This window comes from Sorex fumeus, unplaced genomic scaffold (genome assembly GCF_029834395.1).
Source record: "Sorex fumeus unplaced genomic scaffold, SorFum_2.1 ptg000265l, whole genome shotgun sequence".
NCBI lineage: Eukaryota > Metazoa > Chordata > Mammalia > Eulipotyphla > Soricidae > Sorex > Sorex fumeus.
The window spans coordinates 8,023,333-8,167,511 of record NW_026606322.1 but is presented as its reverse complement, the minus strand read 5'-3'; the positions used below and the strand labels follow the sequence as shown (position 1 = coordinate 8,167,511).

Here is a 144,179-nt window from a genome sequence, read left to right as displayed (position 1 = left end):
CTCACAAAGAAAGAGAGAGAACCCTAATAAAACAAATTAGTAGTGAAAAGGGGAATATCAAAATAGAAACCAAACAAATTCAAAAGATCATCAGAGATTACTTTGAAAGTCAGTATGCCACAAGACAAGAGAACCTAGAAGAAATGGATAAATTCCTGGATTCCTATAACCTTCCAAGACTGAGCCAAGATTTAGAATACCTGAATAGACATATTACTATCAATGAAATTGAAAGAGTACTCAAAAGTCTTCCCAAAAACAAAAGCCCAGGCCCAGATGGATTCACTAGCGAATTCTTCCAAGCATTTAAAGAGGACTTATTGGCAGCGGCCCAGGGTTGCCAGCAACATGAGACGGGGAGGGCCCCGCAGGAACTGACACCTCGTGCCCGTCGGGGCCCCAGGTCGGCCCACCCGAAGAAATGAAGGGTGGATTGTCCCCAAGTAAGAGCACTGTGTATGTATCTAACTTGCAACTTGCCTTTTTCCCTGACCAACAATGACTTATATCAGATATTCTCCAAGTATGGCAGAGTTGTAAAGGTTACTATAATGAAGGATAAAGATACCAGGAAGCATAAAGGGGTAGCATTTATTTTGTTTTTGGATAAAGACTCTGCACAGAATTGTACCAGGTCAATAAATAACAAACAGTTATTTGGTAGAGTAATAAAAGCAAGTATTGCTATTGACAATGGAAGAGCAGCTGAGTTTATCCAAAGACGAAACTACTTTGATAAATCTAAGTGTTATGAATATGGGGAAAGTGGATACTTGAGTAATGCCTGTCCCAAAAATATGCTTGGAGAACGTGAACCTCCAAAGAAAAAAAAGAAGAAGAAAATTCCTGAACCAGAAGAAGAAATTAAAGAAGTAGAAGAGAGTGAAGATGAAGGTAAAGATCCTTCTCTTGACAGTCTTAGTCAGACCATAGCTTTCCAGCAAGCCAAAATTGAAGAAGAACAAATAAATGGAAACTCAATTCAGGAGATCCCTCAACACCAGATGATTCAAGATGCCCAAGAGTAAAGAGAAGCACGTATTTCAGTGATGAGGAAGAACTTAGTGATTAAAATTTTTTATTATGTAAATATTATTAATTTTGTTAAATATTGACAGTACCAGTTTATTTGAGCTAACAATGATTATTTTCAGAATTCAAGCATAAGAAAACTTAGTATCAAATATTTTTATTCTATATTAGTTCATTGAAATTGAAAAATAATTAGAAAGTCATTTTTCTGTCTTACCAGAATAAAAATTTAAGATAAAAAATAGAGAGGATGTATTGCCAGTTCTTTTCAAGTTTTTCCAGGAAATTGAAGAAACAGAAACACTACCAAACAGCTTCTATGAGGCTCACATCACCCCAATACAAAAAAAACAAAGAGAGATACCACAGATAAAAGAATATTACAAGCTGATATCCTGATGAACATGGATGTGAAGATCCTCAACAAAATATTAGCAAACAGAATCCAACAACTAATCAAAAAAATCCCACCACGACCAAGTGGGATTCATCCCAGGGATGCAAGGATGATTTAACATTTGCAAGTCAATCAACATAATCCATCATATCAATAAAAGAAAAGATAAAAACTATATGATTATATCAATAGATGCAGAGAAAGCATTTGACAGGAATGAGCACCAATTATGATGAAAACTCTAAGCAAAATTGGAATTGAAGGAACTTTCCTCAATATAGTCAAAGCCATCTATCACAAGCCGATGGCAAACGTTATCCTCAACGGAGGAAAAACTGTGGCTACTACTTTATTACCATAAGCAGTACACATTGGCCAGTGGGGTGAGAAGCAGTTGAAGATACAGATAAAAGAGACTGGATTCCTAAAATACATGTAATAAATTAATGGGAGAAATCTCTATCACCACATTTGTCATTTCAGAGTACAGTTTAGTCTTTTGTTTTGTTGTTTTTGAACCACACCTGGTGATGTGGTGATATTCAGCTGTAACTACTCGCTATGCATTCAAAACTCACTCATGGAGGTGCTTGGGGAAACATATGGGATGCAGAGGATTGAACCTGGGTTGACCGCATGCAAGGCAAGCACCTTATCTGCTGTACTATCTGTCCAGCCCTCAACTCTTAGTTTTTAAGTCATCATTAGTTGAGTCTGGGTTTTTATTTACAGCTCTCAAATCTTCCTGATATGTTCCTTTGTCCCTGGTTTTATCAAAATATGCATACACAGACCTGGAAACCTTATACAAAGCTATGGAAATGGAAGAGTTGTGATTATGTCCCATTTATAGGAATACAAAGTTGAATATGAAAAAATTTAATAGCTGTTTTTAAAATTTTATGTGAGGAAGGAACTTTATTCCCTGAACTAAGTTTAAAATTTATGCATTTATCAAAAGTTGAATACTGAAATTCTGGTTTGAGAATATAGATGGAAAAGTACATATCCCAATGAGCCAACACCCAAAATAACTCAAGCTAGTTTTTACATTTTTTTCTTTGCTTGAGTTATAAAATGTTAAATAAGGCACCATTATTTATGCTAAGTTCCTCAGAATATATAGAACTATAAACTAGCAACTACAGCTACAAAGATAAATGAAATTCGAATTTTTCTTTTTAAAAGTTTGCTAGTTTTCTCAGTTTCCATATAATGATGCAAATTGTAAAGTAAATAAATACTTTCAGTACTGTGATGATTTCTTTCTAGAGGTCTGTGCAAGAAAGAATAGCAACTTATGTGAAATGGTAGATTAGGAGTATGGTCGTGATTCATAGAAGAGTAAAAGTAAAGTAAAGTAAAGGCCCTCCCGTTGATCATCGATTTGCTCGAGCGGGCCCAGTAACGCCTCCATTGGAGACTTTGTTGTTGCTGTGTCTGGCATATCGAATACTCTCGGTCGCTTGCCGGGCTCTCCGAGAGGGGCGGAGGAATCGAACTCGGGTCGGCCATGTTGGCCGCTTGTAAGGCGAACGTCCTATCAGCTGGGATATTAAATAGAGAAAGTCAATTGCATAAGTTGTTTTAGAAAGAAGAATCTGGATAGAAGAATCAACAAAAGAAGAGAAAAACCCCATGTGGGGTCACTTAATCACTTAACTTCCCGTTAGTCGTCGATTTGCTCGAGCGGGCGCCAGTAACGTCTCCATTTGTCCCTGTCGCGTGCTAGTGTAGCCCAATGGCATCTCTTCGCTCCGGGAACATGGAGGGCCTGAAACCGATCGTTCATGATCTTGACAAAGAAGTCTGACCATCTGGTAGGTGGGCGGCCACGCGGTCTCTTGACATCCCGTGGAATCCAATCAGTAACAGCTCTAGTCCAACGGTCGTCTTTAAATCTCATTACGTGACCAGCCCATCTGATTTTCGACACCTTGGCAAATGAGACAGCGTCCCTGATCCTTGATCGTCGACGGATGTCAGAACTCCGGATTCGTTCTCTCATTTGAGTGAAACGTGACATTCCAAGCATAGCTCTTTCTATTCTTCTTTGGGAGACCTGAATGGCGTTCTCATCTTGTTTGCGTAGGGCCCAGGTCTCTGAGGCATATGTTAATGCAGGAAGAACAGTGGAATCAAAGAGATGTGCCCGGAGCCGGAGGTTCTTCGTCCTCTTAGCTATTTCTTCGACGTTCTTGAAGGCATTCCAAGCTGCTCTCTTCCTCCTGCGCAGCTCGGGTGCCAGGTCATTTGTCATGTTGACCTCTCGACCTAGGTAGACATAGCTGTTGCATTCGGAGATGGTCATTCCATTGAGAGCGAATGGGGCGTCAGGAACAAGGCTGTTTCTCATAAACATTGTCTTCGTAAGATTCAGCTGTAGTCCTACCTTTCCACACTCACGGTCAAAGTCGGCCAGCATTTGTGCCGCTTGGCTGATGTTTGGTGTTATTAAAACAATATCATCAGCAAAGCGGAGGTGGTGTAATTGCCGGCCATCTATCTTCACTCCCATTCCTTCCCATTCCAGTCCTCGCATGATGTTCTCGAGGGTGGCACTGAAGAGTTTTGGTGAAATGGTATCACCCTGCCGCACCCCTCTCTTGACATCAACGATCACTTCTTTGTAGAATGGTGAGATCCTGGTAGTGAATCCGCAATACAGCTCACGGAGGATCCTGATGTATTGGGCTTGAATGCCCTGATTGGCTAGGGCTTCAATGACCGCTTCCGTCTCAACAGAATCAAAGGCCTTCTTTAAATCAATGAACGTTAAGCAGAGCGGCATCTTGAACTCCCGAGAAACCTCAATGAGTTTGGTTATCGTGTGGATATGGTCGATGGTGCTGAATCCTTTGCGGAACCCTGCTTGCTCACATGGTTGTCCTTCATCTAGTGTTCTGCCAATCCTATTCAGGATGACTCGAGTGAACAACTTGTAGATGACAGACAATAGGCAGATCGGGCGATAGTTGCCAATGTCATGGATGTCTCCCTTCTTGAACAGTAGTACGGTCCTGCTGGTTTTCCATTGGGACGGAACCTTGCATTCAGACAGGTAGTGAGTGAAGAGCCGAGCCAGTGTATTGATGAGTACTGACGGCAGGTTCTTCAGGTGTTCAGGTCTGACCTTGTCTGGGCCGGGTGCTGTTTGTTTCTTTACCGACGAAATGGCGTGTCGGATTACCCATGTGGGGTAAATCATTATAAATCTACCTTAAAAATAAGTTAAGAAGCAAGAACCCAACCACTGCCATGCACAGTGCTATTCTCCACAGGCTCAGACGAGTCTCACCCAAGAGTGAATCTACATAAATACTCAGGTATGTGGGACTCGTGACTCAAAACCCTAAGCTCGCTCGGAGCAGTAACGTGCCTTCTCCCTCTATCTCCCAAGTTTTCCAGTAGCTCGACAGTCACACCCACAAACTGCCCCTGGCACCATATAATCTCATCAATGGCCATGATCCAGAGACTAAGAAATAAAGCTCATGGAAGAGAGCAACATAGGACTCACCCATGAGTGAATCTGCTCTATAACCTTATTCTAAATTTTAGAATTCCTGGACCTCTCATACTCTACACCACTGATGTACCAAGCTTTGGGAGGCATGATTTGGTATTGTGGGTGGAGGAAACATTCAAAATATGGTGATAGGAAGGTACAACGGTGGTGGGATTGGTGTTTGAATATTAAATGTAATGAATGATTGTAAACAACTTTATAAAAATAAAATTTAGGGAAAAAAGAACCTATAGTACTGACATTCCAAAAGATATATGACTTATTGAGTGTGGGTGATAAGGATGAGTTTATAGCACATTTTGGGGCTGGACAATTGGACAAATAATGGTCATATAAAGCAAAATAAGAATTATAAGAGGAGAGAGTATTTTGGTGAAAGGATGCGATGGAAAAATAAGAAAGTTGATTTTGAGAGAGTGAATTATGCATACGAGTGTCTGTGTCTGATGCACAACCCCCATAATATCTGGGATGAAAATATAAATTTGGACTATAGAGAAAGACATAGTGAAAGTGTTAGAAACAATGACCAGTGAGGAGAATGTCCAGGAAAGCTGTGATTAAAGAGAGAAACCTGAAAAGAATAAAGAAAAGGCATCTATCTAAAGATGAAGACAGACAATTAGGCTGGGAAGGAATCGTTGAAGCAAAGATTAAAGGTTAAATAGTGGCTAGAGCAATAGTACAGTGAGTAAGGTGCTTGTCTTGCACAAGGCTGACCCAGGTTTGGTCCCCAGCACCACATACGAACCCCAAGCACCACCACAAGTGATCCTTGAGCACAGAGCCAGGAGTAAGTTCTGAGAACCACAAGGTTTGTGATTCAAAAACATAAACTGAAAAAGAAAAAAGAACCAGGAGTGGTTAGCCTTGAAACAGAAAAGAAGCTTTATAAGAAATGAAAAAGCGTTGAATGGGGGGAAAGAGAGAGAGAGAGAGAGAGAGAGAGAGAGAGAGAGAGAGAGAGAGAGAGAGAGAGAGAACAGCTAGGAGGATCTTAGTGACCTAATGATTTAATAAGCACAACAAATAAATTATCCAAGAACTGAAAAATTGAAGAAAAGATGAAGTGAAAACAATGAGACTGATGGATACAGTATAAAGAAGAACTAAAAGAGAATATTCTATAATGAAGATAAGGTAGAAGCTAGTCTTTTAAAAGATAAAGCTAAATATTCATCTGAGAGGACAAGGATGATGGTATGAGAGTGAATAGGAGGACCAGAGTCTCTGAGGAATTACATGAGGAAGGTATTCCAAATATGCAGGAGAAAGTTCAACTCTGCCTTGTCAGATACTGGTGCAGATAAATCTGAAAGTGACAACCCAGCGATGGAGTCCTTTCCTATATGTATCTACTTTTCTAGTGGGAGAAAGGTTATGAAACTGATCAATTATCTTCTGATAATTTAAGAATACTGAGGCAATAGTAAGTGAAGGAAAGTAGGAAAATTTAAATATGCAATATTGTAAATAGGAAAGAAGCAGAGTAGAAAAATAAAGATTTTCAATCACTGCTTGTGTACTCCGCTCTGCTTATTTTTTAGGCAGTAGAGATAGAAGAGACAGATTGAAAAGACTAGAGAAGAATCAATAACTGAATAATCCCAGAGAAAGTGGTAGGCTTAGTGTAGGGGAAAGTTATCAGTTTCTTTAACAATAAAAGAAAGAATGAGGGTTTCTAGGTTTGCCATGAGGTTTATAAGGAGCCCCACATAACAGATAAAGTAGAGAAATTTGTGGAGGATGGAAATATAAGAAATATATTGCTGAGTCATTGCTTATTAATGTCTGATTGTTGTAATAATGGAGAATAGAGATGGAGGACTATGTTTGGTCATGATTCTGTCTTGACAAATATTCTTTACCCAATATTTTGCATACAGATATATATAAGCTTTTCTCATCAAATCTGTAGATGACATGAATTTAGAATGTATAAAGATAACAGAAATGTTGGATGACAGAATTTTAAAGAGTAATTGATAAGATAAAATGGTTGGTTTTATATAACAAGTTAAGTAAATATATATATATGTGGTTTCATATAAAACCCATATAAAAAAATAAAGCAAAAGTTCAAAGCAGAATTAAATGTCAGAGAGGTATGGAGGTTATTAGTAGCATCAAACATAAACTAATATTCCAAATATTTGGTAGGATGAAATAAATTATATATTAAATATGATATAAACTTTTGCATAGTAATGATTAAATCTTAAGGAATTCTACAAACTGATTTTTAAATAGTCATTATAAAAATTAAGCCATATAAATATGTTATTCATTATGTTATAAAAGTAATAAATATGACGCTGAAGTGATATTACAGCATGTAGAGTGCTTTCCTTGCATGGTGTCGACCCAGGTTTGAATTATGACAATCAATATGGTCCCCCAAGTCTTCCAGGAGTGATCCTTGAGCTCATACCAAGAGTAATCCCTAAGCACCAATGGTTGTGCTCACCCCACCAAAAAGAAGAAACAAGTAAAAACAGTAATAAATACCTAAATTCATAACTTTCTGATTATTTTTAATATTCTATTGTTGTCTCTGTGCTTGAGGTCCTGTATGTCTATTTTGGCTATTGACGGATATGCCATCTAATGTTATGGTATATATCTCTTCCAAGCTTTTAATTTACTGAGCTGCTTTTATAGCTTGAAATTTGGCATAGTGAAAGTATTACACCATGAAAATTGGAAAATGCTACAAATTATGGCTTCCATTGCCTCTGGTAAACCAGTTGCCAGCATTTTCCAGATTACCACTGAATAGTTTCTTAATTAATTGGCATGGGGACAGCGCACACTCAAATCCTACTGTTCTGTGATATATTGAATGGCATCTCACATCTAAATTTGTGTCAGTGATTTATTCTTTTCTCACCTTATGTACAGTTTTTAGTTAAGCATGCTACATTTTAAGGAATATGGATGTACTGTTATGTGTTTAAAAAAAGGACAGAAATCAGAATGATAGGACACAAAAACTTGTTAAAAGAAGAAAAATAGCTTTAGATAGTGTAAAGAAGATTCAGGAAAGGTATTTGAATTATAATGTCAACACTTGTTGAACTGATGAGTGAACTATTACTACTATTAGCATATTATTTTCGGTGACCTGAGGCATGAATAACAGAATTAACATGTGGGCCTTATTAAAAGACGAAATAACAATTTTCATAAAAAAAAAAAGACTCGGCAGCTGTCAAAAGTTAAAATGAAAACCTTTGAGGGTATCATGTTTTCTTTCAAGCACAGGATGTTTTCACATTTGATAACATCAAATAGAGAAGTGACCTAGATGACTGAAGAGGTGTCAGACCTCTTCATGGTATCTGAACTTCAGGGGCATGCAATGAAAATGACTTATGGCCTTCAGGATCCAATTTCTGTTAAGCTGATTATTTGAAATCATATTACTAAAAGGAAGTCAATATATTCATTGACTTTCAGGCCATTAAATATATCCATTGTGATGAAAACCCAGAAAATGACAATTCGCTGACATGAGAGGAAAGGGTTCATAATAGATCAGGTATAATAAAACCTTAATAAAGGTAAAGGTAAAGGCCCTCCCGTTGATCGTCGATTTGCTCGAGCGGGCCCAGTAACGTCTCCATTGGAGACTTTGTTGTTACTGTGTCTGGCATATCGAATACTCTCGGTAGCTTGCCGGGCTCTCCAAGAGGGGCGGAGGAATCGAACTCGGGTCGGCCATGTTGACTGCATGCAAGGCAGACGCCCTACCACTGTGCTATCGCTCCAGCCCTGAAAAACCTTAATGAGGATTCAATTTTTAAAAAATAATTGTTTGAACCCTCATTACATGGAATCAGACAAGATAGCATTTTAACTTCTTATCAGTGATCTATAATCTAAAGAAATAGAATAAAATATAAAACAAGATAAATATAACATCAGTTCTTAGTAATCAATACTTTTATGAGTCTTTGGAGACAATAAGTTGTGGGATGGAGTATACCATGTAGTTGTAAATCATTATTACATGTTAATTTTGTCTGAGATATTCAAAGGGGGGGTGAATTACTCCTTACAGAGGGAATATTGTGTTGAATTTGAGAGAAGATTGGGATTTGGGGATAAAGAAATTAATAGGAAATTTGGAGGCAGAGAACTGCCTTGAAGTAGGGACTTCAAGAGAAGATCAGAAGAGAATTGTAGGAATTACATATCCAAGCACCTTAGAGTCAGAGAATATGGAAGCCTGTTCAAGAAAATTCCAAGGCAAAGTATTTTATACACTATTGGTATATTTTGATTGCATCATTGTGAAACATTCTATTGTAAAGAAAACTAGATTGGCTTATTAATCAAAAGCTCAATTCTAGACAGGAAAGAATTGTGATGGAATTGGGGAAGGCAATAAGAGAAAACATAAACCAGAAAGATTCAATTATATAGTAAGCTGTCTTCTTTTAATGTGTTAAAATCATTGATTTTTAACCCAAATATGTCCATGTTTCCAGCAAATATGAGCAAGTAAAATTAAAATAATATGAACCTATGTATCTTTAATTTCTTTCATTATATAACTATAAATCTCCTATGCCATAGAAGAAGATAAAAGCTGATGAGTTTGGGAATATTGTATTTGGAGAAAGACACCGTCCTGATTTCACATGGTGGCAATTAACACTTAATGAACCCAAACAGGGAGTTTCAAGTATGGAACCCACCAGGAAGGCTATGTTTTGTCATTTCTCTAACCATGTGCATTCCAGAAGGAAGTTGGGAATAGGACAAATTCAGGATGTGAATGGAAGTGGAGAGAAACATTAGACTGTCTGAGTAGAAAAAAATGCAGGCTAAAGCAATAGAGGTCCCTGAAGCTCTATGTCTGAAATTGAATTCAAACAGACCCTCTTCTTTTTTCTCTTGTTCCTTTTTTCTTTCCTCCCTTATTTTCCTTCTTTCCTTTTTCCTATCCACCAATTATTTTTTTTTATCAACTACATACAGATCCGCCATCTTCCAGTAGCTAGGCGTTACATCCACCAACCAAGGCCCTCGGCACCTTGTTATAACATCAATAGCCAAGACCCAGGGACTATAAAACCAAGCTCCAGGAAGAGAACAGCACAGAGTCTCCTGCCCCCATTCCTGGCTATCCTCACTGGGGCCTCTTGGAGGGGGGGTGGGTTGAGTTTCCCTCCCCAACCTGAGCAGAGCCCTGACAGCTGAAGACTTCTGGAACCAGTTACAGCCATGCCTAAGACCACTCTGCACACGTTCAGACGAGCCTCACGCATGAAGGAACCGGCAGAGAAACCCAGGTGTGCGGGACCTGGGGCTGATATCTCCAGGCCTGCTCAAATTGGGACTGGGCCTTCTCCACCCAGATCCCCAATATTCCAGTATGTAGGTGTCAAACCCACCAACTGCCCCCGGCGCCGTGTTATCCCATCAACGGCTAAGACCCAGGGACTGTAAAACCCAGCTCCTGGAAGCGCACAGCCGCAAATGCGGCCGCATGACCTCTTATTGTCTAGTTCTCACTCTTGGAGAACCCAACAGGCTACCAAGTGTATCCTGCCTGCACAGCAGAGTCTGGCAAGCTCCCCGAGGTGTATTTGATATGCCAAAACCCAGTAACAATGATGGGTGTTATTCCCCTGGCCCTGAAGGAGCCTCCAATGTGGCACCTGCTAAAATCTCAGGGCTAGGATGAATGGAGCATTACTGGTGCTTGCTCGAGGAAATTGATGAACAACAGGATGACAGTGCTACAGTGATACAACTACATACCAGAGACTTAAAGGCTCTGTTCTGAATAAAAACCAGATTTTCCAAGAGAGATAACCAGCTTAAGTTTCAAAGTATCTCACTTGCATGGGCTATGTGCCACATACGTGTACAATTGTATAAAATTGTAGATAGTGAGATATTTCAATAGTAGTTCATTAAGACTGTTACTTCTTTCTTCTCACAGTTCCTTCTACAATGCTGGTTCTCAAACCAGTTTGTGTTGAATGCTTGTGAGTAGTTTTGAGAAGCGAGTTGAGATGAGATGGTCTTGGTGTTATATTTACATTAGATTTAATGGGGACAGCAAACCCATTCTTATTTTGATGAAAACTAATTACTGAAGAATTTTCTAAAGAAGCAGAAAAAGTTCCTTTCTTTCAGAAATATATTCAATAATGTCACATAATTCAGTTTCAAGTACATCATGCACTTCCTATGGCAATTGTTTGAAATAGGATTTCTCAGACTTCCTGTGTCTTTGTGTACCTTAAACTCTTGCTTCTTTAACTGTGGGTTACATAACTGAATGTGGCAAGGCGTTGGGGATAAGGGAGGGGAGTAGAGGGTGTCACAAAAACCTAGACAACAGTCAGAGGTTTCTAAATGTTCAGTGACCAAAACTTAATTCAAAACCAACTACAAATGTATCTTGGGTATTTCTGGCAGTGCTTACCTGTGTTGCATTTCTCTGGTGGAAAAGATCACAAGTGGAAAAAGTTTTAAGATGCCATGGTGTAAACAGAAATTATGTACGGGGGCTGGATAGAGAGCACCATGGGATGAGCACATGCTATGCATCCTGGAGGCCTAGGTTCTGTTTTTCATATAGTCACCTGAGCACTGTCAGGAGTATCCTCTGAGCACCAAGTCTGAAGTGAGCACTGGCTGGCTGAACACTGACTGCCTGGTAGAACTAAAACCAAAACAATGACAATAACAAAAACCAAGTCAGAAATTACATAAGAATGTAAAGTCTTATAGTTTAAGTCTCTTATCAGTAATAAAAAGCCAAATTAGTTGTGTTAGAATGGATTATCGTTCTCCTATAAAAAATTATGTTACAAATTATTATTACAAAATCATTGTGGTAGAAAGGGGTCATCCAAAAACCTATGGCCAAAAGCAAAATTGGAAACATCTAGGAATTAGAACCATGTGTCAGGTAGTTATTAAAAACATTTTTTCAACATCTTCTGATATTTGCACTACATATCATTTTAGATGTATATGTCATTTCTTATTCCAAATAAATATTCACTTTAATACTTACCTTTTATTCTGTTTCTTTAAAAAGTCTTCTTCAGGCAAATAAGATTTAGTTCCCATAAAATTCATTCATGCCCATCGCTGCTGGAAACACTGAAAATAAATCAAAACATCTTTTTTAAAAAAGATTAAGGCATGGTGCTTGAGGTCCAACAATGTTCATTCCAGGGTGGAGATAGGCTGGTAAACAAGCTATTAAAATGTTTTGAGGAGAATAAAAAAGGAGCATATGAAAATAGTCTTTTCAAATGAAATGCTCTCATTTCAGCCTCTGGAGCTATGTTGCTGTAATCTAATGTAAATTTTCAGATAAACCACTTAAAATGATAATCTGAAAGTCACTGAGTTAGATTTGTACACCCAGGCAACCAAAACTTCCTAAATAGTTCTGTGAGTCTTAGTTTCTGTTCTATATGCTTTTCACCTTCTCTTCTGGTCTCTTACTTACTTTCCTCTCTGAGATTTCCTTGTCCTGGGATATTGGTCAATTAGAGATTCAAATAGCCTCTGAATGTCCTGGAAGAAAAAACTTTGAAAGGATTTAAGGTAGTCTTAAAAAAAAATAGCTGGAGCATTAGAGGGTACTGAAAAATCTTTTAGGTCTTGGCTTCATAGTCTAGTCTGACAGCAGAAGAGGATGAATTCTGGCAGTAAGGCTATACTCAAATGCTATCAGCCTAATTTTAATATGTTCCACATTATATCATTAGGGTACTCCTCTCCCTGGAGCCAAATGCAGCCATGTCTGTCCGGAAGCCTTTGACAGATTCAGAAAGCCTCAGAATCTTTCTTACTATCCGATACAGTGTTACATGTGAACATTTCAATGTTTCCATAAAATGAACAATTTCAAACCGAGCTATCACCTCTGTCTCAATACCAGTTTCTTTTCTGGACCTCCTCACATCTAAGCTTTTATTCTCCAGATTGCCTAGCTTCGATCTCCAAATCACTTTTCTTTTTCTATTTTTATCTTCCCCAAGATATTCTTCTATGGGGTCAATGAACACATAAATAATAAAATATGTGATACTAGGAATGTACTAGGTTATAGGAATATACTAGGTACAATAATTGATGATGCTTTTTCTTCTACCTTTCCTCCCTTGTCTTTTTTTTTATTCTGAGTTCTCCCAAATGGCTCTCACTGGTTGTTCTCAGCTAACTGGATGAACAGTTAGATGATATTTTGAGGACCCTTTGATGCCAGGAATTCTCTGGGCCATCCCAGCAGTGCTTGGTGGCCACCATGGCTGCAACAAGTAAATTTTGTGGGAATCAAGAGGTTTTGAACTGGGTTCAGACTTATGAAAGGCATGGGCCTTAATCCCTGTATTATTTCACTAGCCCTCTTTTCTTGTCTTATTGCTTTAGTATAACTCATCTTGCATTCCCTGAATCCTAGTACATACTTTTCTCAATTACATATTATAAAATTTTATCTGAGATTTTCATACTCCTAAACTTTCAGCCTTATAACAGATTCACTGTTGACTTGTATTGCCCAAAATGGCATATATCCAAGTTTTAACCTTCACTTCCTGTGATTATGACCTTTTTGGTAAAAAGTCTTTACATGTGTAATTACATTTAAGCAATTCAAGATAAAACTGTCCTTGATTCAGATTCAGTGACAGGTATCCTTATTAGAAGAGAGGTAGGCTGTGTGAATATGGAGTCAGAGTGATTGGGGTGATAAACTTTAAATCAAGAAATACCAAGAATTGAACACAGTCACCAACTACCAGGAAGCAAACTATGGAACAAATTTTTCCACGGATTCTAACTATCAATGCTTTAAATTAAAAATTTCAGAAAAGTGAGAGAATAAACTTCTATTTTTTTCTAAGCTGAAAAATATGTGAAAATTTGTCACAGCCACCCCAGGACACTAATATACTCTTTGTTTTAGACCTTTATGATTCTTCCTAAACTAAGTGTTGCCAACCTTTCAATTACCATTTGTGCATTTTATTTTATGTAATGTGATTATTTTTCTTCTCTAAAATGCCTTATGCCTTTTCTACTTATTGATGTTCTAGTCATGAAATTAAAGGTCTACACTAGTCCTCAATGATGTCTTTCCTATTTATATTTTTGTATCAGCATTTGACATTGAATCATGTTTTTTAAAACCAATATTTGCCTTTAATGTGTGTATGTGTATCTGTAGAGCAGGATATTTGTTCAAATAGAAAAATATTAAATAACTTAATAAAGTCAGCAATTATTAATAGAATCAAGGACATCTTATTATAACATCTTATTATCTCTTTACTACTTTGGACAAACTGGCAGGCTACCGAATGTAGCCTGCCCACATGGCAGAGTCTGGCAAACTCCCCGTGGCATACCCAATATGCCAAATACCAATAACAATGATGGGTCTCATTCTCCTAAAGAGCCTTGAATATAATCTCAGGGCTAGGATGAAAGAGACGTTACTGGGGCCTGCTCGAGGCAATCGACAAATAACAGGATGGTCAGTCAGTGAAGGGAATGGAATCACGACCCCCAAAGGACATATGTTGCACCTTTAACCCCCAGATCCTAAAACTGTGATCGTGTTTGGAGAAAAAACATGTTTTTTTTTCCATTCCTTTTCAAAAAAATTTTGACCACAGCCAGTGGTGCTCAATACTTATTTCTGGTTCTGTGCTCAGGGATCACTCCTGGAAGTGTTCAGGGGACAATATGTAGTGCCAGGGTTTGAACCAGGGATGTCTGCTTGCAAGGCAAATACCATAACCCCAACATATCTCTCCAGCACCTGGAGATAGTACTTAAAAGTAACTAAAGTTATTATGGTTAAATGAAGCCACACTAAAAGAATCTGATAGATGTCTTTTAGGAAGAAAAAAATGTTGATTTACAGAGACACTAGTGTTGCACATGCACATAACAATCCTGTGGTAAGGTAGTAAGAGAATGGTTGCTTGATAGTAGGTGAAAGTTTGAAATTAATAGTTTGAAAACATTGGGCCTGGAAAGGGCCCTTGTCTTGAAAGCAGCCAACCCAAGTTTGACACCTAGCATCACATATGGTGCCTCAAGCACTGCCAGAAAATTTCTGAGTACAGAGCAAGAATGTACCCTCAGCACTGCCAGGTGTCGCCTTAAAACTAAAATTATACATATGCATATGAATATATATATATATATATATATATTAAAGTGAAGTTACAGAAAAGGAAAAGAAAAATCTGATATATTTCTACCGGAGTTTATGAAACTCTTTTATGAAGTACCAGTCATATTCCTAAAATGGCAGACTATTTGGCAGAAACCTAATAGAACCCATGACTTCTTAGTTTATTGGTAAAACACAATAATATGCTATTCAAAGAGAAGATTTATATTTAGAAAGACTCAACAAGATTGAAAAGATGCTAACAACAGTCATAAGAAAAAAAAACAGAAAGAAAATCCTGATAAATTGAATCAGGAATGAAATGGGAAAAATTGCATCAATAACCTCAGAAATACAGAAGATTATAAGAAAAAAACACCTTCCTATTAACCAGATGGGTTTACCAGTGTGTTCTTCAATATCTTTAAAGAGGAATAATGCACTTTCCTCATGTTCTCTCAAAAAATAGAGGAAGCAGGAACCATCCCAAATAGTTTCTATGAGACTAACATCATCTTGATACCAAAAGCTGATAGAGATATTACTAAGGTAAAGGTAAAGGTAAAGGCCCTGCTGTTGATCGTCGATTTGCTTGAGCGGGCCCAGTAACGTCTCCATTGGAGACTTTGTTGTTACTGTGTTTGGCATATCAAATACCCTCGGTAGCTTGCCGGGCTCTCCGAGAGGGGTGGAGGAATCGAACTCGGGTTGGCCATGTTGGCCGCTTGTAAGGCGAACGCCCTACCCGCTGTGCTATAGCTCCAGCCCGAGAGATATTACTAAAAAAGAAAATTTCAGGCAATTATCTCTGGTAAACATAGTCACAGATTTCCTCAGTGAAATTCTGGTACACCAATTCACTAGATATATTATACACCACAATCAAGTAGGATTTATCCCAAAGATGAAAAGGTGTTTCAATATTTGTACATCTGTATCACTGTCATCCCATTGTTCATCGATTTACTTGAGCGGGTACCAGTAAGGTCTCCATTCATCCCAGCCCTGACATTTTAGCAGCCTTTCCTTACTCATATTTCCCAACTTTGCCATATTAGAGGCTCTTTCAGGGTCAGGGGAATGAGAACCATTATTGTTACTGTTTTTGGCATATCAAATATGCCACAGGTAGCTTGCCAGGCTCTGCCGCTCAGGTGGGATACTCTCAGTAGCTTGCCAGGCTCTCCAAGAGGTCATCTAATATTCAGTACTGAAAGTCCAGACACCACCAACAGAAAAGAAAGACAAATTAAAGAAATTCATATTGGAAAAGAAATAGGAATATGGAGTCAAACTGTTCACAGATTATATAATAGTGTACATAGAAAAATCTCAAGGAGTACATTTTTTTAAAGTTCTGGAAATTATAAATGTATACAGTAGAATAGCAGCCTACAAAATCAATGCCGAGAACTCTGCAACAGTCTTATATGCAAACATTGATGCAGAAAAGAAAAAAATTGTTAAAGATACCTCATTTATAATCTTGTCAATAAAACTTGAGTATCCAGGAATAAATCTAACAAAGGAGGTGAAAGACCAGTTTGTAATTAAAAACTAAATTTTAATTCATTTCCGAAAGAAGTAAAAGAAGACAAAGGAGTTGGAAACAGTTTTTGTTCATGGATTGCAAGCATCTACGTTATTACAATGTCCATACACAAAGTGATTTGTAGCTACAAAATAATCTCATCAGGGTCCAGAGTAATAGTTCAGTAAATTAGGTGTTTGCATTGCATGTGATCTAGCTGGGCTTGATCCCTGGCATCGCATAGTTTCCCCAAGCACCACCAGGAGTAATTCCTGAGTGTAGAGTCAGGATTAACCCCTGAGCAATGCCTATTGTGACCCTCTGCCCCCCCACCAAAAAAAAAAGGAAAACAAAAAAAATTCCCACAAGATGAAGCTCAACAAAATTTTCATGTAATTATCTAAAGACATGAAACAAATATTAAAATATGTACCCCCTGAAAAGTTAAAACAATGCTTAGGATAAAGAGGTTCAGAGGAAATAGATTTTCAAACTTAAATTATTATTTAAAAGCTATAGAACTGAAAACTACAGGGTACTAGATGAAGAAAGACTCTCCGATCAATGGAACAGAATTTAGAGCCCAGATATTGAACATCCAATTCTGTGCATAGCCAATTTATGAGAAAGGAGCTACGTGTATGAAGAGGAACATGGAGAGCCTCTTCGCCAAATGGTGCTGGGAAAATTGGTTAGCTACATGCAGGAAAATGAATTATACCCCTTATCTCATGCTGCACATGAAGATCAATTCAAAATGGATTAAAGACCTTAATATCAAATCTACACCCAATAAACTCATCATGGAACACATAGACAGAATTCCTGAAGATCTTAATCTCAGAGGAAGAGTTTTCATTGATGCAACCCGTTGTCAAAGAAAACAAAAGCACAAGTAAACAAATGGAACTACACTAAACTAAAAATGTTTCTGTACTATGAAAAAAAATGAGTTCTAAAATAAAAAGCCATACCCCTAACTGGAAATAAAAACCTGCACACCATACATCAAACAAAGGGATAATATCCAAGATCTATAAAGCAATCTCAAGTCTCAACAAAAACAAAAAACAAACAGGCCCATCCAAAAATAATGGGAAAATAAGATGAACAGATATTTTCTCAAAGACAATATAAAAATGACCAAAAGACACATGGGCAAAAATGTTTATCATTATTGTAATGCCAATCAGAATGATGAGACACCCCCTTGTAACAGCAAGAATGATCTATATGACAAAGGCTGGAATAATGACTGCTATTTGAGATGTAGTAGGACAGGAATTGTTGCATGGAATAATGTCTCTGAAAAACCGTAAGGAATGGGGGAATGTTGCCTCCAGCAGGTCATTCTGTGAGGCGAATGCATCAACAGCCTGATGGCGCCTTCCGACTTTCAGATACCCCAAAATTGCTGCTGTGCCTTTGGCCAGACCCCAAAAATTTGGGGTAAAGTTTACCAAGAAAGTAAACTGCCAAAAGTTAGGTATGTGGGAGATACACCCACAAACTATCTTGGGCTCAGCTATATAATTGAAGGCATGGCCTCTCTGGTTCCTGATCTAACTGCTTAACGGCCATGATCCCAGAGACTAAGAAACAAATCTCGAAACCCAGCGGCTTTTGGCAGAAATGTGTCTGGTCGCTGTGGTAGGTTACCGGCGCTGGGCCAACCCAGGTGAGAACAGGTTTTGTGCCTTGGCCTGTTCCCCCTGGCGGCCCAGTGGCCGCCATCCTCCAGAGGCCACTGGACAATCAGGTTTGGGCCCGCAGTGATGAGACACACAGGGCCTCAAGGGATGAGAGTGGAACCGGCCCTTTCCTTTCACCCCAACGAGACCCCGAGTTGCCACCCACAAATGGTCTCTCTGGCTCCTGATCAAGCTGCTTGATAGCCATGATCACAAAAACTCAGAAACAAATCTCAAAACCCAGTGGCTTTTGGCAGAAATGCGTCCCCACCCCACAGTAGGTTATTGTCGCCGGGCCACCCCAGGGGGGAAGGGGTGCTGTCCCTCTGCCTGCTCCCCCTAGATGGCTCGGTGGCTGCCATCCTCCAGAGGCCACTGGACAGTCAGGTTTGGGCCCTCAGTGACGAGACACACGGGGCCTCATGGGATGGGGGTGGAGCCAGCTCATTATTCCCTGTCCCAATGAGACCCGGAGTTGCTGCCCATGGACGGTCTCTCTGGCTCCTGATCAAGCTGCTTAATGGCCATGATCCCAGAGACTCAGGGAACAAATCTCGGAATCCAGCAGGTTTTGGCAGAAATCTCTCCAGATTTAAGTGTTAAAATTTCAGAACTTCAAAATTGTGCGGCCACTTCTGCAGCCACGTGACATCATATGTTATTCTTAATCAGTAATAGAAAGCAAATTGTCTACTGTTGCCTTTTCAGCAGATCTGAGTGTTGGGGTAAAGTCCCAAATAATAATGGTGGGTCTGGTGTCAAAATATTGAATGTGATCAAAGTAAAGAGAGAGTAATGTGGAAATCATCTGCCCCACAGGTAGGGGGAGGGTGTGGGTTGGGGTGTACTGGGTTTTTTGGTGATGGAAAATGGGCACTGGTGAAGGTATAGGTATTTCAATGTATGACGGGGACTTAAACCCGAAAGCTTTGTAACTGCTCTCACGGTGATTCAATAAATAAAATTATAAAAAAAATTTTAATTTTTTTTATTCCACTTTGATTCCACTTTGATAAAGAGTGGAATTCCACTTTGATTCCACTGTTCTTCCTGCATTGACATATGCCTCAGAGACCTGGGCCCTACGCAAACAAGATGAGAACACTATTCAGGTTTCCCAAAGAAGAATAGAAAGAGCTATGCTTGGAATATCACGTTTCACTCAAATGAGAGAAAGAATCTGGAGTTCTGACATCCGTCGACGATCAAGAATCAGGGACGCTGTCTCATTTGCCAAGGTGTCGAAAATCAGATGGGCTGGTCACGTAATGAGATTTAAAGACGACCGCTGGACTAGAGCTGTTACCGACTGGATTCCACGGGATGTCAAAAGACCGCGTGGCCGCCCACCTACCAGATGGTCAGACTTCTTCGTCAAGATCATGAACGATCGGTTTGAGGCCCTTCATGTTCCCGGAGCGAACAGATGCCATTGGGCTACACTAGCACGCGACAGGGACAAATGGAGACGTTACTGGCGCCCGCTCGAGCAAATCGACGACTAACGGGAAGTTAAGTGATTAAGTGATTAAGTGATAAAAAAAATTTTTAAAAAGTAAGGTGGAGTTCATGCCCAATTCAATCAGCTAATCAGTGTCTGAATAAATACCAATACTCCTACATTAAAAAAAAATAAAGAAAAAAAACTGCCTGGAAACTTGTCAAAACATTGTAAATAGAACTTTCAAATGATCCCATATCCCACTTCTGAAAATCTATCCAATGAACAAAAAAATAACAATCCAAAAGATATGTACACCAATATTCAATACATCACTACTCAAATAGTGAAGCACTTGAAATAACGTAAGTGCCAACAGATGAGTGGATAAACAAATTGTGGGGGCTGGAGCCATAGTCCAGTCTGGAGGGCATTTCCCTTACACATGGCCAACCTGGGTTTGATCCCCGGCATCCCATATGGTCCCTTAAGCACCTCCAGGAGTGATTCCTGAGTGCAGAGCCAGGAGTGACCCCTGAGCATTACTGAGTGTGACCCAACTTCCCCCTCACCTCTCCCAAAAAAAAGGAAAAGAAAGAAATTTTGGTATATATACAGAATGATATACTATTCAGTGGTGAGAGATGATAAAAATTCAGAGTACTGCAATTTTATAAAATTGGAAGGCATCATGTTAAATGAAGTGAATCGGAAAGTTAAAGATAAGCAGTTTGTGATATTGCTATGAAGAGAAGGAAGGAAGGAAGGAAGGAAGGAAGGAAGGAAGGAAGGAAGGAAGGAAAAGAAAGGAAGGCAGGCTTCTGTTCTTATCACTCCACATTCACAATTAGAATGTCTCTGATGAAGCCATATATTGCCTATTACAGTTGTTTTCATTCCATGAATTACAATTAAAGTTTTCATAAATCAGAGGAAGAAGGACATAAACAGGATAACTGTGCTATATAGATAGATGAAAGAAAGGAACAGACAATATAGTACAATGTGAAACCCATGGTTTTCTGTCACAAAACTGATTGACAAATAGTGGAAGGAGGGTCAGAGACACAGGGACAGTGGAGGAGGATCACGTGCACTGTGGTAGTGGTACTGGGATGCAGTAATGCATACATCAATACCACAAGCTTGATCACTCCTCTAACATGTTACCTAAACCATAATGAGTATTTTTTTATTATTTCATTGACCTACAACAATAAGCAGTTTTAAGGTTTAGAATCATATTCCTAAATGTAAGCAACCATTTGCTACCATTGTCTGCCACCAAGGCTGCAGGTTCATTCCACCACTATATCCTTCCTCTCTATCTGCCTTTTCCCCCCCACTGGTCACCACCATAGTTTTCATAGAGTCTGGAAGTTAGTTTTGTTGTTTCTTGCCAGTTGATTTGCTTCAGTAATTTATATTCTGTACATGAGCAAAAAAAAAAAATCAGGTCATTGTCTTTCACTTTCTGACTTACTTAGTTTATATAATTACTCCAGTTTGGGATCATTTTGTCCCCGAGGCATGTTTTCATCCTTGTAGATGGGAGTCTCCCCAAACAGTGCTCAGAGGGACTAAGGGTCTCTCCCTTGTTGAACATATCCATGACGTAATGAGGATGTGAGTGTGTGTGTGTGTGTGTGTGTGTGTGTGTGTGTCCAGGGCGGGGGTTAGGAGATGGGCATTGAAGGGGAGAAGGAAGGATGTGGTGCTGGTTTAAACTAGTGTTCCAAAGCTGCTGAGAGTAGCTGGTGGTAATCCGCTCCCATCTTTTAAAATTTTAATGACAACTAATTTTCATTATTTATCCAGTTGTATGTTGTTGGGCATTTGGGTGGATTCTATGTTTTATGCTATTATGAATATGGGTTTGAAAATATTCTTTCAAATTCATGTTTTCAATTCTTTCTGATAAATGACTTGGAGTAGTAGCACTGGGTTATTAACTATTGCAACGTTTATTATTTTATGAAATTTCCATACCATTTCCTCCAACAGCTGTGCATCAATTTATATTCTCACTAGTAATAACTAAGGATTCCTATTTCTCCACATCTCCACCAACACTACTTTCTAGCTTGTTTTATATGTCATGGGCTGGCGCGATAGCACAGCAGATAGGGCATTTGCTTAGCATGCGGCTGACCCCGGCTCGATTCCTCTGTCCCTCCCCGAGAGCCCGGCAATTTACCAAGAGTATCCTGTCCGCACAGCAGAGCCTGGCAACCTCCCCGTGGCATATTCATTATGCCCAAACCAGTAACAACAAGTTTCACAATGGAGACGTTACAGGTGCTCACTTGATCAAATCCATGAACTATGGGAGGACAGTGCTACAGTGCTTTATATAAGCCATATTCACTGGGTTGAGGTGATATCTTATTCTGGCTTTGATTTACATTTCCCTAATAATAAATGAAGTTGAGGATTTTTTCCCCCACATATCTGCCATCCATCTTTCCTTCTTTGGAGAAGTAAACCATCCATGTCTTTTGTCCACTAATTTTTTATTGGATTTCTTATTCTTTATATTCTCCTATCATTACATTCATAGAATGCTGATTTTGAAAGTGTAATTTTGACTAGATTCATTATAATATATTTTTTTAAATTAAGCACAGAAACTTATTCTGCTCTTTTGGTTTTGTGACACAAAATATCAAGATTAAGATGCAAACTGAAGGGAGTAAAAGACCAACTTAAGCTCTTCAGGAAGACCTCTGGGGACCAGTTATAGGCATTATTCCCTAGGTATTCTGTCTCTCTGAGATAATCCAATCTGAGATGGGTACCCTGAATTTTCTTAAAATATATTAAGCACCAATTAAGCTCAATGAGCATGATAACATGTATGACAATAAGGTGCTTTGTTGACACCCAGTCTTAGCAGGGCAGTGTCGAGGGATGCTTATCATATTTAATAAACATCTGGGATGCTTATCACCACTAATAAATAACAAATAATTCTAAAAGTTCTTTCAGATATATAGTGAGAAATGTCATAAAAACTTTGGAAAAGTTCAGTCTAGCTACTAAATACTGAGAATGGTTTTGTTGTGCTTTCCATGCATTATATTATTTGATTCTCACCACCTTGTCAGCATTAATCCTATTGTACAGATTCAAAAATTAGATAAAAGTGGTTTAGAAACCGTCTCAAGATCACAGTACATTACATTTAAGGAATACCTTTTGTCCGTTTTGTTTGTTTTGTTATTGGGCCATTCCTGGCAGTACTGGAGTCTAATCCTGTCACTATGTTGCTACCAGTGGTGTTCGGGGATTATTTAGTGCCAGGAATCAAATCAGAGTCTCCTTCAAGCAAAGCCTGTGCTCAGCCTGTTCAACTGTCTCTCCAACTCTATCCTATTTGTTTTTCTTTCATGTTTTCCAACACTCAAATTTTGAAAAAGCACAGAAGGAATTGGGAAATTTGCTTCAAGGTACATCTTCTTATAATAGTTTAGTTTACTACTTGGCCAAACAGTAAAACATCCTTGTGGGCAACATTAATATTACACAGACATTTTGTTCAAACATGCTCAGTATTTTCAGCATATTCAAAAGAAACCCTAGTTATCAAATAGGTGTATATGTATTAAGGAGAAAACACTATATGGTTTGAGAATAAAAGCTAATTTCTAAATATTAGTAATTATTTCTTTAAATCAAGTACATAGAGTGTTTAAATAGTATATCTTCATGTGGCTTTTTCAAGGATACTGGATCATATAGGATCATATATGGAATATCTGTGTTTGTCTAGGCTGTATATATATTTATTTTAGTTACATAAATACTCATACTAGATAGATCGTTTGATATTTGCTTATTTTATTTTCAGAGAAGTTAACGGAATTATTTGCATTAAATTTAAATAGCAGGCATAACGTATATTGTAGAAAGCTGACTACCCATTAAGAATAGCCTTGCCTTGCTTTTGAGATAATGGGGAAAATAGGAGAATTAGTTTTAAAAAAGGGAAAAAAAAAAGCTCGCATTCCTCAAGCCCCTCTGCCCTAGAACAAATTCCATTCACTCTCTTGAACAGGCTGGAATATACTCCTCTGCCCCACCCCACCACCCTCTCAATGCGGTAGGAGAGTCGGTGGGTAATTGGGTCCAGATTGGAGATGTTTAAATATTCATGAGACTGGCAGGGGACTGGGAGGGGGTGAGTGTCTAGAATGGGGTGGGGGCTGGGGGAAGTGATTAGTCATTGAAAGCTAGAGCACAATTCTATGAGACCCAGAGACAGGGAAGAAAAAGACAGATAGAGGAGGGGGGTGGGGGGAGAGGAAAGGGGGCAGAGAAGAAGGAGAGGGAAAGAGGGACAGAAAGGGAAAAAGAGGTGAGCTCAGATCAGAGAGAGAGAGAGAGAGAGAGAGAGAGAGAGAGAGAGAGCATGTGCGATGAGCAATAGCTGTGGACCTTCCAGTTGCTGCTAACTGCCCTGGTGTGTGTGAGGGAGAGAGGGAGGGAGGGAGGGAGAGAGAGCGCGCGCTAGCGCGAGAGAGCGAGTGAGCAAGCGAGCAGAAAAGAGGTGGAGAGGGGGGGAATAAGGAAGAGAGGAGGAAAGGAGAGGAGGCAGGAAGAAGGCAAGGGACGTTACAACCATGCTGTGCTGTATGAGAAGAACCAAACAGGTAGAGCTAAAGCTTTTTACTTCTTACTGTCGGGAAATGACCGGAGTGAAAGATTTCTCTATGAAAGCAGAAAGAACATGTAACTGCTTCTGCTCTAGCGATGGTGCTCGCGGTTCTGTAGCATATGGGAACTGATGGTCGCATCCCAGCTTTTATTCCAGGCTGGCTTTCATGCTCCGGTTTTGGAATACTGATACGAATTAGGGACGAGGTTTGAAAAAATACTCCCGTTTGGCTAGAAATGCGATTTTTTTTCTCTCTCTTTAGTTGTCCGTTCAGCATTGAAGGTCTCTGGTTTTGCGGGTGTGGATAGGGGGGAAAAAAGGGGTGTGGGGGGCATGTGGGCTCTACCTACAAGATGGGGAGGCGATCCTTTATAAAATTTGCAAAAAGGAGGAAAAGCAAGGATGGAGAAGCAACGTTCAGGGTTGAGCACGCTTGTTCCCCGGTGCGATTTTCTCACATGTGCTGCGGGAGAAGGCTTCTTTCCTGCATGTGTGAGCCTCGGATGGGCTCAGGTATTGATGGGGCACCGTGTGAAGGTTTTCTTCATTTATTCTCCAATGAATGAATGAAACCGACTGGGGGGATTTCGAAAGAGAGACGATCTACAGACAGCCCGGGCCGGGGGTGGGGGGATGTGGGGAAACTGGGGGCGTGGAAGGGGGAAAATCCCCTTCCCCAGCTCCGGGGCCGATTGTGCGCCAGCTGGTCGGAGGAGAGGCTGGACCACGCCCCTGGGAGCTTTGGGCTCCGCTGGGATGGCAAAAACGGGCCAGGGTTACCTGTTGGAAATCGGGGCTTTTCTCTCCCCTTGCATCCTCCCCGGGCTTGCCCACGGCCAGAGAGGAGCTAGCATTCGAGATCATAAGCTCGGTGACTCATTTTCGACGGGAAGGCGGAAACATAGAAGATTAGCAAGAATCCGAGAGCCCCTTCCTCCCCTCCCCCACTCCCCACTCCCCATTCCCCGAGGTTTTTCCTTCCGTTTCAGAATTGCTCACTTCTTTCTTGAAAGACATTCAGCAAGTTGATTGGGGAAGTCAGGGCTGGGGGCAGGGGCGGTGGTAACTCCCTTATCCCGGTGCTACGGACTGGACTGTGCCCTGGTATTTCCCCCAGCCCAAGCTTGCACACGTTTATTGGAACAGGTTTGAGTGATTTTTGGGAGAAGGTGAAAGAGGAAGATTGAGGGTGGGGCAGGGGCCGGGTCGTGTGTGCTTGGCGTGTGTGCCGTGCCTGTGGGAAAGGAGGCAGACGTGGCCCGAAAATTAAAATAAATAAATAAATATATAATACATTATATATATATATACATATATATATATCTTAGATCGATTGATTTAAGAGCCAGGTGCAAAGCATATAGAATTTGGGCATGACTGCCATACAGGTAATAAACGTTTGTCATCCGTTTACTGAATCCGAATTGGGATGCAGAGGGGAGGGACAAGAAACTGTCTACCAGCTTTTGCACATTTAGCCAGCGCCCTGGAAGGAGGGAGGGGTGGGGAGTGAGGATGGGGGACGAGGAAGAGGAAGGAGCAGTGAAATACCAGAGCAGTGGGTGGGGAGAGACATGGCAAAAATAAATAAATAAATAAATCGCAGGCGCCTAGGTTTTGTACCAGGGTATTTCTGATCTTTTTCCTTGCCTTGTCTTCCTTCTAGTCCTTCAATGCAATAGATACAGGTGTCTATGTTCAGATTCTATCAAAAATAGCACTCTGAGGTTGCCCCACTGGTGATCGGGGGGAAATAAAATTTAGGAAGGAAGAGTTCTAAGGGAGTCAGGGCTATTCATTCAAGAAGCTTTCTTTTGTAAATCCAAGTGCTTCAGTCTACAACTTTTCACCTCCCTCCAGACACATACATGTATATGCATGTATATACATGTCCCTTCCGACAAAAGGGACTCTGCTGCCTTCACTCAGATTCTCTATCACAGACATAACCCTACATATTCCCTTGATTGCGCAGTGAGGAAGCTGAAATGGTGTGTTTCAAGAGGGATGGAAATTCATATGTAAATGTGTGTAGCAGCCGCATACTTAATGTATAACGATCAGATCATGCATGTGCTCTGTATGGCTTCCACATGCCTGCATCACAATTTACATTGAAGAAACGAGATTGGGAGGAATCAAAATTGTCCTATTTCATCCATACATTTTGTGCACATATCCTATTACTGTGTGAAATGATCATGCTTGCTACTTAACACGGTTGGATGTCATTCATGTAAGTCAGTGTTTAGGATGCCATTAAATCAGACTGAAGAAGCCGGTATATTCAGGGCGTGGGCTCCACACTCCATGGGCTGGCATTTATATATCATGAGTACTTCACTCTCATACACAGGTTTCTAGCTTGTGGTGAAATGATCTTATGTCATTTGTGGAAGACTCAAATTGCGTTTTCCTTCATCTGGCATCTAATCAGCATCCTAGTCCTTAACCAGGAATAAAAAAAGGGCAAAAACCTGCAAAGGTCTAAACTCTGCCACACCCATGAAATCCAGCAGAAATGTGGGAGGGGGCTGGAGGGATTGCACTTCCTTCCTCTTCCACTTGAGCTACATAAAGAAGCAGTTCTAGGATTTCTGACTTGTACTACATTACCAGTGAAGAAAGCATAAATGTGTTTTATTAGCCATTAATTACCTCTATTGATTATTATAGTTGAAAGACAAGAATGGGCGTGGAATGGAGATAAGGAGATGAAAAAGGCGTGTTCAAAGAAACACTAAAATAAAAGAACTGCTGAGATTGCATTGGTCCCTGATTTTCAAATATCTTGGGGCTAACTTTAAATAGCTTAATTACCATGCGAATTGCAGATGATGAAAAACTTGCAAGATGTGATCTTTGTCCACAGGGCAAGAAAATGAGGTGTTCCCTTTGTTTAAGAATTAAAGGACTTTAATTTATAACTGAAGGCTAAAGATTACCAGTGCTAGCAGGCCCCCTCCCTCTCTCCCCACCAGTTCAACCTCTCAAATCTGCCTTTTTTTCATACAACAAATAATTCTTATTTTAGAGAACGTGATCTGTGGCTTAGAATCCCAACCTTGCAGGGTGAGAGAGGTGTGGAAAGATGCAGCTTTCTGCCTGGTGTGGATTATTCCTCCCTAGTGATGAATTGGATTCCACCTAAATCTCTCTGAGCCACACCCAGTGTCACCCAGAGACTAAGTGGAGTCATTGAACAGAGGCATTCTACTTACTATAATTGAAACTTCATTTATTAAGATGACTTCTACCACATATCTTCAAATTTTATCATAAAAGGAAATCATTAAAATGACTTTTTCCTCTTCTGCCAAATAGTATGGACTTGCAGAAAGCCTTAAAAAAAATACGTGGCATGTACAGAAATGGGTTTACTTCTGGTGTCTATAATTTATTCTAGCCTATACCAGGCTGCAGACATATCAGCACTGCTCTTTCGTGCTGAAACTCCGTAACTCTGAGCCTCCACCCCTACCCCAGCCCATGCTGAGGTGACTGGGATAAGAAAACGTAGAGTTAATTTTCTCTCTTGCTGAGCTGGCAAAACTACAGAAACCTCCTTTCATGTTTTATGCTAAAGGGCAGAGTTCCTGTTCAGTGAGGGAGAGTAGCTGAATCTCCTTTGCCTCTGTCAGTGAAACTGTCAGTATTATGCCTGGGGCTGATTAATCTACATACTTCAGTTTTACCTGACACCCATAAGAAAGGGGAGGGAGGTTCATATATTAACCAAATGTTCATCTTGTTCATATTGATAAAGTAAGACAAGTCTGAAATATTCCTCTATTAAAGGAACCTTTCGAAGGATGTGCATACAGGTTATCTCCAGAGAACAGGCTGCTTTTAACTGTGTACTCCCTGTTACTTCCCTGCAAGCTTCCAGAGGAGTGGCATTCAAGCAATCAAGCTGTCGGCTGTCAAATAAGTGATGGTGGGCAGAAATTCTCCCTCTGCATCATTGCACTTCCTAGAGATCTCTGAGTTTTGGGAAAGAGCACTATCCTGAGAGTCCTTAGCACACACCATTGACTGATACCGTGATCTTAAATAAATTGCATAATCTTGGACTTTAATTTCCTGTTCTAGAATGGGACTGAAAAACAGAAATCAGGGGGTAGATAACTGAAATGGGCCCACATGCCTAGGATGTGTGGGGCCCTTAATTTGATCCCTGGGACCTCATAGCGAGTATCTTTAAACCACATGGAACCCTGGGCCCCAGCTGAGGTGCTACTGATCACCTCTTGGTAGCCCCTCAGCACCACCAAACAGAGTAACAAACCCCCAAACCATCCCTCTTACCTTAGAGGGTTTCTATGGGTATTGAACAAAATCAATGTGCAGGTAAAAGTCAACCCAGATGTAAGAAATTTTTCTCCCCCAGTTTTGCAACATAAGATTTGGTTTAGGATTGCTGTTCCTCAGTCTTTGAGTGACTGTTTTTCCTGCCTTTTCTTGTTCAAAGTAAGTAGTTCATTCATTCATAGTTATTTATAACTGGTATCGCTGAGTTCTTCTTCCTCTGTTGTTTTGTGTTTGTTTGTTCTGCTTTTTGTTTGTTTTTTCCTCTCTAGAATCTCATTCCACCATGTCCTACTCTCTCTTAAGATTTCACCCATTTAGATTGGGAGCTAGCTCTAAGGCATGCTGGACACTACTGAGGCCTGATCTCCAACAGACACACCTCCCCCAAATACCATCAGGAGACCCCCAAGCACTGCTGGGCCCGAGCATCATGACATCACAGCTCCCCCCAAAGACACCATCTTTGCTTTATTAACTCTTTCCACATAGTCCATGAATACACTCATTTATCTTCTATCTCATAGAACCCAATTCTGAGTCTATGTTCCTATCTCTATAGTGATCTGCCTCATCTTCTTTTCCGAATGAAGTTCTGAAGTGTTCTCCATCATCCTTTCCTCTTCATCACTCCCCATTCACTAGTCCATCTAATGTAGTAAGTTTTCTCTTCCCATAAATTTATTTAAAAAATTTAGCTTATTTTAAAAATTCTGAAAATGACATTATCACCAGATAATCTTCATTTGTGCCTTTACTGTTATCTCACTGATGTAGTTTTCTTAAATGCTTATTTGTACAAGTCTTTTGAAAGTCCTTTTTCTTGCCTCTTATGAGAGGGATATCATTCTCTACCTTCTTGGGTAGGCACGTCATTTTCAATATTCTTTGCTTCCTTCCTTCTCGCTCTCCCCCAAATTTCACCTACAGTATCCATTTGTATTTTCTTGATCCATTTCTATTTTCACTCCACTCACTAACTATAAGTAATCTTACCCATACCCAGAGTTTTAACTACGCATGCAATTTTCAAATACATAAATGGGGCATTTCTTCTGAGTTTCTGGTCCACAAATAATTCTTTGTATTTTAGAGATAACCCCACTCATCTTAAACACAGTCAAATTCAACTTCTAATTTGTACCACACTTAAGTCTTTCTCCAAATTCCTACCTATATGCTATGGCACCATTTACCACCAGATTCAAGAACCTAAGAAATGTTGTAAATATAGCCTTCATTTCAGTCTCCACATTCAGCCACTAAAATTTTTATACTAATTTGACAGATTTTACATGTATTCTTGTGCTTTTCAACTCCACCACAAGAAACCTGGTTCAGACATCTCATCTTATATGAACTCCCTACCTCCATCTTGCTCTCCTTGAATTCTTCTTGCAACACACTTAATCTTTACATAGCATAAATGTGGTGGTATTATTTTCTTTATTAAAACGCTCTAATACTTTTTGTAACGACACTATATTTTCTGCCATTGTCTCATTATTATATCACTTATTGTGCTGTAGAACATTTTATTTTTTGTTTATATACTGGTGTCCATATGAAAACTGTGAAAGGGGAAAAGTAGAAAATTAGCTCTTTTTTTATACCTACTACAAGGTATAGAACATAAAATCTTAACTGTAGATAATTTATACTAAATAAACACAGATCCGTGTTTATAGCTTCTTATGTTGTGGCATAGCCAAATGGACTGACCCAATAGTAGATTTTTTTTTTCAAACCTATGGCATCAAACTTTGATGTGAAGTTGTCCAATATATCGGAATTTGTCAGGTTGAATGAACCCATTTATAGTGTGTTTCTCAAAAACAACTGTTTAAAAGTAACTCATAACTAAAACTGTTTCTTTGATATGATCCCCTACCAACCATCATACCAGTTCTACCTTTTAAGGTTAACAGAACCAAGTAAGAAACATATGATTAGAATAGTCTTAGATCTTGTGTCCTTTCTTGAGGCCCCAAGGCCTGTTGCTTTGCTCTATACATACTTCAAGTAGACCCTGATCAATGTCTCTCTATCCTTAGTTGATTTATTTCATTGATCAATAAATGCATGAAATACTCGTCTGTACTCCAGGGCCTGTGTTTAAAAATTCATTTTATCTTTATTTGAATTCTTTTCCTTTCCACTAAGAAGAAATTTACATGGAAATAAAGGGAGGTTGATTGGTAAGTACTCCCTTCAATATTTGCTAAATGAACAAGAACCAGATCAATTATTTTTTTTCTTGCATTGAATAAACTGAAGAATTTCATCACTGAATTAGGACTGTTGTAACCAAAATTGCCAAGATATGACAAACTAAAAGCACAGTTTTCATGAAAATACTGTTTGCCAGACTTTAAGTAGTTTATGCTTCTTGACTAATTTGGCATGGCCTTGCAAAGAATAGTAAGACAAAATTTGATGTTAGTCTTTAACCATTAAGGGTGGTAAATATTTCCATCACAATCTAATTCTAGATGATTTCTACCACTTCACTTTTCTTCCCTTCTCATATCTTAAGGATTTTTCTGATTGGTTAGTATCAGGTCTTGGTAGAGTTTTGTGTACAGGATTAAAAAAAAAAAAACTCTATGAAAAAGCTGTCACTTCCAAATATGCATTTTATAAAAAATGGATGTTTTCAATTTTGTCTGGCACACTTATCTTCTTAACAAAAATATTGATTTAAGAATAAAAGTTAAGGGGCTGGCGCGATAGCACAGAGGTAGGGCATTCGCCTTGCATGCGGCAGACCCGGGTTCGATTCCCAGCATCCCATATGATCCCCCGAGCACCGCCAGGAGTTATTCCTGAGTGCAGAGCCAGGAATAACCCCTAAGAATCTCCGGGTGTGACCCAAAAAAAAAAGCAAAAAAAAAAAGAATAAAAGTTAAAAAGAAGAACCATAATGATGAAGCATTAGGGAGGTGCTGAGGAAGAAAAACCAGTACTTTGTGTTTATTTGGATCTGAATTTAAATAAATGCCCACTCAATTCTATTGGTCCTCCTCATTAGGTAATGATACAAATTACAATTCTTTCAAATTTCATGTATGTATAAGAGTGACACACTTGTAACAAACACAGATCATAATAAGATGTGACCCTCCATATTTCCTACCCTCAGTTATAGAACTTATTTTTTAAAATGTTTGTTTAATATCTTGTTTCATGTCTTTGTAGTGGAAAAAAACCCTTCCCCTCTGAATTCTAGACCTGGCTCTGCCAATTGCTTTTCATGTAAACTTGGGTAAGTAACTTACTGTGTTTGAGCCATAGCTTATCAACTTATGTAGTACTCATGTAAAAGAGAATTCTGTCTTGCCTTTTTAAAAACTAGATTGACATGAGACTCAAATAAAGCAATAAGAATAAAAGTACTTTGTAAATGTGAATTAATCAAGAATTCAGTTATTAAAACCTAAAGTATTCATGAGTCTATGCATAAAAGTACCCCTACTCTGTTCTAACGCAGGCATGCACACATGTGTGTACATGTGTGCAGACAACTCACTTGCACACACACACACACAAACACATTCTATTTCCATTCATTCTCTCCTATTCTCTACAGAGTAAATATTGTGTTGACAGAATAGTAATTGACTTCATCATATTCTCTGAAAACTTCAGTGACACAATTTAAATGGCAAATATTCAAATTATCATAGCATCCCAAGAATCAGTTCAGACGCTTCACAAACATCTCTCCTTTTTCATTTTAAAATCTTTTTCTGCTTTAGTCATTTTTTACTTTTAGATTCTTTTCTCCTATTTGCTAAGTCAGCTGCCTATTTCCTGTAACTATTGCAACCCCACCTCACCTCCAAATTGGGTTCTCAGCACTAAGAATATCAGGCATGCTGTGCTCACATCCATCACCCGAGGGCCCAGTCAGGCAGAAAAGTCAAGAAGGAATGTGGCACTGGCTGGGAATCTAAAAAAGGGGATGCAGCCTGGTTGAGAATTTAAGGATTGCTCCTTAAGCATCATTTCTTAAAAACGTCAAGATCCTTCATCTTATCAGAAAATAATATTAATCTTTTTAAAATAGTACTATACAATCCTGGGCTGGAGCAATAGCACAGCGGTAGGGCATTTGCCTTGCACGCAGCCGGCCTGGCCAGCCGGGTTCGATTCCTCAGCCTCTCTCAGAGATCCCGGCAAGCTACCGAGAGTATCTCACCTGCACAGCAAAGCTACCCGTGACATATTCAATATGCCAAACACAGTAACAACAAGTTTCACGATGGAGACGTTACTGGGCCTGCTCAAGCAAATCGATGAAGGAGGACAGTGACAGTGACTATACAATCCTGAAACTTTACCAACCAACTCTAAATGCCGTGAATATTTTTCTAAACTTTCATGATCATTACACTGGATATTTTATTTATTCTGGGTCCATAATTGACTGTGATAAGTAACTGATTTAACATAGAAAAATATACTAAATTTTATACAAGTGATGCATTTTGTAATCCAAAGACTATTATTTATTAATGTATGGGTAATAATTAAATTTGGGGTCATGGGGCTTGGGGTCACACCAGGCTGTACTCAGAGTTTACATCTGGCTCTATGTTAAGTGATGACTCTTGGCAGTACTCAGGGAACCATATGTAGTGCCAGGGATCAAACATGGACCAGCCACATGCAAGGCAATTTGCCTTATGCCCTGTACTATCATTCAGCCACTGAGTAAATTTTAAGTTTAATAATTGAATTGTTTATACAATAAATTTTATTTATGCTATGAGTCAAAACACCCAACAAACTGGCAGGCTACCGAATGTAACCTGCCCACACAGCAGAGTCTGGCAAATTCCCCGTGGCGTACCCAATATGCCAAATACCAGTAACAATGATGGGTCTCATTCTCCTAAAGAGCCTTGAATATAGCACTAATCTCAGGGCTAGGATGAAGGAGACGTTACTGGGGCCTGCTCGAAGCAATCGACGAATATGAGTCAAAACATTTTCATAGAAATACTGATATCATAATTTTTTGTGTCTTGAGTCACACCTCACAGTGTCCAGAAGCTACTTCTGGATAAGTGCTTGGCGGATCACACCCAGAAATGCTCAAGGATCTGTCCTGGGTCTCCTGCAAGCAAATCGGGTGCCCATTGAGTTATCACTCTAGCCACTTTCCAATATTTTCTTAAATACTTTCATAATGGGAACTTACCTAGAGTCGAAAGACATGTCACTGTAATTTATAATTTCACAATATTATTATAATTGATTATATAACTGATTAAATTGGTCATAATCAATTATAATAGTTATTATAATTGAAACGGGAGGAGGAATTATGAAATAGAAACACTATGGGGTTTTTTTTGTTTCTTTTTATTAAATCACTGTGAGATAGACCCTTACAAAGCTGTTCATTATTAGGTTTCAGTCTTACAGTGTTACAACATCCATCCCTCCACCAGTGTACATTTCCCTGCACCAGTGTCCCCAGGTTCCCTCCCATCACCTCCCACCCCACTCACTTCCACCCTGCCTCTATGGTAGGCACTTCTCTATCTATCTATCTTCTCTCTCTCTTTCTCCTTTTGGACATTATGGTTTGCAATAAAGATAGTTAAACATTGTCATGTATATCCCTTTACCTACTTTTAATGCTCAGTTATTGTGCAGTGTGATCATTTCCAACTATTATTGTCATATTGGTCCTTTCTCTTACCTACCCTCCACCCCACATACTCTTGTGGTAGGTTCCAACCATTGACCAGACCTCCTAGTCCTTATATTCCCTGGCCTTGGAAATTATTAGTCTTCTACTATATATTTTTATATACCACAAATGAATGCAGTCATTGTATATCTGTCCATCTCCTCCTGACTCATTTCATACTCTCCTTGTCCATCCATATATAAGCAAAATAAATACTCTCCTTGGTATTGAGTTATAACCCTCTAGTAAAAATTATCACATATACATTTGACCACAGATTGCTCAGACCTTATTTCTGAATGTCTTCTAGAAGACACACAAACCCAAGATGAATGAATTTAAGAAAGCATCAAGAAGATTGGACACTAGTATTCTTAAGGTTATTAATCATGTTTTGGACAAATTTTAGGCTGTTTCTTCACTTATTGGGAATAAAATATTGATTATTGACTAAAAAACTGAAAGGATCAATTTTGTCATCATAAGTATTTTCCCATTTTGTTAAATTCTTACTTTTAGTAATTGATGGTATTCCTGTGATTTCTACAATTCTTCATTATCATTTGATTTCATTAAATACTGATCAGTTCATGTACAAACTGTACATGAAGTACCGTATATTAAATATATCTATCAAATTGTTACTTTTATTGAACTTGGACATATTATTATAAATCCGTTAATGAAGACATAACTGTAAGAACCAAAGGAAACTAATAATAAAATTAAATTTTTCATAATCCAATATTTACAGACACTAAAATATCTTCTTCCTTTCATTCTTTGTTGTCACCTCAGAAAAAGTGTTATCTTAAACTAATCATATTCTCTCTAGGTTAGACCTCTGTCTGACTTATTTCATTAGACCTCAGTCTGACTTACTCATGATAATATCTTTTGGAGATACTAACACATTTTCAGTTTCCAACTCAAAACATGGATATAACTGATCACTTAATAAAGTTTGTTCAGGGTGCTGTACTTCCCATTGCCAAATTCTGTTTGAAATATCTTCCAAATCTGTTTATTTCTTCTTTTGCTAATCGTCCTCAATCAGCATTCTAGAGAGAACCAAACTCTAACGCCCTAAGGCTTCAAAGTTCATAAGCATATTTAGTACATTGACCTATTTCTTTTGCATGTACTAGTTATACACAATCTGTGTGAGAACTGAAAAAACAGTCACTCATCATATTTTGTGTGTTTGGATGAGAAGCCCCCAAAGCCAAATACTGGATAGTTAGAAAAATTCTTTGCTTTAGGAATCAGCTCTGCTTATTTTTGCTGATGATCTTCAACTTCTTTTTTGTTCCTCAAAATTTTAATGATTCTTACTTCATTAGAGGGGTAATTCTATTATTTATTTATAACTTTTTCAAGGTTTCTCATAATCTCATATCAATCTCCCACTCTTGCTTTACTTCCTGCTGGTCTGTCATTGACAAGACTAATAAATGTAAACAATTTTAATCTTTCTGGTCATTTAATTTTATATCAACAAAGAAGTTATCTTTAACACTGTACAACTTATAAAATAATGTACTTTATAATAAAATTCCTCATCCACTTTGGCATTCTATTCCAGCTAGTCTCCGTAGGAATTTAAGTATCAGTTTCACCATAATTTTGTTAACTCTTTCCACTGCTTGAAAAATTTCCTCAGTCTCATTCATCCAAGTCCCAAGATCTGATTCAAGAGTCACTATATTAGTAAAGGCTCTTCAGACAACCACAATTCTCTCTGACTTCCGTCCCTCTATTCAATGAAACATACTAGTTGTTCTGTTTCTTTGTTTCATGGCTTTCGTCAACTAGAACCTTTCATTGATTACCCATTTGGATTTGTACACAGCTGATTTGTCAAACATACTTTATGAATTCTTTGAAGATTAGGTATTGAGTTGATTGCCAGGATCCTAAGAAAAACATATTTGCTGACATGCTCATAGTTACTTTGTGGTAACTCCATATTAGGCTCCAACACAGTGTAAAACACAATTAGCTGACTCCATCAAGTCTTAGAAATACAAGTGAAACTATTTTGAATGACCCCTTTGTGACATCAAAAACCGTGAATCATGCTTTCTCTTGAATTTCTTTACTTGGCTGCCATGACACCTATTTCTGCTGACTTTTTTATTCTCCTATCTTTTTTGTTCTATACTTCTTTTTGTTTAATTTTGTTGCTTTTTCTCCATCAACCTATGCATAGTTCAGGATTTTTCCAGACATTTGTCCTTACTCTTCTATGTGCTTCTGATCATTATCCCTTCAGGAGTCAGTGTCTCTTTGTTTCCTTAAATTTTATTTTATTAAAGCAGCATGATTTACAAAGTTATTCATAGTTGGGTTTGAGATATACAGTGTTTCATCACTGATCTCACCACCACTATCAACTTCCCACCACCAGTATTCCCAGATTTCCTCTTCTACTCCTCACACCCAGCCTGCCATCTCTTATTATAAGATGTCTGTGTAAAAGGACTGGCATCTTTTTAGGTTTAGTTATTAAAGTTTGTATTTAATTACTTCAATGTTGTTCTCTCTGTGGTTTGGATATTCAACTCTGTTATTTCTTAACACTACCCATTACCTTGCTCCTTTCTCCAAGTTGCTTCAATAACTTTTTAAAATATCTATCAAATGTATGTTTCCCTTATTTGAAAGACTTTAATAGCTTTCTCTACCACTTAGAACCAAAACAAATCTCATCATCACCAAGGCTTATAGGGTCTTACCCAGTGTTGACCTTTCCTCTTTCTTTGGCTTCTTATAACTGTATCCATTTTGATTACTAGGTCTACTGACTTCCTTTAAGCTTTTGAAGCACAAGCCCTTTCTCTTCAAAGCCTTTGCATGTATTTCTTCCTCTGCTCAGAATATTCTCTGTCTCTGTCTCTCTCCCTCTCTCCGCCCCCCCCCCCCCCAACACACACACATCTATGATCAACTCAAGTAGTTCAGGTAATTTTCTAATACATCGTACTACCACTTTTGTTTACTTTTAGAATTGATCTCAGTGATAATAACACTGTTCTCCCATTTTCATCAATTTTCTCAAGTGGGCACCAGTAACTGTGAGACTTGTTACTGTTTTTGGCATATAGAGTACGTCAGGGTATCTTGCCAGGCATTGCCCTGCTAGTGGAATACTCTCGGTAGCTTGCCAGGCTCTCTGAGAGTGGCGGAGGAATGGAACTTGGGCCAACTGCGTGCAAGGCAAATGCCCTACCCGCTATGCTATCGCTCTGGCTCCTCAATGATCCTACAAAATGTAATGTCACTTGTTAATTTTCTATTGAGTACATATATCCTAAGACTTTATTTTTTCTTCTTGTGCCACACCTGATGATGCTAAGGGGTTAATCCTGGCTCTACACTCAGAAATTACACTTAGCAGTACTTGGAAGACCATGTGGGATGCCAGGATTGAACTGGAGGACCATGTGGGATGCCAGGATCGAACCCCGGTAGGCTGTGTGTGAGGCAATCACTCCATTCTGCTAAACTATCTCTCCATCCCTTTCTCAGACTTTTAAAACACCACTCCTCTTTATAAACCATGCTCTCTGTAATCACACAATTTTATGGAATAACCCATGATATTTGATTCTTTATTCCTTTAAAAACTATATTTTGTTCGAATTTTTTTCTTTCTCTTATTTTCTATGTAGCACTGCACTGTTCTCCTGTTGTTCATCAATTTGCTCGAGTGGGCACCAGTAACATCTCACAACAGATTGTGAGACTTGTTGCTACTGTTTTGGGCATATAGAATACATCACAGGGAGCTTGCCAGGCTTTACTGTGTGGGCGAGATACTCTCGGTAGCTTGCCGGGCTCTCTGAGAGGGGCAGAGGAATCGAACCTGGGTCGGCCATGTTGGCCATGTTGGCCTTACCCACTGTACTATCGCTCCAGCCCCCATTTTCTATGTATCTTTTATTTATTTCCTAAACACAGTAGGAGTCAGGGCAGGTATAACAATCCTCTCTTTTGTACTATCATTGTGCCTGAGGTATACCTTTACTATAGTACTCGATAGACTTTATAATATGCATCCACTTATATGTCTGTCTTTTATTTGCTATACTTGGAAATCCTTTGGCGTGCAAATCATTTTTCACATAATCTCTCTGTGTAATTCAAGTTCCATAATTTACATATAACACCCTCCCATTAAATAGGAGTTGAGTACATGAAGGCTAAACAAACAAACAAATATTAGTGTGTAGTATAAATATGTAATTCTAAAATTTGGTTAATTCAAAGTAAAATGTAACCTAATTTCTACAGCTTAACTATGGAACCTGCCCATTCTGACTCAGTATAATTGGGTATCTAATAGATACCTCACACAGAGCTCAGACCACAGAGACTTGGAATTTACCCAAGTGGTACCAGCTGGTGGTTTCAACAAATGATATTCCCCATTCTGAAAATGCAGAGATATTTTAACATAGAAAGATAACAATGCTTAAGGCAGTGAACTTTATATGATCTTGACTAAGGATGAGTTTACAATATGTAACTATAGTGTTAGCACATTAACCTGTGCTAACTAAACTTAGTGCTCAATTTTCAGCTCTTTCCAAACATTGAACCTGGTGTATTTGGAAGTATTCCCTCAGGAATCCAACAGAGATTTTGTGTTCTTCCTCTTTGTAAATGATATTACTTGAATTGCTTGTACATATACTCTTTCACCTCTTACTTTTTTCATTTTTAGTTTTAAAAAACCATGCACTGTGATGTTTAATTGATGTTTTTCCTGGTTACTGTATATATGCCAGCGCACATTCATCTGTCTTATGTCATTGTACTTCTCTCCAAATTGATAAAAGAAAGAAAGATAACAGTAGATTTGTCTACAGAGGAATGAAGAAACAAATGACCAGATAATCATTGACCTATCAATGATTATGTTGTATACACACAAAAACATACTATTCTTTTGGTAGAGTGAAGCTCAGAAGAAAACGGTACCTTGTTTGGAATTTTAGAGAGGGAGAGAAATATTCTTCAAATTCCATTCCCTTTTTAAGAACACTTATGGGAATCAAAGAGAAAAAAATTAGTTCATGGCCATTTGGGTAACTAGGTTCTTTTGAGTGAAAGCAAAATATAGAACTTAAATTAACTTTTTTTTAATCTGAAAGGGAAACTTATATTTTTCAGGAAGTGATATTCTAACTTTCAAGCTGGTAACTTACAAAACAAACTTTTAAAGCACATCTAATTTAAAGACTAGAGTAGTGTTCACTCTAAAATAAAATTTAGGAAGGACCAAAAGAACATAATTTTCCAGCTTAGGGAATGGATGACATAAGGTAGGCAAGATGAAGCAGACTTCAGTTGAAAAAAAAATGAGTCACTTTTCTCAGTTGTACATTTTTTATTTTGGTAATTATGTGGGAGGTGGAAAAAAATGCATGAGTAGTTTGGGTTTCTGAAAGTAGATGAGAGAAGCAAGTAGTCAACATTGAAGAGGTTGGTTTGGTAGTATATAGTGGAACTTTGAAAGAACCACCAGACTTGGGTGGAAATCTTGGAGCCATTTCTACCAAGTGATTTCTAGAGAGTTCATTTTTGCTTCCACAGACCCTTTCAACTTTCTGTAGCCTGTGTGTGTGTGTGTGTGTGTGTGTGTGTGTGTGCATGTGTGCGTGTGTGTGTGTGTGTGTGAGAGGTTGTGTATGAATGTGCACATGGGTGCACACTTGAAAGCACTGAAAATTGATCCTAGGGCATTACACATGATCCACACATGATCTCTACTGCTAAATTAAACACTCCAATCCAATCCTAGGACATTCTACATTTTATTTTTTACAATAATCTTATATTTCAGAAACAGTCAACAAATCTGGATTATTGTTCTTAAAATTTTAGCCAATTTTTCTGGATCTGAGTTTCCTTTGGATTTCAGTGAAGAATTATGTTGATTGGTATTATGATGGTAAAAGAAAATTCAAGAACAGGCTGATTAGAGGGTGAAAATGTATAGAGATATTTTCTATACTTTGCAGACTATTATTTTCCAACATTAAACGATCCTTTTTTTTCCCACCTGATATTGGGTGTGTAGTTTAAACTATTAAGGACCTATTAACTAGACATTATCTAGTTACTTTTAAACTTCTTTTTAGCCTCAAAACATTTTTCTCACATATTTTACAGAATCCTAATGCATAATACAAATGTAAAGTATATAGCAATATGTAAGGCAGCCTTTCGTGATCCAGAGTTCAGTTTGGTCAGCTAGTCACTTCTACTCTCTTCTGAGGTGCCTTTAAGAAAGTCTAGGGAACAGAATGTTGGAAAACTGATGTACATGCAATCCTTCAAGGTGTAGAGGTCTAGATGTTGGCAAGTCCTGTACTCAAGTTCAAAAGAACTGAGCTGAGTTTCTTCCTGTATTGATGCTGCTTCCATTGGAGGGATGAAATATGACCATACTTTCAATCTAGATAATCTTGGACAGGCCCCTTCTGTTTTCTGAAGTCAGCACTTATGTGGTTCATTGAGGGAGAGGGTTCTCTTACAAATGAGGATGGGGTGGGGGTTGCCACAGGGGAAGAAGGGGAGAGGAAAGCAGGAGGATAAGCCCATAAGGCACTTCCCTTGCTCAGGGCTGACCCACATTCAGTCACAGCTTTTATCCCACATGGGCCTCTTTGTGTAAGCCCTGAGCACAGTTGCACGTGAACCAAGAAAGAAAATCAGGATGGATTTGCACTTTTCTCTTATAATTTGTTCTCATTGTTTTAGTTTTCTTTATTATCAGGACTGATTTGGGGACAAAATACTTTCTTCTAATATTTAATGGAAACTGTTTATTCATCTAACAAATATTTATCACCAGCTGAGCTAGAAACTATGTATAGTGCTGGAAAATATAGAGATAATTTTTATTTTAAAAGACTAGTAGACTTTAGACGACTTTTTTAACAGATTTTTTAAAGACAAGAAACAATCAACTCTTTACCTCAAGTAGTATAAAATATATTGTGGTAGACTTTTTCTCTTTGGAGAAGCCTGTGTTCCCTTTAGAATATGAATACAAATCTCTCTCTCTCTCTCTCTTTCTCCTCCCACCTCTCTCTTTTCTCTTTCCTCACATTTATGTAAATTTATTTCAATAAAAACTATTCTGCTGGGAGCTGGAGAGATACTCATCGGGTAAGGCACTTGCATGTGGCTTCCCTGGGTTCAATCCCTGGCACCCCATATGTTCCCACTTGCACTGCCATAAGTAATCTCTGAGTACAGAGCCAGGAGTAAAACCTGAGTAAAAAACAAAAACAGGGGCTAAGAGATCATACAGTTGGTAGGGCTCTTGCCTTGCACAAACCAACCCTGGTTTGATTCTTAGCATACCATATCTTCCTGCAGCCTAGCCAGGAGTGATTCCTGAGTGTAGAGCCAGGAGTAACCCCTAAGTATTGATTTTTGTGGCCTCCAAACCAGAAGAAAATGTAAAAGAACACAACGAAAAAGCATATATAGTATAATATTATATGTTTTATATACTGTATATATACTATATAAGAGTGTGTATATATGTGTGTGTGCATCTCTATATCTATATCCATCCATACATATAAATATATATATAGATGTATATATATGGGTAGACCTGTCAATTAAAATATCTGTTCTTGAATGTGATGTTAATATCAGGTGTATTTGTCTAATTGTTCAGGAGTTTTTCATTAAAGAAATATTCTAGTGTTTCTTCTGTAGATGTGACGATCCAACCAAACTTGAGAGTGAGATTTTAAAAAGAACTTTTATAATGTTTAGACTTAAATTTCACAACTCCATTGATTTTGGGGGAGGGGCAAGGGGGCTTCCCAGGCAGTGCTCAGGAGCCCTCAGGAGCTCTCAGTGATTCTTGGTCTGCTTGGCCAGAGGTTCAATGCAGGGACCTGAGGATCAGTCCCCACAACTCCAAAATTTTAAGAATTAAACCTATTGAGGATAATTTAAAAATTTAGACATGCCTCCGGTATACAGTAAGTACTTAATGTTATCTATTCTGTTATTCATTTTTGGTAGTGTTATTTTTTATTGATTGTTCATTAAAGATCTTAGAAAGAGAAAAGCACAGTAAAATGTTAAAAAAAAAAATTTAAAAACACTTCCAGGTACAAATTTTCTAAATACAAAATAAATTCACAGTTTACTTTGAATGTCGAATAAATATCTAGTTAAAACACTCAGACATATTGATTATCTCTTTGCTAAATGAATGCTATCTTTAATTATCTTTTGACAGGATTTTTAGAAAAAATAAGGTAAGGTAAAGGTAAAGGCCCTCCCGTTGATCGTCAATTTGCTCGAGCAGGCCCAGTAACGTCTCCATTGGAGACTTTGTTGTTACTGTGTTTGACATATCAAATACTCTCGGTAGCTTGCCAGGCTCTCGCACAGCTTTAGGGCATTTGCCTTACAAGTGGCCAACATGGCTGACCCGAGTTCGATTCCTCCGCCCCTCTCGGAGAGCCCGGCAAGCTACCGAGAGTATTGGATATGCCAGACACAGTAACAACAAAGTCTCCAATGGAGACGTTACTGGGCCCGCTCGAGCAAATCGATGATCAATGGGAGGGCCTTTACCTTTATAGAAAAAATAGTATCTATATTATTTTAAAAAATATAGAAGTATTTTTTAAAAGGGTAGTAAATAGAAGTAGAAATTTGGACCTGACTTGTACTTGGAAGCTAAAGAGGCCATTGCCTCCAAGAAATTCTAATAATGACTGTCTATTCAAAGATCTATAAATCTTTGAATCTTTAATGTATGATGCAAAGATTCTATAGTAATTATGCTATCTTCAGTGGTGGTGGAATATGAGATTGGGGACGCGAGGCCTATGGAGTTATCTCCTTACATGAGGTTAAGTCAGTGTTCTCATCTTGACTATATATTCTGAGTTCAACTTTCCCAGGTTTCTGCTTCTTCAATTTATTTTTTAAAAATTTAATCTCATCTCTGGCCTTCTCATAAAATAATGGAAAACTCTGATATTATTCTAATCCAGTCTTATTTTTATTGGTAGGACCCAAGAATCTCAATTATATAACACACACACACACACACACACACACACATACATATATTATATATATTAAAAAATGCCCAGATTACAATTTTACCTGTAATATTGCAGCAGCCTTGGGGCTTTCACATTTGCTATTTCTTTCACCTGGAATTTTTTTTTCCACATCTAGTCTCATGAATTGCTCACTTATTACCTAGGGCTCTGCTCATATCTCACTATGTTAACTCAACCAGAAGACTTTCTTTTATTACCCTATGTAAAGTAGCTCCCTTCTATACCACCCTTTTCAGTTCATCATTTTTTTTCCACCTTCCGAGTCCTTGCATCCATCAAAGATTTATTTATTAGAATCTGTTCACAACAATGCCATTCAACTCCATCTAGGCTTCCTCACTCATTTGGTCAATAATATTTTCTGGCACATATTAGACTGCTCAATAGATATTTATTGAATGGGTGAATTTAAATTATACTCTGGCACAGTAAAGTAATAATATGCTACAGCTAATACATGCACTCACCATTCTGCACATCTTTCTTAATTCTCGTTCCTGTCCCTTAATCTTGACTAGTGGCATCCCACATACTTCTTTTCTAACAGTCTAAGAAATGTGGTGCAGTAGATTTTCTAGAATAATGAAAGAGGAATTTGATTCTGCCTACCACTACACAATGCTGCTTTATTTCTCCTTTTCCATTTTAATTGTTTAAATATTTGGGATGTATTCTCCTGCTGTGGTAAATTTATATTCATTAAACTGTCAAATGTGACTTTATTATTTATTTACTTACTTCAGGCACTGCCGTAAGGGGAGATGCTTGCTTTTGCCACTAGTTCCATCTGGCTTTGACTGATTATGGTATTTTACCTGATAGTCTTTGGACAGGACTATCAGGGTGATGAATGGGTGAGAATGGGAGGAGTTCAAACACTGGTTGAGGAAGGATAACAGACCTGTAGCAATAAGTCAGACACTGCGAGGTGTTCCAAACACTGAATAAGATTGAATATCTATCTCACAACCTATTTGCATTCCAGGTTAATCTTCAAAGAGTCAACATAGTAAAAACATACTCAGATAAAAATAGCAAGATCTTCTGGAAAAGATGTAAGTTTCAAGGCAGAAAGAAAAAGAAAAACCTTAAGGTTACTGAGTTTACCATGATTTCACATAGCTGTGGTTTTACTTAAAATTTGGTGTGTATTATTTATTAGGTACTTATAAATGGAGATTAAATATGTATGTATATTTGTACATATACATACATATTTAAAGAGAGACAGGGAAAGATTTCAAAGAACTCTAAGAAAAAAATTGATCTGTGGGAACTGAAAAATAAAATGTATAATGACAAATAGTACAATGGCCAAGCACTGGTTTCTGTGGTTCTAACCTGACTTAGATTTAAAATTTAATCCATCTGGCACTGTCAAAGGCCAAGCTTTACCAGAATCTTTACTTTAGACATAACAGAGGAGAAAACTCTCAATCCAGGGAATCTTCAACATGTCTGAGTACATCTAAAAACTTTATTGAGACTTCCTCTAAAAAAAGCTAATTAATATTTTTTATTGAATCACTGCGAATTACAAAGTTATTCAAATTGAGTTTCAGGAATACAGTGCTCCAATGTCTACTTCCCTTCAATATCCCCAGTTCTTTTTTCCACCCCTCAGCCTGCCTTTATGCAAGAACTTTTTTTTCTTTTAAGTACTGCAATTTACAATACTGTTAACTAATAGGGAAGAAGCTATTATTAAATATTTTATCTTTCCTGAGATTGGACTTCTGAATTCAAAGCCATGAGACTCTGGATTATTTCAGTTTCTCAATAGGTCATATATTACTTTCAAACTATCTCAGAAGGAGAAGGGAATTTACATTATTCATTTATTCACTGAGAACTATTTATTGATTCAGTGCTATAAGTAAAAGAATGTAAATTGAGAATGAGTCAGGTAGGGTTGTATCATCTATAAGATGTATTCACTCTTTTTTATGCCATTCTTGTTAGATGAGAATTTAGTTTTTGCTGGACAACATCTTTTAAGTTTTATATGTTATTATTTATTTATAACATGCTTCAAATGAGAGAAAGCAGGCTAATCTCACTTAAAAGGCTAGTGAGTCCCAACCAAATCTTTGCTTACCACTTCATCATTCAGACGTTAGATATAAAGATCAAAGTAGATCCCTTGAAGTTCTGAACCTCTGATTTAGTGGACTTTCACCTTTGTGTTCTTTCTTCTTCCTGTCAAACTTCACCATACTTGGATGCTCATCCAAAGACAGAAGATAAAAACAAAATTTGGATATTTGTTACTCAATGCATGTTAGTTTACTGGTATGCACAAATATATCACAACTTCTTTTTATTTTTTTCGTCGATTTGCTCGAGCGGGCCCAGTAACGTCTCCATTGGAGACTTTGTTGTTACTGTGTCTGGCATATTGAATACTCTCGGTAGCTTGCCGGGCTTTCCAAGAGGGGCGGAGGAATCGAACTCGGGGAGGCCATGTTGGCCGCTTGTAAGGCAAACGCCCTACCACTGTGCTATCATTCTGGGTAGGGCGTTTGCCTTGCACGCAGCCAACATGGCCGACCCAAGTTCGATTCCTCCGCCCCTCTCGGAGAGCCCGGCAAGCTACCGAGAGTATTCGATATGCCAGACACAGTAACAACAAGGTCTCCAATGGAGACGTTACTGGGCCCGCTCGAGCAAATCGATGATCAACGGGAGGGCCTTTACTTTTACTTACTTACTTTTATTTTTTTTATTTTATTTATTTATTTAATTTTGCTTTTTGGATAACACCCAGCAATGCACAGGGGTTACTCCTGGCTCTGCACTCAGGAATTACTCCTGGTGGTGCTCAGGGGGCCACATGGCATACTGGGGATCGAACACAGGGTGGCTGTATGCAAGACAAATGCCCTGCCCACTGTGCTATCGCTCCAGCCCCTGTCACAACTTTTTTTTTTTTTATTAGTGGAACACCATGAGGTACACTTGTAGATTTACAAATTTTTGTGCTTGGGTTTCGATTATACAATGATCAAATACCCATCCCTCCACCAGTGCCCATCCTCCACCACCATGGATCCCAGTATCCCTCCCACACCCATCCCCCCATCCCACCCTGCCTCTGTGGCAGGGCATTCCCTTTTGTTCTCTCTCTCCTTTTGGGTGTTGCCTATCACAACTTCTTAATGTACAATTTTTTTTTCCTTGTTGAAAGAAATCTCAACTCAGTTAAATTTGTCTTCCTAGAAAACTTAAGTCATGCAATAATCTTAAATGATTAAAATAAAATGTAATTTTAATAAAATGCTTAGAAATGTCCCAAAGGGAAGGGGAGAATTTCCTTTAGGTATTACACATTGAAATTAGCAATAAGTGTCCACATGGATGAAAAATAAAATGATGTGTAAACACATCTTTATACATAAACCCCAAACACTGGAATTTTAGGATATTTTGAATTTTCTAGTTGACGGTTTAAAGTAATATTTAATTGTAATTTATTAGATATTTATTTATTAATAACAAAATTAAACTTTGGTCTAACTTTTAAAAATCAAAGCATACCAATAGTGCTTAATAATAATATTATTGTTAAATTATCATTTCAAATTTTCATAATACATTTTCACTGTCAGGGTCCAGAACTCAGAGCCAAGGATAAGTCAGCCTTAGATAAACAGATTGTCTGGCCTAGGCCACCAATCTGTCCAACATTTGTGACCTATAAAGGTTTTCTTCTTCAGCAAGCAGCGCTGCATATGCAGACTGTTTATAAGCACAGTGGAAACTTCCAGAGCTGTCACTTCCCAGGTTTGCTTTGGTTATACCTCTAATTACTACTGTTCTGGAGTCTCCTCCTCCTGCCGCTCCTCCTCTTCCTCCTTCTGTTATTTGTTGGCAGAAGAAAAATCTCAATCCATACCTTTGTTTAAGGTTAAAAATTAAAAGGAGAAGAACCAAAGATTATATTATTGAAGATTTACAGTTTGCCTTGGTGAGGTAGAAGGGTAGGGTCTATTGGAAAAGAAATTCATACTTCATGCCTTCAAATTCTGAAGAAATAAAAGAAAGTTGAAATGTTCAAAGACAGAGGAGGAGAAACTTAAAATAGGTAAAATAAATGAAATATAAACCCTCAGAAACTTTTGTGAAGACCTATGTAGATTGTCATTTAAATATTAAAAAAATAATATGACCATAAAAGACCAGCCAGAAGTCTCATTGAATCTATTTTATCATTTATTTTGTGTTATAATTATATGTAAGAAACCCCCTTCTCACCCCTTTTATATATTATTTCCCCAGGACACTAAAAAACCTGTATTTTCTTCTTTTGGGGGTAGGAGTGGGCGTTTGCTTTTTTTTTTATAGCATACCTGGCAATGCTCAAGGGTCACTCCTGGCTATGCACTCAAAAATTACTCCTGGCGGTAGTTGGGGAACCATATGGGATGCCAGGTATCAATCCCAAGTAGGCTGCAAGACAAACATTCTACCTGCTATTCTATCTCTCTATACCCCAAATCTGTATTTTCTGAATCACTATTGTGCAACTAATTCCTTTAAGAATTGGAGACATTATGTGATGTGGCAATTTGATATATCAAAGTTGAGGAGGGAGAAAGAGACTAGTATTTAAGAAATAAATTTAAATGGGGGAATGAATCTCATAAAATGACTATGCAAATGACGGTGCAGTGAGGGATCACTAAAGGTTTGTTAGAGGAGGTAGAAAGTGCAGAAAGACTTTAGGGAGAGGGAAAATAGGAGAGTATTGAAGATGAAGGGGGATAAAGAGGTATACGGGTTGAGTGTGATATCATAATTATGCTTCTAGTGTCTTGAGGGAATCATTATGAAAATAGAACATTTGATAACAAAAGTTGGGATGGGTGCAAAAAATAAGTGTGTTGATGAAGACTTAAACCCTACCTTGCCCCTAGATTTTTTTTTTTTTAATGAGCTGCTGTGGTATGCCATTAGCAGTGATAGATTAAAAAGGATAGAGAATATGAATGAGAAAACAAGCTCCTGACCTAGGGTGCTCAAAGCTGGAACTGAAATGAGAACTAGTTGCAAATCTTAGAAGAAAACAGGACCATTTTATTGTTACTACCTATGGAACATGAAGAAACGTGCATACCTATACATGTGATCTGAAAGCAATTCAGTCTGACCGACTGACATATGGTAAAGGCAGTATTCTGAGGCAAGTTGTAGAAGCAGGCTTTAGGCAATTACTAAGGAACTAACTGCAGATCTCACCTGCTATTTTATTTATTTCACTAGATCTGATTGTTAATGATGTATCTCACCCTTATTTTCTGTTTCTGAACATCTGACGTGAACTCATCAAATACTCTTTCTTGGCCATTGAGTTTGGAGATCATTGGGCTCCTGAGTTTTCAATTCTACTCTCTTTTTTAGTCATGATACCATCTCTAGCAGTAAACTCCTGTACCAACTGTATCCTACAAGTCACGCTAAAGCTCCTAACTTCCCCTGTGATGAATAAAGAAATGAAGAATGATAGTAAGATGTCCAATTTAGGTGGTGAAGTATAATATCATAAGTAGATTTGATTAACTTGAAGGGAGGAACTGGTTGGTAAGAAAGACAATGGTTTGATTTCCAAAATGTTAAGCATGGTGAGGCATCCCTAAAGAAATGCCTGACAGAAGATTTGCAAGTGCAAAGAGAGAAACCAGGTGCAAGTGATTCAAAGGATGATTTGGAACTTAATCATATTCATTTAGTGGACTTCAGTTGAGGGAGAATTAGAATGAGAAGATGAGAGAGAAGTGTGTATGCTCCCTTCAGTGACAGAAACTTTCATGAATAGAAACAGAAACATCAGTTTGTAAAACAAAACAAAACACATGGGATAAAACAAGCCTGTAAAGAGAAAGCTCTGAAATAGAATGGCCAACACTTAAATTGGTAATCAAGAAAGATAAGAAAAAACTAGACCATGGAACAATTGATAAATCTCAATTCACACTTCAGATGGAGAAGTGAGGATAAAAGTCAGATTGTAAAGGTTTCTAAGGAGATTGGGGTAGAAAAACAGAGACAACTGACAGAATATACATTCAAGAAATTTGGCACTGAATGAAGGGAGATAAAGATGATTGTTGTAGAAGGGTGTTTCTTTTTCAAGCTAATGCAGACGGAAAAGGGCAGATTCAAAGAACAAAGAGACAATAAAAATTGGCAGGCAGGGGGTGTGAGGGGTGGGGGGTGATGGGAGGGAACCTGGGAACACTGGTGCTGGGAAATGTACACTGGTGGAGGGCTGGGTGTTGGAATACTGTATGATTGAAATTCGATCCGTGAATAGATTTGTGATAGTCCATTTCACAGTGATTCAATAAAAAAGTTTTTTAAAAGTATTATTAAAAGAGGTGAGTTCGGGGCTGGAGCGATAACACAGCAGGTAGGAAGTTTGCCTTGCACCAACAGAGTGCAGAGCCAGGAGTAACCCCTGTGCATCGCCAGGTGTGACCCAAAAAGAAAAAAAAATGTGAGTTCAAACTTTAAGATTTTTAGGGGGTTCCTTGTGAGAGGAATGATTATCACTTTGGAATGTAAAGGAAAAGTCGAAAGATGAAAGTTTTGTTGGATCGGGAAAAAGTATACTTAGGAATTCTGTCAAAGTTCTTCTTCCCCTCTTTTTTTTTCCCCCTTTATGTTAAAATTGGGGAAACAACAATCTGCAGAGGAGCTTCTAGCCAACTGCAGTCTTTTCCCACGGGGATTATGGATTACCTGGAGAACCTTTGTCAAAATGAATGTTCTAGAGGAAAATCAACCAGCTCCTCTGATGAATCTTACGCGTGCAAATTTAGAAGCGAGTACCTTAATGGGAAGTGGAGTCAACGTGAAAACACAGTCTGGTTTGGGAGGCTAACAGAAGCTGCAGAGCTCTCCTTAAAGGCTGCTTATGTTAGAAAAGATGAAGTCATGAAATTTACATACAAGTGGTACAACATGGAAAGTATCATGCTAAGCGAAAGAGTCAGAAAGAGAGGGATAGACATAGAAAGATTGCGTTCATCTGGGGAATATAAAGAAACAAAATATGACCTTAATACCCAAGAATAGCTGAGATCAGCACCAGGAGGATTACTGCATAGCTTAGAGGCCAGCCGGGTATCCTAGAGGAAAGGGCAGTTCAGATAGAGAAGGGAGCACCAAATAAAGGGTGTTTGGAGGATCCTCCCAGGAGGGGAGATGCATGTCGAAAGTAGATTATGGACTGAACATGTTTGCCACTCAATGCCTCTTTTGCAGACCACAACACCCAAAAGGAGAGAGAGAACACAGGGGACTGCCCTGCCACAGAGGCGGGGGGGATGGGGGGATGGGGGTGGGGGGATATTATCCATGGTGGTGGAAAATGGGCACTGGTGGAGGGATGGGTATCTGATCATTGTATAATCGAAACCCAAGCACAAAAAATTGTAAATCTACAACTGTACCTCATGGTGTTTCACTAATTAAAAAAAAAGGCTGCTTAAATCTTCACATCCCTCATGGAGTTTCCTCATTAGCTGTATTCCTGATTTCTAAGGAATTAGGAAAGAGAAACAAACTCATCCCAGCATAGGTTCCTGTGCGTTTTTGGTTAAATTCATAATGTTGGTGAGGCATATCTTACAAGAAAACGTCAATATTAATCATGTCCATGCGTACAGTCTAGAGAATGGCATAAATCACTTAACGCTTCCATTGGATTTCCTCTTAGTCCATTCAGAATTTACTTTAGGGAGACATCTGGGGGGGTCCACTGCTTGCCCTAAGTTCCCTTTCTTTTCTTATCCCCATTCTAATTTTCTATACCTTCTGTTCTTCCTGTTCCCTCACCCCAGTTCCATCTTAGACTGAGGTGGGACTTTGATCTACAGGCATAGCTTTCAAAACTCTAGGGATCAAATGTCTGAAGCTTCTAACACTGGTGTTCTAGAATAGATCACAGTGAAATGCACAAACCTTGAAGATCTAAAGACATGTGCTTGCTTACCTTAACCTCGCTCTCCTATCATCACTTTGATATATCCTTATACATATAAAGTCACTTTTATTAATCCTGCTTTACTCATAAAGAGTTAAAGTGAAAAGAAAAGCATGTGGAAGAATGTAAAATCGAATTTTGCCACAGGAGATACCATCTATAATTTGGAATTCCCATATATTAGGAGATACGCAATAGGAAATAATAAGTATTGGTGGCATTCTGTGAATTTTAGCATTGATTAAATTTTTAGTGTCCTCCTTTATTCTCCATCTACTATCCACTTCTCATCCCACCACCCCACTCACCTCCCCCCGGCCCACACACACACATCAAGAGAACTATTATTTTATTTGAAAACTTTGGCTTGGGGACTGGCGAGATATAGTACAGTGGATAAGGTGCTTGTCTTGCACTCAGCTGACTCTGTTGCCAGGTGGGATTTCTGAGTGCAGAGCCAGGAATCATCCCCAAGTACAACCAGGTGTGGCATAAAAAATAGGAAGTGAAGGAAGGAAGGAAGGGAGGGAGGAAGGGAGGAAGGGAGGGAGGGAGAGAGGGAGAGAAGGAGGGAGGGAGGGAGGTTTGATGTCTGAAATTATCTAAATTTTTAGTTTGTTTTATTTGTTAGTGTTTTTTTGTTGTTGTTTCACCAAAAAGAAAAAAGAAAGCTACTGCTCATTATCTTCTGTGAAAGAGAATTAACAATGAATCTCTAAAGAGGCTGGAGAGATGGTGCAGAAGTCAGGGCTTTTGCCTTGCATGCAGCAAAACTTGTTCTATCCAGTCACTGCATGTCCCCATCCCCAGTGATCCCTGAGCACAGGCCCAGAAATAAGCCTTGAACAACACTACATGTGGCCCCAAAACAAACTCACTAAAAAAAGTTAAATGCCAGCACATTTAATTAGAAGTTGATATCAATGATGAATATATCTTAAGCATATTATAGATATGTTTTCCTTTCCCAGCTCTGCATTTTATTTTCCAAAATAGAAATGGGAAGTTTTAGCTTTTCCAGTTCCTTCTACTGATGTTCTTTTTATTTCGCAGGGGGTCTTTGTTTTGGGTGTTATGCTCCTAGCTCAGCATCAGAGGGGTGTCAGGAATTCCTGGAGTCCTAGCATCTGACCTTTGGAGCTATCTCCCCAGCGATCTCTCTCTCTCTCTCTCTCTCTCTCTCTCTCTATGTATATATATATATATATATATATACATATATATATGTACGTATGTGTGTGCATATATATTCCTCAGAATCCTATATATTCAAATGATTACAATAATTTCTTCCATCTTTATTTTACCCATGCTTTTGTTTAATATGGGCTGGAGCGATAGCACAGTGGTAGGGTGTTCGCCTTACAAGCGGCCAACATGGCCGACCCGAGTTCGATTCCTCCGCCCCTCTCGGAGAGCCCGGCAAGCTACCGAGAGTATTCGATATGCCAGACACAGTAACAACAAAGTCTCCAATGGAGACGTTACTGGGCCCGCTCGAGCAAATCGACGATCAACGGGAGGGCCTTTACCTTTACCTTTACCTTGTTTAATATACGCAATCCATCCTCTCCTCCTTCCCCCATTGTTTTTTCTTTTTTTTGCATTTTGGGTCACACTTGGCAATGTACAGGGGTTACCCCTGACTCATGCACTCAGGAATTACTCCTGGCAGTACTCAGGGACCATATGGGATGCTGGGAATAGAACAGGGTCAGCGCGTGCAAGGCAAAACGCCCTACCCGCTGCGCTGTGCTATAGATCCAGCCCTCCTCCACCCCCCACCCACCAACATCCCCCCCCCCCCCCCCCCCGTTTTAAAATTGCTTTCCTGGAGGCCCTGCTAACCTTTTTATTCCAATTTTCTAAGACATTTTCTCAGTCTTAATATTTTCACTACCATGGACTCACCAAGGCACACCTTTCGGGATTCTCTTTTCTCTTGGTTCCAGTTCAGGCCCTTTGAAATTTCTGTCCAGTTCTCCTAGACTGGCCTTCTCTGGAACTACTTTTTCTGTTTTTTCCTTCTAAATACAAATAGCTCCCCCTCCCAAAAAAGACCTTTAATATTTCTGTACTTTTATCTCAATTTTCGTCATCAAAAATACCATTACCTCATAGTTTTAACTACCATCTTCTCATAAATGATGCCCCAACTTATACCTCCCATGCTAACATTCTTCTTACTGGATATCTCTCAATTTCCCCTTCCAGATGCTTAAAACTGAAACAAAGTTCATCACTTCTCTTCGGAACTCATCTTTGAATTTCTCTTTCTTCAGTTCTTTCTGTTTCCATTCAAATTTTCACAGCACATATTAATTTCCACCTATTTATTCCTGAGTGTATGCTTGTTTATGTTACTCATTCAGCTATTTAATTTTGTTTCCTATTGCCATATTTAGTAAATATTTTAGGGCAGTGATTATGTACTTTATATTTAATTCTGAACTAGTGTTTGAAAAATGATTTTTATTGTCAGCACTTCCATGAAGTTTCTAATATTTTGCATATACCCTCTCATTTTTTAGAGCTGATAGACTGATTAAAATTAGTGCCATGATATGGGGGGAAAGGATTGGGAAGGGTCCTTGGGACACTGGGTGAAGAAAGTTGGTTCTTTTGATCAGTGTGGAATTGAAATGATGTATACATAAAATATGATTAGCAGTATTATTAATCTCAGTCACTGTCACTGTCACTGTCCTCCTGTTGTTCATCGATTTGCTTGAGTGGGCACCAGTAACATCTCCATTGTGAGACTTGTTGTTATGTTTTTTGGCATATGAAATACATCACGGGTAGCTTGCCATGCTTTGCCATGCGGGTGTAATACTCTTGCTAGCTTGCCGGGCTCTCCAAGAGGGGCGGAGGAATTAAACCCAGGTCCGTCGCATGCAAGGCAAATGCCCTACCCGCTATGCTAATCCCAGTATGTCAATTAAATAGCTAAAATATAAAATAAAATTAATAGCTATGAAGTTCAGGCTACCATCTTGAGACTAATGGTCACAAGTAAATTTATTTATAGAACTTCTATGCTATTATTTAACAACTTTTAATTATGGTTATCCTGAATAAATCCTAATATTTACAATGTCTGATAAAAGTGAAAAATAATAATAATTTATGTAATAAATTTAAGGATAAAATGTAGGTTTGACTAGGCAGACACCCAAATTATAGGTAAATCTAAACAAGAAATTAGCTAGACTTCTATATCCCAATGAGGTAAGACTGATCTAGAAATTACATTAGTCTTCTATTAGCATTGTAAGATATCTGACAATGAGAGATAAACACTTTTATCTTTTTTTTAGAAAACAGAATTTTAGGTAGTCTTTTTAGTTTCAAATTTTTTTCTAGCCTACATTGATAAATGATAAAACATTTTGATAAATGGTTCTGATCTTACTTTTTGTTTCAGAGCAAATACCAGCGCGTCTGGTTGTCCCAAGACTGTGTTTGCAGATTCCCAGAATTATTGAACTGGGACGGAATTTAAGTTTTAGTTTAAAACTTGTTTAGTGCTAATTCAGTCATGCCTCTGAACTTTATCTCTGAAACCCCACTTTGTACTAGCCCTAGAATTTGGGTAATTCCATCCAAATGTAAATATTACTGTTATGTTAGAGATTACATTTTTGCCTTGTATGTGTTTGAAGGATTTTCACATAAAAAAAAGTAGAAGTAAATCTACTCGCTTTTCAGGCACTTTACAACTGTAATTTAAAAATTTGTCCTTTGACCATTGTTTTTAAAATAAATACCATGAGAGTAGGGAAAAATATTACTCTCTCTAGCCACTGTACAATTCTTTTTCTTCTCTAATTCAAATCCACCTTAGATAAGCATTTATTGTGTTGTTTCTATAATACAGTTTTGCTATTTTTTTAATAGGAAGAGCGGGTGCTTTTTATTTATTACTTTTGTTTTTGGGGGTCACACCCGATGATGCTCAGGGGTTACTCCTGGTTCTGCACTCAGGAATTACTCCTGGCGGTGCTAGGGGGACCATATAGGATGCCAGAGATGGAACCAGGGTCAGCTGCATGCAAGGCAAACAGCCTCCCAGCAGGACTACTGCTCTGGCCCATTTTGTTCTTAAGGCTTAAAAACAAAACGCATTTAACTCTTATTGGTTTGAAGTTCTCTGGTTGGGTATAAAATAATCCGTATTTTCAATTTTCTTTTGTTTTTAACTAGTTGATTTTATATATACATATGCTTCTCCAAATTGGTGCTCAGAGAAAAGTACCAAGTGATTCAGATTTGACAACCCTGTTTATTTTTGGTATAGTCTAACAAAAGTTATATGTTACTCACTTGCCTAGTAAGTGAGGCAGGAAATCACAAGTTTATCTGAAAAGTTCTTTTCTGGACAAAGAAAGATGCTTAGGAAGTACAAACTCCTTATTGAAGAGTCTAGCTCGTCCTCTGAAGATCTAAGAACAAGACAAGAAAAACCAATGCACTTCTCTTTCACTGTTTCTTTTTTCCAAGCCCTGTTTTATTTGAACATTACATTCCTGAGTCAAAAGAGTACTTCAGCAAAATCTGCCTTCCCAGGGGGCAAAAGCAATCTCACAGAGTCAAGCTCAGCACTCGGCAGAGAGATACTGTTGAACACTGACCCGACAAAACATGATTTTTTTCCCCTTCCAGCAAAAATTGCTCAAATTGCTTGAGAAAGAGACACAATATGATGTTTATCCCTGTTTACAGATGTTTAACCAGTGCCCCGTCAGAGGGTCATGTGTCTACAAACAGCACTGTGGTAATTATATCCACTGCTGCAAAGAACAGATGTGTAAATTGATGGTTTCTTGGGGGAAAATAACACCAAGTCCACTTTCCAGAAATGCACTTACTGCAGCGCAGCTGTAACACTCTGTGTGGATGTCTCTTTAGTCTCGCCAAGAGCATGTGCTTAGATTTAGAAAACAAGTCCATCAGAGCCTCAGAAGTGATCTCGATTATTTGGTGTATTTAAAGTTTCCCAGTGATGTTAGATAAACATTTACCTCTGAAGAAGATAATGAGGAATTAACTGTTTTTCCTTTAATTGTAAGATTACCTGGGCAGACAACATATTCAATAGAGAGAGTGGAATTAAAAAGTCTTCAGTGCTCTACACATCTCTGGGGTCTGGGTATGTATCTTAGTTAGGAACAGACTTCAGTGAGGCCATATTGCAACAAGGTGATTTATACTTTTGATCTGTGAATACCAGAATATTCTTAAATTCACCACTGTAGGGGGAGTCAGGAAGAAATCAAGGTTTTTAGATCCTCTCCTATAAGTTAGAATGCAACAATTCCTTGTTTAAAAAGCCTGTGTGGTCTGAGGAGATAGTACAAGAGTAAGACACATGACTTGCATGTGCCAACCCGGCTGACGTCTCTAGCACCAAAAACTTCTGTAGCATTGCTGCTTGTGAACTAGAAGACCCCTGAGCTCTGCTGGAGTGGCCCTGGTGGTCCCTAGCAACACAGTGTCCAAGCAGTACTGCCTCCTTGAACCCTAGAATTGAGCTACTAAACCAGGTGGTTGGTCCAGTATTGGAGAGAAACACCCCTTAAGCCCCTGAGAAGTGCTTGGAAGATCCATTAGTTACTCTCCTCTGGCCCCCGAAACATGAGTAACTTTGGATATAACAAGTACTAAGAGAAATAATTTCTACCACTAAATTTAGTGTACTGAAAACACTTGCTTTTTCTCAGGATGTAAGTTCCTGTGAATATATGGAAATAATCATTATCCCTGAAGATTAAACAAAACATTAACCTAACAATGTGAGCATGTTGTCTTGAAATAGCTTTTTTTGAGTCACGTCCGGTGTTGCACAGGGATTTCTCCTGGCTTTACACTCAGGAATTACTCAGGGGACCATATGGGATGCTGGGAATCGAACCTGGGTCAGCTGCGTGCAAGGCAAACACCCTACCTGCTGTGCTACCGCCCCAGCCCCTGAAATAGCTTCTTAAACAGTGATCATATATATGTATATCACTGAGCCTCACTATCTTCTCTTTATAAATTGTTTTCTTCTTTGCCGTGTCAAATATTGTATGCAAACAGTTCTATAGTTATCCAGACATAAGGCCAAGATTCCCCAGACCAGGTTATATATTTCTTTACATATGCTGAAATTTTCAGATAAATATGTATCTTGAAATTTAGTAAATGTGATAAAAAATATTAGAAGTCAATTTACATTTTTATTGCATACTGTAATCACTGTTGATCTTATACAAAACTTGAGAATTTTGCTTCCAAGGAATAAAACATCATCTTTTCAGGCTATGCTCTTGTGCCTCATGATCACCTCATACTACAAAGCAGCAACAAACCATTTCTGTAGTTGAGATATAGCAGAGAAATAGACTAGTATACTTGTCTGAATGTTTCAGACCCAGAAAAGAAGAATAATTAAGGGGACCTGTTTATTACAGGTCAAAGATTATCTTTTGACACTACTGATCTAATTCGACTATCTCCTTTGTCCCGGATTCAACTTTCTTATTTTCTGTGGACCTATGCATTCAAGGAAAACATCTAAAGAGGGAGGGACTAACTAGCCTCAGTTCTGTCACAGATTGACTTACTCTTGCCATCTCAGCGTCCATGTCTGTGAAATGACATGTTGTGGTGGTCGTCTCTCAGCCTTATGCTTTGCTCACCAGGTCTAAATAAGTTGGAATTTAGAACATGGCTTTTGGTCACAAACATATGATAGCTCCAATTATCACTAATTTCAGGAGGCATTACAATAGGCATAGAAAATTCTGACTATTGGCTTAATATAGACATTTTCAATAAAGTTCAAGAGACTCTTTTCAAACAGGGATGTATCTAAGTATCCCCAAGGATACCTAATGAAATGCTTGCCAGCTATCCTAGACCAACATTCAGTCTTCATCATAGGGAAGGAAGGGGCATGGAACCATGAATCTGATTTACATAAGTTCTTCTAATGGTTAAAACTGATGTTGAAGTTGGAACCTCTAACTGAGGAAGAAAGCACATTTCTACTAATCCAAAAATTGGTTTGGAGGAAAATCATATGATAAACCCTAAGCCTCGGTTTTGTAATAATGAAACCATTATCTCTCTTTTCTCACTTCCAAGGTGGGGAAAAGACAATAAAATCTTAATATAACTGCATCTTAGAAAACAGTTTCTTAGAAAAACAAGTGATTATTAAGTTAGAAATTGGTTATGTTTGAAAAGTAAATTGCTTGGAAAACTTTAAAAACTTGAAAAATTTAAAATGTGCCTCCCACACAGAAATAAATTAAAAGCATTTTTAATTCCCCAAACTCTCTATTAAAGTCAGGCTGAGGGGGATAAAGAGATAGTACAGCAGGTAGGATTCTTACCTTGCATGTGGTTGACCCAGGTTCCATTCCTATCATCCCTTATAGTCCTCTGAGCACCACCAGGAATGATCCCAGAGGCACAGAGCCAGGAGTGAGCCCTGAGCACTGCCAGGTGTAGCCCTCAAATCCAGAAAAATAAATAAATAAAAGTCAGGCTGATACATAATGCTGCTAAAACTAAGTGTAGGAGAAAATAAGAAATTTACTAAGTTTTTAGAACACGGTAGAACTAGTTCTTAAGATCTAATTTTATTTAATAGCACTTCCAGGAGAATGATAATAACACACACACACACACACACACACACAAACTCATCCTCTTCTGCTCTATAAATATATTAGCAAAGCTTTTGTTTACTAGGTACGTTTGGTTCATAATGGGATTTTGGTGAGAATTGAAAAGGTTATGGGATGAGGGGGAACTTTCCAGTGTTGATTGGGAAAGAAATAGAAGATTTATATCTCTACAGAAGCCAAGGTCCAGACAGGGAGAACATAGAAAGAAAAGTATTTAAAAGGGAATGATTGGTCTATATGAGCAAGTGGTTATCTAAAGCAAAAGTGTAGAACTTGTGTGCTGCTTATGTGCAAAGAGAAAAATTAGGTGACTTGTTAGCACGGTAGGTGGTATGTCATTCTCATAAAGAGAACTTCTTAGGTGTACCCTTCTAAACCCCAAGCAGAAAGAAGGAATAGTGGGTTCAAGAGATTTTCTCAATTACCCGTAGTTACCACAAGATGGCAAAATTGATCCAAAGTCCCTTGGGTTCTGGTCAGGGGTGAAGACTGTTTTCACCACTTGAATGAATTAATTCATTTCACCTACAAAGGTTGAGCGCCCACTGTGGGCCGATGGACTGTTAGGAACTCAGGTTGAAAACGCCAACCAGACCAAGTGCCTGTCCTCAAAGAACTTCCAACTGGGTAGGGAATTAACAAGGTCAACTTTGAGCAGAGAATCGCTTGAATGTATCACTGTATCACTGTCATCCTGTTGTTCATGAATTTACTCCAGCAGGCGCCAGTAATGTCTCCATTCGTCCCAGCCCTGAATGTATTCTCTAATAACTTACGTAGTGAGGAACAGTCTCATTTCTTTGGTTTCTTGCCTGAGGGTTCATCCAGACAAAACCAAAAGACAAACTCGGGTTTTTCTCTCCACCAATCCTGCACATCTCTCTCAGAAAGACCCAACCTTCAGTCTTCCCACAAAAACATACTAGCCTTTGGCCTCTTGCTGTCAAAAAGTTTATTTTAGCTAGGTGATCGTTATTAATCTGATTAATAACAACAACAGAATGGAAGCAATACAAAATTCTCTTTGGTATGCATTTCATGGTGGTGGATGTTTTTTCATGGTTTTTCCATAATGACAGCAAAGTACTGAACCATTTGGGGAGGGGGGTGATGAATACTCTTGACACCCTTAGGATAACTGTAGATCTTCAAATGGAAAAAGAAGCACTGAGGCCTGAGCAACACTGCAGCGCAAAAGGTGCTTGCCTTGCATGCAGCTGACCTGGGTTCTATATCCAGCATCTCATAGGATCCCCTGCATCGCCAGGGGTAATTCCTGAGTGATGAGCCAGGAGGAACCCCTGAGATGGGCTGGGTGTGACCCCAAAACTAAAAGCAAAAAAAAGATAAGCGAGATAAGCAATCATATAAAAGGACTTTGTTGCACACTACCTCAATAGGGACTCTCTAGAATTTCTGTCTCTCTGTCTGTGTGTGTGTGTGTTGTGTGCGTTTGTGTGTGTCTGTCTCTCTCACTCTCTCCATCTCTATTGTCTACCTAATTTGCTCTCTATCAAGAACTTCAATAATTCGTGGCAGTTTGTAGAGGCACAAAATGGGAAGCAGAAGAGACTTGAGCAAACTTTATTTTCTGAGCGCTGCCCCTCCCACTCTGCCTCCAGGGCAGCAGCCTCAGGCTTCAGCATCTGGGGGCCCGACCCCCGCCCCAAGTCAGCCTGCAGCTCGCAATCTTTGTCTGCCTGCAGACCCCGTCCCCCAGCTTGGGGGCTTCCGTTTCTCTGCCCTTCTTCGCCTTCTAGCTCCAGCCGTCCGGAGCCTTCCCAGAGGCTCTCTCCAGGGTGACCTCATCCCTTTGTTTCCCCTCCGCAAGCCCCTCCCTGCGCTCCGCCCCCCCACCCTGGGCTCTGGGCGCGGCGCTGCGGGCGTGGCCAGCCGGGCGTTGGCTAGGGCCTGCTGGATGGTCCTTCTGGAGTTCCTCCTCCAACACCCCGAACACTCCAAACCTGGGGCGGAAATCCTTGACACCCCCCCACACCACCACGGCCCCAAAACCTGGGAGTTTGTGTTTTTCTATAGCCAGCTCCCCAGGTCCCGTTAGTTGGATAACGGGGTTATCCTTTCAGGGTGATCCTGGCTCCTTTCAGCTGCTCCCAGAACAAAAGCTGCAACCCGGGGTCCAAGCGGGCTCCTTGCAGCCACCAGGGGCGGGCGAGGTGCAGGTTCCCTCTGGGCCAGCGTTAGTCCGTTCGCTGGCCTTGACTTCTCGCCCGCAGCAGCCGGTCCCAGTCACATCGGGGTGACACAGGGAGTGGGAAAGAAGAGGGAGAGAAGTTGGGGCAAACGGTAGCTGCTCTCCTGCCTCCCCCCAGCCTTGCACCCCCAACCCCCACTCCCGGCTGAGATCACATTAGCATCCCTTGCAGCAGTTTCTCTAGCTGGGGTGAGGCAGACAGTACGCTAGGGGGTTTCTTCTGTTAGTTAGCAGGAAATCCTTTGGAATCTAGTCCAGAAGGCCTTGTGCTTAGACTGGAAAGCAAGAGTCCAGCCAGAAACTATCATCCTTCTTTAAAGAAAAACTTTAAAAAATTTTCTTAACAGTATGGACGATTCTCAAAAAATTAGAATTTGATCTCCCATTTGACCCAGCAATAGCACTCCTGGGAATATATCCCAGAGAGGCAAAAAGGTATAGTCGAAGTGACATCTGTACTTGTTTGTTCATTGCAGCACTCTTTACAATAGCCAGAATCTGGGAAAAAACCTGAGTGTCCGAGAACAGATGACTGGTTAAAGAAACTTTGGTACATTTACACAATGGAGTACTAGGTAGCTGTTAGAAAAGATGAAGTTATGAAATTTACATACAAGTGGTACTACATGGAAAGTATCATGTTAAGCGAAATGAGTCAGAAAGAGCGGGATAGACACAGAAAGATTGCATTCATGTGGGGAACATAAAGTAACAAAATGGGAGACTAACACCCAGGAATGGCTGAGATTAGTACCAGGAATTTTGCTCCATGACTTGAGGCCAGCCACACGTGCTTGGGGAAAAGGAAGCTCAGATAGAGAAGGGAGCACCAAATAAAGGGTGTTGGGAGGATCCTCCCAGGGTGGGAGAAGCATGCTGAAAGTAGACTATAGACCAAACATGATTGCCACTCAATGCCTCTTTTGCAAATCACAGGACCCATAAGGAGAGAGAGAGAACAAAAGGGAATGCCTTGCCACAGAGGATGGGATGGGGATGGGATGGGGGGTTGGGGGGTGGGAGGGATACTGGGACCAGTGGTGGTGGAGGACAGGCACTGGTGGAGGGATGAGTACTTGATCATTGTATAACTGAAACCCAAGCACAAAAATTTATAAGTCTATGTTTTTTTGCTGACAAATGAACAACGTGTCCCTGAATTTTGTGAGGATGTGTGGTGCCTGTGTTCCTGATGAGATGAGCACTGATGAGTTCCTTTGCACACAAGTAAGGTCATTGTCAGCTGTGTAGTCTCAGCTTGGCACAAGGGAGCTTGGTCAATGGACAAATTCTGGGCCTCTCAGTTTGGTGAGTTCCTCTGGGAACTGGTACGTTTGAAAAAAAGATTTTATTTTCGTGAATGTTCAATATATAGGACTCATTTTAGAGAATAAGTGATGAGGGGAAGGGATGAGGTAGAGAGATCCTATCAATTCCAGACAGTAGGATTCAATGGCTTTCAATTACTCTAACACTTTCTCTTCTAGGGGATTAGACTTAACCCTTGTAGTGCTTCCACATTAAATCTCTGAGCAGCAATCTCAGCGTACAGATACAGAGACCAAATCTCAGAGAGGTTAGGATGCATTTTGGATACACTTATAGTCCTGGCTTCTTGCCTGCTAACCCAAGGTTTTCAGGTTTTGCAATTTCATAATAGTGGCACCTCTGAAATTTTATGCTTTTTGTATAAAGGTGTATTTAAAAAGAACTGTAGGTTCTCAAGCACAATTATACTCAGAGATAGTATAGTCAGAAGAGGCCAGTACACTAAAAACTATAATATGCAAAATATTTGTTAAGTGCAGATGCCCATCAAGTATCCCAGGGTTGGGGTGAGAATACATTGATATTCAACTTTTGGGGGTACAGATACTGCTGGTCTGCATATTAAGCAGAAAACTCTGGACTGTGTCTTTTTTTATTCACTTTGTCTTTCTCACTGACAGAGAAGCTCTGGGAATTTAAGGAGCCTCTTTTTCTCCTCCTACCAGACCACTGTGCGCCCTTTGCTAATGTGCCTTTCTCTGTCTGTCCTCACTCCCACCTGAGATGGTTGGAAATTCTCCTGAGATAGGTATCTTGAGCTAAAGAGTATGATCATTAGTCTAGTGGTTTCACACCCTTTAACTTGCTTCCACAAAACCTTTGGCACATACCAACTAGCTCAACTCTAATGGTTAAAAAAAAAAAAGGAAGAAGAAGCAAGTATTTTTTTCCCTCACACACAACTGTCCTCCCAGCTGTAGTTGAGATCTCTCCTTCTGTGAGTGCAGCTGGCATAGTGCTTACTCACAGGCCTGGCCCTTTGGCAGGGCTCAGCAAGTCTTTTTATGCCTGCTTTTCTACCAACCATTTCTACCCTACACTTCCTGATCTTGTGTGCAGTACCTGGATCAGGTCCAAGTGCCTCTGGACCCCATCTGAGTTGAGCTAGCAGAAGTCTACTTAAGGGAGGCCAGCTAAGTGTTTCTCACTGCTCCACTCTTTTCTGGAACTTGCCTGCCTCCGAGGTCCTCTTCTGTGACACTTTTGGTTGCCCAGTGAGCTCATTTTTAACCTTTTTCTTATAAACTCTTCCGTGGTAAAAAAGATGATTTTATCCAAACTATTTTCCACATACAGCAGGCATCTGATGAAACTTTTGCTATGTCAAACAATGAGTTTGGAGAGTGGTTGCCAAAGTGAGCTCTGGAGTCAGTGGGCCAACACAGATACTAGATCTAGCACTTAGGAGATATTGAACTTTCTGATTCCTCATAAATTATGTTACCTGATGCTGGAGAGATTGCACAGAGACAACCCAGCTCAATTTCCAGCATCACATGCCATCCCACACATCACTACTAGGCTTAGGGGTCCTTCCCCTGCACCATAGAACCCGAGCAGCCCCTTATCCTTGGGCACTTGCATTGACCTACCTGGTTCTGTTGGTTGAGTATTGCCAGGAGTGGTCTCCTGTGTACCAGGAGTACAGCCAAGAAAGCCAAGTATATGAAATCGTAATACCTACCTTATGTAAATAATATTGCCTTTCACATTTCTTTGTTATAAGATTTTTCATGCATAGTACAGTGGGAAGGGTGCTTGCTTTGCACAGGGCAGACCTGGGTTTGATTCTCCACATCCACTAGGGTCCCCCGAGCACTGCCAGAAGTGAGTCCTGAGTGCAAAGCCAGGAGTAACCCCTGAGCATAGATGGGTGTGACCCCCACCCCCCAAAAAGTCAAAGATTTGTCATGCAAAACATTTAGTCTTGCATAGTGTGGTAAAAATATCAATATTAATGTCTAGTATTAATATGTTGTTTGTGCACATGGGAGTTGGAAGAATTTTATACCAATTTCTATAATACAATTTAAAAAAGCATCAAAGTTGCAATGGTAGTTGAGCAGTAGTGATAGCTTAGTGGTTTAGCAAAGTAGAGTACTTTCTCAGTGACTGGTAAACTATAGCTATGGCCTAAGATTAGTTTTTGTATTTTTAAATAGCTAAAACAAAATGTAAAATGCAATAATATTTCATGATACACTCAAGTTATACAAAATTCAAGTTTCACTGTTAGTAGATATTTATTGGAACATACTCATACTCTTTTTATAGCTTATTTCATATTACAATACCAACTAAATTCAGCACGTACGACAGAGAATGTCACAGAACACTAAAAATATTTACTCCTGACACTTTGCAGAACATGCACTAAATGGACATACAAAGTTTGTTCTCAAGAGTATTAATTTCCATGTCTAACTTAATTTCCACAGAAGCAGATAGATTTCATTTAACAGTTGAAGTTACTTGCATATTATACAATATGATTTTAGTGAGGGAGTCCATATTACAATTAATGCAAATACATATTTCAGTAAAAATGGTGGGAGGAAAGGGTATGAATCGTTTTAATGGAAGATGAAAGTTGCTTCCGAAGGTAGACTTGCTGACAAAAAACAGTGGATTTCTGGAGATTTCAACACAAGCTCTTCATGCACTGGAAGAGGCATATCCTGAACAAGATTGACCAGTGGTCCTTACTGAAGAAAGTTTTAGGACCATGCATGGGTGCAGAGTCCCAGTTTGATTGAATTTGATGCCTAAAATCAGGGCACCTATTGTTTTTTAAAATTTTTATGACATCTTATTATCTCATTCCTACTTTGGACAAACTTGCAGGCTATCAAATGTAGCCTGCCCACAAGGCAGAGTCTGGCAAACTCCCCATGGCGTACCAAATATGCCAAATACCAGTAACAATGATGGGTCTCATTCTCCTAAAGAGCTTTGAATATAATCTCAGGGATAGGATGAAAGAGACGTTACTGGGGCCTGCTCGAGGCAATCGACGAATAACAGGATGATGAATGATGATGAATGAATGAATGATGAATTTTGGGTCATACAGGCAATACTCGTGGATATCTTGGCTCTGAACTCAGAAATTACTCCTGGCAGTGCTTGGGGGACCACAGATTATGCCAGGGATCGAACCTGGGTGGCCGCATGCAAGTCAAATACCCTACCCGCTGTGCTATCGTTCTAGTCCCACCACCTGTTAATTATAATTTAAGTGGAATTCCTGACTTTACCAGATTATTGTCTGTTCTTGCCTTTTGTAAGTCTGCTGGTCTTAATAACATAAGTCACTTTCCTCTGCCTTTGGATCTGCTGGGGATCATCAGAGTGTAAATGCAGATAATACTTCTTGTCAGGTTCATTTCATTATCTATACATATAACAAGACAATGGGGAAAAATCGTCAACATAGAAGATGGAAGTTGGGATGAGTCAAGACAGGTATGTGGATTTTTATCAGACACAGAACAGAGGAATGCTTAATAAGCCCCCAATCGCAAGTGATCTCAAAGAACCCCGTAGTGAAGAGCACCGTGGTCAATTGAACAGCAGGGGAACTACTTGTCCCTCAAGTGAAGGTGTGCTCACAAGAAAGGCTGAAAGCGTGGACCAGACAGCCCATTCCATTAATTTCTCAGGTGTTGAAGTAGTACACTTTTTACACCATGATAAGCAATAGGATTAGTTAAAGGCAGTGTTTTTTGGGGGGAGAGAGGAGAGAATTGAGAGTGAGCATATTATTAAATCATAGCTCTTCTTTTAATTTAATTTGAAAAAGTATGCAATATGGGATGGAATACAGAATAATTACAAGTACTTCAGTGTTAACTTTCAGTGTCTGTTTGAAACATTAAATCTTAGGGTATAATATTCCAAGGTGATATTCAGACTTTGGGTAAAAGGATAATCATTAGGGGCCAGAGAGATACAAAAGGTGGTATGGCACTTGTCTTGCATGGGCTGACTGAGGTTTCAAATCCCTGGCACTACATAGCCCCTGAGCACTGTTGGGTGTACCAATCCTTCCCACAAATTAAAGGATAATTTTTGAGCACCTCTTCTTGCCAACAATATAACTACCAGTCACTCCTTTAATTACCTAAATTCTCCATGGTAAATTAAGCCTTCTAGCATATGTTTATATGGTCCTTCAATAATATGGCACAATGAATTGATAAACTTTTACAGAAGCAGCAGAGGTACTCAGAAGTTTTATTTTGCTTCAGTCACTAAAATTTGATATGACGTTTGGTTTTGAGTTTTTCCTGGGGAGAAGCTAGGAGATTATTCTATCTTAAAGGAGAATTATCGAGGTGCCCAACCACAAAAAAAAAGGGTGATTATTAGATTGCCCTGAAAATTTTGGTCTACCTCATCTTGGTTGTAGTTCTGACATGACAGAGAAATATGGGGGATCATTGACTTAGGATTAGTAAAACAGAATGTTGGAAGAGTGGGTGCATCATGCTCCCTGTATGGAGCCCTTGAGCTCAAGATAGTCTCCTACGCTTCCCCAATGTTATGTGTAACATATCTGTAAAGCTCCCTCATTTATTTATTTCACAGTAAGCCCAGACTTAGTGCTCTAAGGGTTATGTGACATTGTATATGAGAGAGTTTGGTGCATTTCTTTGTTATCTGTGCATTAAAAAGAGTAAAGAAGAGCAATTTTTATTGACTCCAAGACCTCCTTAGGACCTGACTTTCCGTATCTTTTGTTTTAGCCCAGTTTAGCCTAATGATTCCAACTGTAACATCCGGTAACATCGGGTTATCAGAACTCACTGCCTGGGGGCTAGAGTGATATTAGAGTGGGTAGGGAGTTTGCCTTGCACACGGCCAACCCAGATTCGATTCCCAGCACCCCATGTGGTCCCCTGAGCACTACCAGGACTAATTCCTGAGTGCAGAGCTAGGAGTAACCCCTGTGCATCGCCAGGTGTGACCCAAAAAGAAAAAAAAATCACTGTCTGTCTGGTGCATAGGGAATAATTTAGAAGTTATAACATTTGCCTGTTTAGTCCAAAAACAAATAAGAGGGATTTTTTTTTCCATTTTGAATGTTATCTCTTCTCCAAAAGGTGCAGTGTTATTCCTATATAACCATGAAGGTGAGGTGTGCTGATTTCTTGTGCCATGACGTACGCTACCAATGAAGTTTTCCAATGACCCATGTGATAAAAATAGTGTGATCCTTTGGGGAATATAGTGAAAGCAATTAGCCTGATATGCATGGGATATTTCTCTATCAATCGTAGCTTCACTACGATTGTGAGGGAAAATAGGAATAGCTGGCTTAAAGAAAAGGCAGCTATTTAATGCAGAAACTGACTAACTGAATTTAATTCTTCGACCAGAATAATCACTAAACCTGCTCTTCACCACCTGCTCAAAACTTCCTTCTCCTAAGAATGCATGAAAGTGACTCCCGTTTATCCATCTGCTTTATTTTCATTTAATTACATAGCTATAGTTCTTGATCTAAGGCTTCCCTCCCTCCTTTCCCCTAATTTGCCTTCCCAGCCAACTCTCTGATGTTTTCTTCCTCCTGCTTTCAGAATTAATAGGAAACCAGAGCTGTTCTCAACATCTTTCTTGTCAAAATCTTCACAAGGAAAATGAGTCACAGCAACACCTGGGTGATGAGGTCCTGATACCACGGCCCCTGCTTTGAAAACTGTATCTGTACTGTTCCATTGTAAAGGGATTTTGAAAGGGGAGATGAAATTGTGGGTAACCGCTCTGAAGTCTGGCCTTTGTATATTTGAACTCTCCTAGCCTTGGGAGCCTCTGGGTAAGGCAAAGCCCCACTCTGTATTTCTCACACTCCTCTCCACCTTTGCACCTCTCCTGAACAGCTGGGGGTGGGGGGTAGGGATCATGAGAGGAGGGGTGTGTGTGTGTGTGTGTGTGTGTTTGGGGTGGAGTGGGGGCTGGAATCCTGTCAAGAGATCAGCCCTTGGTCTCTCAGAATCCTTTATCTTATAAATAACCTATACAAGTATTTTGAGTTCAAATCCTGAATCTCTCTCTAACTAGTCAGGTGGTTTTGAGTAAAGTGATTAAAATCCCTCTACCTTAGTCCTTTACCAGCTAAATAATAGTACCATTCCATAGTCCTGTTTAATATAGCCAATATAGGTATAAATATATTTAATAGATTTTTGTGAGATGTATGCAAAACATATGAAGGTGATATGACAGTGCTTGATTCATAGTGCTATATTATACTTTAATATCTTATCACTGTTTCCAAGAATCAAAGAAAACTTTACAATCATTCCCTTTAAATACATATAGATCTGGAAAAATGCCTTCTCTAGTAGGCTGAGAATAAATATTAGTTTAGTTAAAGAACATTGGAAGCCCTGGGTTTGATTCCCTGCACTGCAAGTGAATACACACACACACACACACACACACATATATACACATATATATGTATATATGTACATTTGTGTGTATATATGTATATATATTAATGTTAAACCTTCATGGGCTGTCAGAGAGGTTGAACCATAAAACATCTGTCCAAAAAATGCTAAAACCTAATCACTATTCTTCAGAATGTAGCAAATTCCTTTTCATTTTTAATTGACTATTTTTAGGTAGTTTTGTATTAAAATCTGAAATACAAAATAATTTGCAAATGTCATTTTATTTCATCTTTAAGAAAATTCTGCACAATAGTCTCCCAGTACCAGGGATGAAAAAGTCAAATTCTAAAGAAATTTCAGGGACTGGGTAGGCATATCAGTAGCAAAGCAACTGCCTTGCATGTATGAGACTTCTTTTCAATCCTCAGTAATGCAAAAAGAAAAAGAGAAAGAGAGAATAAATATACGCCCAGTACTACAGGGCATATATTTAAGCAGTGACTGAGCCAGAATTTGAACTCAAATTGTTTGACCCCAAAGTCATACCAGGGGACATATAATCAATAAATTTCATCTAGCGTGATAACCTAGAGAAAACTGGATGCCTAACAGGAAGTGAGGGTGAAAGGGAGAATGACAAAGACAGTAATAGCATAAGCACATCTAGACTTATGATTTACAGATTATTTTTTAAGGATCTTACCTATTTGTCATGAACTTCCAACCAGCAGCTGAAGGATAGAAATCCATTTAAAATAAAAAAACCTATTTTTATCATACATTCTATATGTGTTTACCTGACTGCCACACCCATCTCTAAAGAAAATAAGTATTTTTTTCTTCCCGTGGAAAAATTCAACAGCATATCTTCTAGAATCAGAGAGGAATACATTATTATTCTTAAAAAAAACCCTGATTTATCATGCGGTGTTTTAATAGGTGCTTAATTTTGTGATTGATATAGAATATTGAAACACCTGCATAGAGGCAGGTGGGAGGTAGGAGAGGGAACCTCGGAACACAGGTGGAAGGAAGTTGACATGTTGACATTGATTCGGGGGACGGGGGTGCTGGAGTCAAGAACCCAGGTATGCATAACACTATAACTCACAGTGCTTAAATAAAATAAAATTTGGAAAAAAAACTCTCCATGCATAGACAGTATTGCTGCTGCAAAATTCTTCCAACTAATACCTCAATATATATCTAAGCATAGTGGAAAAGGCAATCTGACTGATGTGCAAAGATGATGTCAGAAGAAATCAATGGACTTCTCATCCTTTTGACAGACATCCTGAGGTGTTTATTTATTTACTTTTTGATTCTGTCGATCAAATTCAGGGTCTCAGACTTGCAATACAAATGCTGAGCTATGCCTCTAGTCCTGACATGAAGATTCTGGGAGCACCTCTCATAAAATCTGAAATGTATACCGTCAATTACATTCGTTTACAAGTATTCCCAATAGTCTTAAATTGATATTATAATTGCTATATTACTCAGTGATACTTTCCAAGTTTTTTAGTTTGAATTCTTAAACAGAACAGTCTTTTAGGTTTTAAAATGAAGGGCGCTGTAGATAGGGTAATTGCCTTTCATGAAGTCTACCTGGCTTCACCTCTTGCGTCTCGCGTTTTCCAAGCCTTGCCAGGAATGATCCCTGAGTGCAGAGTCAGAAGTAAGTCTTGAGCATTTATGGGTTTAGCGTCCAAAAATCAAAAATACATCAATAATAAGAAAGTACACAAAGTAAAATGTAGGAGATTGGAGACTTAGTTTTAAGTCCCATCATATTATTTGTAAGACTTGCCACTAATCTATTTTTCAGTTTTCTTTTTTAAAAAATGTTATTTTATTTTGTAAAGAGGAATAAGCAAACGTGTTCTGTTTTATTGTTACTCCTTAAGGAACAGCTTTATGAAGTTAAAAGTGTTTTTAAAAAGCTGTAATATAAAAAGTCAAGCTTTCGGGCCAAAAAGACAGTACAGCAGGTAAGGCTCACACTTTGCACTCAGCTGCCCCTGATTTGATCCCTTGCACCACATATGGTCTCCTGAGCACTGCCAAGAGCGATCTCTGAGCACACAGCTAAGAGTCCTGAGCATACATAAGTGTGGCCCCCAAACAAACAATAAAGCTTTTAAAGCTGAGGGAATCTCGGGGCTGGAGCGATAGCACAGCGGGTAGGGCGTTTGCCTTGGGCCAACCCAGGTTCGATTCCCAGCATCCCATATGGTCCCCTGAGCACCGCCAAGGGTAATTCCTGAGTGCAAAGCCAGGAGTAAGCCCTAAGCATCGCCAGATGTGACCCAAAAAGCAGAAAAAAAAAGGCTGAGGGAATCTCTTGGAAGTTCTTTTTTCAGTTATCATTGACCAGGCTTCACAATGACATGCACTCCGATGATGCATAGTGAGTACCCACTACATAATGGTTGTACACTCAGCCAGTGCTTGACTAACAGTTCCATGAAAATAGAGTTGGAAATACTAAATCATGATGACTTCTCTCCTTAGTGCTAAGGCTAACCCCCTATCAAATGTCTGGCAGCTGTCACCACAGCTTTTACCAGAAGTAAATCTCACCAGATATGAGTAAAGACCATAGCTTTCAGAAATCGTATAGACTACTATTTTACTGGACATATAAGAAATAGAAATGAATCCATGGAATCAATATATAAAATAGTAGCTGAATTATTTTTTAAATTTTATTTATTTATTTATTTATTTTGCTTTTGGGGTCACACCCGGCGGTGCTCAGGGGTTACTCCTGGCTCATGCACTCAGGAATTGCTCCTGGCGGTGCTTGGGGGACCATATGGGATGCTGGGAATGGAACCTTGTGTCAGCCATGTTGGCTGCGTGCAAGGCAAACGCCCTACCCGCTGTGCTATCGCTTCAGCCCCTAGCTAAATTTTTATAGCATGGAAGTTTTTAGGTGAAGGATAAAAATCCTTCACCTAAAAACTTACATATATATGCATACATATATATAATAAATAGACCTTTGATTTAATTTTTACTAAATGTACTGTAATGTATTGAATGTACTGAACTAATGTACTGAACTATGTAAGAAGAATGGGTCAGGAGTCTTTTGGCTATCTAAAAAAAATTCCTTTTTTAATTATAAGATAGAACTGAGTTATGATACGTATTTGACGATATTGTGCTTCCTATTTGAGGAAAGATTGCTCAGTAGTACTGTAGAGTTAAGGAAAAGAACTCTTTTCTCCCCCACTAGGGATACTGCCAATCATAGTGAGAACTTACATTGGTATGCTGAAAATGTCTTTGCTATTTGTTAACACATATTCACTGATTTTAATGGTAGTATATAAATTTCCATGAATGATAGTGATGATAATGATAATAGTTATGAGAAAAATACTAAGATTATTACATTTTGGCTAAGGACAATGTGTCAGGGGCCACACAAAGTAGATTAGGTCATTTAATCCTCATTAGCTCATTTAATCCTCACGGTGACCCAGTGAGGTAGCTCTGTTATTCTCCCCTGATAGATAAGTAACCTGAAGCTGATTTGTCCAAATTTAAGTAATTTGTAATTAAGTAATTAGAATTAAATGGCAGAATCAAGATCAAATCTACACACATCTGACTTTGTAGCCTATGTGCATATAGACCAGGGAATAGTGGTCCCTTATATTATAGCTTTAGATGCACTGGGAAAGGAGGGCCAGAGATGCAGCTAGTGGTAGAACATGTGCTTTGCATATGTGAGGCCTTGGGTTTAATCCCTGACACTAAAAATTAAAGATATAAATCAAATCAGTGGCTGAAAAGATCATACAGAAAGCACTTGTGTTCCAGGTGGTAAATTCCATTTTGATCCCCAGCTTCTCCTATGATCCCCTGAGAACTACCAGGAATGATCCCTGAATGTAAATAAGGAGTAAGCCCTAAGAACCTCTGGGTTTAGCCAAATACCCCCACTCCTCCTACACCATATACACCAATGTTTGTGTCAAGTGGTTACAACCAGTTGAAGGAAAAACAGAGTAAAAATATCTGGGGAAGTGTGCATAGGAGCCAAGGAAAGTCTCTCATTTTTTTAATTTGTTGAATAAAACATATCAAATAACACTGAATTAGAATACAATTTGTGAAAGATGTTTAATTACAGAAAAGAAAATCAAGAATCACTATTCAGTATAGTAGGAAAATTCAATAACTTAATTAAATACTTTTAACATTTCTAGTATTTTGAGCATCCAATAAGAAATTTTAGTGTATTTATTACTTGGAAGGAGGAGCCAGAGAGACAGAACAGTGATTTCTATACAATTATCTTGAATAAAATTGTCTAATATCTTTGCCTGTGTAAAAAATGCCATCTTCTAGTCTTTTGAAGTAGCTAGGGGTACTTCAAAAGTGTCTGTTTAATATGGGTAAACATATTAAACAGACACTACATAAAAGTAAGCTGCAAATTCCTATCACAATCCAAAATTATTGTCTGAAAAGTGCTATTCAAGTTTCCGATGGTGGATACTGGGGTATAGTTTGCCAATGCAGGAACATTTTCTGTGCTGTCCATGTGTTGGAACTTGAGCTGATGCACTGTGCTATGCCCTTTATAGGAATTTGGGAGCAAGTTCTCTCACTGCCATAGTGTAGTATTTGCAACAGTGAACTTGATATCTCACATTCTCCCTGGGAAATTCTCCAGTCATCATATATCTGTGTTTCCACCTGTCAAGGAACCAAGGGGGGAAAAAAAGACTTCACTGGACTGAAAATCAGAGTTTAAAAACGTGGTGACAGCAGTTGTCAAAAGCGAAACAGCTTCACTGCTTCTATCTGCATTCCACTGCCCTCCCCACTGATACCCTCAGTTGGATCTTCAAAGCAGACAGAATGCAAAGGGAGCTTCGTGTAGCCCAGCTGTGCTTACCCATCTTTTAAACCAATTTCTTCCCTAAAACTGCAGAAACCTGAAGAAGAGAAGGAGGTTGACCCATGTTCCTTTGTCTCCTCCATAAGAACTCTTCCCTGGGTTTCGTATTGTGACTAAGTTCAAAGAAAGTACCAATGTTCCCCTGTGAATTCCTTGCAGACATAGATATATGCCTACATGCTGTCAACTATTATTAAAATCAATCCTGTTCAAAATAGTGAATGTGAATTTCACCTCAATAAAGTAATAAAAATAGTGAACCATTAGTATACATCTTTATCTGTCTTTAAACATGTGTACATATCAACTTTGTTCTGCTTCTATTATGGACTGCATATGATTTTATAGTCATAAAACCATTCTTTTTTCTTCCTCTTCTCCCGTCTTCCTCCCATCATCTTTCTTTCCTCTCCTCTTTACCCTTTTCTTCCTCTTTCCTCTCTCTCTCTCTCTCTCTCTCTCTCTATATATATATATATATATATATATATATATATTTCTTTCTCTCTGAAAAACTTGTCCTTGCTATACTTTCAAATCTAGAATCCAGTTTCTGGGGCCAGAGCAATAGTACAGCAAGAAGGATATACTTGCTTTGCAGGTGGCTGAAACAGGTTCAATTCCCAGCAACCCCAATTGGTCCCAGGAGTAACTCTTCTTTTTAAAATAATTTTTATTAAAGAGCCATGACTTACAAAGTTACTGATAGTGGTGTTTTAGGCATACAATAATTCAACAGCATTCCCTCAACCAGTCTTAACTTCCTTCTACCAGTGTTCCCAGGTTCTGTCTTCCTCCCAACCCCATTCCACTCCCACCTGTCAACTTGACAGACACATTACAAAGGTTCAGTGATTGCCCTTAGATATCATATTTTCAGTTCTGTTGAATCTGTGTTATGGGTTTAAGGCTGAATTCAGATCCAGGAATTAGCCCTAAACAAACAAAATCCAGCTTCCTTAAATGTAGACTGTAATCCCTCAGTTCTTTCTGCTACATGCCACAAAGTAATTTGAGTACCTCTAGGAGTATCCACATTCTTGGAAACTTAACTCATGAGGTTATCTTGACTCCTCTCTCCTAATTTTTCTTCTTTCGTGACTCTTCCTTCCCAGCCAGTCTTCCTCCCTTCTGTCCTTTGATCTTCTTTGCACGATCTTTATACCCTTGTCTAACCTGAGTCTTTCTAAATGGTCATTTTAATATTAATGGCTTGCTTAAAAGCTTAATCTGATTATGTGAAAAGTTAACCTGGCAGATGATTTAAGAAAGACAGTGGAACAGAGTCAAAGCATCAAATAATTGCTTTTATCCTTGTACAATTTTCTCTTGATATCCCATAGATGCATGACTTCCTCCTTTTTTTTGTGTTTCATTTAGTTTTCTGGAGTTTCATCCCCCTTGTTTTGTGTTCTTAAAAAGAGTGTAAGGAGCTAGGATTGGAGAGCTAGGGGGCAGTTGGTAGGGTGCTTGCCTTAGTGCAGAGTCAAGAGTAAACCCTGAGCACCAATAGGTTGCCCCCAAAGGAAAATTTTCAGAAAACAACAACAAAAAAAGTGTGTGGAGGGAAGATCATCTACATTTGTTGCTTTTTTGTGTCAGCAGAGGGTTTTTTTTTCTTTCCTGTTTACCTGACCACTATGAAATAATTAGTTTGTCTACTTTTGTAAGTAACAGTTTTTATATTAAAGAACCACTTGTCATCAATACTTAGGTACAGCTGTCCTATCATCTAAGATGGCACATCATTCAAAAAAACTCAAAATACAGTAAAAGAAATTAAGGGCATCTTGGTTCCAGACTCCATTCACAAGTATGAATTTAATAGGGTTCTGCATCCATTTCTGAGTAGAGAGCTCCTGGCAGGGACAGCTGCTCCCGTGCCCCAGATTGTGCTGTGAGTCCCAATAGGAGTGGGTCAAAGCAGCAGGAAAACAGTGGGGTGGTTGTGCATCAGAGAACCAAGCAGTGTGGCAGCATGTCAAGGGAAGGAGGGAGCTGGAAGCGCCTCTGCAAAGCACTTTTCGTTCACTGCATTCTTCCTACGGATAGTTATGGGAGAAAGGAGGAAGCACTTGTCTTCATTTTTACTGGAAAATTGTCAGTCCTACCTTTACTCTCACAAGTAGCTTGTTTCCTAAAAGACATTTGTATATTCACCAGCATGTAGATAGCCCTAAGAAGCATCAGGCTGGTGTGTTTGTCAAATAAATGTCAAGCCAGGCTATGTCATGATTAGTAGGATCTGGGTCAGTGGAGCAGAGCTGGTATGGCAGGTGGGAAGCATAGCGTGTGTTGGCTTGCTGTGGCTTACCTCCCAAACTGGAGCAAAGGTCAAAATCAAGTTAAGGACAAGATTGGAGCCAAGGATAGAACTTTTCACTAGAAAAACATTTTTTAAAAATTTTTAGCATTTTGAAGAAAAATTGCTGCATTCTTCACCACTGAATCTCCCCAGTGCCTACAGAAGTATTCACAAAACTAAAATGAATAAAGTAATGATAATAATAATAATAATAAAATTAATAATAGTGTGCAAAATAAATGGAAGAACAAATGGACACTGTCAGTAGCCTACCTGGAGGGCACCATGGCGGGCAAAGCAGCTGTATAGAATTTGTACACTTACGTCCACATTTCATCTATGCCTGTACTTCCTAGTTCTCTCTTCTGGTTTAATATCCATGTGGAAGAAAGTTATTTGCAGCATATATTTTGCTGTTAGTGTTGTGATCAAGTGGTAAAAAATTTGTATTCTATTCTCTTGCTTTCAGTATCAGCATGATTGTGATGATAACATAAGACTATTTTAGTTTAAAGTGCTTTGAGACTAAGAGATTGTGACTTAAACAAGTGGAAACAGTGTTTGTGGGTTTTTTTCTCTCTTTTAGCTTAAGAATAATGGTCATTTTTTTTTTGTATACAAGCTTTGACGGCCGGCTATATTCATTAGTGATGATGGACCACACACAGGAGAAAGTAGACATTATGTGACCTGCATTCTGAATTGTTGTAGAATAAACAAACTCCTCCAAGTTCTAAGGCTCCTTTGTGTTTTAAATAATGATGAAAATGGTTTTTAAACTACAACCACATGATTTTCCATTGATTTCTTGACTAGACTTGGGAAAACAATTTTTATAATATTTTAAAAAATTAATTTTTATAAAGTAGTTCACAACATTTTATTGCATTTAATATTCGAACACCAATCCCACCGGCATTACAACTTCCCAACACCATATTTTGGATTTTTCCATCCCGGGTGCCCCAAAGTAGAACTGAAATAATTTATTTTGCATTGTTTGTTATGAATAAACCTCTGAAAATGGTCCGGAAAGGTTTCCTTAGAGGAAAGTGTGTGAAGATTGTTGTATTTCACCCAGGGGCCATTAAGCCCTTCTATAAGAGATCACTAACATATTGTTAAAGGTGAGACTTGTGTAAAAATATATTTCTGTAAAAATATACTTCCCTCAAAGATAGGTTGGCTTCTACTTTAAGTCCCATCAAATGTGGTGTGACACTCTTGGAATATGAGTGGTGTGAGGTATGAGATGCTGTGCGGCTGTGAATGCTATTTTTTAAATGATCAAGTTTTATAATAAAGTCCCTTTTAGAAATCTTAAAAAAAAATCTCTCCTCGTGGGCCAGAGAGATAATATAACTGGTAAATTTCTTATCTTGCACAAGGCTGACCTAGGTTCAATCTCTGGTACTACAGATGGGCTCCCCCAAGTCTCTGAGCACAGAGCTAAGAATAAAACCTTCAACACTACCAGGTGATTAAAATCCATGCTACTCAATGAATGTATTTTGCAATAAAAAAATTATTTAGGATACAGGCATTGGATCTGCAGGCAATTCTAGGAATTCTCATAAAGACTTGTGCTTTCCTGCTAAGCCATAGCCCCCCCCCCCCACCTCCCCCCAGCTCTAGATTGAATGTACTTTGAAATGGTCAAGTTCCTTTGAAGAAAAGGGTTGGTTTTAGTTTGCCAGTGGAGTGATATTGAGATGGCACAAAAAATACATAGATAACAAGGCCAGTAATTTTGTAAGGCCAAAGGATATTGGTTTTCCCATCCCATGTTCTCTAACGTATTCTCTGCCCTGGAGAGAGAGGAGGAGGCTCCATTTCAATTTCCAGAGCATTGAGCCTTTGGTTTCATGTGGCGAGCACAGGGTGAAACCATAAATACCTCTTGGGTGCCGTTATCCAAAGCAAAGGAACGTCATGCCACCTCTCCCTTTTCTCTGCTTCTCTTCCTCAAGGTGGAAAAAAATGATGAGGACCAAAAGATCGAGCAGGATGGCATCAAACCAGAAGACAAGGCGCACAAGGCCGCCACCAAAATCCAGGCCAGCTTCCGTGGACACATAACAAGGAAAAAGCTCAAAGGCGAGAAGAAGGGCGAAGCCCCGGCTGCTGAGGCTGATGCCAAGGAGAAGAAGGAGGAGACTCCCCTGGCCGATGGCGTGGAGAAGAAGGAGGGAGAAGGTCCTGCGGCCACCGCCACCGACGGGGCCCCCGCCGGCCCCAAGCCCGAGCAGGATGGCAAAGCAGGCGACGCTCCAGCAGGCGAGGAGAAGAAGGGGGACGGCGCCCCCGACGCCGCCACGGAGCAGGCGACCCCCAAGGAGGAGAAGGCTGGCTCTGCGGAGACAGAGAGGGCCACCAAAGCTTCCACCGACAACTCGCCGTCCTCCAAGGTCGAAGACGGCCCCGCCAAGGAGGAGCCCAAACAAGCCGATGTGCCTGCTGCTGTCACTGCTGCCGCTGGGTCCCCTGCCGCAGAGGATGGGGCTGCCCAGGCCACTGCCCCGCCCCCGACGGAGGATGCCGAGGGCAGCCAAGCTGAGAAGATAGGTGAGCCACCAGGCTGGGCAGGGCAGGGGGCAGGGGGAGGTCAGGGGAGGCGGGTGGGGGGTTGTCTCAAAGGATGCTTGGCGGCGTCCTGCCAAGAGGCAGAAGTCAGAGCTACTTCTGCCCCTTTATATTCCTAAATATCTGCAAGAGTCTGGCAAACTCCCCGTGGCGTGCCCAATATGCCAAATACCAGTAACAATGATGGGTCTCATTCTCCTAAAGAGCCTTGAATATAGCACTTTCTTAAAAATCTCAGGTCTAGCATGAAGGAGACATTACTGGGGCCTGCTCCAGGCAATCAACGAATAACAGGATGGTCCTGATTCGTGACCTGCAAGTCCAGGCTGGTCTTAATGCTAGAGCAATCTGGCAATTATTTGGTTAATAGGATTTGCATAAATAAGTAAAATGAAGTAATCCTGGGTTTAAAAAGAAATGAATGCGTGTGCTGGATAGATACATCATCTTTCTTGGGTTAATCAGTAATTACTAGGCCTAGCATATATATTATAGATGGGGAATTAGCTAATATGATTATTTGGCTCCAAGAAGTGTCTGGTGGAATAACTACAGCCAACTTCCTGTAAATCCAGATGATCTAGTTTGTGAAGTGATGGCAGCAAAAACGTAATCTCAGACCACCTTGTCCTATTCCACAATATGTTTCTGGCATTCTCCCTACCATCCGTGTGCTTTCTGTATGTGTACATGCAGAGAATGTTGATTGTAACATTAACTGGGGTTAAACTAATTAGGAAAATAAGTCTGTTGATGTTGCCAAAACCAAAACAAAACAAAAACTCCAAATATAGAACATGTTTTAAAGTGAGACACATTATCGTCAAAACCATGTCTTGGAGATGCTTCCAACCATATGCATAAATAATTAAGACTTGACTATGATTACGAAAAGATGGTGGATTCTTTTAGTTTTGAGTTCTAATTTGAATGTGGTGTTTTCACTATTATTCCTCAAAGATCCTGGGCGAAATTTGAAAAGGAATAGATCTAGAGCAAGATATATTAAATAGGCCTCATGTAGGGTGATTACATACATCTCTCTTTCACTCTAATTATCAATGGTGGTAAGAGAAGCCAAAAATCTCTAACGGCAGCCCCAAAGACCCTTGGAGATAAAATTGCTTCTGTGCTACTTAAAAAGATTGGGATTGCTCCTTTAGAACTTGGTGGATTTAACCCATGCTGTGTTTAGGGACACAAAATTGGACTAAACCATAAATGGAGTCTTAGAGAAACCACTCTCTCCATGAAAATTGCCTTGGAAAGATTGTAGCATCTGAACAGAAGTTTTAGCATCTGAACAGAATGTTAACCATTGGACATTTACCTTGATGTCATTGCTGCAAATTCGATACTACAGGGTGGCATATGCCAAACTTGGAAAATTGTAGGTCTTTTACTTTCATCATATTCCCCAAATTTTGTGAAAACAGATTATATTAATTATAATTATTAGCATACTTCAACTCCATAGATAAATCAAACACCCTTATCAGTGACTCATTTTAAAGTTTTATTCATACTATTCATTTCATCATCTCAGACCTTCCTTAAGATTAATAATATTTCCCTGGAGGTGGTAATTTTGGCGAGGAGATTGGGATATGGAATATTTTAGGCAGCTGTGTTCAGGGACTTCCTCTTGGATCTGTGCTCAGGGACTCCTCGTGGCAATGCTCCAGTGACCATATGCAGTGCTGGGTATTGAGCTAGAATCTGTTGCAAGTGCTTTAACCCCATACTGTCTCTGTGGCCCAGCTAGTTTTAATGTATTCAGAAAAAAAATACCTTTTTTTCTTCTTCTTTTTTTTTACATCGAATCACCGCAAGATATATAGTTACAAAGCTATTCGGGATCAGGTTTCAGTCATACCATGTTCCAATATCCATCCCTCCACAAATGTACGTTTCCCATTACCAATGTCCCCAGATTCCCTGCAGTCCACCCCAAGCCTGCCTCTATGGCAGGCACTTTTCTTGTCTTCTTTCTCTGCTTTTCGGCATTATTAAATTAGTAGTACTATGAGTGATGTTCAGAATGCTACTCAGAGTACTTTGCTACTCACAATGCGACTCATAATGCTATGATGCTATTCATAGTATAAGTAGTATTCATAATGCCTAATATACAATCATTTGGGCATTATGAGTAGTATTCATAATGCCAAAAACATACCTTCTTAAATAGTTTTTTATCAGATTGAAGTTTCAGTAATGCTGTTTAGAAATAACTTTATATGACAGTCTGCCTTTTGTGCTTATTGTGTCAATTTTGAAAATTAATAATCCATTCAAATATAGGAATATTTACCATCCTTTAAATCACTTAAAAAAAACAAAGCACCTTGAGTTTCTAAAGGTTTAAGTGCAGATTAAAAAATATATGTGTGGCCAAGGTGATAGTATAGTGAGTAGAGCACTTACCTTACCCGACCAGGTTTGATCCCAGGCACCATATATGGTCCACTGAGCTCCTTCAGGAGTGATTGCTGAGTACAGAGTGAGGGAAAACCCTGAGTGTTATTATTTGTAGCCCCCCAAACAAAGGGAAAACAAGATCTGATGTTAATTTTAGGAATACAGTCATTATTTGAGTTAATAGAAAGACTTACTCAAATCAACTTAGAGAAATCTGAAATATGTTTTTGAAGCAACTAGTTATTTAATAAGTTCAGATTTTTAGTTTTTAAAATTTAATTAAACTTATAAGTAAATAATTTTACTCATTCATGATGGCTGGAGCAATAGCACAGTGGGTAGGGTGTTTGCCTTGCACATGGTCGACCCGGGGTTTGATTCCTCTGTCCCTCTTGGAGAGCCTGGCAAGCTATAGAGAGTATCCCACCCGCATGGCAAAACCTGACAAGTTCCCCGTGGCATATTCGATATGCCAAAAACAGTAACAACAAGTCTCATAATGAAGACGTTACTGGTGCCCGCTTGAGCAATCGATGAACAACAGGAGGACAGTGCTACAGTGGACAGTGCCACAGTGCTACTCATTCATGTATTTCTCCTGAAATCTTACTCTATTCATTTATTTGGTTAAAAACAGGTCTGCTTAATAAAAATAAATATAAATTATGCTATTGTAATTTTTAAAAATCTGATGACAGTGCCCCCAAAAGTCTGATTTTATTGTATATGCTGAAAAGATAGGTGCAACTGAACTAGAATGTAATCACAAAGAACAATTTATTTTACATTATGTAAACTCTGGTTAGGTTTTGTCCTTTTGTTTAGATCTTGAAACGCTGTCTGTATTTTCTTTCTGTATCAATACATCTATTAGCCTTGCTTACTATATGTGAAAAATACAAATTATCTTAATACAAAAAAATTTCATAGAATAACGAAAACTAGAAGAGTCTATCTAGAAAATCTATTATAGCATACCAGGGGCCTAAGCCACACGTTTCTCTACCTCCCATTAGATTTGATTCTAACCCAGGTATAATCACAGTATTTCCAGCTGGACTGTACTGTTTGGAAATGGGTAGCTACTCTGGGTTGCTTTAGTATGCTATGGCTGTCTAGATTGATATGGGAAAATAGCCTCTGTCGTTGGAGTAGATTTGGCAGGGGGGATCAAATTAGAATTGAGAATTCAAATCAACAGTGTCAGTAAGTGGGGTCAAAATTGTGTATCAACTATAATCATCACTTAACACATACAGAAATGCTCTCTAAATTATAAATATATTACTTTTTAACTATTAAGGGGTTTGTTACACACGGAAGTCATTTACTTTAGGACCTATGAACTTGGTCAGTTTTTCTTTTCCCTTTAAATCTTCCAATTACATCCCCCTTTCTGCTTTATCCCTCTGCCTGTCGAACTGTACTTGTGATGACACGACACGGTAGACACGGTCCTCCCGTTGTTCATCGGTTTGATCGAGCGGGCCCAGTAACGTCTCCATCATGAGACTTGTTGTTACTGTGTTTGGCATATGGAATACGTCACGGGTATCTTGCCAGGCTCTGCCGTGCGGGCGAGATACTCTCGGTAGCTTGCCGGTACTTGTGATAATCAAAAGATTTTAGTACATTTCTGATGATGTCTTGTTTTCCAGAGTGATTAAAGACTTTCTAGAACACTGGCTACTTTGGCCTTGAGGAGTGCACCAGTAAGCCTCCTTTAGTGGTTATATAGTTGGCATCTCCTGCTGAAGACTGTTGGCTCTCAGAAAAGTAATTCTGTTATCTCTTTTTGTCTGGGGATAACCCTATTGACTACCTTTAATATAGCTTTCCCAAAACTATACTGTGTCTATAGTCAATGATGTGATATTACTAGGGTAACTCATTCAGATACTGACAGGGTTGTTGCCACAGGGTACTTGACTGATAATGGAAGAGTAACTCTGAGTTACCCATTTCCTGTTTCAAATTGGAGTCATCAGTAAGTATCTAAGAACAAAGCATGGATTTAGTGTCCTCTAATTAGAAAAATCAATTTAGTGCCTTTCTACTACTCTTCCCCCTCACTTTTCTTCTTTCATCTCACCCTTTCCTTTTTCTTTCTGTCTTCACCATGTATCTCTCCTACTCTTTTTTCTTCTGTGTATCATCTGTGTTAGGGACTAATTCAGGTAGAAAAGACGAATAAGAATTTTTCACTGATCTTAAGTGACTCTTTTGTTACAGTTTTGGTAGTGGATAGAATAAAATCCAAGGAATTCGGTGAAATAATCATATTACTGTCAACTGAACTAAATGCTGCAAATTGGTATGAAGTACTCCTATAGGCCAATGTACAGTGAGACAAATATTCATATGGGCCAAATAGATACCACAGGAGGAAGGTACTTGCCGTTCATGAGGCTGCCCCATGTTTGAACCTTGGACTGCATATAATTCCCTTAATACTGCCAAAAATGATTCCTAAGCCCAGAACATTGCCAGGTGTAACCAAGAAAAAAATTAATAACAGTGCTTCATTCACTAACACATCTTTGTATATACTATTAGTATATTTCTATAGCCAAATTATTAGTAAAAAAGGGAGAGATGCTATATTGATAGTTCCTGTGATAATAATAATTAGACTTACATATTTAAAAAATTGAAGTACATAGCCCCTTTTTCTGAATTTTGGTAAATTCTTTTTGTTCCTTAGAACAATGTTTTCCTAAGGCTCAAGATAACTATTCATGCTATGTTTAGCTCTCCAATGGGTAAATTCACTCTCCTAGAGTTAAATGTGAGATTTCCCAAAGATATTTACACTTATTTGGCAGGGTGCCTCATAAGCCGTTTTGATTTGAAATGTGGTTTCAACCACTTCCCAAATTTATACACAAGTCATAAAAAAGTAAGAATTTGGGTTGTGAAAGTACATAAATGCTGTCTATAAAACATGGGCACCCTGTCAGATCCTCAGTGGCATGCTGCTTAAATACTGTTGTTGATTATTGTGCTTTTATGGCACGGCTTTTATATTGCTGGAGTAATCATTTTTATTGGTTTTTCTTGACAAGAATCCAGTGGCATTTGATAATGTTTTCTTTTCGCGATTACATTTTCTGAAATACGGGCAAAGTGACTGACTGGTTATTGTGACTACAGAGGCAGTGACAAAAACCTCAGTGAAGCTGATAATCTCTAAATTCTTACCTTACTTAACTTTAGCCCCACAGCTGTTTACTTACCTCTCTCTCTCTCTCTCAAAGTGCTATATTTTATCTCAGTTCCTGCATTTGCCTTTTATTTATTTTAATTTTCCATGAATCACCCCCACTTGTACCCGCTGACGTTCCCAATGCATTCTCCATCTGGGCATCTGGTAATAGAATAGGATGCAGGGGAAATGGGGAATGAGACCAAGGTTCTCTGCTTAATATTTCTACTAAGTTACTTTGAGATCGTGGGGAATTTGCTGCTCCTATTTGGATCTCAGTTGTCTCATCTTTCAGAGGCGTGTCTAGGATAGTTGGTTTTCAAGGCTTCTTTTCAATGTTTAAAATATTAAGGTTCTATAATAGATAATTAATATTAAGTGAGAGTTATTAAATGTCAGACTGTGCAACATGGAAATTATTCTTTCGAATTGTCATGACTACTATTTGGTATAAGTACTGTAATTTTCTCTTCCCCTTTGTAGATACGGAGTCTGGGATTTAAAGAGATCGAAGGACTAATTTTTGTCAATAACTAACAACTCTTTGAACCAATAGTGGAACCTTTGCAGTCTGAATACAGAAGTCGTATATTGAACTCTAATAGCCCTGGGAATAATATTTTGAAAGCACCAAAAGTGAGAGAATGTCTGAAAACTGGGACATTGGGTTCAGTTTAAGAACAGACCCTCAATAGTGTAATCAAATGTTATAGTTTCTTACCTGGGGAGCATTAGTGATCACATTTACACAGGAGTTTCCAGCTGCTAAGTAGACCCTGGTCATAGTCTCTCACAGGAACGTCACTCCCAAAATATTGTGACTAGTAAACTCGTTCTGAAAATGCTTGGTTCTTTTGTTTGAAACTGCTTAGAGTATTGTTTTGTTTGGCTTAAGAAAGCTGTGAAGACCAGTTGAAAATGATTCTTCTAAGAAATGTATCACTAATTCCATCACAATGTCTAAAGTATTAAAGAACTTAATGTAAGGGAGAGATTAGAGAACAATTACTATCCTCAATACAAATTGTAAACAGGTTAAAAATTAGGAAGGAACCCAAGTGATAGTACAGCAGGTAAAGTGTTTCCCTTCAATGTGGCTGATCCCTGGCATACCATATGGTTCCCAGAGCATCCCCTGATTTGATTCCTGAGTGATCGCAAGAGAGGAGTAACTCCTGGGCATCTTCAGGAGTTACCAAAAACAAACAAACAAAAAAATAAGGAGAATAGTTGTGGTTTTAAGCAATAAACTCATAATTTGAGACCTTTTGTTATTCATAACACATATTAAATAATTATATTTATTTACTTTTTAAAACAAACTAAGAGAGTCATATAAGTAGTTTCCACAATTTAAAGCTATTAAAATGTTTGCAATTTGAAAAGAAAATAGTGTTTCTTAAAAAAATAGAATAAATATTTTAAAGGTATTAATGCATTTTAGGTATTAATACATATTTTAAATATATTTTTATCATAAAATCCAAAAAAAAAGATTAAAGGAGGAGAATAATCAAGACTAAGAAGGCTTCTTCCATTTGACTGACCGAAGGAGGAATTCCAGTGGAGGAATCCAAAGAACTAGAGAGCAGTTCTTGGTGATCCAGCTTCACTGACTCTCAGAATCATAGATTTGTTAAATAAAGAATTAAAATATTCTATAGCTAGGCATGAAAGGAAGGGAAGAAGGAAGCCAGTGGTCCTGTTTAGTATGATGAGATATAAATCCTTGAAAATCACTCAAGTTTGTGTTTTCCAATTTGCACAAAGTAGAAGGAGATATTTGAAAGAATGTATATGTTTTATCATCTCTCTTAGTTATGATTGAACTTTGTTGTGCAAGAAAATGACTAAAACACCAGCTGTGTCTCAGACCAAAAAATAGTATCATTGCCTTCAACAAAAGTGTTTTAGCTAGTTACTGACCACAAACATAAAGCTGGAAAAACCCTAGGCAAATAACTATGTATGGACTTATTTTAATAAATTTTCCATTGATTGGTATAATGAGAATGGTGAACAGTATCATGTTTTCAATAAGTCCAACATGTTATAAAATGTATTTAACCCAAAAGCTCTGTTATTTAAGTTCAATTATGACTGAATATAAACTAAACTTAAGAAACCTAAGTTTATATTCAGTTCCTGTTGATATTTTCAGGCAAGCCATACTATCCATTGGGTTTAGTTGCAACATCTATAAAGTAAGTGCCTTTAACTACGTCTTCTCTTCTTTCTAACTTCAAAGGACAGGTTTGTGGGACAAAGGGGCATCTTTAAATTGTGTGCATCTGGCCTCTTGTCCAATCAACCTCCCTTTCCTGTAGCTCCATATTACCTAAATTTAGTGATTTTCAAGGACAGAGATGATAGAAAGGAAATGTGGATAGAGGAATAAAGAATCTAGAAAGAGTCAATTCTAAGAAGGTTTGTGGAGTCCTCAGAGACTGTAAGGAAATCTTAATAGCGATCTATCTAACTGCAATTGGAATTGACATTGAAAAACAATAGAAATTGAATTGAAATGTAATTGAAATTGACAATAAAAGAAAAACAGGGCCAAAGAGATAGTACAGGAGTTCTGGCACATGCCAGGTCCCACATGAGTTCAGTCCGTGGTACAACATGCTCTCTGGAGAAGCTCTGGGGATGGTCCTGGAAGCCCCCAGCACTGTAGACCAGGCAGCACCCAATTTTCCAGTCCTAGAACCGAACTACCAGTTCAGTTGACCCTCTGAGCATCACTTGGGTGGCTCAAAATAAATTAATAAATAGTTGACTATGATAGGGTTGCACTTTAGTTTCACGACTCTTCTATTTCTGTCCCTGAGATGCAAAATTCATTGTAAGTGGTCAGAAAGTACTGTTAGAAATTTTGCTTTTCAGGTTCAGGGAAGTGGCCCAGTGGTTTTATTTTTATGTTACATTTAATTCGTTTTTACTTTATTTTATACCTATCTCTACTAAAATAATTCCATAAGTATGTAAAATATATAAAGCTTTTACATTTTATATACAGTGAGGAATATATCTCCCAGAATTGTAATATAAAATGTTAAAATTTTGTCAATTCACTGAACTTTTTGCAGGCTGAAGGGTGCTGGAGATAGAACCCAGGGTCTTCGTACATATGAACAATATAGTTTCTGACTGAGTTACTTTCACTCTCAATAATGTTATTAGAACATTAGAATTGTATGCATAAACTTAGTTACTGGTTTTTGTTTGTTTGTTTGTTTTTGCTTTCTGGGTCATACCTAGCAATCCACAGGGGTTACTCCTGGCTTTGCACTCAGGAATTACTCCTGGCAGTGCTCAGGGAACCATATGGGATGCTGGGAAATGAACTCTTGTCAGCTGCATGCAAGGCAAATGCCCTACCTGCTGTACTATCGCTCCAACCCCCATAAGTGTAGTTATTTATTTATAAAATATTTATTTATTTATTTTGTAGTCACAGAAATTAGATATTTGGCCGTTAATGAAAATGATTAACTGACTTAAGTGTTTGAAATTGGGCAGTTCAACAGCCCAAGAAAAGATGTGGATAATGCTGAAATTGGATGTGGTAACTCAGCAATTCTCACAAATACTTCTAGTCTTCAAATCACAAATTAGGCGATTGCAGAAGATAAAATATTTCACTTTGTCTCACACCATTCTATTTGAAATGGCAACTATAATTCCATTCTGAAGGAATATTCAGGGGGAAAACATTACCCTACAAGGTTATATCCAAGGTTATATGTCTTTCCTTATAAATCATGTTTTATATTAAAGGTTTTGTTTTTTAGTGAACATATTTGGTCAAGTATGTCCTCAGACCTTTGTTTATTTTTCCCCCTGTATGAGTTGGTAAAATCTCTTGGAATTTGAGATAGAAATCAGAAGTCATGCACCTAAATGATTCCTTCTTATTACCGTAAGTGGTAAATGGGTGTCTCATAGAGATGAATATTTCCGTAGTCTTATAAGAATTTTCTCTTTGCTTTGCAAAATAATAGAGCTTACATATGTTTAAACACTATAAGCCTTTCTGTACTTACTCTTATCACCTTCACTCACGTAAGTTCAATGTGTAGGGTAAGACCTACCTAACAGCTCAGGCTATTATAAAATCTGGAAGGACAAAAAGCTACATATTTTATCACTCTTCAGGTCGATAATAATTGGGTAGTAGCTTCCAGAATAAAGTCTCTGTCTCTCAGAGTGCACATATAGAGTGTAATGGTCCTTTATCTGTTGGTTGTGTCACCAAGATGTATTTGTAAATCTGCAATGAGATGGAGAGAATTAGAAGTTGGAACTCAGACTATTTCAATGTCTGAAATTTAGTCTTGCTTTAGGGGAAGATAGAACAAGAAGACACCTGGGGCTATGTCAGGGGGGTATTGAAGGGCAAAGCCCAACTATTGTGCAAGGGTATCCATTGTCACTATCACTGTCCTCCCATTGTTCATCAATTTTCTCAAGTGGGCCCAGTAACGCCTTCATTGTGAGACTTAGTTGTTACTGTGTTTGGCATATCGAATATGTCACGGGTAGCTTGCCAGGGTATCCATTAAAACTTGAAAAGAAATCTTTCATTCAAAAGAATGTAGATACAAGCCATTTTAATCATAATTCAGTGGTAGCTATTTATTATTAAAAGTAGAAAAGTAGCTTTATGCTGCTTTGTTTAATGTTGAATATCTCATACCTATAGTAAATATTAGGAAAGGCAGAGAATTTGATAAGTATTTAATGAATGAGTAATGATGAACAATGTTATTAAAGTGGAGAAAGTACTAAACTGACCTAGAAGACTTTGGGCAGACATATAGCTGGAGAGATAATACAAGAGATAAAACACTTGCTCTACAAACTGCCAACCCGGATAAGACTACATAGCACCACATATGTATAACTCTGTATACAAATATATATATAAGATATATGTGTGTATATAGCACCATAACTATGTATGTTTAGCTTTGTACATTTTATGGATGAAGTATTTTATAAATGGTATCTTATTTATTCAAGCTCTCTAAGGAATTTCATTTGCTGAATGTAAAGTATAAGAAATATGGAAGATAGCCTCTGAAATAACTTGGAAATGTTGAAAGATTCTTCAGGGATTGGAGAGATAGTACAGGGAATAAGGCACTTTCCTTGTAATGCTGCTGACCTCAGTTTGATCCCTGACACTGTATGTGGTGTATGTGGTAGCTGGCGACATTGCTAGTGGTGATCCCTAAGTACAGAACTAAGTGTAAGTTGAGCACTGCTAAACGCCCCCTGGACCAGAAAAAATAAAAAGCAAAAAAAAATCCACTTTGGGCAGGCACATTACTTGAGCTCTGGCTGTGAGTTTACCCTTTCATAAAACAAAAATGTTAGACAAAAGATCTCAAAATCACTTTCATTTCTATAATGGCAATAATGACACATTCCAACCTTATATGCAGATCCTTAAGGGCCAGGAGGAGGCAGACATTTACTCAAACAGGGAGTTGTGTTGCTGTTTGGGAAACTTTGTACTATTTTGGAAGCTGAATGCAAAAATTCGGAATATTTTTGTTATTTCGGGACCTAAGTCATCCTTGAAGGAGACAGAATTCAAACCACTTTCCCTCTCCTTCAAAAAACGTACCGCGGGCTAGAGAAACCAAGGCTGCTACCTCCTGAAAGCAAGACACTAATTTCATTTTAGTCTGTGAGTGACCTGTATGGGGCTCCTGCCAGCGTATGACAGGTGCAGCCAGGGAAGAAACAATCTGCCAGGCTTCTTGGCTCTTTTTCCTCATCTGAAATGTTTAAATAATCTTTGCAAGTTGTGTAAGAGTCACTAAACCTTCTGCATTCATCTGCTGGATGGAACGTAAGTATCTTTTCAAACCAATTGTGTTGGGACAGAAATTAGAATATACATTTCTCACTGCTGTTGCCTATTTTTCCATCCCAAGTAGCATCAACAATTGTGTGCAGCTTATGGGGCGTCAGATCCCAGACCACTAAAGGACACTGGAGTGGTAGGTGGAATAGATTTTTCCCCACATACACGCTGTATCTTGAAGCAACTCTCATGTATTTGATTTGAGGAAAAAAAACATTTTTAATGTTTTGTTTTGACTTTGATTTCGGGACCACACAGAGCTGTGCTGAGGATTTATTCAGACTCTGTGCCCAGGGATCACTCCTGGCAGTCCTTAAGAGATAATATGTGGTGCTGGGGATAGACAGAACCCAGGTCACAAAGTGTAAGACAAACACCATCTTTCTCCTGTAGATTTTAGAAGAAAGATTCTATCAAAGTTATAAATTATAAAGATTATATAAAATCTTTCTAAAAGATTTTAATATTTAAAAATGTTAAACAAAAATTAATATTCCTTTTTCAAATTATATTAAAATATTCCTCTTAAATTTTAAAGATGAAGTATTTTTTTTCATCAGTACTCTTTCCACCCCTTTTTTTAGTGTAGTTGTTGCTTTTTTTTTCTTTAAAGAAAAACAGGGTAAATATGGAACAAAATGCTGTCACTTTCTTATTAGCTATTTTTTTTATGCTTTTCATGACCCAACAGAAAAGTGAAAATTTAAGACTAGTGGAGATTGGCCTGAATGTAAGATTGTTGTCAAGTTATGTATTTCTTCTGTACTTCATTGAGGACAAGTTCTTTTTCTGTTTTCCTTACATCCTAATAAAGCAGAACTTTCCAAGACAAGGCCTGGAGAGAATCAGCAGGCAGGGCCCTTGCTTTGCAGGTCGCTGACCCAGGTTATATCCTGGGCACCCCAGGTGGTTGTCAGATCTCTGCCTGAGTGGTCCCTGAATACAGAGCCAAGAGTAAGCCCTAAGCACAGCTGGTTATGGTTCCCAAACAAAAACCAAAACAAAAATAATTTTCCAAGAGTAATACAAAAGAAACGAAAATATTGTTTATCATGTTAGAGATTAGACTACAACTCTGACTTCTTGGTTTATCACAAAAAGAATTCCACCAGGGGTTTCATTTGAAATGTGAGTTACAATGAGCCTTTATGACATTTCCAAGTATACTGAATACTATTTCCCTTTTGTCAGCTCTCACAATATTCATCGTAGTCATTGTTAGCCCATTTGCTCTTAGGTACATAGTGATTGCACACGGACACGTGCTATAATTAATATACAGGAAAAGAGCGAACCATTCATGATAGTTTTATCAGAAGTCTGCAAAGATGTGCCAGCAAACTGATTTCCCTCCAAAAAAATTAGAAACCACACATAAACACACACATACACACACGCACACACACACACACAAACACACACCCCAAACTCAAAAAGCTACCACTTACAGTTTATCAATTTCTATGGTATAAATACTGCCACTGTATCTAATTTTACTCTATTGGTGTGTTATCCCTGTACACACAGTTGAAAATGATACAAATGAGCTGTTCTAGTTGACCAATATCAACTACCTTCATTATATCCCCAATCAATAACATTTAAATAACGCAGTAAATTTTACCTTTTATGACTATAAAATAATGGAACTAAAATTAATTGTTCCATATAAAGTAAGTTAAGTAAAGTAAAGGCCCTCCCGTTGATCATCGATTTGCTCTAGCAGGCCCAGTAACGTCTCCATTGGAGACTTTGTTGTTACTGTGTCTGGCATATCTAATACTCTCGGTAGTTTGCCGGGCTCTCCGAGAGGGGCGGAGGAATCGAACTCGGGTCGGCCATGTTGGCTGCGTGCAAGGCAGACGCCCTACCCGCTGTGCTATCGCTCCAGCCCAATTGTTCCATATAAAAGAATATAAATATCCATTTATAATAATCATATGTTTATATGTGTTATTTGATGCTTTGAGATGTAATTTTGGCATACGTAGTGATTTGTTATTCCTGATTCTCTTACTAAATGTTAAAGAAGAGAATGAGTATAGAGTTGTACCTGCTATATGACTAGGAAAATAATTGTTACTAAACGGGTAAGTGTATTGTTCTGAAAAGTGTTATCTGAGGACTGGAGATGGGACTTAGTGACTGAGCACTTATCTTTTATGCATGATCCCTAATTTCAACTCCCACTAACCTTTCCTCTCCCAACATACACACACACACACACACACACACACACACATACACACACACACACACACAGATACAGATACAGATAGAGTTAACTTCATATTTTTAATGAATTGATAGTGTTTTTTTGTTTTTGTTTTTTCAGAAATAACTTTAAGATTCAGAGTGATGGTGATCAATCCCAGTGTTAATAAACTTCAGTTCAGAGGAAGTTTTAGCTCTTTCCTCGCAATAATTTTCAGTGAGAATGATGCAAAAATTCTAGGTGGAATTTTCTGAAACAGTAAATTCACAGAAGGGAAGATTGCATTAGTGAGTAAATACTGAAGGCAGAACTCACCAAGATTTTTTAATCTGAGTATTATTTTTCTATAAATTATATATTATGATATTTTTTCATTAACTATGTTTCTGTCTCTTCTTTTTGAGCTTCTTTAGGCTATGAAGAAAAGTTTTAAAAAATTTAACTTTTTAAAATATTTGGGCTATGAGGAAAAGTTTGAAAATTTAAAAATTTATAAAATTTCTCTACTAGTGTCTTTCCAAACATGTCCAGAAAATTGTGAATGCCAAGTCCAAATCTGTCAATCTTACATACTTACATATGTGTAACTGCACCCATATTGATTGAATATGAGGTTGTCAATTCAGTAGACTCTCCCTTCCTCCAATATAGTGCAATGGTTTTGTCAGAAAAAGGCTTCTTCTGGGTTACTTCTAACAACTATGATAGATTGTACATTAAAAAAATGTTTTCAGCCATAGAGATAGTATAGGGGTTAAGGCGTTTGCATGCATCTGACCGGTGTTGGATCCTACGCACCATTTATGGTCTGTTGATCACTGCTAGGAGTGACCCTACGGCACAAAGGCTGGAGTAAACCCTGAGTACCAACATGTTTGCACCCCTCAGAACAATCTTATTTTCTTTTAATCCCAAATCACATTGAGCTTTGCAAAACTTATTTTAGTAACGTTTTCTGAACAATAAGCTGAAAGAAAATTACTTTTTAAAGTTTGTTTGAAAATCACAAAGCAATGAATTTTAGGTGCTTGTTTTTTTGAGGGCCACACCCAGTGGTGCTTAGGACTTTCTCCTGGCTCTGTACTTGGGAATCACTCTTGGAAGTCTCAGGGAACCATATGAGATAATGTGATCAATCCTGAGTCTGCCAGGGACAAGGCAGATGCCCTACCCACTGTACTATTGCTACAGCCTGGAATTTTGAATGATTTCCTTTGGAATCCTGGAATCTTAAGTACCTCTAGATGGCTTCTGAGAATTGGGTTGTTTTGCAGAAAGAAGTTTTGCTGAATATGGAAGTCTGGTGATTTAAGTAAGGTTGACCTCTATCTCTCAATTTTCTACACCCCCACTCACTGCTTCTTGTGGGAAGCAGACATTTTTACTGATAATCTTTAAAATTTTATTAATTTATTGACATGATAATTTATAATATCATGGGATTCCATGTGTTTGCTTTCTATCGTTATATGTGTATAATTTGCACTATGTCCTCTACCAATGTTCCAGTACCACCAGACCTCTCATCTCTCCCACTCCTCTCCTCTTTTCATCTGGTCAACACCATTATTTTCTCTGAGTATAGGAGTTCTATTGTTTCTTGCATTTTTGGTTATTTTAGAAATTTATATTCTGCATGTGAGTGAAAAATAACAGATAATTTTTCTTTGCATTTGTATTTCACTTAGCAGAAACCTCTCAAACTCTATATATTTTGTTCCTAACGCAATAATTTCCTCCATTTCATTGGTAGGGCAGTATTCTTTTGAGTATCTACACTGTAATCAGTTATCTCTCAGTGATCATTTAGTTTGCTTCCATAATTTTGCTATTGTGAATAATGTTGCAATGAACATGGAAGTACAAATAGTCTTTGGAATTAATTTTTATGTCCTTCTGAAAAGTTTCTTGGAGTAATATTACTGAATATATGGAATTTCCATTTTTAATTACTTTTTTATCTTCTTATAATTTCGATAGCAGTTTTTTTACATTGACATTTCCAACAACAATTTATCTCAGTACCTTTTATTCCACACTGTTAACAACACCTGCTTTCTATTTTTGTGATAGAGGCTATCTCACCAGTGTGAGGTGATACCTCAGTATAGTGTGTTTGCATTTCCTTAATAAGAAGAGATGTTAAGTATTCATTTTGTTTTTGTCTGTAGACTGTGTGTGAACTTCATCTTTTCTTTGGAGAAATGTTTTTTTCAAGTTTTTTTCCATTTTTGATCAGATAACTTACTTATTTTGTCTGAGTGAGATCTTCATATATTTTGGGTATTTACACATTGTAAGAAGTATGTTAGCACAGCAGGTAGGGCGTTTGCTTAGCATGCAGCCAACATGGCCAACCTGAGTTCAATTCCTTTGCCCCTCTTGGAGAGCCCAGCAAGCTACCGAGAGTATCTCGCCCGCATGGCAAAGCCTGACAAGCTGCCCATGACGTGTTTGATATGCCAAACACAGTAACAATAAAGTCTCATAATGGAGACGTTACTGGGCCCGATCCAGAAAATCAATGAACAATGGAAGGACAGTGACATATAGTGACAAGAAGTATGATCTGCAAATGTGTTTTTCTGTCTAGTAGTTCCCTCACTCACCTTTTAAAGTAGTTGTTTTTGAACTATAGAAACTTTTTTAAATTGTTGTAGCCCAGTTTGTTTATTCTTGGTTTTATCTCCCCACTGGATTAGGTCTTCAAATACTTCTCTGAGGTTGAGTTCCTGGAGTCTCACCTATTTTTTCTTCTATGCATTTTATGATTTCAGGTTTAGTATTTAGTTATTTAATCAACTTTGAGTTAATTTTGGATATACTGTTATATAGTGACCTGGTTTAATTCTCTGCCATCACCCCTTTGCATATGCCAGTACCACCTGTTAAAAAAATTTTCTCTTTTCCATTATACAGCTTTGGTTCTTTTCTGTACACTATATGTCCATTTGTATGTGGCTTTGTTTCTAAATTTTTGTTCTAGTCCACTGAGCTGTGTACAGGTTTTTGTTTAAATGCCACACTGTTTTAATTACAGTTATTTTGTAATATAAGTTGAAGACAGGGAGAAAGTTTCCTCCGTTTTTCTTCTTTCCTCTCAGAATTACTTTGGCTAGTTGGAGTTTTGTTGTTCTCTATAAATTTTAGAATTGTGTCTAGCTAATGATAATAATTTACTGGAGTGATAGCACAGCGGTAGGGCATTTGCCTTGCATGCAGCCAGCCGGGCCAAGCCGGGTTCGATTCCTCTGCCCCTCTCAGAGAGCCCGGCAAGTTCCTGAGAGTATCTTGCCCGCACGGGAAAGCCTGGCAAGCTACCCATGACGTATTCGATATGCCAAACACAGTAACAACAAGTCTCAAAATGGAGTGTTACTGGGCCCACTCGAGCAAATCGATGAACAACAGGAGGACAGACAGTTATAAATTTAATACAAATCTGAGTTCTTCAGTTTAGTATGATTCAAGCATAATGGAATATAATTCAGAGCTCTTTGTCCTGGAATCCACTGTTTAATTAGCTTGCATTATTTATTTTACAAAGTGATTATCTCCTCAGATACATTACAGGAATTGTTAAAATTATAAGTTTTTTTTTTTACAGTGCTTACTGTAAACAAATAGAAGTTAAGGAACTCACCTATTGATAAGGAACTCATTCTTTCTTCTTTCTTTTTTCAGCCCCAGTGGTTAGCAGCTCTTTATGCTTTTGTTTATGAGAAAAACTGGAAGTAACACTCGTTTCTCTAAACCAGTTCTTATTTTACTCCAAATTTAGCATCCTAAATGTCACTGAAATGATTAGCACCATCATGTCAGTCAACCTATAAATGAAGTAGATTCAGATAGACTGAAATATCTTGGGTTTGGATTTAAGAGACTAGAACTTCTTTTAATTTCAAACAGACTACTTTGAAGACCACTTGTAAGAAGCTACAAATATAAACCTATCCATGTAAATATCCATGTAAAGTAAAAAGTAAAGTAAAGGCCCTCCCGTTGATCATCGATTTGCTCTGGCAGGCCCAGTAATGTCTCCATTGGAGACTTTGTTGTTACTGTGTCTGGCATATCGAATCCTCTCGGTAGCTTGCCGGGCTCTCCGAGAGGGGCGGAGGAATCGAACTCGGGTCGGCCATGTTGGCTGTGTGCAAGGCAAACGCCCTACCCGCTGTGCTATCACTCCAGCCCTCCACATAAGAGCAAATGCTCACTCTTTGCAACCCGAATGAATTCCATCAGTTCTTTCCATTTCCTCCATGACTCTATGACTTGAATTCATTTCTCTCTCTGATCCTATAGCCTTCCCTTTTCTTCCCTCGTCTCTAGCCACAACACTTTCCTTAATGTCTCTTGATCACATGCAACTCATTTCTGTCTCAAAGTTTTCACATTTCCTTTTTTTTTTCTTTCTCCTCCATCACTGCCATTTACAGCTTAGGTCACCATTTGATGTCATTTGCTCAGAGAAGACTTCTTCATGAACAGAGCAATACCAACTCTGTCAACCCCACCAGTTCTACCAATTAACTTACATCAGATCATTCCCAGTGCCTAACGTGGCTATATTTATCACTCCAGAGCTACTTCTCTATCTCTCATTAGACTTTCTATTTCTTGAATCTAAGAACTTGACATCCTCCTGTACTTGGTCCCAGTGCTCAGAATAGAGTCTGTCACAGAGAACATTCTTGATAAATGTCCACAGACTTGCTAGTAATATGAGTTTTACCAAAATAGAAATTTATATTCATAATCAGCTTGAGAAAGGGAAAGGATCATTGTATTTTTCAAACCCCAAGAAGAAAAAGACTCTTGTCTTCTTTTTAAGGCAAGGCCAACTTTTACTGCTTACAGACCAACTAACTCTTTTATATTTGAAAAATCAGCAACCTCCTTTTCATGACCTACTTCTGAATACCACTGCGTCTGGATGAGGGTGTTTGGCTCAGAAGGAAAACCGGTGGGAGTGTGAGAAGCGCAGGCCTCGGGGAAGAACCAGAGAGGAGAGTGGGTGGGTTCTCCTCTCTGAATGAAAACCAGAGTGGAAACGGAAAGAACAGTGTGGAAAGCGGTGGAAAAGAGAGGGAGAAGAAAAATGGAGCAGAACAAAAATGAAAGTATTGGGGTTGGAGTCTATGATAGCACAGCCAGTAAGACATTTGCCTTGCATATGGCCGACCCGGGTTCGATTCCCAGCGTCCCATATGGTCTCCTGAGCATCTCCAGGAGTAATTCCTGAATGCAGGGCCAGGAGTAGGAGTATCCCCTGTGCATCACTGGGTGTGACCCAAAAAGAAAAAAAAAGAATCAGAGGTGGAAGAAAGAATAAAGGGGGCATAAAGACATGACAATAATAACGAGAAAGAGGGGATTGGAGAAAATAGGGAGTGTGTTATACTGCATGCAGAGCAGCTTTGTATGAGGAATTGAGGGACTAAGCTTCCTGTAGTACTGCTGCTGAGAGACTCTGGGCAAGGGGCAGAAGGCGTGGCAGAAGGGATCTTCCATCTCTTACACTCTGTGGAACAAATAGCAGGTCCTGAAAGGTCCGCTGGCAAATGGATTTTCCTGTCTGAGCAGATCTAAGTGGCAGATGGGTCCCGGCTCCCTGAGGAGAAGCTCCTCACCCTGAGTTTCTCTCCTAAGAGCTTTTCTGCAGCCTCGGCCCCCAGCAGCTCTACCTCAACACACCAAGACACACGCTGCACTTGCTCTCAGCAGGGAAGGAGGGATTGAGCTTCATGGTTCTGTGAGTTTCAGTGTGACTGTCTCCTTTCATGCTAACAAATTGTGGATCTCAAGTGTGTTCCAGAGAACTTTTCCAACTTCGGAAATGAACAGTCCCAAGTTCAATTCCAAGATTCTTATTATGCACTCTTAGGATTTAACCTCAGTCTCTTTATTGATTAGAAACAACATTTCCTTGAATAGAGGTAGTGAGGACTTAATACCGGCATATAGAGAATCTGATATAAAATAGGCTTTCAAGGAATACCCATTGTCTTACCTTTATCTGCATAATAAGTTAGTAATTCTCGTATCTGCCTGTTGGAATTAAAAGCAAAGGCTGTCTGTCCTCGTTCTATAAGTGAAATAGTGGAAGTATTTTTCCTTCCTTTAAATAAAGAAACACTTCCCTGGTGATTCAATTTTTTAAAGTAATTCAAGCAGTATAAATTACAAAAGTACACTTGCTGGTGGGTATTGCAACAATAGACATGGATACAACATCTGTAGATTCAGTTAACTTTTTCCCTCTGAGAACTGCAGTACAGGGGAAAGATCACAGATTTTGGTATTGGACCAGTCTGTTTGAATTAAAGGCCCTGTCTCTATACCACTAGTTTAACAACATTTTTTCCACCTGTGAAATAATATCATATTCTCCTTGCTAGCCTTGTCAGTTTTTCATATCAAATAAACCACTTCCAAAGTGCCTATGATGTTATTTTCTTAAACATATAGTAAATTTCTCAGAGTAATTCATCAGAGTTTCTGTCACCTTTCCATTGAAACTATGGGTACTTCTTTTTCCTCAAGAGTACACTTTGATTCTACAAAAGAAATTAATGTTCAAACAGGACATGTTTTACAGCCAACAAGAGAGACACATGAGTCTCTTCTGGGAAACTGTTCTATATGGCCTAACTTGTAGCTTTGCAAGATTACCAAGCCCTTACATTTTCAGTGATGATTGAACCTGGAAGTCAGCCAAGGCCACCAGGTAGTGATGTTGGGATTAATTTCGACTCCATGTAATTGGTCCCTTAGAAACTGTCATCGAGGGATTCAATAGAAAATGTGTGTGTGCCTTTGGGAAATAGCTAATATGCTCTTTCTAGGTAGAGACCAGTTGTAAATAGTCACATTTTCGATTTTAATCTTTTAATCCCAGACCTAGAAAGTAACTTAAAAATCATCCAGATTTGGGAGCACGATGTGTTTCAAGAGGTTCCTTTAATGCCCTGATTTTATTTGCAGTGTGTTATATTGCATGCAGATGACATCTTTGTGTCTTTGTCTTTCATCAGATTCTCAACTGGGACTCTGACATGAAAAGATTAAGATCCACTCTATGTGAAATCTCCAAATGAAGTTGCATGGATGAGTGTTTTATTGAAAAAAAAAATGAAACGTGCTCGGGAATTCCAGTTGCATTTTGCATTCATAGTCACACAGAGCTTGAAAATAGAACAGATAACTCCAGAAGTCTCAATGACTGCATTTCCCTATCATTCAATTACCTTTGAGTTACTCATATCTGCAATTTCCATACTGCACCAGACACTAGGATGTACAATGTTAGTTTATGCTGCCTTGGAAGTTACAATCTGGTAGAAGTTTGGTAAGGATTTTAGTCAAAGAAAACCGATCTAATACCACCAATAAGGAACAATGAAACGAAGCTCCCTCTTGAAAAGCACTTGTAGAGAAGAAACTCAGGGTCAAAATAGTGGAAAGGGAAGTTTAAAGGAAAGAAGTGAATGGTACTCTATGTGTATTAGTATTAGTACATGCCTCTGTATGAGGTTACTTTGTGTCAGAATGAGAAAGATGTGATGTACCGGATCCTCTATGAAAGCTTTGAATTAGAGCATTTCATTCAGTAGAGAAGTGAGTAGAGGGTCACTGAAAATTTTATTATATTGTCTTTTTTCTCCAAGAATGACAGGTTTCTTCAAGATCTACCCAAACTCTAATTCACTCTTACTAGTTCAGTCTAAAGGTAAAAAATAATATTATTTTATTCGTGAGGTGAATTCACTGCCCTGTAGTCTGTTTTTTATCTGAAGAACTGAAAACTAAAAATTAATTCCAAGACAGTTGAAAAATAAGAAGCAGTCAAACGGGTGGTTCTTACCTGATTGTACTGCTCCATCACTGGCCTGAAATTGTTTCATTTTGAATTTTGCCTTGTACCAGGCCCCACGGCTGAGAATGGAATTACACTGGTGCCCTCTGCTGTCAGAAGATAGAAATTTCGGCAGGAAACAATGGTGTCAGCCGTGGCAACGCAAGGGCTAAGCCTGAGCCCCTGGGCCCTGAGCAACCTCCAGGCTAGATTCATTTAGTGCCATTTCCAGGCTGGCCTCCCGGGCAGGTAGGCCTGGCTCCACGCCCGAATTCATTAAACAGGAGGCGCACCTGGATATTTATTGTAAGGAGCTAATTTTTTTTTTAAGTAGTCCAAGGAAACGGTCCCCTTTTACCGTGACAGTTTTGTAAGCTAACACTGCTTTTAGCATTACTCATGGTGGGTGGTAGCCATTGTGCCAGGAACAATATCTGGAAAGCTGGAGACAGACTGAGGCCAATGTTTTTTTTTTTTTTAATTTTGTTCAATTATCATTGCTTTTTTTTTTTAACGGTAGGAAAAGCACATTGATATTCAAGTCTGATTTCTGGGCTCAAATAAATCAGAATTAATGCCATGGTGTTAAATTAGATTTAAGGGATGGGAGAGCTCTGAGAAAAATCAAAGGAGAGAAAAGTTGTGAATTCCCATGTGTGCAAATTGGAGATGAATATCAAAAATAAAATAATGGGTGGTAGGAGAGAGGATGGATTGAATGGATCTGTTCCAACTCCCCATTTTTATTTTTAACAATTTTTGGGGTTTTTTTATTGTTTTTGTTTGTGTGTTTTGTTTTTTTAGGATCAATAGGATGGACATGGTGGTCCGCCTCTGGTTTCCATAACAACCTGGCTTATTGAAAGACTGTAGGCTCCACAAATCCCCAATTATCAATCTTGCAGGGCTTATTAATGGGACTGAGGAGCCCAGCGAGGCAGGCAGCTTGCTGCTGCCACGTGCCTGTGTGCCAGCAGGAGTGTGGAAAGGATGGGAAGGGGAGCTGTGCCCGGAGACAGCAGTCATTTGTCCACTGTCACTTGGGGCTGGGGCAGGCACAGCCATTCAGGAGACTGTGAGAGTCTCTTGAAGTCTTGAGTAGATGCGGCTGCTGTCTGGGAATGGAGGCAGACGTTCTTGTCTCCCACCCCACCCCAAAAGCCATCTATCCACATTAAATCCATATGACTCTGTCACATGTGCAGATGTTTATTGTGCTCTCCTAATTAATTGAGGCTTCCTCCCAAAGACAATGGTGACTCTGTGTTCCTATTATCAACTCAAATCTTAATTAACATGAGAAGCCAATCTAATGCATATTTTATAACTTTGAATTACTTGCCCCGTCCTTGGTCAGATGTTCTCTTCTCAGGTTCTCACTACAGATTAACTTGCAGAGGCAACAGCAAGACATATAATGATAATAATAGAAACAACATTCACTTGTCTTGCGCCAGGTTCTCTGCTCAAAGCTCTACGTGGAATTATTTAAACCTCACGATGACCCTGTAATGAAGGGTATCATTGTTCTTTTTGTTCTTTTGCTTGTTTGTACGGATCAGGAAATGGAAGCAAGAAAACTTACATGACTTACCATAGTCTACATGATAAGTGAATGTGACTGTATTAGGATCTCATTTCTACCTCCGCTAAAGTCTCTTAGTATTTAACTTAGGTATGCTTAGGACAGAAAAGAAAACAAAACCTTATTATAATAAATTCTGCATTATTTAATGTGTTTGGAAAAGAGAACATTTTGGCTCATAAAATGTTTTAATTAATAACTGTTGTTCATGTTATCATTGGATTTCCAGTTGGTGGAAGCTCAGGATAGAATAAAACATAAAAATGTTAGAAGTACAGTAATCATAAGCATAAAGTGACTCAAGACCATTATACAAATGTCAATTGTTATTATAATGTTGAAATGTTAGTTGATAAAGATATCTGACACTGTGCAAGACAATCTGTCTTTGTAGCCCAGAAATATCAAAGCACTGTCGCTTTGAATTTCATATATTTCAAGGTACTTTATATGAACTATTACTGAAACTTATCATCATCAGAAAAACAAATCCGTTGCAGTATTTTAGAGTTAGAATATTATTTCTTGGAAAATCTTGGTCATTGAGTACTCTGGGTTGCTGGCCTACATTTTTATTAAGCCAGAACTTTCCACTACATAGAAAATGAAATATGACATGCCCTGGGGTGGTTCGATCCAAGTATGCCATCAAACACTATAAGAATAGATCAATTTTGGCAGAGTTTTCATCATCATTTCTCTAACTTAATTTATATTATTGTAGTTATCTTTAGAAATGGTAATAGAATTCATTCTTCACAAGGTATCATTTTGCTACTGCTTTGGGACCATACCCAGGTGTTGGTCAGGGGCTACTCAATTCCTGAGCTTCATGCTTCAGGGGTCAGCTCCTGTCAGTGCTTGAAAGACAACACCATTTAGCGATCAATCTGTGTCTTTTATATAAAAATATGTTTTATCCCACTGAGTCATCTCCCTGGCCCAAGAACTTTTTTAATTGAAATTTTATTTATTTGCATTGATGTAAAATAATATAGACTCTTGGGTCTCATTCTCCTGAAGAGCCTTGAATATAGCACTTTCTTAAAAATCTCAGGGCTATGATGAAGGAGACGTTACTGGGGCCTGCTCGAGGCAATCGACGAATAACAGGATGGTCTTGATTCATCGTGACTCGTGATTTGGGAGTTTCACTTCCCACCCAACATGCATATGTCTCACTGTATCCTGCACATTCCCCTTTTATTCAGTGAATCACAAAATTTTCAAAAATTCGCATATTTTTACCAGTGTTTATGCTTTAGATTTTTTACTATCCATGTAATAAGTGAAACCATCCAGTAATTGTCTTTTGCTTCCTGATTTATTTTACTTAACATAAATAATGACTCTTTTTGTTTATTTGTTTAATTATCTGTTTTATTTTTATGGTATTAGGGATCAGACCTAAGGGCCTAATATCTGTGAGGCAGGCACCCTATTACTTCTGACTTAAGGACTCTAACATTTTAAGGACTAAGAAAAGTCCTTAAAGTAAGAAGAACTGTTTTAGATCGTATGTACTGGAGCATATTATTTCAGCATTTTATATATTTCATACTTTCAAAAGTACGTGAGGTAGGTACTATATTGCCATTCTATTATGTACAATTTTACTGTATCCCCTTTTACAGGTAGAAACACCAGTGTGTAGAAGGTTATATAACTTTCTCAAGATGCAACAGTTGGGAAACGATGGATTCCTAATTCAAACTCAAGTAGTCTAGTTCCTGAGTCTCTCTTCCTAACCAGTATTGCCCATACTCACTGTGTCCAGCTTTGTTGTTTATTCCTATTCACCCCATTATCTATAGTCCTTTATCCGTACTCTTCAAACTCCACTGAAACAATTTTTGCCCGTCATCCATAACCTTCACATTACTAAAATCTAGTTGTTAATTCTAATGAATCGTCTTCTTTGACCTTCCGACAGCATATGATAGTTGATCACATTCTTACTAAAATATTTTATGACTACTCTGACGCATATTACTCACTCCTTGATTCTTCTTCCAACATGTTAGGTTTTCCTTTTAGCATTTCTTCTTCATGATGGAATATTGAATCTTCTTCATCTATATTGGAATATTGCTGGACTGTCTGTAACTCATTCTCTCCTCTATTCTTTTTAGTTCATGAAAATATTGTCTACAATTGTTTACAACCTAATGTTACTTTTTTGGATATTTTCACTTTGGGCCATGCCCAGTTATCCTCAGAGATCACTCCTAGTGGAGATTGGGGACCAAATGTGCTGTGTGGCTATGTGTAACACAGACTTTTCTTCCCATTGTAGCAAGTTCACTTTACACCTCAATTTAAATATGTAATAGGCACCTAAAATATTGAAAACAAAAATCTTGACACCCTCAAACAGGCTCACTCCAAAATCTCTATTTCAGGAAATGGAAAACCCATCTTTTTCTGAGGCTTAAGTCAGGTAGCTTGCAATTATCCCTGATTTCATTTTCTTTTATAGCATTAAATCTGTCAGCAAATTGTTTGCACTCTCAAAATAACCTAGAATCAGAATGCATCTCACTTTGTCTAGCACTCAACTTACTTCAATAAAATGTCAAGTCCTTAAAATGACCTTCCAGCCCATCTTTATCAGCATCATCTCCTCTAGGTCACTACACAGACTTGCCCTTCTGATACATTGGAGAGTTTTTTTGCTGATGTCTAACCACACTGATTTCCCCGTTTTTCCAACAGCTACATGTGCTCACGCCTATGGCATTTGTACTATTGCTTAGGATCCTCCTTTCCTGATATGCTCATATCCAATTTTCTTCAGGTCCCGTTTACAAGGCATCTTCTTATAGACTTTCTCTCTGTTTGTTATTATCACTTTACCCCTAACCAGAAAAAACTCTATTCTCCTTTCCAACATTATTATTTTAGGACTTACCGCCAGTTAACATAATTACATTTTACTTATTTATTTATTGAAGAAATCAACTTTCTGAGAGACATGATTTTTTTTGGTAGTTGCTTTATTGTGGTTTTATACCTGCAGTATTCCTAGCAACTGTATCCTGTACCCCTAGGCAGATAACAAAACTATAGCAGACATGTTTTAACAAATAAGAAAGATACCCACAGAGTATAGAAGTCAATCCTGATGGCCATTGTGCAGATAAAAAGGTACCCCAAATTACTTTTGTTTGATCCTAATTGCCACGGAAGGAACTTATCCTCTACCTTGAGAAAATACTACACTATCTTCCTTTTGCTCTGAAAGTTCTTGGGTGATTCATAAAGGTCTTTGGTGACTTGGGAAACTTATCTTCTACCTCTTGAGAAAATGTTGTTCCATCTTTTTTTTTCTCTGAAAGCTCTTTGGTGATTCATGAAACATCATTCTTAATGACTGGGCAATGTTGTGAGAAGGGCAGTGATTATAACTACTGTCACTGTCACTGTCATCAATTTTCTTTTTTTTGTTCATCAATTTTGTTCATCAATTTTCTCAAGAGGGGCCCACTAACGTCTCCATTGTGAGACTTTGTTGTTACTGTGTTTGGCATATGAATATGTCACGGGTAGCTTGCCAGGCTTTGCCATGTGAGCGAGATACTCTCGGTAGCTTGCTGAACTCTCTGAGAGGGGCGGAAAAATCAAACTCAGGTCAGCCACGTTGGCCATGTGCAAGGCAAACGCCCTACCCACTGTGCTATCGCTCTAGCCCACTATAGCTACTATTGTCCTATTATTATTGTTCCACACATTCTCTACATAGAGCATAGCTCAAGCAAAATACTTGATTTTCTCTCCTGAAAGACTTTCAAAATGTAGAAAACCATTTTAGCAAATTCAGAATCACTGGGAATTCTGCCCTGGCTTTAAATAGATGGCAAAAGTGTACTTGATCTTAGGAATAAGCTGCCCTTCCCTTATATTAAATAATCACATCAAAACCAACAGAGATGCTTCAGGATCAGAGTTCCAGGGTTAACTCATGATGTCTATAAGTTTTACACAATTAGAGAACCATTTGTGACCCAAATAACTCCAACAAAACCCTTTGAGCTTCTGTTGGATCTTAACTATGATAAATAAGTTTGACTGAGTGTAGGTAAGACACTGTGAGACAAAATAAATATAGTCTGTTTAGTGGTAGACAGATGGGTGAGAAGGGTCTGTTCTGATTACCATGGAGCCAAGAGGTCCTGGGGATATGTTCATGTATGATCTAGTACTTAGGAAGGGAAATAATGTGGAGAAATGTGTAGGAACGGTAAGATAATGGGCACAAAATTAAGAGTTGAGAGAGTTTTGTGTGGGAGTATCAGTGCTATTTAAAAATCAAAATTCAGAAGGAATCTACGATGGTAACAAACCAGTTTGACTGTAAGCCATGGTTAAGTTTCAAATATATGGAATAGGAAACTCTACTCATAGATTCAAAAACGTTTTCTTATTCATATCTAGACTGTAGGAATCTAGATATGAATAAGAGTTCTAAAAACATTCGTTAGATTAATGGTTTGGTCCTAACCTGGAATCTCTTCATTTATTATACATTACCTTAACATTCCCATCACATCTTCCTTTATTTGAATAGCAATCCAACATTTGCATATAACCTGGGAAAGTGGGAGCAGCTGGAAGGGAAGACACTTAGGTCTAAAGAGCTGTGATTAATCTTCATTGCTGAGTGCCCGTAACAGTGACTGCCATTCTTGGGGACTGGAATTTCTTACTCCTGAGACCTCTGCTGACAATTGTTGATTGTGTTTGTTTACTGTGGAAAGCTTCGGTTTACCCAGGAAGTACTTTGGCACTGGCAGGAGGTTGATGTGAATGTAATTGGTTTAGCTCCTGACACTTGCTGGGTATGGCAGATTTGTACCTTGTCATCACATGTGTAATGTGCATGAGAAAAATGGTAACAAGGTTAATGCCAGCCTTTCACAAAGAGAGATTTTTTTTTCTTCTTCTCTCCCAGGTTACTCTAGCGCTATGCCATCACTCCTAACCTCCCTTCTATCCCCACCACCCACTATGCTCCCACCCAGATCTCCTGAGAGTCGTTACTCCGTAGCCCAGCAGCCAAAGTTAGTGGGTTTCCATGGTTACCAGGCAGCTGGTGTCTAGACATTCTGAGAGATGCCTTGCAATTGAGCTGCAAATCCAGATTCAAACACACACACACACACACACACACACACACACACACACCCCTCTGTTCCCTCCTCCTCTTTCCTCCCATTTCCTCTTTATTTACAGCAGGCATTAATGGCAACGCAGGATGGAATTTTCTTTTGACAGGCCATTAAAGAAAGGAGGGAGGGAGAGTGAAAACCCCCAACTTGTTGTCTTGTCATATCAATGAAGTGAGAAAACAACTGAGGTGACAGACCCTGATCTGGCTGGCATTTTCTTCTTCAGGATGGATTTTTATTTAATTAAAATATTTTAAATTAGAAAACAGTGCCACTAGTCCATTGGGAGCCATAAGCATCTTTAAGAGTCAATAAAAGCTTCAGGATAAGGCTTCAGCTGATAGTACTGGTTGAGGTAAAATCTTTGCACTGTCTCTGGGCAATCAATGTACTTCCTCTTTCTAAGATGCTCAAGGGGAATCACAAGCCTGTCTGTAAATATTAGTAGATGGAAAACTTGGGAGAGGTATACAGGCAAATACAAGGAGGGGCCTTAATAGTGACACCTACGATAGAAAAGTCATGTTTAATTTTCACTCTTTTTCCTGAGGAAGAAAAAAGCAGTCTCTTAGTCTCTTACATTTAGGAACTGGCCTGGCATTCACATATAAGCCATTGGGTTTTTCTGTTTTGTTTTTGTTTTGGGGAATCCAAACCCGAAACTGCTCAGGAATTGCTCTGGTCAGTGCTCGGAAGACCATATGGGATACCGAAGATTCAACCAGAGTCACCTGTGTACAAGGCAAATGCTCTACCTGCTGTGCTTCTGTTCCAGCCCAGCCCTGTTTTTTTCTGTTAAACATAAACAATATCCTAAAGCATCAGCAGTGGACATCATTTGATGGTCAAAGCAAATACACACACACATGTAATTAACGATGAACACAAAAAAATTGTCAAAACATGTTCAATGTTAAAATGCTCAAGTATTTTCCTAGCCTGACGAAGATGAATAACGATGTTTGTTTTATTCCACTTTCCCTTTAGATGATACTTACTGAAGTGTTCAGTCACAGAATGATGGCTTTTCATGGCAGAATCCAGTTCAGAGCAGAACATTGCTTCCTTAAACCTACTGAATCACTAATCTCATACCCGTAGCCAGCTTTCTAAACTCTCTTGCTTTCCTGTAGTGTATGTTCTCCCAGGACGCATGCTGTCAATCACCCAATTTTGTAGTTTGGCTATAGGTATATTTCTTGTAAGCTTTTACTAGAGGATGTTAAACACTCCTTAGAATTTATTTTTAGCTTGTTATTTATGCTCCTTATTTTCAATAAGAAGTACTTTTCTAATTTTCTCTTACAGTTTCAATATTTCAATACTATCTCGAATTTATTACTACATATTTTTGCATTTACACAATGTATTTTGGTAAGATCTTACAAAAGTCACACTCAGAAAACAAAATTGGTTCCCAGATTATGTTTCTAATTCATAGGATTTTTTTGTTTTGTCCTCAGTATGAGAAAAGTTGGCTCAGTCAATGGATGAGTTTGAAAGTCTCTGTACTCCTTTTGGGAAGTTCTGCGAGCTAGGTCAGTAGTGATAGCAAGACAGGAGGCTCAAATAGACCAGCAGACACATCAAAAATGCCCGTGCAAAGTTATAGTAAGACTATGACAAAAACTTGCTTAGTGTCCTTTCATTCAGATCATAAGGGAGGTTATATCCCACTTCATACTCAGTGGTGTCATAGAATTTGGGAGTGGTAATATCTCCCATCCCTTTTCACATGATCACCTCTCAAACTTTAGTAACTATTTTAGCTATCAGTTGGAGAAAAAAGCCATCGATATAGTTCATTATAGAAGGAAAAATACACGGCAGGGCATAATTTCATGGGTTCAGACATGGCTGTCTCCACCTCGTGAAATATCAACAAACAAACAAACACTGTCCTTCCGTTGTTCATGGATTTGCTCGAGCGGGCCCAGTAACGTCTCCATTTTGAGACTTGTTACTGTGGTGAGCATATTGAATATGTCACGGGTAGCTTGCCAGGTTTTGCCCTGCGGGCGAGATATTCTTGGGTAGCTTGCCGGGCTCTCCGAGAGGGCTGGAGGAATTGAGCCTGGCTCGGCTGGGTGGTGTCATAGAATGGATCATCCTTACCTTGCGCACAAGGCAAATGCCCTACCGCTGTGCTATCGCTCCAGCTGTGAAATATCAAACCTGGTAAACTGTCAAGCATCTTTCTACACTCCAATAATGAGATTATTCACCTTTCTCTTTTTGTTTAAATTCTGATCTTTTCTTCTGGCGTCTTACTAGTCTTCTTCCTAGATTATGGTTATCTGTTTGCTTGTTTGTTTTGTTTTAGAGCCATGACCGTTGATGCTTAAGGACTACTCCTAACCTTGTGCTTGGAAGACCAGGCAGTGCATCCTGCATTCATGGGATCTGGTCCTTTGAGCTCTCTGTTGCATAGTTTTATTTATATTTATTTTATTGATTCTATTTACTTTTACTTTAGTATCTCAGGATATACACACATGTATATAGGTACACATGTATATGTCTATCTATATCAATATATATTTATATATTGACTATATTGATATATTGATATATATTGATCTCTCTATATACTCTTTATATATACATATGTGTGTGTACACACACACACACACTATATATATATATACATATATATGTATATATATAGTTTTGGGGACTTCTGACTGCACTTGCCCTCATCCCCTGACTCATTTATGTCATGTATTGGTTTCTCTGATGTTAGGGTTTGATCTTATTCTTACCGAGTCTTTTGGAAATGGGAACTTTTCTTAGATCTGGGATTGGGGGATTCTATTACTACTTGATAATTTCCCCACATACCTATACTCTGTGTATTTTGGTTTCCCATGTTTCTGTGTTCTACTGGTCTCCTATGCTTGTTGACTGTACCCACTGTTGATCTCCTATTTTATTCTTTTCCCCTTAAATTGTACTTTCTTCCTCTATTACTGACTTCATGTCCAAGCAGTATTGTATAGTCTCTATTCTTTTTGAGTCTGGAAATTTTTCATTAACTGTATCACCTTATTTTTTTCTTTATCAGGACATCAATAAGAGTGATGTTTCACTGAGAAAAAAATCAAAAATATGGATAGGTGTAGATGATAGGGAGGATTTTAAAACTAGATCTGAGAGAGGTAAGGATAATCCAATTACACTTCCACTAATAGTGTTGGTGTGATTTTAGGACTAAAGTCTTTAGAGAAAATGACGTTGCTGATGCAGAATCTATAAAGATAATATGATTAGGTACACACAGGGGAAAATAAACAACTAAACCCAGAATGGTAATAGAAAGGCTATAAAATAATAGAAGTAAATCCACAGCAGGAACCTCATCAAAGTTTAAAATTAAGGAATAATTTAAATAGATGTCTAAGAGAAAATACATCAAGATTTAAGAAGGGAATTTTGTTTAGGCTACTGCAAATCGGGTCTCAGATTCCAATGGTTTCGGCATGATAGACTTCCTTTTGACTTTCATTGGGAGGTACAGGCAAGTTTCTTCCAGGTGGAGTGATTTACAGCTGGGGTTACTTTGTGGTCAGGGGATGTCACAGCTGAACAGGATTTGTTTATCATCCTATGTAGTTGTTTTAAGGCAACAACAGTTTAATCTCTGTTACATATACAGAGACAAAGAATGGAAATTGGAGGATTTGAGTTTGGCTTTGTAGCTTTTGACTTTTTGTTTGGCTTTCAAATAAAGGTAGGGGAGTAGCTTTGTGGTTGGTTTTATTGCAGGTAAACAAGAGTCATCATGAGATGTCTAGAGTCTTATTAAAGAGTACACAGAAAACTATGTGGGGAAGAATGCTATTTGCAGTAAGGCATATCCTACAGCAAAAACAACACAACACAACACATCAACGAAAATCAAAGAGGTACTTCCTAAACAAATGTTTGGGGAGATTCTTAACAGTCACTATTAATGGAGAGCACCCAGCAGGGCTCAGGGCTTACTCCTAGCTCTTTGCTCAAGTCCCCTGCTGGGACTTGGGAGAGCGTATGAAGGTACTGCTAGAGTCTTATCCAGGTCAGCAAGTGCTCAACTGCTATATTATTGCTCCAGCCACTGTCACTGTTTTCCAAAGCACTGAGCTCAGAAAAAAGTGAACTTTGATCAACAGAAGATTGTCAAAGGAAGATCAAGAACAATGGTAAATGTCAAAACAATGGAATATTCAGATGTGGATGCATACATACGCATATACATTTTATGTGCATATATTTTATTCATTACTCATGTATTTATTTTATGGAGAACACTGTTGAAAATAGAGAGAGCCAAATCAGCAAAATTAAGACAGCGAGATAATGGAGAAATGACATAATTTAGTTGATTCATGAAGTTGGTTGATTGAAAAATGAAGAATGTGTTTATAAACTTTTTGAAGGGATGGTTGTCTTTGCATTTGAGGACTGTGAGAGAGACTATATTGAAAATATTTGGATCTATTGTTATTCTACAATAAAACTGCATGCAACTTTAGGGATGTAGATTTTAGTTGAATATTAGAAATATTTACAGTAGTGCTGAAATGACCCATTGATGAAGCTTTTCATCTGGTAGAATGTAGACAATTCCTCTACTCTATGAGAACATTGCTATGGGGACAAAGGATCTTCCAAGCTCTTTTATTACTTGGAGATTTTTGTATCAAGTGTGAATGCTTGCACATGACAGGTTTTTGAAAGATGTAAGTTATTAGTTGGCATTAAATTCTGGACATAAAGTGTGCCCTGGAGGATGGTTTTATTAGCAAAAAAAAGGTATGTTAATGTAAGAAAATCTCAATAGAAACAGATTTTCACACAGCAGTATCATGTGATAGGCAGGTTGACCTTGAATCTTTATTCTTTGACTATTATAGTCCAATGTACCCCCAATAGCCAAAGCCATTATGTTCTTTTCCACTAAATGTAAGTAAAAGGCTTTGAGATCTTTGACTAAAAAGGAAAACCAGCACAAATACAAATATTACTATTTCATGTATTTCTAGTTGTGTTCCTCAGAGTGCTATTGATCCTTAAAGCAAGTTTTCATTCAAAGGCTATGGCACAATTTAATAAACCCCAAGAAGCCAAAATACACAATGGAATAAAAAAAATGAGTTGTCCCAGTAAGAGATGGGGATTGCATTTATTTGCTCTCTTACAATCATATAACACAAGTACATTCCATGGTACTTATTACAATGTTATTTTAAAAATTAATTTCTCAATTGCATTAAACCTCTCAGTTGGTTTTTTAACACTGCTTTCACTGAGAAGAAGGTAATAGGTGAGAAGAAGGACTTGAACTTTAATTTTTCTCCTTTGGACAGGTTAATGACTACTTATGGATTTCTATTTAGGACAGCATTTGCAGTGATTTTGGGTACTTTTGGGCTTTAGTTATCCAGAACTTTCACTCATTTAGCTTTTGAAACCTAAATAATCATTAATGGCTATTAAAGCTAAATTACTATTTTTTTTTGTTTCCCATTGTTTTTCCTCAATTTATCCAACAGTAATTCTAAACACATATTCTGCAAGTGTCCAAAATAGCACTGTAGCACTGTCATCCCATTGTTCATCGATTTGCTGGAGAGGGCACCAGTAATGTCTCCATTGTGAGACTTCTTGTTACTGTTTTTGACATATCGAATATGCCACGGGGAACTTGCCAGTCTTTAAAGTTATTGTGGTAGTCCTAAAAGCAAAGATATATTGAGCTTATCCTTTATTTTTTGCCTCTTATTTCAGAAGGGGGGGAGGAAAGGAAGTAAGGAGGGAAGAGCTTGAGAAAGTATAGGAAAGACTGAAGGTAGAAGGATGGGTAGAAGAAAGGATGGGATGGGATGGGATGGTGGAAAGAATAAAGTAAAGCAATTTTAGGACTATGGGGAGAGAAGTGGGTTAAAGTCAAGTAATCAAATCTACTCATCCTGAAAGGTTGTGAGAGGTATTATGCATTATAGAATATGAATTGTGAAAGGTATTATGCACTGAATACGAATAAACTGTGAGACTTTGGGCAAGATACAGAAACTCTCCATAGTTTCTCTCAAAGAGAGTGAGGAATTAAGAGTTGATAGTCTTTAAAATCTTTTTTTGTTTCCATTGTTTTGTAATTTAACAATGTTAAATTTAACATTGTAATTTAACATTGACAAAACAAATTTATGACAATATACAGATTTAGTATCTTGTTCTGATAAAATGTATTTTATCATTTGCACTGATAGATGAGCAAGACAACTGCCAAGTCTTAAGTTTTCTTTGTATTATGTAGATACAATCATAGAAGAAAGTTAAACAACAAAGACAAATAGTTGTAGATAATTTCAAGTACTACTCTTACACATCATGTTGAATCATGGCAAGGCACTAGTTGGATATGACTCCTAAATGTTATTTTAAAATTTAAATGTTATACACACAATTGATATTTATTTTTTAAAAAAGTCTTCGGGTAGTTGAAGTTTCCATTGGACTGTCTCTTACAGGATAATAATTATATCATTTTGGTTTTGTATTTTTTATCTTGAAGTTCAGCATTCAAGTCACTTAATCAAATGTCAGATCTTGACATTTGAGTAGCCTCAATATATAGTTGCTTCAAAAACTAGCATTAAAAATACATACATTGTAATAAGATGTAACTTAAAATATGTTAACTCAATGTATGTTAAGTTTTATGAATTATTATGTAAAATTTGAAATGAAACCAGAATACCTAGCAGATAGTATTCTTAAGATCTGGTGCACAAAATTATTAAATCTTTTTATTGTTGTTAATTTGAGATCCCCACCCTGAAGTGCTCAGAAGTTACTCCTGGCTTTGCACTTAGGAATTATTCTGGTGGCGTTAAGGGACCATGTGGACTGCCAGGGATCAAACTCAGGTGGGCCACATGCAAGGCAACTGCCTAAACTACTATACTATCACTCAGGTTCCCAAATGATTAAACTTTATAACTGAGTACCAGATAACAACCAGAGTGGTTCACTGTTGAAAATGATAAGTGTAATAGATATATTGAGGGTGAAACAAACTTTAAAGGTGATGGAACAATTCCTAAGCAGTATGTTTTAATAAATATGAAGAATTGTAAGAAAAGCTTATAGAAAAAAATTCAATGGAAAATGACAGCTTACATGATGAGCACGCCCTACTGCTGTGCTATTGCTGCATATCTGTTAAACTTTAAGTCTTTTAATAAAATAATCACTTTCTACTCTATCTTTTTTCTATAATTTTTTGCTTGAGAGGACTCAAAGTGTTCACCCTAGTCAAAAGAGTTACCCTACCAGGCAATGTTGGATTAGTTCCCCAATGTTTGCCCGCTCCTAGATCAGTCTAAAGCTTCTGAAAACGAACACATCTTTCTTAAAGCAAAGCAGAAAAATCTTTTTATTTGATTATTTTCTTAAGGTTAGGGGAAAAGAAGTTTCAGCTCTCTTTTAAGACTTGGCTTGGAGAATTGTTTTGAATAAAGGAATTTATAAAAAATTGAATGTCATACTTTAAGTTTGAAGAATTATCTTCTCCTCTTTTATTAGCCTAGTAGATGCAAAATTTATTACACATCTGGAGACAGGGAGTGACTTGGCCCTTACTTATTTGGCATAGCAAATATACTCTGCTATAAAACTTTAAAAGTCAAATAGAGCTAAACCCAAGGAGAAGGTTATTTTTTTTGGAAATCAACTGATTGTTATTTTTGAGTAAGAAATCCAGGACATTGTTCTATTCTTACGTAGAAGCAATAGCAGAACAGTTCTTTCCTTCAGAAATATTAATGATTTGCAGCCTTGACTCTGCATCACAAAATCTTACCCCTCAAGTTTAGTTAATTGTCAGTTTTATCTCTGCAATTCCTGGAGTATGACCCTTGAATAAAAAGTCTTTTTCAAAAAAGTCTTTTTTCTACCTCTACAAGGAAAAACTTTGATCTGTCCTGGACTTTTCTTCCCCCTTTTCTTGTGGTATATAAAGAAAGTTTTCTTGGCTAAAATTAGATGAGCGTGATGAGTTCGTGGAAAGAGAAAGACGGCTCTCCTTTATTAACACACAGAGAAGCAAGCTAGTGGACCTGGTAACATCTTTTTTCAGTTTTTTTCTCTTATGTCATGTCATCATCATATTCTGTGAGATAAATGTGATTGTTACCACTTCACTGATGAAGAAATAGGAAAGGGGAGATTCATTTTGAATAGCTGTGCGTTTAAGTGCCAAGCTCAATGCTCATCATATAGTAAATATGGAACGAGTATTAGCTCCTTTCAAGTCGCTAAGGCTAGCCAGCTCTAAGAACTTACTAAAGCACACGGTTCATTATTTTTATTTATTTCTTTATGTGATTAACATGCTTAAGTAGCACAACCACCACATGAGATGGTAGCAGTTTAACCAATTACAGCTAGAGAAAATGAGGTAATTAAGATGTTATGTAACTTATTTAAGATTAGAAATAGAATTTATATGCAAATAGTCTGACCCTTCATTTTCTTTACTACTACTACTCTGCCATCTAGAAGAATTATGCTGATATAACTTTTATATTTGTGTTTTTCTCATCCATAATACAATCATTATACAATTATAAGAGACATAACATTAAAATTAGAAAAGAAAATGAAACCATGGAGGATGATGGTATAATGCTTCCTATGGCTATGATTGCTAATAATATTGATGCTCTATTTTTGCAAATAAATATTTTAAAATCAAAATTCCACTGTTTGATCATAGAAACATTACGACTTTATAATTTTTCTATTTATAAAGAGCTTGAAGTTTACTACATGTCATAGAACATCCTTAGGACTTCTCTTTTTTCTCATTTTTTCCTTCCTTTTATAAAAAATAAATGCCTATCTTTAATAAACATGGCACTAGAAATTAAGGGATAATATGTGTGATTGATTCTCTTTAAAATATGTATTCATCAGGGCTGGAGCAATAGCACAGCGGGTAGGGTGTTTGCCTTGCACGCAGCTGACCCAGGTTTGATTCCCAGCATCCCATATGGTCCCCTGAGCACTGCCAGGAGTAATTCCTGAGCGCATGAGCTAGGAGTAACCCCTGTGCATCGCTGGGTGTGACCCCCCCCCCCAAAAAAAGCAAAAAAAAATCCTCAGAGGAAAAAGATATGTATATGTCATTTACTTTCTAAGTATTTGAGATTCATCAGTGAACAAAATCAGAATTCTATGACTTTTTGAAGTTTGTTACTATTGTTATTGTTTTGATTTGAACATCCAGTTCTCAGGCCTTTGGGGACCAATGTAGTCCTAGAGAAAGGACTCAGGACAGGTGTACGCACAGCAAGTTCCTTATCCACTATTTGGTCCTGCCTTTTAGAATTGTAAATACTGGCAGATATAACCAAATTTCACCTTTGAAAAGTTATTTCACAGTCAAGAAGACTAGAAAAGATATCAATTAGAATAAGATGCTACAGAATATATTTCTGTTTAAGGTAAGGTAGTATTTCTTCTCAGGATAAACTTGGAGGTGTAGATATGGCATTTGAAGTTCCTCATAAGGGATGAAACTTCTTTGGCTTTTGCTGTAAGCCTTTAAAAAATCTCTATATCTTTTCTTTTTTTCAAATAAAATTACTCACCTTTGTTCCAAAGACAAGAAATTTTACATCTATTCCTAAATTCTCTAACAGAGCTGCTCTAATCAATAAATTACTTTTATTTTCTGATCAGACTGAGAATTTAACAGACTGTTTGTGGGAAGAGATTCTTCTCAACTGTTAACATGGGGAAAAAAGGATTTTTAACATCTTTTTCCTTTGAGAACTTGTGTTTTTCATCCTGTGATGAGATGTTAAATGTAGGGTAATTACTCTTAAACACCTTCCTTTTATCTCCAAACAAGCTGCAATAAAGGGATGGATATTAGTGTCTATATAGTTTATAGAATAGGAAACAAGGCAGAGAAAGGAAAAATAAGTTCTCTGAAGGCATATGAATAGTGGCAAAGCCAAGGCTAGAATGCAAATCAACTTGGTCTAAGGGCTCAATTTTTGAGAGAGCAATAGGTATGTGTATGTGTATGTGTATTTCGGTATCAATGGGACCCTGCCATGCTATCTCTGACCTTTCTTCTTGAAGTTGTTTTTTCTTTACCCTTTCAAAGCTTTAGGAGTTGCTTCAGACGATAGGATGTCTTAGTTTCAGAAAGTAAGGCATAAAAGTGTAGTGATGTTAATGCCACTCTACTGACATCAACATAATGTATATTGACTCAATGCTTTGAAATGAACTTAAAAGATAAAACCAAGTAGTGAAAAGAGTAATCCAAATGATCACAATCAGTCTGAAACTAGGCTCCAAGTTGTTGCGTGATACACTGAGCAAGAGAAAGACCTTCGAAGTAATCAATGGGCCAGACATGAGTTAGATACAGAAAGCTTTTTATTACTTTCCTGTGAGATTTTGAGGTGATGATTCTTCAAATCAAGAAAGAATGAAAATAAAAAGGGAAAGGAAGCAAACACTCCAGCCCAGTGGTGATTGGTTGAGTAATTGTGGGCATAGCCCCAAGATGAGAGCAGCTTCTATTTAATCAATGTTGACAAGACTGGGGAGAGCTGGGCAGGTCCCAAGAGGTAATGTTTTACTCGGAAATCCACTCAACCTAATTTCAGTAATGTAGGGCTGTAAAGGGGTCTGGAGCAGAGCCAGTAAACAGGGCCATTAGAGTTTAGTGTAGGCGATGGCAGCTGGGAACACCGCCATGCCTCCAGCAGCATTGCAGCCCGCCAGCCTGGCTGAGCACGCGAGCAGCCGCTGCTGCATATGCTCCGGGTACTGCTCACCAACAGAATGTGCAGACGTGCTATTCCCACCCTTTCGAGGAAATGAACGGAATGCACCAAGAGTCACTTGAAAAATCTCTTTCGGCTGAAAATCAGAGAGCCAGCTATGCATGCATCTTTCACAGATCCGTCTTCCTGGGTGCCCTGACTCTTAAAGTTCCACCACACTGTTGGAAATGGATATAGAAATAGCCTCTTTCTTAATGTGGGCTTGATATTTCTTAGGAATAGTGGTTGTGGATTCAGAAGGTGAAAACTACTAAGGTTTTCCAGTTGTCAAAATTAGGGGATGTTCTCATTAAAGATATTCAAACATGCCAATCCAGAAGTGGCCTACTAGAAATGTTGCCCCAAATGATAAAATGTGTGGAGTTTGGTAGCAAACGTGATGATTCTAAGAAGTCTTTGTTACCAGATACTGATGTTTATGTCCAGGTTATGTTGTCAAGACTAGAGAATGTTGGAGAGCATTAGCAGATGCTAAAATAGTCTGAATTGATTGACTATAATTTTTGAAAATATGTTTAATATAAAAAATTATAATAGAGCTTCCCAATTTCATTTCAAAACTTTCCGATTGGAATACACCTCTAAAATGTATTGTCAGAGGAATTTTTGTTTGACATTTTCTGTATCATTATAAATTTGGATTTGAAAGAAAAACTTGACTTGGGGCTTAATTTCTCCTAGTGTAGAGTGTAGAATTAATTGGGGGTGGGTGGGGAAAGATATTGGCTAGAATAATGATGACTAATAATTATAGCAATGCAAGGAAAACAAGTTAAAAAAATTGAAGAAGATAAGCCATTTTCTTTAAACCTGATGAATTCACAGTGTCCCATTACCAACTCTAGACTTTCTTCCTTTGCCCAATCCAAACCCCACTGACTTCTTCTTATAGGTTCTGTGCCATTTGGTACTGAAAATATTGCTTCAGTTTTTAGCTTCTACAGCCTTTACTTAAATAACAACTGTTTTAGAGGGAGAGTGATCCTCTAGAAGGAGAAAGTGATTATTTATTCTAATTGGATCATGATAATTAAAGTGACCAGCTGGCCCCAACCATTCATCTCTGATACCATAATGATCAAAGATTTTGTACAAAATGCTAGAGAATACATATTAACTCATCTCTTTAGCATTAACAAATTATGTAGTTAGTAGTAGAAAGTGTCAAGACAAGATTTTAAATTATTCAAAGCTAATTCGTGTTCTTATTTTCATTTAACCTTCTTTTACTAGGATCCAGTTTTAGATTTAAAAAAGGTAGGGAGGCATACCCAGTAGTGCTCTGACCTTACTTCTGGTTCTGCATTAAGAGATTACACCTAGCTAGGCTCATGGGACCATATTGGGTGCCAGGGATTCAACTGAATCAGCCTTATGTAAGGGAAACACTCTACTTGCTATACTATCTCTTTCCCCCTGATCAGTTTGTAGATTTTGTAGATCCCCAAAGTGTCTGCACATCTATGACCCACTGCACTATTTGGTTCCTAGTCAGAGCTAGGGAAAAAGCTAGTCCTTCTTGGGAAGAGTTTATGGCCAGGAGAAGAAATCAACTGGAGAAAAGTTGAAAACAGAAATGTCCTAGATGACTATGGACCAGGTTGGGATTCATTGCTGCTGTTTACAGAGAGGGTGGACTTTCACAAATGATTTAATTTTTCTATGTCTGAGTTCCCAATTATAAAATGGGATCATTAAGGTAATTATGGAGTTTTGACAAAATGACACAACTTAGAACTCTGAGCATATTTTAATCTAGCTTACATAGGTTAGTTGTAACTAGACAGTACAATGGAGCAGGAAAATAATAATTCACAGTTCTTTCCAGGTAATGAGGGCTGTTAGCTAGAATAGGTAAGAAAATATAGACATGCAACTGTGGAATTGACATAGTTTATAAACAAAATTGATTTACCTAGAGTTGGCCTTTGTGGAAAGAAATGGCAAGCAGACTATACATGGAAGTTTTTGGTGGACTTTGGGCTCAAATGTATGCATTTATATATGTCAGGTATTGTTTCCTTTTGTCTTTGCTTAAAGGCATGCATAATATCCTATCAAAGTGACTCTAGCTAAATGCAGATATGTAGTTCTATATGATTATTATTTTCTGATTTTCATGTAGACACCGTTTTTAAAAATTTTTATTAGTGAAACACCATGAGGTACAGGTATAGATTTACAAATTTTTGTGCTTGGGTTTCAGTTATACAATGATCGAATACCCATCCCTCCACCAGTGCCATTCTCCATCACCACTGATCCCAGTAGACACCTTTTTAAATAAAATTCTGAACCTTAATTTACCTGTTTGTGAAAGTTTATTATTTTATATTATTTCCACACACCTTATTTTCTCTACTAAAATTTTCTGGTGACCATAAAAATTTCGCCAAATTCACTGATTTGACACATTTTATTTCTACTGATTTTCTCTTCATCTAATAATATAAAGCAAATAAATTACTTGTATCTCATATAATAGACAGTGTGCAAAATTATATATATATATATGACTGAATTCAGTCCCTATTAACTGACATGTTTCCTTTTGTAGTCATCTATCTGGAATTCATAAGTTTTCATTTTATGGCTATGATTAATACTTTGAGACAATTTGTGCTTAATCTTAATTTTGTGTTTCTAAAAACTAGTGGATCCTAGCTGCTTTGTCTCTAGTGCCAGCCAGTGAAAAAGATTTCAATTTGTCTTCCTCTGGTTTCAGTTTGCCTTCCTTAATTTGTCTTCTGATAAATTAAAAAATTGGAGAGATAGATCTAGGTTTTTGTTCAGACCAGGTCCTAAGAAAACTGTATGGTTAAGGAAAAATATCCTTATGTAAGTGATTTGAGTTTGTGCATATTTTAACAAATGAGGTTTATTCAGTTTTTCGTTCAACAAATAAGAATAATTGTGATTATTATATTAATGATGATGATGTTGGTGATGTTTGGGGCCACACTTGGCATTGCTAAGAACTTACTCCTGGCACTGTGCTCAAGGATCATTCCTGGCAGGACCAAATGAGATGCTTGTGATTAAACCTGGTAGCAAACACACTATACTCTGTGCTATTGGTCTGGCCCTCTTAACGGATATTTATTGAGTACCTTCCAAACACTAGATTCTATGTTAGGTAGAGGAGACTCAACTCTGGGCAAAGAGGTATTGTTGCTCCCATTAATTATTTATGGTCTGGTGATTAGATGATCCAAAAAGTCTGTCTTAATGTTGGTATTCTTAATCATGAATTTCATTATTTTTAAAGTATATTATGAAAGTTTGAACTGAAAGCAAGCTCTTTTTTACTTTTCTTTTTAGTTTGACTTCTTGGTACCTAAAAAATAAGTATGTGGCTCATTGACAGGTTCCCCAAAACAAGTTATTGACCCAACAGACAAGTCATTTTATATTTCAAATACTTTGGGGCTTTTGAAGGTGATGCTATGAAGATAAAGAAGATTTTTTTTAAACAGGGCATTAACAACAATGGCTTCCTGTCACAATAAGTAGACATGTGCCAAGTTTCACCTTATCTTCTGGGTTCATGCGAAAGAACAGAAAATATGTGACATATATGGGGAAAGAGTTTGGGTGGATTCTTTTACCCCAGTTCAACACATATAGAATACGTGGCTTTCACTCAGAATTATATGAATCTTTGCTCTTTTTATTTTCCATTTTTGCATTTGTTCTTATTATTTTACAAATATGCAATTCTTTTCACCTTATCTATCCTGGTTCTACCTTTTTTTCTTGTGTTTCCAAGTCTCCATCAAATCATACATCGTAGTTACCAAGTTTTTTTATTTTACAAAAGAAGTTTGAAATCCTTTTTGCATCTAAAATTATTCCTTCATATGCTCCTATGTGCTTTAAATCAATATTTTGTTTCTTTCATAGTTTGAAGAGAGTGCTAATTACGTAGTTCATTGGAATATGACAAAAATAGTAAGCCCAGATTTTGGTCTACCAAAAATCTTGGCTCAGCTAGGGAAATGAGTAGATTCTCAGAAAGATGTCCAGATTGCTCTAACACAACCACACTGATGTAAATTTGGAAGCATTCTTCTGGTAGAAATTTGAATGATCTGTTAGTACACCAAAGTTTTATAATCTAGGGACTACTGATTCTAAAATCCAAAATTATAATAGGTGTACTGAAGTGATATTAAATGCCTATAACATCACTATTAACAATATTATAAATTATGGCACCTAAATAAAAAATATTTTGCGTTATATTTTAAGGAGATGAAATGTTATGCCACTACAGATATTCGAGAAAATATTATAAAGTTTTGGGGAGAAATCACTGTCACTGTCACTGTCCTCCTGTTGTTCATCATCAATTTGCTCGACTGGACCAAGTAATGTCTCCATTGTGACACTTGTTACTGTGTTTGTCATATTGAATATGTCACGGGTAGCTTGCCAGGCTTTGCTGTGTGGGCAAGATACTCTCCGTAGCTTGCCGGGCTCTCTGAGAGGGGCAGAGGAATCGAACTCGGGTCAGCCATGTTGGGTGCATACAAGGCAAATGCCCTACCTGCTGTGCTATCGCTCCAGCCCTTGGGGAGAAATAATGAAAATAAAATTTCTACCAATTGTGCTCTTATTTGAATATATATCTGAATATAAATATTTAGCTGAATAATTCTAAAGAGACATACGTTTTTATGTATTCTTCTAATGATGTCATAAAATACCCTAGTACATAATTTATCTGATTTTAGCATAGCCTGCTTGTAAAATTCACCCTTGGTTGCCCTTTGGGAACTTGTATTTAGGGAGGATTTTTTTGGCAATATCAAACTATATGTTTTAAATGTGCTTCTTTGTACATATAATAGATAATGCTGAACTTCTATTTTCATTCTTGAATTTAGATTTGGTATAAGTGAGGCAGAAGGTAACCAAATTCCCAGTAAAAACTCTGGACTTGTAAACTTAGGGCAGTTCTTCACTAGTAATGTCATTGCTGGAAGAATTAGATGCATCATGTGTAACTCTATGGGAAGAGAACTCTTGAAGTTCTCTTCTAAACTTTGTCCTAAGCAACTTTTATCTTTACTGATTTTGTTTCATATATTGTCACTGTGATAGAAATACACATTCATGTGACTGAATGTTGAGATTTGTGAGACCTATCAAATTATTGAATCTGGAGGTCGTTCTTGGGGAAACAAACCCAACAGGGAATTTTATGTTTAATAACAAAGGTGACTTCTGATTAATTACATTATCCTTTTACCAGCTGATAGGTATTTTTCTAGTGGCGTAACATCAATTGACTGAGTTCTATAAAGAAACCAGGCAGAAGTGTCAAAAAAAATGCTTATATTGTTATGCAATATACACTTGTCTATGAACAAGTATATCTTATTGAAATGTGTTTACAAGATACTGAAAATCTACTCAAAGCCTAAAACTTGCAAAGAGAAAGACTCAGGAAAAGCTATCAAGGAATAGCATGGTCACAAGTAATAGGATTCTCCCTATCATTTTTTTTAACATCCTTACTATACTTATTTGTCTTCATAGAAACAAGACAGTACCTACACTACTAGATATTGTTTGCTGTCTCGGTCATCAAGAGTAGAGGAAAGTAAAGGGAAAACAACTTCCCTGGAGTCTTCCTCAGGGAATTCTTTCTATGATTATTAGTCACTGAGTTATCTAGATACCCTAGTTACAATTTGAGCAGTAATTGATATGTTTTTTATAATAATAGAAATAAGATCAAAGGGGGTTAAAATGAATGTTTTATACAAAAACTGTCTGCCACAATTAGTCTACAGTGACTAAAAGATCCTGTGTGTAGATGCAATGATTTTATTTATTTTTATTTATTCATTTTCCCACTTTATTTAAACAGCATGGTTTGCAAAGCTGTTCATGATGCATTTGTTACTTCATTCTATATTCCATCACCAATGCCACCACCACTGTCATCCTCCCTCTACCATTGTCTACAATTTCCCAACCATTCCTCAAGCCTGCCCCTGTAGCAGGCCCAACATATTTTATTTTATATTACTTATTACTACTAAATGGCTAATGGAATTACCAAAATATACTTCAATAAAAGAAAATCTGTGAAAATTGTTGTATTTTACCATGGGGACATTAAGTCCTTGTTGGAGGGTTTAACTGAGCCTTTGTTACTAGTTGAGCCTTCTGTGTTAATGCTTTTGTTGAATGAGCTTAGTTATCTTCTATGTTATGTTTCCCATCCAATCTTCTGTGCACCTACAGGACTCTTAGTATTATAGAGTTTGGAAATGTTACTTTGCCACTAATGTGGCTGCATGCTCCAGAAAATTCAGAATATTTAACTGGGCAGTGAGTGAGTTTACATGGTAGCAGCAGTGGAACATGGGTGTAGCTATCAGGGCTTCTGGAAGTATGGAAGGCACCTGCCCTGACTCCAAGATGGACCAGAGTTTTCAACCCCCAAGCCACAGTGTACCTGAAGGTTTTGGCAGTTTGACATCTCTGTGGAGTCAGTCGTGAGACAGTAGAAGATACCATAGTTATAATGCTGATTATAATGACTATCAATTTCTATTTAGCAGATATCTGCCCCTAATGTTATAGTTTGTTCCTGAGCATTTCTATATGTGTCCTAGCCAGCCTCTTGGTGTTAACCTCTGACCTTAAAATATTACTGAAATTACCTTAATATTACCTTAAAATATTACTGTAATAGTAATGATCTTTTATCTTATTTTCTCCTGTAATAGTATAAAAAGAAGTAATGCATTGAATTATCATGTAAGCCAATCACACAAAGTACTAACTCTCTTTTTCCCCCACCCCAAACCATCTCTTTTTGTCTTTAGAAGCTGTAGATGAAACCAAACCTAAGGAAAGTGCCCGACAGGATGAGGGTAAAGGAGAAGAACGTGAGGCGGACCAAGAACATGCCTGAACTTTAAGAAATGGCTTTCCACGCCCCTGCCCTCCCCTTTCCTGAATCCTGTTTCTCCCCCAACCCTCTTCTAAAAATCCACTCTGAAGTTTCCCTTCCTGTCCTGCTCACACGTGTGAGTCTGTCCTTGCCCTCCTACTAGCCCTACTTCTCTCTGTGTGGCAAACATTTAAAAAAAAAAAAAGCAGGAAAGATCCCAAGTCAAACAGTGTGACTTAAATATTTTTTGTTTCTTGGTGTTGTTATGGCGAGTTTTTGGTAATGATGATTCAATCATTTCGGGAAATTCTTGCACTGTATCCAAGTTTTTTGATCTGGTGCGTGTGGCCCTGTGGGAGTCCACTTCCCTCTCTCTCTCTCTGTTCCAAGTGTGTGTGCAATGTTCCGTTCATCTGAGGAGTCCAAAATATCGAGTGAATTCAAAACCATTTTTCTTTTGCTTCCTTTTCAATGTGATGGAATGAACAACAAAAGGAAAAAATTAAAAAAAACCCAGTTTGTTTTAAAATAAATAAATAAATAAGTAAATAATAAAGCAAATGTGCCAATTAGCGTATCTTGCGGCTCCAAGGCTCCTTTTTCAATCTGAATATGAATAAATCATGAGAAAAATCAAACCTCACCGGCTCTGTGTTTCTGTTTCACCTTCTCATAAATTGAACTCACAGGTTGAGGCCTTATATTTCACGTATTTCTGACGCCAAACACCTTGACAAAGAAAAAGATGAATGAAGGGGTAAGTTTCCAGTTGGGACCTTTGAATGAATGGATTCATTCTTTGATGGGATTGTCGGATGTATTTTTCTCAGCTCCAGTGTGGAAGTACTACAGACTGGGTGGCTTGCATAAAGTAAATTTATTTCATTAGAGTTCTGAATATTTTAAGTTTATATATATATATAATATATTCTAATATATAAGATATTCTGAATATCTAAATAAGACTGAAGTCAAGGTGATTCCTTCGGAGAGCTATAAGGAAAAGGAGTAAGTATTCTTGGTCTTGCTCTTCAGATCACTACTGGTCACATCCTTCCTGTGTTTCTTCACATCACTGATGGGCTCCTTTCTGTCTTTATTCCCCTTGTTGGTACAGACACCAGTCTTGTTGTATTAATCCAATGAACTCACTTTTATCACCTCTCTCAGTACTCGTAGTAAGTTCAAACTAGTTAGTCCTTGGAGTTAGGATTTCAACAGGGGTTTGGGGAAGAGTGGTAGAATTCAGCCCATAGCAAGCACTAAGACCTGCTTTAAAAAATTACTTGAGAGTATTTGCATGAGTAGAAACGTAGTTTGACCCAAGAAGGTTATGCTAGAGTATTATAATTTAGCAATTACAAAAATATATATTGAAACTATTTGAAAAACTATTTGAAACCCCTAGACCCTTGTTGAGACAATGTGTCAACTCAGGAATTGACCAGGTTCTTTTCATTTTTATCATTAGATTTGTCATCATACGAAGTGATGGTCAGATTTTTGATTAGTTGTGATCATTATTCATTCCAAAGTTTGCAGTATATATTTAAGTTAGTATGTATTTAGCACATCACCTGCTAGCCTTTTTCAAAATTCCTGTTTTCTAAGTGTTCACTATTAGAAGATTCCTAGGAAAAACAAAGCAATTTACCTAAATCTTGAAGTGTCTAATGCGGTCATTCCTACTACAAGTTTTCTAAATAATCCTAATGCAAATTCTTATTAAATTCATTCTCTTCCCTGCCCCATAAAATCTCTCCCATAGACAATCATAATCAGTAAAATCCCTTTCATTTAAAACTCACTTGCGTATAGAATTATTTTACTAAGAAAATATTGTTTCAGAGGCTGCAAAATAAAGAATATTATGGAAATAAGTGATAGCATAAGCTATGATTTGTACTTATTAACTCAGAGCTTTATAATGCTGATTCCTAATTAATGTTTTCAAGAAAGCTCTAGTACATAAAAGATGAGTCTTCACTGAATTATGGGTCTTTCTTGTTATCGACATTATATGTCATTTTCTATCCCCACCTGCCTTCTCTTTGTTGCAATTAATAGAAATTGCACATACTTGGTTGGTGCTCTCACTTTGAAGTGCTCACCAAAGTCTGAACACTTGGTTAAAGTGCTCAACACACTCCATACACTTAGTTTTTGTGTCATATTCTTGTGCTGCTAGTGATCCCAAATTGCAGGTTAGTCCTTGCTGGTTGGGTAGTATCCTGGATAAATATTATATCCTCATATCTCAAGGCATGCATCCTACCATTGTTATCCCGGAGACCCTAAATGGAATTTTCACTGAGAGAAGAATGCACAAACAAAAGCATTAGTAAGTATCCATGCTATATTAAAACAAATTTTAAAAATTTTATTGAATTGCCGTGAGATAGTTACAAAGCTTTTGTGTTTGAGTTTGTCATACTATGATCGAACACCCATCCCTCCACCAATGCACATTTTCTACCACCAATGTCCCCAGTATCCTCCCCACCCCATCCCAACTCTCCCTCTGCCTCTATGGCAGACAATTTCCCCCATAATCTCTCTCCACTTTAGGACTTTATGGTTTGCAACACAGATACTGAGAGGCTCTTACGTTTGGTCCTTTATCTACTTTAAGCACAGATCTCCTATCCCAAACGATTCCTCCAACCATAATTGACTTACTGATCTCTTCTCTATTCCAGCTGCCTTTCCCCATAGCTCATGAGGCAGGCTTCCAACCATGGGGCAATATTCCTGGCTCTTGTTTTCACTGTCCTTATATTATGTTATTTTATATTTCATAAATAAATGCAGTCATTCTATGTCTGTCCCTCTCTTTCTGACTCATTTCACTTAGCATGATACTCTCCATGACCATCCACTTACAAGCAAATTTCATGACTTCATCTTTCCCAACTGCTGCATAGTATTCCATTGAGTAGATGGACCAAAATTTTTTTAACTGGTTGTCTGTTCTCAGGTACTTGGTTTGTTTCCAGATTTTGGCTATTGTGAACAGTGCTGCCATGAACATACAGGTGCAGGTGTCATTTCTACTGTGCTTTTTTGCACCCTGGGGATGTATTCCAAGGAGTGATATTGCTGTGTCATACGGAAGATCAATTTCTAGTTTTTGAAGGAATGCCCATATTTTTTTCCAATAAGTCAGCATTCCCACCAACAATGAAAGAGAACCCCTTTCACCCCATATTTGTGCCAGTGAGAGCACAGGTTGTTTTTGTTCTTTTGGATGTGTGCCGGTCTCTGTGGTGTGAGATGATATCTCATTGTTGTTTTGATCTGCATCTCCCTGATGATTAGTGATGTAGAACATTTTTTCATGTGCTTTTTGACCATTTGTATTTCTTTTTTTGAGGAAGCTTCTGTTCATATCTTCTCCCCATTTTTTGATGGGGCTGTAGGATTTTTCTTGTACGATTCTACTAGTGTCTTATATATCCTGGATATTAACCCCTTATCAGATGGGTATTGGGTAAATATTCTTTCCCATTCTGTGGGATTTCTCTGTATTTTGGTCACTTTCTTTAGGTGCAGAAGCTTCTTAGTTTAATGTAGTTCCATTTGTTTATGTTTGCTTCTATTTGCTTGGTCAGTGGTGTTTCATCATTAAAGATTCCTTTTGCGTCAATGTCATGGAGGGTTCTGACTACATTTTCATCCATGTACTTTTTGGATTCAGGTCTGATATTGAGGTCTTTAATCCCCTTTGAACTGACTCTTGTGTCTGGCATTATGACAGAGGTCAGAGTTCATTTTTTTTTTTGCAGGTAGCTGTCCAGTTTTCCCAGCACCACTTGTTGAAGAGGCTTTCCTTGTTTCACTGCACATTCCTTGCTCTTTTATCAAAGATTAAGTGATCATATATTTGAGTCTATGACTGAATATTTACCTTTGTTTCATTGGTCTGCGGGTCTGATTCTAGTCCTGCTGTTTTATTTACTACTGTTTTAATTACTACTGCTTTGCCGTACAGTTTAAAGTTGGGGAAGGTGATGCCACCCATTGCTTTAGCTATTTGTGGAATTTATTCTTTCATATGATTTTCAGGAGTTTTTTGTCTATTTCTTTGAAGAATGTCATGGGTATCCTGATAGGGACCACATTAAATCTGTAGAATGCTTTGGGGAGTATTGCCATTTTGATAATGTTAATCCTCCCTATCCATGAGCAGGGAATATGTCTCCATTTCCTAGTATCCTTTTTTATTTCTTAAAGTATTGTTTTGTAGGTTTTTTTGTATAAGTTCTTCACCTCTTTAGTTAAGTTGACTCTGAGGCATTTGATTTTCTGAGGCATTATTGTGAGCAGGATTTTTTAAAAATATCTCTTCTCTTTCATTATTGCATATAGGAAGGCCATGAACTTTTGGGTGTTGATTTTGTAGCCTGCCATTTTACTATACAAACTTATTGTTTCTAGGAACTTTTTTGTATAGTTTTTAGGATTTTCGAAGTATAGTATTATATCCACAAATAGTCATAGTTTGACCTCTTCCTTTTCTATCTGTATGCCCTTGATACCTTATTCTTGCCTAACTGCTATGGCAAGAACTTTCAGTACCATATAAAATAGGAATGGTTGAGAGCAGGAAACCTTGTCTTGTCCCAGATCTTAGAGGGAAGGCTTTTAGTTTCTACCCATTGAGAATGATGCTTGCCATGGGTTTGTGGTAGATGGCTTTGACTATATTGAGGAAAGTTCCTTCAATGCCCGTTTTGTTGGGCATTTTCATCATAAATGGGTGCTGAATCTTGTCAAAGGTTTCTCTGCGTCTATTGACATGATCATATGGCTTTTATCTTTTCTTTTATTGATATGATGGATTATATTGATTGACTTGCGAATGTTAAACCATCCTTTCATCCCTGGGAAGGATCCTACTTGATCATGGCGTATGATCTCTTTTATGAGTCATTGGATTCTGTTTGCTAGGATTTTGTTGAGGATCTTTGCCTCTGTGTTTTCAGAGATATTGAACTATAATTCTCTTTCTTTGTGGTATCTCTGTGCTTTTGGTATCAGAGTGATATTTGCTTCATAGAAACTGTTTGGAAGTGTTTCTGATTCTTCAATTTCCTGCAAAAGCTTAAAAAGCATTGGGAGTAAGTTCTCTTTAAAGATTTGAAAGAATTCACTTGTGAATCCATTTGGGCCAGGACATTTGTTTTGGGGGAACAATTTTTATTACCATTTCAACTTTCTTGATGGTGACAGAGGTGTTCAGGTACTCCAGGTCTTCTTGGTTCTGCTTCAGAAGGCTATAGGAATGCAGAAATTTAGCCATTTCCTTGAGGTTTTCTTGTTCCATGGCATAAAGATTCTCAAAATAATCTCTGATGATCTTTTGAATTTCTGTAATTTTCGTTGTGATGTCTGCCTTTTTGTTTCTGATTCTGTTTACTGTGGTTTTCTCTCTCCCTTTCTTTGTGAATCTTTCTAGAGGCTTATCAATCTTGTTTATTTTCTTAAAGAATCAGCTCCTGATTTCATTGATTTGGGGAGGGGGGCTTCTATCTTGTTAATTTCTGCTCTATGTATTATTATTTCCTTCCTCCTGCCTAGGTTGGGCTCCTTTTGTTGGTCATTATCCAAGCTCTTAAGCTGTGAGGTAAAGTTACTTTTTTTTTGAGTAGTTGCTTAAGTGTTTTATTATTTATTTTTTAAATGTAGGAGTAGTGCTATTTATTCAGCCATTGATTAAGCTGATTGAATTGGGCATGAACTCCACAAGTTTAGGTTACTTATATGGGCTCACTCTTCCTTCCTGAGAAATGCTTGTAGAGCTATAAAGTTTCCTCTTAACACAGTTTCTGTCATGTTCCATAAGTTGTGATAACTCGTGTCTTCATTTTCTTTTGTTTCCAGAAGTCTTTTGATTTCCTCTTTAATTTCCTTTCTAAGCCACTCATTGTTCATTAAACTCCTTAATTTCCAGATGTTTGAATTCCTGTTAATGTGTGTGATTCACTTCTATTTTCAGTGCATCTTGGTCTGAGAAAAATGTTGATACAATCTCTATCTTCTTAATTTTATGGAGGTACTATTTGTGGCCCAGCATGCAGTTTTTCTTGGAGAATGTCCCATCCACACTTGAGAAGAATGTGTATTCAGCTTTATGAGGATGAAATGTCCTGTATATATATTTCTTTCATTTCATCTATTTATTCCCCCAGATAAAATATGTCCTTGATAAGCTTGAGTCTGGTTGATCTATTGAGAGGTGATAAAGCAGTGTTGGAATCTCCCACAGTACTGTGCTGTTATCAGTGTCTTTCTTCAAGACTATGAGTAGTTGTTTTAAGCATTTTGCTGGTCCCTCATTGAGTCTCGTTGAGTCTGTGTTTGCTCTGACTGTTCAGATGCTTTTCTTGCAGGCAATAGAATGTTGGGTTCAATTTTTCTGCCACCCTGTGTCTTTTGTTTATTAATATTTTCTTTTTTCTTTTTTTTAAGTTTTATTGACTTACTGTGGGATCGTTACAAGCTTTCATGTTTGGGTTACAATCACACAATGATCAAACATCCATCCCTCCACCAGTGCACATTCCCCACCACCAATATCTCCATTATACCTTCCCTTTCCTACCCTCCCCCTGCCTGCATGGCAGACAATATTCCCCATACTCTCTCTCTACTTTGGGGCATTATGGTTTGCAATACAGACACTGAGAGGTTATCATGTTTGGTCCTTTATCTACTTTCTGCACACATCTCCCATCCCGACCGGTTCCTCAAGCCATCATTTTCTTAGTGATCCCTTCTCTATTCCAGCTGCCTTCTCCCCTTTGCTCATGAGGCAGGCTAAACTTTGGTACAGCTACACAATGGAATACTATGCAGCGGTTAGAAGAGATGAAGTCATGAACTTTGCTTATAAATGGATAGACATGGAAAGTACCATGCTAAATGAAATAAGTCAGAAAGAGAGGGACAGATGTAGAAGGACTGCACTCATTTGTGCAACATAACATATAACAACATAACATATAACTTAAGGCTGACACCTAAGGATAGTAGATACACAGGACAGGAAGATTACACCCTGTGTCTTTTAACTTGTGCATTTAACCCATTGACATTGAAATTATTTTTTATGAGGTTTTGTCCCATCTTTGGGCCAAAGTTTGGCACATTTGAAGAGCTTGTCTTGTCTTAAAGTAGCCCGTTTAGTTGCTCTTGTAACCATGGTTTCGAGTCTAGGAAGTTCCTGTGACTGTGCTGTTTCTTCTGATATGAATCAGAGATGCTGGGTAAAGCATTTTTTGGTGAGGCTTTTATTTCAATGCTGGGTAAAGCATTTTTTGGTGAGGCTTTTATTTCATTGAGTTTTTTTTTTAAATAGTTTATTTCTTTATTGAATCACTGTGGGAAAAGTTACAGAGCTTTCGGGTTTAGGTCTCAGTCATATAAGTATCAAACACATTTCCCTTTACCAATACTTATTTTTAATCGTGAACCCCAATAGAACCCCACCTCCCACCCCTCCCAATTCCTGTGAGGCAGATGAGTTCTAGTTAATACTCTATCTACTTTAACTAGATACATTGTTTCGATAGAAGATACACAATTATTGTTTAGAATTTATGATTTTTTTTTTGGATTTCTGCTGTTTCACTTATTAACTGCTGTTTTGGATTTCTGCTGTTTCACTTATTAACCCTGAAAGTATTTCTATTAAAAGTTAGATAGTTAAGAGATTGGTTTCTGTGCTCTGGAGTCGTGGCCGTGCCGGAGAGCCGCTCGTGGGGGGCAGCCAGTGACCTCGGTCGGGCGTGAAGGACGGCCCAGAATGCCCCCTTTCCCATGAGGTCCCCACTGCCCCCCGCCCCCGGCTCAGACCTGCTGTCCACAAGGCTCCCGTGCGGCCGCCATCTTTCTTTCCAGAGAGGAGCAGGCGAGCGGGACAACACCCTTTTCCCTCCGGGCAGGCTTGGTGGCGCGGTTTAACACATAGTCCATTTGCTTTGCTGCTCCAAGCGGCTGGTTCTCTGTGCTAAGTCCTTGTGCCTCCGGGGCCGTGGCCGTGCCGGAGAGCCGCTCGTGGGGGGCAGCTGGTGACCTCGGTCGGGCATGAAGGATGACCCAGAACGGGCCCCTTCCCATGAGGCCCCCACTGCCCCCCGCCCCCGGCTCAGACCTGCTGTCCACAAGGCTCCTGTGCGGCTGCCATCTTTCTTTCCAGAGAGCTATTTCATTGAGTTTTTTCACTATATCCCACCACTGTCTTCGGGCCATGATGGGTTCATCAGATGAAGTCGACTGTAAATCTTTACTCTTTTATAGTCAATTTACAAGAAATTTTTATTTGGATTTCTTTTAGTTGGTACTCTTTGAGTCTCCTGAATCTGGTTGCATGTGCTCTTCAGCACTGGGAACATCTTAGCAATGATGTTTTTGACAGTTTCTTCTTTGTCAGGGTTTTCTTCCTATCCTTCTGGGACTCCAGTGATTCTTATGTTATTCCTTTTGGCTTCATCCCGATTTTCTCTTATCTGTTGGTTAATTTTGAGGCTCTTTTCCATTTTCTGCTGTTGTCTAGAGATTCTCTGCACCTCATCTTGGAGCTCACTGATTCTGTCTACAGCAACTGTTACTCTGCTGTTGAGGCCTTTTTTGTTCTCCTACCAGGTTTTTTAGACCTTTGATTCCTTTTCTTAATTTTGTTTGCATTTTTCTTATTTCTACTCTCAAACCCTCTTGTATTTTATTGGAAGTGCATTCCATTGTTTCTTTTAGCTCCTTACACATCCGTAATAACTCCCATCTAAGTTACTTATCAGAAAGGTTGTCTAACTCACTATTACTGGTTGGGTCATTCGAGCTAACTTTTTCACTCACTAAACCAGGTAGTTTTCTGCGTTGCTTTGCCATTGTGACCTATATGGATTGGACTTTCACGCTCACTATTACTATTGTGTTTTTGGTATAGTATTAATTGAAGTAGGGATTAATGAAGTATTGGCCAAATATGTTTGGTAATTAGGCAGCCCTGCTGAAAGTTCCACATAAGAAGCATATTTATGGTTCTTATGGGATACCGAGAAGGATGTTAACTCCAAGGCTGCAGCTCTGGAAGCTACTCTCACTACTCTCACAGGGCCTCTGATCTGAAATAAGAGGTTTTAGTTTCATGCAGCTGGAAACTGACCATCTCCCCTGGGTCCCCAGGTTTCACAGAGTTCTGCTATTAAAACAAATTTAAGATGCTCTGATTTCTATGTTGCTATGATTTCTACAGAAGATTTTAGGGCAAATATCTAGATTCAGTCATGATCAGATTAGGGTCTCATCAGCTGTGGGATAAGGTATTTGGAAAAAATAATTCACAGGTTGGAGCAATATTAACAACATATTACTTTAGGAATTCTATTATTTTTGTTACTGTTGCTTGGGGGCCACAATCATCTGTGTTCAGGATCTAATCATCACTCTTTTTTTAGCACTCTGTACTCAGTACTCATGGCAGTGCTCCATGTATCCATGTATCATGTGTAGTGTCCGTCATTGAACCCTACTCAATAGCATGACAAGTGTTCTCTCTCTCCAGTCTCAGGAATTCTATTTAATCTCAAGGATTTTTTTTGTTACGTTTGTAGGATAAGTGCAGCAGCTTATCTCTCTTATCCAATCTCAAGGACGTAATTTTGATCCTGGATATCACCCCCCAAGAAGAACTAACCTGAACTAACAAAATTGCAGGTGGCCCTGAAATTTGTGCATCTATGATTTTATACAGTTAATCTTAGTCTTCAAAGTATATTCTAAATCCTTGCACTGAATTCACAGTCATACAGAGAACAATGGCATAGTGGGGAGGAGGTGCACTTGTTCCACACCTTACTATTCTCAGTGCTTATTCCTGATTCTGCACTTAGGGATCACTCCTGGCAAAGCCAGAAGTCTAGATGGGGTGCCAAGAATTTAACCCAGGTTGGCTATGTACAAGGCAAGTGCTCTGTCCACTGTACTATCATTCCAGGCGCAGTAGCATAGTATATTTTTTACAGTATATATATAAATAAATATATGTATATATAAATATATATGTGTATATATATATGTTTTACTGGCATTGTTAGTTATATCACATTTAAGAATTTTTTTAAATTTAGGACTATTTTTATTTCACTAAATCTTGGTGCCCTACTAAAAATTTATAGTTGGGAGAACACATCAGAAAAATTTGAAAGGATTCATATTTTTTAAAAGTTTATTTATTTACACTAAATTTTAAAAATTATTAAGACACTGTGATTTACAAAGTTATTCATAATTGAATATTAGGTATACAATGTTCAAACACCAATCCCACACCAGTGTCATCTCCCTCTGCCAATGTCCCCCCAGCTTACCTCCTTGACAGGCAAGGTTTTAAGCTTGGTTGTTGTCATTTGGATAGCATGCTTACAGTAGTGTTTTCTCTGTAGTTGAGGTATATACATATATCACACTTCGACACCACTATGTGTCCAAAGTCCCTGACTCTTGCTCCCCTGCCTCTACTAATTTTTGTCCATCTCTTCCTACACTTCTGTTCCTCAGTTTCTTTCCTTCCCTGTTCTTCTCATAATGATTCTTAAATACACAATAGTAACCACATCCTTCATTATTGGTACAAAGCCTGACTCAAGCTCATGGACAACACACACAAAGTCAGAATGATATAAGGATGCATGGTACATTCAAGACCCAGAAACAAACTCTCTGTCCAGAAAGTAATAAAATATGTTGTTTCTAAAACATGAACATATGACTTACTTATAAAAAACTAGTTTGAGAATAAGTGAAAAAATGTCTCAGTATCAGTGGGTGTCTCTTTCAAGTGATGATAACATCTTATTTTAGGACCCAGTTCCATTGATGACAAAACCACATGGCCTTGTCTGCATGAAATAAAGTCTTTTTGACTAAACTGTGTTATTTGGGTTTAAACTTTTTCATCATGATGCAATAAAATTTTATTCTCTTAGCAGATGAAGGGATTTCTAAAACAGAGTCCTTTGTTCTTATCTTCCCGCTCCAACATTGCTTACCTTTAATCTTTTCTACCATCGTCCATTCAGAAGGTTAGTTCAAAAATCTAGAAAGCAACAAAATTTTCTTCATGTTAATTTATGTGAAGATCTACTGATGTAGTTTTAGGAGATAATGAAGATAAAACTTGTGACCTGCTTTCCTGACTTTCCTTGGTGACTTTAAGATGATCTAAAGATCATTTGCATCAGACCCTTTCAAGACTCAGACCATAAAGGAGATTACTGATGGATTACCTGCATATTTTTCTTATTCTACTCCCTCGCTAAAAGGAACTTAGGACTTCTCAGAAAATTATTCCAAGTATCAGTCATCCCTTATAAAGCCAATTTTGCAAATTACGTGGAAGCCTGAAAAATGGAGAAATCAGATTAATGAATGATTTCCAAAGAGCATTATTAAGATCACCACAAATTCCATTAACTTTTTTTAACCTTTCCATACATTATATGTTGTCATGGAAACACAGATTCTGCTTAGATGGCAATAAAAACAACTTAATGATTGGTGACCCTTCTAGCTAAAAATGTAAGCTAATGAACATGAGTAATGTGAGTCTTTTATTAAAAATAATATCCCTATCCTTTTTTCTAGTGGATAAAAATTCATAACTACCTATCATGTAAGAAAAACCTTCATCCACACCCACCACAATTGCAGTCACATATTTCCCCCATCCCCATATAATTGCAATTTTCTCCTTTCTTCCTGGAAACAAAGTCACAGTCACTGGAAATAAGCACACAATTAGAGCTACGAGAATTATGAGTCATTAACTGCTCTTGGAAAATATGATTAAAGTGGTGAGGACATTTTCAATATATAGCTTCCAGCGAAATAACTGATCTGACTTTTTTTTTACAGGTACATGTCCTTGTTGGCAGTTACAGCGTATTTAGCATCACAGATGTTCCCTTAGCACATTTTTTATGAAGCAAGATTGGCTCCACACAAAGAAGAATGTTGTTAGTTAATGTCACATCATTTATGACTAGATTCTGAAGACACATGGGAGAAATTATAAGAATCTTCACAAAAAAGTTTATTGTTTAATTAACTAAATAATACTGTTTCTCCATATCAAATCAAGAATACACAAATAATAAAAATATGTAAAATTAATCCAAATACTGCTACCCAGAATTAAGCATTTTAAGGTTAAGAATGAATACACCTTCCATCGTCTACCTGCTTATAGTCTTCCCTTCTTTTCATTATGTTATCCAACTTACCCATTTATTTATATGTATGCAAATTACACATTTTCATACCTATTGCTAAATTAATGATAGAGGACTTTAAAATTTATGATACCCATGCTGCCTCCCAGTGTCTGATCAAAACCTGAGAAAAAAGGAAACCAAGCTATCCTAGTATACTAAATATAATATTATCTAATATTATAGCCAAAGGAAAAGTTAAGGATAACAGCTTTATAATAAATCCATGATGGCACACTCTTTATTTACACTTAAAAAATTGACCTTACGTTTTGTACTCGTGGCAAAGGGGTATCTCTGAGCTCATCCTAGTCCTGGTTTTAAAGCTCCCTTAGAGGGTGCCAGATCACTTGATTTCATACACAGATGTTCATGATTTCTGTTAGGCAGCTGTGATCATAGTTACTTTAGTTAAACACGTGGATTGCAAAACTTGAAAGGGGATTGGGCCCCTTGAATCTAGGAACTAAAGGTCTAGAATTCCTAAAATGTTATTTGATTATTTTGTTCTTTGGTTTTCTAGAATGAAATACCTGGCCACAAACATGGAATATATCAAAGCTAGTTAGGGATATAATTAAGAATTCATTCACTTGATCACTTGATCACTTGACATCCCGGTTCCTCATAGATTTGCTCGAGCAGGTGCCAGTTAAGTCTCCATTTGTCCCTGTCATGTGCTAGTGTAGCCCAATGGCATCTGCTTGTTCTAGGAACACGAAGAGCCTCAAACCGATCGTTCAGGGTCTTGATGAAGAAATCTGACCATCTCCTAGGTGGGCGGCCACGTGATATTTTGACATCCCATAAAATCCAGTCCATAATGGCTCTAATCCAGCGGTTACCTCCAAATCTCATTATGTGTCCAGGCCATCTGATATTCGATGCCTTGGCAAATGAAACAGCATCCCTGATTCTCCATTGTTGACGGAGGTTGGAACTCCGGATTCTTTCCCTCATTTGAGTGAAGCGTGATTCTCCAAGCATAGGTCTTTTGATTCCTCTTTGGGAGACCCGAATAGTGTTCTCATCCTGTTTTAGTAAGGCCCAGGTCTCTGAGGCGTGTGTTAATGCAGGAAGAACACTGGAATTGAAGAGATGTACCCAGAGCCGAAGGATCTTCATCCTCTTAGCTATTTCTTCAACACTCTTGAAGGTGTTCCAAGGCTCTGTCTTTCTCCTGCACAACTCAGGTGCCAGGTCATTCGTCATGTTGACTTCTCGACCTAGTTACACATGACTAGTATTCAGAGATGTTCATCCCATTGAGAGCGAATGGAACGTCAAGAACGAGACTGTTTCTCATAAACATTATCTTCATGAGACTCAGCTGTCGTCAGACCATTTCATACTCACTGTTGAAGTCGGCCAGCATTTGTGCTGCTTGGCTAATGTTTGGTGTTATTAGAACGATATCATCAGCAAAGCAGAGGTGGTGTAGTTGCCGACCACCTGTCTTCACTCCCATTCCTTCCCATTCCAGTCATCTCATGACATTCTCGAGGGTAGCACTGAAGAGGTTTGGTGAAATGGTATCACTCTGCTGAATCCCTCTTTTGACATGGATGATCACTTTCTCGTAGAATGGTGAGATCCTGGTAGTGAATCCGTAATACAGCTCATGGAGGATCCTGATGTTTGAACGCCCTGTTTGGCTAGGGCATTGATGAACGCTTCTATGTCAACAGAATCAAAGGCCTTCTTTAAATCAATGAACATTAGACAGAGCAGCATCTTGAACTCCTGTGAAACCTCAAGAAGCTTGATTATTATGTGTATATGGTCAGTCATGCTGAATCCTTTGCTGAACCCAGCTTGCTCGCATGGTTGTCCTTCATCTAGTGTTCTCTCAATCCTATTCAGGATGACTCGAGTGAACAGCTTGTAGACAACAGACAACAGGCACATCGGGCCATAGTTGCCAATGTCATGGATTGCCCTTCTTGTAGAGTAAAATGGTGCTGCTGGTTTTCCATTGGGACAAAACCTTGCATTCAGACAGGTAGCATGTGAAGAGCCGAGCAAGTCTATTGATAAGTACTGATGGCAGGTTCTTCAGGTGTTTGGGTCTGACCTTGCCTCTGCCAGGTGCTGTTCGCTCTTTACCAACGAAATGGCATGTTGGATTTCGGAAGTGAGAACATTGGGAACGACATATCCATCCTGCGGAATTTGGTATGTGGGCAGATGGACATGGCTGTCAAAGAGATCTAAGTAGAAGTCATGGATATTCTTCTCCATTGCCCTTCTGGAAGATGTGCTAGATGAATCAGGACATCGGAGGCCAGTCATCTTGGTCTTGTAGTTGGCGAAGGACAGACGGGCATTGTGAATGCTTTTCCCAGCTTCTGCCACATCTGCCAACACTGCTGCTCTTCTCTCTTTTAGGTCTTCCTTTATCGCTTCTCTGCACTGCTTTGCAAGCTCAGATATTCACTTGCAGTTGCCTGAGGCTTGTTCCAAGCCACGTTGGTGAATAAGCTCAAGAGTTTTCAAAGACAGATTTTGTGTGTGTGTGTGTGTGTGTGTGTGTGTGTGTGTGTGTGTGTGTGACTATCTCTCTCTTGGCATTCCTCACACAATCATGGAAGTGCTGAAGCAGTTCATTGTATTCCTGGTCAATGTTGTCAACAAGGGCATCTTCCCATGTTGCCACGATAGTGCCAAAGAGCTCCCAGTTGGTGGTCATTCTGGGAGTTCTCTTTTTAAACTTTGCAGCCCTTTCTCCCTGCTTCGTGAAGTAGAATTTTGCATGAAGGAGATGGTGGTCTGATCCTGTTTGGAATTTTGGGACAACAGCGACATCAGTCAGGCAAAACCCATCGATTCAATATGATGTGGTCAATTTCCTTGTGGAATCGTCCACCGGGAGATTCCAATATCCACTGTTTAGATTTGGCCTTCTGGAACTGTGAGTTACCAAGGATGGTCTTGGTCAACATGATGAACTCAGATAGTCTCTCACCCGTCATTCCATTCTAGGCCATGGGTCCTAATGTGGAGTTCTTCAGCTGATCTTCTTGGTCCTATCTTGTCATTAAAATCACTGACAATGATCTTGTAGAAGGTGTGGTCTTCTTTATAGAACTTCTCCAGCTCCATGTAGAACTTCTCAATTTCTCCTTCATCATAATTGGATGTTGGTTCATAGACAACGAATATAGAAACTGCTGGCAGTGAGTCACATTTATTCAAGTGCAATCGTCCAATTTGGGTCATTAGGCATTTGAATGAATCAATGCTCATGACCAAGTTTGTGTTGACAAGGACACCAACACCACCGACACCTCTTTTTTTGCATGTTCTGAGGAACAGTTCTTCTCCAGTGTAGAAAATGGAGTGATGTGATTGATGCTTTATCATCTCAGTTAGACCAATGTTGATCCTTGGAGTGTGAGGCTCAAATGCTCCAATGCCAGATCTCCTACTTGATCTTTTGTGCTTGTACATTAGGTCCTCAATGGATGCATCTGATGCCAGCGTACATGCATTGAAAGTATAGACAGTCATTTTTGTCTTTCTTCATTTTGGCAGCCTACTTTGGCCTTGAGATTTTATCAGCCTCTCCTTCCTCATCCTTCTTAATGCTGCCGTATTGGTGGCTCTTTCAGGATCAGGGGAATGAGATCCATTGTATTTACTGGTTTTCGCATATCAAATATGCCATGGATAGCTTGCCAGGCTCTGTTGTGCGGGTGGGATATTCTCAGTAGCTTGCCAGGCTATCCAAGAGGGATAGAGGCTTTTAGGGCGGCCTCTAATCACCCTTGTAGGTGTTCCCATGGTTCAAACCATACTGGAACCCTATCAAATACGGTGTGTCAATCTTGGAAGATGGGTATTAAGTGTCTATCTTATCACAGACAGCCATAACAGTCTTATGACAGCCACAAAGCCGCCATGCGGTCCAGAAAGCATCCTGGAGCGTGGCGGCAGCTGGGTAGTGGAGGTGGTGAAGAATTCATTAACTACATAAAAACTGTGAACTCTATTGGAAGTGAAACAAAAAAAAAATGCTCTGACATCAGAGTGGCACATCTGGTGGCAGCTGCGCAGCACTCTTCAACTTATGGATGTATTTGTCTGGCTATAGTGTAATGTGAATGTGTAGTCTCCTCAGAACTCATGGTCATGAAAGAACCTGATCAACAAGGGTTTTTTCCCACCTTGTTTGTTAGTATTTATTTATGGATCAAGATCAAATGCCTTCTACCTTAACCACATCAAATGTGGTGTGCTTCTCTTGGTACGTCAGTGGAGTTGAGTAGGAGATCTGGCATTGGAACACTTGAGCTGCACACTCCAAGGATTCTAAAATTTTAAATATTTTAAATACAACTAGAGATGACTTTGGGGTCCAGAGGCATCTCTGCAGCTTGTGACTCTCTTCTGAGATTTATCTGTGAGTCTCTGGATCATGGCCGTTCATGAGATTATATGGCACCAGAGGCAGTTCGTGGGCATGGCCTCCAAGCTCAAGGAAAGACAAGGAAATGAGGAAGGTTGCCCATTCCCAACTCTGCGAGAGCCTGGATGTTTCAGTCACAAAAGTTGTATACCTGAGTTTTTCAGCACTTTCAATCTCATGTGCAAGGCACTCATCCTGAACCTGTGTAGATCAGCTGGGAGCATGGCAGTGATTGGGTTCTGGAGGTTTTGGGCTTCTGGGGCTCTACTGGGACTGAAGCTGGGCTCATCAGCCCTTCTCCAGGTGCCTCTCAAATGAGGTTCAGCCTGATGTGGCATCTGAAGACATCTCTATAGCAACAAGGATGTGTGTGTGTGTTTAATACAAAGGGAATACTAATAAGCATTGCAGGAGGAACTGGGTAGACAGTAGAGGAGCTCAACCTCTGTCATGGCCTCCTGAGCATCACCACCACTAGGCCGATTTTCAAGAATCCTAGCACTGGAGAGTATGAGCAGTACCACATCCTCAGTCTTAGGACTGAGCCTCCAACATCACTAGCCAAACATTGCCGCAGTAGCTCTGGGACCCACTGAGCACCTCTTGCCGGGAGGATGCTCCCCACAATAAAAGATGTTGAAGCAACTAAGTACTTCTTATCTTATCCTGAATCCAAACATATGTCAATAGATGAGAAGATGAATATTTCACTATATCATTAAGAGCATAAAGAAGCATAAATATCCCTTTGGAATTTTTTTGAACTTTAAACAATGGAAGAGAATGTCCTTCATCCTGCAGATTAAAAGATGCAGAGGCAACGTGATCACCAGAAGGGGAATCGTTTTCTCTCTTCATTTTCCCCTCTCCATCCTTTCCCCCTTCTTTAGAAAGTTGGATAAGGATGAGCCTACAACACTGGAGTTTTCGACAAGCAAGAGGAAAGGTGGAGGGGCAGTCTGACTGATGAAGGGAGCATCTCCACCCAGCTTTTTCAGCACATGAAGTAGCGTAAACTAGCACAGGGTAAGGTGGTCTCTTGCCTTTGTGTTTGAGCAGACCCTCAGCAGTGTTCTGCAGGGATTTTTCCACCTCCTTCTTCCTGACTACCTAGTAACTTTGGATTCAACTCTTCCTAAATGGTAAACTGCTTAACTCTGGCATTTAAAAAATTCTGTTGGGCTCTTTCTTTCCCCACGCTTTTCTGTCCTCTTTATCTATACCATTGTGTCACTTGAGTGCCTGGAAATCACTGAATATGAAATAAATGTTTCATGGTCTAATTGGCCTTGCTTAGTATGAAAGAATAGTCACGGTCATGGTCCTCCCGTTGTTCATCGATTTGCTCGAGTGGGCCCAGTAACGTCTCCATTGGAGACTTTGTTGTTACTGTGTTTGGCATATCGAATACGTCACGGGTAGCTTGCCAGGCTCTGCCATGTGGGCGAGATACTCTCGGTAGCTTGCCGGGCTCTCCGAGAGGGGTGGAGGAATCGAACTCGGGTCGGCCACGTTGGCTGTGTGCAAGGCAAACGTCCTACCACTGTGCTCTCACTCTAGCCCTTAGTATGAAAGAATCGATGAAAGAATTCATGAATGGATGGACTTGGACTTTGATTTTGTTCTTTCCCCTGTGGCTTTGCAAACATCAATAGGCATGCCAAGGCCCCTTTTCCAACAAGAGACAGGAGGATATTCTGGAGAATTCAGCATTCTCATTTATTTTGAGTTTGAAGCAACTATGGCACAAAAATCTGACAAATTTCCTGATGTTAGTCTCAGCTTGCCCTTGCTTTGCATACTGGTCTTCAATTATTTTAGTACCACCATTGCATCATTATTTCTGGCTTTGGAATATCTTACTCCAGATATTTTCATGACTCTTCTATGTTGATTCATGTCACTTTTTCATTCAATCTTTTCATCATGGTAGCCATGAAAAATTTTCAATCATATTACATATTTTATTTTTTTACTGCGCAAACTTTATTACTGGAGACAAACAATGTCTCTCCCAAGGACACTAAAATCTTCTGGGAACAAAGATGGGGCCTATGAGGGTCCATGGCAGGCACTAACAGGTGGAATAAGCAAGCCACATTTTTCTTATTTTCACAGAGACAAACTTTGTTTCCATTTAAATATTATGTCCTTTGGGCCAGGGAGATATTATAGCGGGTAAGACACTTGCCTTGCCTTATATGCACTTGAGACACAGATTTGTTGCTCAAAACCACATATGGTCCCCCAAGCCTTTCCATGAATCATTCCTGAGGTCAGAGCCAGGCATAAGCCAACAATAAAATCCTATATACTGGGGCTGGAGTGATAGCACAGCGGGTAGGGTGTTTGCCTTGCATGCAGCCGACCCGGGTTCGATTCCCAGCATCCCATATGGTCCTCCGA

General features: G+C 38.4%; 2 protein-coding genes across 2 annotated transcripts; both read left to right on the top strand.

Moving 5' to 3' along the window:
• Positions 1-458: 458 nt before the first annotated feature.
• Positions 459-1,028, top strand: LOC130018643 (zinc finger CCHC-type and RNA-binding motif-containing protein 1-like). Its single transcript, XM_056109426.1, has one exon. The coding sequence runs from the start codon at positions 459-461 to the stop codon at positions 1,026-1,028; it is 570 nt and encodes a 189-aa protein (XP_055965401.1).
• A 23,260-nt stretch (positions 1,029-24,288) lies between these two features.
• GAP43 (growth associated protein 43) lies at positions 24,289-125,670 on the top strand. Its single transcript, XM_056109464.1, has 3 exons — positions 24,289-24,441; positions 78,385-78,979; positions 125,026-125,670. The coding sequence occupies exons 1-3, from the start codon at positions 24,412-24,414 to the stop codon at positions 125,112-125,114; spliced, it is 714 nt and encodes a 237-aa protein (XP_055965439.1). The 5' UTR covers positions 24,289-24,411; the 3' UTR covers positions 125,115-125,670.
• The last annotated feature ends 18,509 nt before the right edge of the window (positions 125,671-144,179 follow it).

Excerpts from the sequence above, each read along its gene's own strand:
- LOC130018643 (XM_056109426.1), top strand. The coding sequence starts at position 459 with ATGTATCTAACTTGCAACTTGCCTTTTTCCCTGACCAACAATGACTTA.
- GAP43 (XM_056109464.1), top strand. The coding sequence starts at position 24,412 with ATGCTGTGCTGTATGAGAAGAACCAAACAG. Across the intron at positions 24,442-78,384 it reads GTATGAGAAGAACCAAACAG|GTGGAAAAAAATGATGAGGA; the intron begins GTAGAGCTAAAG and ends CTCTTCCTCAAG. Across the intron at positions 78,980-125,025 it reads CAGCCAAGCTGAGAAGATAG|AAGCTGTAGATGAAACCAAA; the intron begins GTGAGCCACCAG and ends TTTTGTCTTTAG.